The 144,179-nt window shown below is 38.8% G+C and overlaps 2 protein-coding genes across 18 annotated transcripts; one reads left to right on the forward strand and one right to left on the reverse strand.

Annotated features, from left to right (window-relative positions):
- Positions 1-6,509: 6,509 nt before the first annotated feature.
- LOC141919600 (T-cell activation Rho GTPase-activating protein-like) lies at positions 6,510-24,075 on the reverse strand. Of its 2 annotated transcripts, XM_074815470.1 has the most exons (16): positions 23,931-24,075; positions 13,574-23,836; positions 13,334-13,483; positions 12,969-13,133; positions 12,752-12,793; positions 12,350-12,434; positions 12,198-12,251; positions 12,002-12,068; positions 11,558-11,730; positions 11,169-11,330; positions 10,885-10,994; positions 10,300-10,495; positions 9,971-10,096; positions 9,634-9,689; positions 9,413-9,547; positions 6,510-8,562 (listed from the first exon to the last, which is right to left on the reverse strand). In XM_074815470.1, exons 2-15 carry the CDS (start codon positions 13,603-13,605, stop codon positions 9,427-9,429), a joined length of 1,539 nt encoding a protein of 512 aa, XP_074671571.1. In that variant the 5' UTR covers positions 13,606-23,836; positions 23,931-24,075; the 3' UTR covers positions 6,510-8,562; positions 9,413-9,426. The 2 variants fall into 2 exon arrangements, 1 of the variants encoding a protein (XP_074671571.1); XR_012622028.1 differs by lacking the exon at positions 6,510-8,562 and having other exon boundaries at positions 9,483-9,547; positions 9,634-10,096.
- Positions 24,076-24,320: 245 nt separating this feature from the next.
- RBM26 (RNA binding motif protein 26) lies at positions 24,321-98,428 on the forward strand. Of its 16 annotated transcripts, none has more exons than XR_012622020.1 (28): positions 24,321-24,652; positions 37,405-37,523; positions 38,078-38,214; positions 39,097-39,185; positions 39,783-40,021; positions 41,830-42,090; positions 44,662-44,901; positions 46,352-46,519; positions 46,882-47,022; positions 48,039-48,150; positions 48,956-49,115; positions 50,520-50,684; positions 54,180-54,311; positions 55,280-55,351; positions 58,474-58,602; positions 60,838-60,912; positions 61,560-61,730; positions 67,999-68,103; positions 70,602-70,811; positions 73,935-74,021; positions 77,653-77,766; positions 82,120-82,337; positions 84,780-86,409; positions 86,526-86,584; positions 90,343-91,166; positions 91,280-91,500; positions 92,938-93,035; positions 93,533-98,428. XR_012622020.1 is itself a non-coding variant. In XM_074815464.1 (22 exons), exons 1-22 carry the CDS (start codon positions 24,582-24,584, stop codon positions 82,207-82,209), a joined length of 3,087 nt encoding a protein of 1,028 aa, XP_074671565.1. In that variant the 5' UTR covers positions 24,321-24,581; the 3' UTR covers positions 82,210-82,945. The 16 variants fall into 16 exon arrangements, 6 of the variants coding, with proteins under 6 accessions (XP_074671565.1, XP_074671567.1, XP_074671566.1 ...); XR_012622022.1 differs by having other exon boundaries at positions 91,087-91,166; XR_012622023.1 differs by having other exon boundaries at positions 84,780-84,872; positions 86,338-86,409; positions 90,343-91,500.
- The last annotated feature ends 45,751 nt before the right edge of the window (positions 98,429-144,179 follow it).

The following is a 144,179-nucleotide window of genomic DNA, read 5'->3' on the forward strand; positions in this document are numbered from 1 at the left end:
TTCAGTTAGCTTTATAACTTTTGCCAAAGAAAAATTAGATTATCTCTTCCAAAGTTATTTTGTGCCCTTAGTTAAGACTGCCCACTGACTCCAAATACAACCTGACTTTAACGGGGCCATACATGAACTAATTTAACCCACTTAAATCTGGCTGTGCTTCAAAGCCAGCTGGTGTTTTCCTTTCATGGCTTAGCTGAGAACTCCTCAGTGAAGCCAGGTCTTCCTCTTGCTCCCTCATAATCTGACATGACATCTATCCACGGGCTTTCCGCACCCTCCACCCTCTTTGAATAAATAGTGAGGAGCACTGTTTTTTAAACAAATGAGATTATAATAAAAGTTAGGAGTCAAATTCTGGAGCTGAAAGAGCTCCCTTTCTGTGTCTTGTGTCTATGCTTTCATGGCAAATAAATTTAAAGGACTTATTTCTGTAGAAGTCTTGCTGTAACCTGTGACTGTAAACTGCATTATTATCAGTATTTTTATCCATACCATTATCCTCATCAATTTTTTTAAAACTTCCAGTATTATTTTTATGTATGAGTTTTGCCCAAATTCTCTGAATATCAAACTAATTCTATCCATTTTCTGATTACAGATAAATATGGAAACATAAAAAGGGTTATAGCAAGCAAATAAATTGTTCTTTATAAAGTGTTCTCATGTCTCTAACTCCATGACCTTAATTATAAATTGTCACCAGTTATTTTGAATGAGTTTTTGGGAGCCTCACCTGAGTTATAAATGTGCCTGGTTTTGAGAAAATGCTACAATCAGAAAATGCTAAGCAATCACCCTCTGAAAATCTGCCCCTTTTCAGGTATCTCAGACAGAAAATTGAAATTTAGATACATGAAACCGTAGGCTGGTATTTTAAAATATAAGAGAAGTATAAAAGAAATCCTGTTCCTGTTGAAATTCTTCCTAAAATCGATTAACTTCTTTAGGGATAGTATTTTACAGGTTCGTAATGTAATAGCTGTTCAACAAACAAGAAACTTTGTTGTTGCTGGTTTTTTAAACAAGACATAATATTAAGGATTTTAACTAGCAGAGAAATTACCCTTGAACACTTCCTATGCATCCTACTTCCTCCATTCAAAGCTCTGTCCTTTGGTTTGTTTACATCTTCTTCATTAAACTAATCCGCATGTATCTTAGTATATTTATGTGAAACATCATTCCCTCATGGATACCCTTTGCTGATGACAGTAATTTCTATTTTTAGTTGAACAACATATGTGCTGAGCACTGGTGCAAGTGTTTAGTTTCAGATTTGTAACACACTCAAGGTTTCTTGAGTGAACAGCTTTATGGACATATTACTGTGGGTGATAATGAAGATGTCAAATACTTGTGTACAAATTGTGTTTATTCTTACAAGATTTATATATCTAAAATTCTGCCAGCTTCACTCCTCAGAGTGTGCATAGGTTATTTTTTAGTTAATCCCCCCAGCAAATATATGCCTATATTAAAGAAATAAGCAAATACCAAGATCCAGTTCGTTTTGCAAGACCTGGCAGAGATTTCATTTCATTGCTGGCTATCCATTACCATGCCCAAAACATTACTATAAATGCTTATCTAGAGTAGAAAAATCTCTGTCAGTGGAACTGTCTTTCATGAGTATTTTGGGTGAGCCCTCTAGTGGGAGAAGTGGAGAGTTTTTGGAAGAGGGTTTTTTCTGTCTCACAACATGACTGAAATACACGACGGGCTTACACTGCAATATGGGGAGAGGAAAGAAAAAAAGGGCATTTTACTAGAGTAATCACAAGGTAGATGCAAAAAAATCATTGCAATCAGGCCACGTCACAGTGCTTTATGGAACTGTGTAAAATGTGACTGTCATCTTCTGTGTATCTTCATTCCTCTTTTTCTAGAGGAAAAAAAAAATAGGTTTCTTACATTAGATGTGCTGCATCTTTTATATTTTCTAGCAAAATCCTGCACATCTTTGCATAAACAGTAGGTAGAAAATCCTTGTATAGCTACTGATTCTTCTAGGAAGTAATCTGAGATTAGCCTCTGAGAAAGTTCTGTGTTGTTGCTGTATCAGCATTTAACATGAGCCTTACTAAAATTCAGAAGAACTATGTCCACCACCTTCCCTTCATCCACTGTGACATCCATTCTGATAAGGTTCACAGTCCTCAGTGGCTGCAGAACAAAATGTAAACATACTCCATCAAAGGTGTTAAAAATGGGAAACCTTCCTTTACCTCATATTACTCTACCAGCCATTCACTACAACCCTTTGAGCCCTGCCCTTCAGCCACTTCTTCATCCCTCAGCACACCACGTACCAGCTCATCTCATAGCTGGACAACTTATACAGAAGGTTGCTGTGAGGGACAGTATCAAAATCCTTACTAAAATCCAGAACAACCACATCTCCTGCCTTGCCTTCACCCACTAGGCAGGTGGAAGGGTATTGTAGGAGGATATCAAATTAGTCGAACAGGACTTGCCCTTTGTGAACCCGTGCTGACTGTGCTTGATGATTGCATTATTCTTTAAAGGCCCATCAGCAGCACCCAGTACAATCTTCTCCATAATTTTTCCAGGAACTGAGGTTAGACTAACAGCTCTGTACCTCCCCAGGTCTTCCCTCACACCCTTCTTGTAGACTGGAATAACACTGGCCAGCTTCCAGTCAGCACAGAACTCCCCACACTCCCAAGACCTTTGGTAGATGATCGAGAGAGGTCCTACCATAATATCCGCTACCTCCATCCACACTCTGGGGTGAATCCCATCAGGCCCCATGGACTTGGGCACATTCATCTGATACAGCTGGGCCCTTACAATTTCAGTGTCCACCAATGGAAAGTCACTGTTTCCACACTGGTGCTCCTCTGACTCGGGGGACCGGGCAGCCTGTCTGTCAGTATTACTAAAGATTGAGGCAAAAAAAGCAGTGAATGCTTCTGCTTTTATTTCATTGCTGTTGTGGTCTGAACTCAGACGGTAGCCAATTGCCATGTTGCCAGTTGTTTACTTCTCATCCCCCACCTCCCTGGTGAAATAGGGGAGGGACAAAAGAAGAAATTTGTAGGTTGAATAAAAAAAAAATTTACTAATAGTAACAAAATCAACAGTAATGATAGTAAGTCCAAAATGGGTAAAATGCAGCAGTGGCTTACCGAGCGCAGCGAGAGGTACTCAGCCCACCCCCCCACAGCAGTGATCTGACCACACCAGAACATCCTGCCATGCCGACCTGGAAATCAAAAACGACCCGCGAGAGAGAGCATGCATCCACCTATATACTGAGCATGACGTCACATGATATGGAATATTCCAATGATAGATCCGGACCCTGCCCTCTAGCTGTGCTCCCTCTCAGCCCAAGGAAAGTTAACTCTATCCTGGCCAAAACAAGGACAATTGTTATTAGTCAGATGATCATCTTCAACAAGTATCAGTCCAATGTTTTCTTTAGACCTCCTTTTGCTATTAACATACTTTAGAAAAACTCTTGTTATCTAACACAACACTGGCCAGCTGCAACTTTAATTGAGATTTGGTCTTTCATGTCTTCTACTTGCATACACGAACCACAGCTCTGTGATCTTTCGGCAAAGTCTGACCTCGCTTCTAGAGATTGTACAACATCTTTTTCCTCTTAAGCTCCTCTTAAGCTCCTGTTCAGCCAAGCTGGTCTTCTGCCCTGCTTGCTTGACTTCAGACACAATGGGGTTACCTGCTCTTGTGCTTCTGAAAGGTGGTTCTTAAAAACTGACCAGCACTCGTGGACTCCTAAGCACTCAAAAGCAGAGTCCCAGGGTACTCTGCTAGGTAGCTCCCTGAATAGCTTAAATTTTGCTCTCCTGAAGTCCAGGGTAGCAACCCTGCTGCCCTATTTTCTCATTACACTGAAAGTTTTAAACTCAACCGTTTTATAATCTCTGTGGTCAAGACAGCCACCTACCAGCACAACCCCTACAAGTCCTTCTCTGTTGGCAAACAGCAAGTCTAAGGAGGGCTTCTTCCTTTGTTATGACATCTACTTGTGACAAGAAGTTATCTCCTACAAAGAATTTCCAAGGCCAACTCGTCACAGCAATATGATGTCTGGGAAGTTGAAATCTCCCATAAGGACAAGGAAGATACTGAAAAATTTCAAGTTAGAATTCCAGAACTTTGGAAAGGTACATACTCAACTTTCCTGTTCTTCTATAATTTTGTTACCATTGATCCTGCTTTTGGGCACTATTGATTTGCCTAAAATGGGCACCTAATGCCATCTGAGAACCCTTAGGTATATAAGATGTTCACACAGGGCTCACAGGTATGAGAGAATACTTAGAGGAGTCTCATATCTTTCTGACCAGCAACTAGAAGTCCAGAAGATTATCACCTAGTGCATAAACCTACTCTAGATATCTCTGCTCAGGCAGCTGACCCCTTCTTCCATAACTTATATCTTATTTCAGATGTAAGTTTCTTAGAGGTTTTGGCTAGTTCTTTCAGCTTTTACCACTAGTCAACACAGTGTGAAAGCCTGAGCTAAGGGGTACAGTTGCACGGCTTCCTGGTCAGATCAAGCCTGCTTTTGTCCGTAGGAGTTTGAAAAATCTCTAAGGCAAGACAATGTCTTTCTGTAGAACACCCTGAAGCCTGTTATTGCCGTCAGAGCAAACATCTCTAGCACAATGGTGGGAGATGAGACTTCAGATTTGGTGTTTGACTGAAAGATACAATCAACATGATTTGGAGTGTGAATACAAACTGCAAGATAAATTTGGAGCAGCAGCAGCTGACATTGCAGGGAAAAGGTTCTCCCTGTGATGCAACATATGCTGATACCATAAGGAAATAAATCTTATCTTGTTACAAAAGAAAAAGAAATGCACTCCAAATAAACCCTATACAAGTCTGGGAGACGCACTCTTGTAATCAATGGGATCTTGCTTTGGCTCTCAAGCTCTTAAGGCTCTCAAGGGCAGGATATCCTTCATCACATGCAACAGAGGAAAAAATACTGAGGAAAAGACAAATGTAAGTGAAAGTTGATTGCCTCTTTCACTAAACACTTAGGGACTTTACATATTCCTTACGTATTTTCTTTCAATAACCATTGGATAAAACAGAGGAAAACTGCAGGTAGAAGAAACCTGGCGTTCCTTATAGAGCTACACGACTTGTCTTTCCCCTCTTTCCCTTCCTTCTTCTGTCTTCTTCCCCCTTTAAGTCAGCTAGCTATCAGGTTTCTGCAAAAATTTGTTAACAATCTATGAGTATGTTTATGACTGCTGTATATCACACTGAACCCAGCGTTAGTGTGTGTCGACATAATCTTTGATTTGTCTGTTCTATCTAGTTCCTTAAGCGAAGTGGTGAGGAGCACAAAATCTTGAACAGATCTTGTGGTGGGTTGACCTTAGCTGGCTCAGACACCCACACACTGCCCTCTCACTCACCCTCCTCAACAGGACAAGAGGGAGAAAATAAGATGAAAAAGATTTAGGGTTGAGATAAAGCCAGGGAGATCACTTACTCATTACTGTTAGGGATAAACTAAGCTTGACTTGGGGAGAGCAGTGACGAGTGGCATTCCTCAGGGGTCGCTGTTGGGAACAGTGATGTTGAACATCATTGTTGGTGACATGGACAGAGGGATTGAGTGCATCCTCAGCACGTCTGCTGATGACACCAAGCTGCGTGAGAATGTGATGACATGCTGGAGGGAAGGGATGTGCCATCCAAAGGGACCTGGACAGGCTGGAGAGGTGGGCCTGTGCAAACCTCATGAAGCTCAGCAAGGCCAAGTGCAAGGTCCTGCACATGGGTCGGGGCAATTCCATGCACAAATGCAGGCTGGGCAATGAGTAGATTGAGAGCAGCCCTGCGGAGAAGGACTTGGGGGTATTGGCGGATGGAAAACTGACTGTGAGTCAGCCATGTGTGTCCCCAGCCCATCAAGCCAGCTGTATTCTGGGCTGCACCAAGAGAAGTGTGGCCAGCAGGTCGAGGGAGGCGATTCTCTCCCTCTACTCCACTCTCGTGAGATGCCACCTGGAGTACTGTGTCCAGCTCTGGGGCCCATCAGTCAATGCTTTGTGTGCCCAGCAGCTGCTGGGCATGAAGCGTTGGGATATGGCCAGGCAAAGAAGACAAGGTGGAGTGTGACAGCTCCCCTGGGTTGCAAAGGCCTTGTTACAGTGTGTTCGCCACACATGGGGGGCATCACCTACAGCTTATTTTCCAGTCCTGTACAGGACAATTTTTTTAAGTTGTTGAGATCCCCAAAACTTAAAATTTAATTACTTACCTATTGCTACCTATAATCAGTACATTTCTGCTTGGATTGCTAATTTCAGACTAGTGGGTTATGATCCCAATTCCCATCAGGGAGGGAAGGGAAGGGAAGGGGAGGGAAGGGGGAAGGGGGAAGGGGGAAGGGGAGGGGAGGGGAGGGGAGGGGACTCATCTAGATACTGAGACTGACACCGAGACTGCCATATACATTTGACACTTTACTTCTGCAAAGAAACAGTAAGACATTTTAGAAAGAAGGACATATGAAGAAATGTTAAGGGCTGCAGACAGTCCGTACAATGTATTCCAGCAAAGGCAATGGCAATAGGCCCATGTCGGTTGTTCAGTCCGATTACAAACAAATCACTCTGTCAGTACTCAGATTTGAGGCAGCTTTGTTTGCAGACGGCTGGGATGCCTGCAATCATCTCCAAACGGCATTTAAATAATTATTTAAATATAAATATAATTTATATTATATTAATATTAATATAATTTATATTATTTAAATATAAACATAACTATTTATTAAGTGCTTTGGTTGCGCTATGCCTTGGGACATCCATGCTACGGAAAAGCGAATGGGGCACGACGTTCTATTGCAATGTGTTAGCAGAGGCTCTGAGTCTGTATCAAGCACCAGCAAACAGACAGCTGCGTGTACAATAGCACCGTCGACTCCGCTTGGTAACTGCGGACCAAACGCTGATCGGCAGTTCTCAGTTAGCCACAGAGGCAGGCAAATGGACGGCAGGGAAATGGTAAGAAAGACCACACTAAGGTCTCGACAGCTGACGTTTCTCCCTTTTGAGTACCTAGGGATTTTTCTTTTCCCAAAAATGATGTAGGGATTTTCTTTCTAAATCCCCTCGGTTTTGCCATAGTGCAGAGCTCCGAGCAGTTAGGACTTGAATTCCTTAGGGCCACAATTGCTGCGGGTAACAAGCGAGGGTTTGGCGGTGAAGAGAAGATGGCATTGCCTCTGGACCACTTCAGACGCCAGCCGGGAGAGTTGCACCTGAATTTGCGTGCTCTGCTGACCCCTGCACAATCATTGCTAGACCTGCAGAGCAGCCGTGCCATTTCTTGCCCCTGTTGTGGCTGGCACTTGTGTTTTCCCTTCTGAAAGGCGCTCGACGCCGTTAGACATCGTAGAGGGCTGAAGTGTCAAAACAGTAGAGGCTGTTTAAGTACTTGGAGCTTTGGGAAAAGCTGGTTTCAAAACTCCAGTTCTGACGGACAGACGGACGGAAAGGGGTGTGTTTGCCTCAGTCCAGAGAGAGCGGATCTGCAGGAGCAGGTGCAAGAAAGGGATGTTTTCTGTAGCTGATCTGAGTTCTCAAGCTCTTGGAAACTGCCAGCTAGTCATGTTTGAGCCGGAAGGATAAGAAAGGACATTCTGCTGTGTGCTGCATACAAGTACTTGCACCGACCAAAGAGCTGCAGCGGGTGCTCCCTGCTTGGACTCAGCAAGTTGGTTCGGCATCTGTCTGCCAAGAATGGGCAGCTGTAAATAAAAACACGCTGGAGTAATTCCATGCTCCTGTCTGCTGCCCGTCTGCATGTTCTTTTAGAAATTATTTTCTCTTTCCTTCCTGACCTTCACAGGTTTATGAGGTATGCAGCTGCATGCCAATGGCAGGCCAATACTTTTCTAGAGTTTAGTTGCATTTTTTAAAGGTGCAGTGCTTCGCTCCTGTACACATAGAGCAGTGCAGCTCTGCTGGCACGACCCACCTTCTTGACACACACTCACAAATGTCACAAGGAAGTTGTGTGACAAGCTACCATTCTTCATCTGCATTCACCAGTGTCTTTGTGTCATCTCCTCTAATCCGTGGACTCTGACAACATCCATGTTGGTTCAGCATCTCTCTGCCGAGAGTGAGCAGTTGTAAGTAAAACCTGGAGGGTTTTCTAGTGTGGAGCAGCCTGGCCAGCACGTCCCTCCTGTCCCTCCCAGACGACATGCACTGCCACGTGTAAGATGCTCCCCGTAATCTGAAGTTCCCATGCCAGCTCCCCTCCTGGGGAGATGTGCCGGCTGGTGGGCACTGGCTGACGGAGCTGGGCAGTGAGCCAGCAAGGCCTCCTGCGAGGGCTGGGATGGCTCTGAGGGCGGTGCGGGGCCGCTGCGGCTCAGCGGTGCGCGACTGCAATCTGCTGGCCAGCGCAGAAGGGCACGGCGCCTCTCTCCTCGCCTCCGCCGAGGTGGTGCTGGGGCTGCGTCGTGTCCCTGGAAGCCCAGGCATCAGAGCTCGTTGGGGAACCCAAGCAGCAAAAATAGATGGTCCCCTACAAGGGCAGAGTCAGAAAGCGCTGGTGAAACCATGAGGGCAGGAACAGGCGTGACTTTGTTGCCCGTGTTTTGGGGAGTCCAATGAAAAAGGGGTCGTTCCTGGCACCGGAGAGAGAACCCTTACTGGCAGCGACTCCGGTGTTGCTTTGGCCCCTTCTCAACACCTGCGATGCCCTCAGGGCACGGCAGGTTGACAGAGATGTGCAGTGCCCCCTTGCCAGGCAGTAGGGCTCGGCAGGGAGCCCCCGGGGAGCTGGGATGGGGTCCTTTCCAAAACCCGAGCAGCAGCAGCAGCAGCAGCAGCCCTCACTGTCCCACACTAAAATGGCAGGTTGGCAGGCAAACCATGCTCTTTTTTGATTTTTTTAAGGTTTGGGTTCTTTTTTTCTTCCCCCAGTTTCCTCAGGTGAAACGTGAGTTTTTCAGCAGTGCCAATATCTCAGTGTCTACAGCTCTTTGGAACAACTCCTTACTGCGTCTTTGGGATTCAGGCAGCACCAGTGTGCTAGGATTGCCAGCTGGCATGAACAGAAAAGAGAGACTTTGCCTCTTTCTGTAGGTAGCGGGTCAAAGAGCTCAAAATGGTGAGTCTTGTGACCTTGCCGAGGTGTCTGCTCAGCCTTGCACGAACAAGCTTCAGCAAGTGCAAAAGGAGCACTGCCAACATACGCTGGAGCGGTATGTTTCTCCAGACCTACACGTTCTCCCAAGGGCAGGTGCGTGCTTCCTGTCTGGGGCCATCTCTGTGCACCTCGGAAAGACCTCCTATACTCAGAGCAGTGTTCAGTGCCTTTGGAAGATGGACAAGAGGGTCTGCTACACACCTGGGCTTCTCATTCATCTTACCTGCTCAGATTCCCTCAGTTGCCCATCCCTGAGAGCTCTGGCTCCAGCTTCCTCCTCTTCCTGCCTGGCTGCCCATCGCTCCCCTCTTCAGAGCTCGCTCTTCTCTTTCTGCTCTCTTGTGAAGAGCCTGGCAACCTTTCCATGCAATAGTATGGTTAGACAGGTAAAGCCATGATAAACATGAAACAATTCTGCTCTTCACCAAAGCTAGCTCATGTTACCTCCTCTCCCCAGACGAGCTCTTGAGGTGTTGGTTTTCTGGGGCAACAGGAGGCACCTGCAATGGAAAGGTGGAAGGTCACAGGTGGCAAGGACCTACCTGCCCAGTTGCTACCTCAGCTCCGAAAGGCAGATCCCTCGGATGGGTTTGCACAGCCCAGCTGAGCCAGTTCTGGCGGCATCACCGCCAAAGTGCAAGGGCCAACCTGCCTCAGCCTTACTCTGCGCTCTTGCAGAGCTGCAGGTTGGTGGATGATCTTGCTTGTCCCCGCGGCGGCAGCACTCCCCCTTCTGAGGGGGGAGGCTTTGGTCGTCACGCTGTTTGTGGCCCTGACATACCTCTGCTGCTGCTGCTGCCAGCCCCGGTGCCAGCGGTGACTCATCCGATGTGCCGGCAAGCCCAGCCACCTCCTCCCCAAAGAGTTCCTCGTGGTGTTCAATGAGGAACTCCACCAGCTGCGTCACCTGCACACAGCAAACCATTGGTTTCCACCTAGGTGCGACAGCCTTTCCCACTGCTGAGCCTGGCTTCTGCGCAGCTGTGGGGCTGCTCTTGCCGGCAGCTCCCCCACAAGCGTTTGCTGAAGAGAAGAGGCAGCCAGGTACCTCTGAACAGCAAAGCTGGGGCGGGCCCAGAGGGCTGTAGCCGGCTGGTGAACAGAGCGTACCTTCCCCGTGGCCTGCACCAGGACGTCCAGGGGAAGGGTGTCCTCCTCAGCTGGGCTCAGGAGGTTTGGCCCCACGCAGATAGCCAGGTTGCCGGCAGTCATCCTGCTGGTGGCCGCGCTGCTGCTGATGTTTTGCAGCAGGGCCAGCAACTGTCTGAGCAGGACCAGGTTGGCCTTGGGCAACTTGCTGGCCACCCTGAGGGAACAGGACCACAACGTTAATACCGTAAGTGTTGTCAGCACAGGCCTCCCGGGCTGATCTCCCCCAAGCTCGCCGGAGGGAAGGCTCCCTGGCCACGCCTGCTCTCCAGCAGAGGGACTGCCTTTGCTGAGAGACGGCCGCCTCCCTCCTCCCTGCCTCCCCTTCTAGCAAGAGTCCCTTCGTGGAGCAACCCGCAATGCCTGCGGGCAGCGCTCCAAGGAGAGACGTGCTCTGCTGTGCCACTTGCCCCCAAAACCCGACCCCACAACAGCAAGAGGCGGCTGGCAGAAAAAATGGGCGTTTCCAAGGAGGCCATCACTCTGCAGACAAGTGCCGGCCTCTGCCAGTCCCCGCGGAGCAGGCAGGCTGCTCGCCACACTTACTCTTTCAGTCCTGCCAGCTTCTCCTGCCTGCTGGTCTTCTGCAGGGCACTCATCCACTCCTCGTAGAGATGTGCCTCAAGGAGCTTGGAGGGGATCTTGCGGAGGAAGTCCTGCAATGCCAAGGGATGCGGGTGAGGACTTGACCACCACCGCCAGGAGCACAGGCAGCATCCCTGGCGCTCTGGCTGACGAGCAGGCAGCCGCGTTTTGGCTCCTGCTCTCGCAGGTGCCCACCAGCACCGATGGAGCTGGGAGCTGCCGGGCTCCAGATCAGCAGGGTTCACCTTCAAGATGACAGCCAGCACGCGCGCAGGCTGGCTTTCGAGGTGGACCTCCGCTCCACTGTCGAGGGCCTCGTGGAGCTCCCGCAAGGCGTGCTCGCTGGCTGCCAGCCGGAAGATCCCCTCCGTGGATGGCCCGTGCTGGTGCAGGAGAGCCAGCAGGTCCTGTGGGGCACAGAGGAGGAGAGTTGCTTGGCTGGAGAGAGGCCCTGGGGCAGGTGAACCTTCCTCAGGGCCAGGAGCGAGTCTGGATGATGGAGCGGTGGCTGGAGGTTGGGGACGTGGGGAGGAGCCAGCTTTGTCCCAGAGTCCCAGCCGGGGTCCCTCTGCTTGGGACGCCGCCTCTCCAGAGGAGCCAGCGGGGTGGGAATGCCCTGGCCAGGCTCGCTTACCTGGATGGGCCGGGGCAGCGTGCCGTCCTGGCTGCAGAGAGCTGCCAGGGGCCGGCCAAAGAGAGCCCCGCTGCCGGCAGAGCCCGACGGCCTGGGCGCGCCTGCAGCGGCCGAGGTCCCTCGCCATGCGAAGGGCCAGGGCAGCCCCCTCCTCCTGCCGCGGGTCCCACCTGCTGTCAAGGGAAAGAGAGCAAAAAGCGCTGCATGAGAGCCACCGGGCGAGTGCTCCCGGACCCTCTCAGCGCTGTCCCCCCACCGCCGAGCGCAAGGGAGAGGCATCGTTTGGGAACAAGGGGTCCTGGGGGCTCAGCTATCTCCTGCATGGAGCGATGGGGATGGAGGTGCCCTGAGGGGAGGGCAGCAGCCCCACTGCAACATGCACGAGTGCCCGCCTGCCAGAGGAGGAGAGAAAGGCTGTCCTGCCCTCCTCTTCTCCAAACTCACCAGCCGAGGGGCCGTGTCCACCTTTCCCGCCAGCAGGGACGGGTGGTGGCCGCTGCTCTGCACCCGCCTGCAAGAAAGGCACCGTGCTCACCGAGCAGCCTCGCATCAGCAAGGGCCCCCGGTGAGCTGCAGCGGCCCCTGGCCATGTGTGAGAGAGAGGTGGGATGGCCAACATTGACCCCTGAACGATCCTGACCTTTGCCTGGCCCTCGACCAGCCTCTCCAGGCTGCTGGCGTGTAGTGTCGTCACCTGGGCAAGGGGAAGAGAGCAGAAGGTGAGAAGGGATGCACCCGATGCTGGGCTGGAGCAGCATCTGGGGGCAGAGCACAGACAGGAGGGACACTCACTGCCTTGTGGCGGCAGAGCTCCTTCATCAGGGCCTTGATGGAGGGCAGCTGGGTGACCCGGGCTCCCTCCACTCCTTCTGGTGGCCTGTGTATGGGCAAGGGGCAGAGAAAGAGCTGTGTGAGACCCAGGCTGCCTTTTCCCTCTCCTGCCAGCCCAGGGAGCACTTCTGAGCTGCCTCGAAGCAGCCGGGTACCACCTGGCAGTGGAGTGCAGAGCAGTGACAGCCCCAGGTGGGGCTGGGGCTGGGCAGGTGTTGGCTGGACAGAGCCAGGCAAAGCAGCTCTGCCAGCTCTGCCTGCTCAAGAGCTGCCTGCAGCCGTGGGGGCACCTCTCCCCAGCCTGGAGCATCCCCCGTGAGGTGAGCACGGGCCTCCCAGGCTGAACCGCCAGGCCGGGCTTACCCTTGGAGTGCGCTGACCCAGAGCTCCTTCTCCGCCCGGGAGCTGCAGAAAGAGAGGAGAAGCAGCCTGAGTGCCCGCTGCTCCCCAGCCTGCGGGCAGAGGCGGGCGCCGGCACAGCCCTGCCCCGTGGGGACGGCCACAGAGGCAGGACGAAGCCCCGTGGGGCAGGACAGAGGCGCTGCCCAGTCCCGCTGTGGCATGTGGCACTGAGACTCACTGGAAGGTCAGGACGCACGAGCCGCAGGGCCAGACGAGGACAAGGGAGTTGGTGGTCTTGTCCTCCTCCTCCTCGGGGCCATCACCGGCCGCCCCTATCCTGCCGCTCAGCACCTGCAGCTGGCCCAGGGCCAGGCAGAGCTGAGGGCGTGGGGCGCTGCCACGTCTGCAGAGAGGAGTGGCAGGGAGTGACCTGAAGCTGGCTGAGCCCAGTGGCTCCCCTCTACTGCCCACCTGCCACAGGCACGGCCATGGGTGCCTCCAGCACCAGGGTGCCGGGGGCCTGGGGCTGCTGCTTGGGTGCCCCTGCCCTGGTGCCAGGGCCGGGGCTTGGGAGAAAAGGCAGTGGGGCTCTGCGAGTCTTACCTGGACTTGGCGATGACCAGGGTGTCCCTGGAGAGGAGGAGGTCCCTCTTCCTCGTCTCGCGGCCCTGGGTCACCCTCACACGCTGACGGAGCAGCGGCTCGGGTGACCCCGGGACAGGCCTGCAGTGCTGCTCGGGGTCAGGGTCGACCCTGCAGAGCAGACAGCGTCGGGCATGAGCAAGGCGGCTGCTGCGGGGCCCGGCTGTGCCGGCGTGTCCCCGAGCCGCAGGGGGAGCTCACCTGGAGCCACGGCAGCAGTTCACCTGGCCCATCCCGTCGAGGACACGAGAGGCCTCGCTCTGCACACTCTGGGGCTCAGGGCCGTGCTCCGACGGCCCGAGAGAGGCTTCCGCGGGGGTCCTGATGCTCTGCAGGTGCTGCTGGGCGAGACCCCACTACGACTGCGCTGGCACAGCACCGTCCCTGCAGGCACTGGGGGCCGTAGCCAGGGCAGCGCCGGGTCAACACAGAGGGACATTGTGACCTCAACGGTCGTGCTGGGGGTGCTGGGGGGGGCGGGGCACTGAGGGGCTCTCCCCAGGGTGCCCAAGTCTCTCTCATCCCGGGGAGGCCAGGCCTGGGCGCAGCACTGCAGGCATGGTCTCACCAGCGCTGAGCAGAGGGGAAGGGAGCAAACACATGCTTTATCTTGTCATTTGCCACAGGCATTCAGCACGGGTTTCTGGGCACCATTTCACCTGGCTTTTTCAGGTTTTTCAGGTCCCTTGGCATGGACGGTGCTTCAGAGCAAAGCGTCAGCACTTGATGCTGCAAGAGTGAGGCTATAGAGACCAATGAGTTCGCCCCTCAGCCTTCTTTTCTCCAAACTAGTCAAACTCAGACTCCTTAGCTGCTCCTCACAAGGCATGCCTTCCAGTCCCTTCACCGGCTTTCATGCCCTCTTCTGGACACATTTAAGCACCTCAACATCCTTTTTAAATTGTGGGGCCCAGAGCTGCACACAGAACTCAAGATGAGGCTGCACCAACACTGAATACAGCGGGGTAATCACCTCTTTTAACTGGCTGGTTATGCTGTGTTTGATGCACTTCAGGACGTTGTTTTCCCTCTTGGCTGCCAGGGCACGCTGTTGACTCATATTGAGCCTGCTGTCGACCAGCACCCCCAGATCCCTTTCTGCAGGGCTGCTCTCCAGTCACATCTACCCCAGTTTATACTTATGTCCAGCATTACTCCATCCCAGGTGCAGAATTCGGCATTTGTTCTTCTTAAATTTCATCCCACTGATGATTGCCAAATGCTCCAATCTATCTAGATTCTCTGAAAGGCTTCTTGTTCCTTGAAAGTCAACAGCACCTCCCAGTTTAGTATCACCAGTAAATTTACTAGGGATGCTTTCAACTCCTGCATCCAAACCATTAATAAAAATATTAAACATAACTGGCCCTAGAATTGAGCCCTGAGGAACACTGCTGGTGAGTGGCTGCCAGCTAGATACAGTCCCATTCACTACAGCCCTTTATATGTAAGAAGCTGAACTGTTAGTCATGGCCACCACTATGAGACTCTGTGCTGCCCGGAGCTGGGCCACTGACAATCTATAGGGAAACATGACCTGTGGAATAGGATCTGTTACTCTACAGGTAACCACAGACTGCTGGAGTTGATGTCCTTAGTCTATGCCATTGGCTGATGCTGTACAAAGAGGGAAGAGCCAAGGCTTGGTCTGTTGCAAACCACTGTGCTTCTGGGATGTTGTCTTTGATGACAGTGACTTCTGTGCTGACTGCCAGCATATGCACTGCCATGTTCTGTTACATTTTGAGTTTGATATGGTTTGTGGCTTTCTCTCTGGTATGTTTTCTCTCCAGTGACAAATTACAGGAGAATTACTTCCTAGGAGCTCAGCAGAGTATCCAATACCTCTCAAATGGGGATTGCTACTGGTGGGGGTCTTCTACCGAAGAACTGTATTGTGAGCACAGGAGTCTCAAAATGCCCACTTCTGCCCACAAGAAAACCCTCCATCTTACAGAGATTTAATAAGTTATTCTTCATCTACATAGTAGCAAACACAAACTTTGGTTACAAAGCATACCTTCACTCTTACAATTCTTACTAGGCATTTACAATTCCTTTCTCCTACTGTGGGGTTCTATGTGCTTTGCTTCTGTTTAGTTTTCTTCCTTTTTTTTTTTTTTTTTTTCCTGTTTCTTCTTTTTTGGTAGTTGTTTAATTGTAAAATTTGGGAATTTCCAACCAAATTCAACCACTATGGCAGTAGGGCTATCCTAGGGATGAATACGCCAAATTTAAAGACTCCTGTAGGCTGCAGTTCCATTGGCTGCACCAGAACTATGCTAAGGTATAAACTTGTGGATTTGTGAACATGGGCATCCTGCAGTGTCAGCGCAGGAATATATGCTCAAAATGTAATACATTCAGTAGCATATCCAGAATACAGTATAAGTAATATCCTCCCTATCTTATTTTGATGCCAAGCAAAATAATTCTATTTGTGGAGTTTTCCTGAGTTAATGCCTTTGGGACCTGAAGTTCAAACCTAGTCAATAGGATCTATAAGATTAATTTCATATACAAATAAACATTATCAATAATCTGACCACCCACAAGCAGTTCTGCAAAGAACATACTTCAGGAAGAGATTTGAAGGAAGACATATGATATTACTCAAAAGACAGACGTTGGCATGAAAGAAAATAAGAAAAAAAGCTAGTTCCATTTAAATCTATCACAAAAGCTCCTTACACTTCTGTGAGGTCAAAACTTGCTGTTTAAGCTTCCATTCATTTACTGAGGCTGTAATTTATCTCTCAGGGAGTAGCAAAAGAACCAAAGCTTGAAGAGTAAATGCAGTATTTAACTATGCTTATCCAAGAGGACAAGACCAAGACCATCATGGCACACACTCCTTGCACATGTCCACTTTTGGAAAAATCAATCCATAGATATCTTGGGTCCTGCTCTCACAAATCCCACACAGAAGCCAGTTTAGGCAAAACCAAAGGCATGAGTGAGTCTTTCTTCAGTACCACAAAGCCATTACACAGATTATACACTTTAATTTTATTCCAGGAGTTCTTAAAAAAGATTCATACAAGTCCTGCTACAGGAAAGCAATGCGACTCTCCTATATCAACAGATTAAGTAGTAGAAATTATTATCAGTAGAAAGTGCGACAAGGCACTTCTGTTGACTTTCTCTAGAAAGTCAGGAAAATCTAAGTGGAATGAGCAATTGTAACAGCTGAGAAATACAAGAAATTATGTCAGAGGTGAGATATAAGAAGTTCTAACAATTACTATTAAAAAGTTGGGAGAGAATTTATGTATCCTTTGTGTCCTTAAAATAATGTTTTTAATACAAATACATCTGTAAACTACTGAGTAGATATATGATCTGAAGTTAGAATACAAATATGCTTAAAGACACTTTCTAATATTAGACTGAAGTGAATCAAGCTTTACTACTCTATTTGGATTATGATAAGCTTCACCCTCCTCAGTAGCTGCAGAATAAAATGTAAAAATTCTCTGTAAAAGGTGTTAAATATGTTAAAATACTATACGACACATTCACAAAGTTATGAACAGATTTTTTGCTTGAGAAGAATTGATGAAAATATCCATTCTTAATTTTCTCTTAATTAAATCTTATTCAAAAAATCTTAAAAAAAAAAAAAGAAGCAAAGAAGTATTCTACAAGACTTTCTCTAAAAATAGATTTAGTGATTTTCCTTAGTGAAATAATCAAAGTTGTCTCTACAGGATTACCAAGAAGAAACAATGTCTGTGCTCCCTCTTCTGGCTTTGCAGCGGCATTGACCTAAGCAAATCCTAACCTTGCTGACATTAGGGCTGAGGCCTGTGCACGACAGAAAGAACAAAAAAAGTAAAGCACTGTACTGTTTCAGCTTCCTTAAAGAGAAAAATTAAAAATTGTTTCAAATGGAAATTAAAATGGTTAAAAAATTATTCTCTTTCAAAACTTCCTGAAAGTTTTTTCCAAGATCTGACAGTTGAAAAATATAAAAATGCCTTGCACAATGGACGACAGCGCTTCTCCAGTATTTGTAATACTGCAGTAATTTTTAATAATCCAATCAGTTATAAAAATCCTGATCTGTGCGGTGGTCAACCTGAAAACTTTAAAATAATAGTTTATCTAATTAACTATTCACAAAGAAGATTTAAATAACCTTTTTAATGCTAAAATTAGATCCTTTTTAACTGTCTAATTGTGAAGCAAATAACTCCCCCCAAAAAAACAGTAACAGAAATAAAAAATAGATAGCCTCATCCTCTCAGGAGCAATTTATTTGTGTATTTCTGTAGGAAGAACTCATACAACCAAGACTTCCCAGCTTCACCATATGTGATTCTGTATACAGTAGTCTATTGTGAAGAAGGATAGTGTAAACAGTACAGCTTTCACGTCAAATATGAGAGAAGGTATCCTTTAAAATTCTTTGACAGTGTTTCTAATATATTCAACATGGAGCTCTTACATCTCTAGTATGAAGCCATCTTTAACGACGGCTGGCGTTCAGTTTTAACTGAAAAGGCTATTTATTTATAATTAAAACTAAACTAGTAGTTTCAAGATAAATGGATAAAGTACATTCTGTCACTTGTGATTATTCTTTTCATTTATTACACGTTTGATTACGATCTTAGCTGAACCATCTCAGAGGCAAAGGAGGTTCATACTGTGGCTCAGGAATGTTTTACGTCCAGCGTGGTCTACCCTGCACAAACGCTGGCTCAGAAAAAGAATTTTTCTCTACGCTTGTTCAATTTAACAGGAAGGTGGGCTGGGCATGAGGGGCAGCACGAAGGGCAAAATCAAGATCCTGCTTGCATCCTCCTATGGTTTCTGTATGACTAACATCTGAAATGGAAAGGGTACAGCGTCTTCTATTTCTGCATAGGATTTGCATAGCAAAATACATGATACAGTGCCAATTCAGCCACTCCAGGAGTCAACAGTCCATGTGCTATACAATGTGGCCCAAAACTGTAGGCTTATGGCCAAAAACGGGGCAGAGCATTAGCTGCTCTGTAAGACGCACAGTAGACAGGAGCATGGAAATAACATTTGGGATGCACCTACTTAATTACTAGGAAGTCAGCCTCTCTTCCCTAGAAGTAAATCCCTCACACAAATCATGTGCTTCATGGTACAAAAGATGAGACTGCAGCACCACCATCAGTATCACAGCTGCCTCCAGCCTGGCCCAGGATCATGGAGCCACCGTGTTCCTGCAAGGCACTGGGGCCTTGTGGCCGTCTCCGCCACAGCAGTTTGCCTGAGGGAATTGGGGAATGTGGGCAGCCGCTTACTCCACGTGCAGGCACAAATCCAGGTGTGGCTCTGCCCTGTAATCGTTTGCTCACACAGACCGGAATGCCACAGTTGGTACTTGCTGACTGCACTAATAAGATTTCTGGAAGATGAAGCTCTGCTGATTGGTGTCATAGGGGCAGAATTAGGAGCTACGTCTTTCCTTTCCTGCTCCACCGCATTTTGGGAAGAAGAGGAGGTATTAATTACACCCTGGGCCCTTTCCCAGTCATCCTTCCCACAGGCACAAGCAGGGGCCCAGCTTAATTTTGCTGCCATTGGCAAAGTGGAGCAATCCTGTCCCTGCGTTAGTACAAGCTAATGAGCAAGTACACAAGTTGTCCCTGCGTTAGTACGAGCTAATGAGGTTCCACAACATGAGCGTCTTGTATTACAAAACTGACCCATCTTATTTTTTAAAACACAAGACCATCTAGAGATACACAATATAGACTTAGCATAATGTGACTTCAGAAGTGTGATGTATCTTGTTAAATATCCACTACTGGTAATGTCTCTATTTAAACAATAATAAAAACCATAGAGTCTGTATATTTGACTTTTGACTAACAACTGGTTCTGACCTTGGCTTTCAAGAAAACCTGTTAAACAACTGTTATGTCAGTTCAAAAATGCAATGCTCAATTCTGTGACTTGCAATCTCAGGCTAAATGATACATGCACCAGCTATAAATACTTCAAACGCCTGTGGCTTTGGGACACTGTCAAAAGCCTTTCATAGAACTATGGGATGGTTGAGGTTGGAAGGGACCTGTGGAGGTCATCTGGTCAAGCAGGGCCATGTAGAGCCCTTTTCTCCAGCTGTATCACCTATCTTCTTCCAGCAGCAACAGAAAGCAGGAGAGATACACAATCCCACAGCTTAAGGTCTGTTGCATAGAAAGACCATGGTCACGGAAAGTCTTCTAGTGTCCACAGCATATTTCATGATTAAATTTTTGTGGTTTCAAGATTAGAGGCAGACATTCAGATCTTAAAGACCATCTGCTCTAAGAGCTTTTACAGGCCCCAGTTTTTAAGTAGCGATGGCTCAGTTTGATTCAATTCACTATGCGGGAATTAACAGTAAAAAAGCAAAGACCTAAACATTCATATAAACATTGATCTTTTTGAGGCACAGTCAAGTAAGAGCAATATGAAGCTGACCTGTTGCTCTGTTGAAGCACTTATAGGTGTATTGACAGGGAAAGGCAGAAGTGCCTCAGCTTTCAGATGCTCGGGAATTGATAGACATTTGCTATTTGTGAAGAAGAGAAGGGGAAGTCTGAAGACTGGATCCGTTCTGTGACATTGTCATCAAAACTCATACTGATGACTCCTGAGATGAAACTCACTATAGAGTAGACAAGAAGTATCAGGAGGAATATCATTTGACCCTTCTACACAGAGCAAAGGCAATATATCTACATATGTACAGATGTACATCTATACATATCTAAACAGCAACTAACAGCAAAACCCAGAACTCAGTGAAAGCAGAAACTAAAAATCTGAACAACATACAAAAATGTTTTTGTTCCATCAAGCCATCCTGATGCCATCCAGTTTCATCCGCTCTGCTGTTTTATCCCATGCGTTGATGCTAGGGGCCATGGTATGCTGCAAGGACGTGGAATCCTTGATCTACATCCACTCAGGTACATCTGAGTCCTGTAATGCTTAAATACTTTTGCTGGGAGACACTAAGGGCCCCAAGTCTGGAACTGGTGGATTACATCCGCTACACAAAACCAGAATCACATTTAACATTAGTAGAAAACGTACAATGGGAGACGAATGTTTAAATCCAATTGCAAATGCAATTGTGCTTTCCTAAACAAAAAGATGAAGCATTAGAAGGATAGATTGAAGAATTTCATAATGCCATAGACCAGTCTGGCAGCTTCAAAAAGATTAAACACACTTAAAACAAAAACAAAAACCAAAAAACAAACACAAACGAATAAAAAAGAAGAATAATTAACCTTTTTTCTGTATGACATAAACGCTGACTGATGAAGGTAGGATAGGTTCGGCAAAAAGATGGATGTACCCAAAAGTTTTTCTCTTCTACAACTACTTTTTGTATTAAAAAATTAAAAAATTAAAGGGACAAATCTGAGTTAAAAAGAGATCTATGGACATTTAAGAAAATATCAGCTTTCAATGAAAAATCTTTAAATTGCAAGTTTACACATTGATAAAGATTGTTTATGAGCACAAGTCCAATGGCTGTGAAGAGGAATCAGTGGGAATAAAATCTCAGAAATCTCAAGAAGGATTCATATCTCTGTCTTGGCTGGCAACATTCAGCTCTCACGTAAGTAGGTGAAACAATAAAAATGTGAATAAATACAACCCATTATTTTTAAACGTCAAAGATCACTAAATTGAGTTAGATAAGACTACGGCAAACTAAGCACACACCAAACCTATGAACTTTGGGAGTTATACATGAAAACATCTATCCTACTCTGAAGAACTTAACAAAGATTTTATAGGAATCTGTAATTCTGATGCATGAATAAATAAAGGAATTAGAGTTGTATTACCTTATTAATATAACAATTTATATTTTAAGATTATTGATGTTAAAATGCACTTTTTATATTAATCCACATAAAATATATGTCTGTTTTTGTATTTTTGAGATTTCTGTTATTTAGATCCTATTAAATATTTGGTATCCATAGACCATATACATGATACAGAACATGATTTAGCAACAGGAGCTGATTATTTAAATGAAGGTGTTAAACTGTTGAAACCTAGGAGAACATGTTCAATTCTTCTTTAGCCGCTCTCCAAGCTTTTCAGAGATTCATTTTTTTCCTTGCTATTTTCTTTGGGGTTTTAATTGTACAGGTAGGGATGAAATTTAGGGTATGTTTTTTTTTCCCTTGGACAGTTCGTGAATTTTAGATTGAAAAGCTACAAGAGAAATAGAAACTTATTTCTTTCATGGAAAAATGACATTGTAGAAGTTAATAATTACTTTGACCCTTTGCACAGATTCTCTATTATGTTGCATTAAATGAAACATGATCTTCAGGGGTTTTTTCAGTTTAAGTACAGATTTCACATTTGACTAAAGTTTAAGTAAAGGCTATTGCTTATTTTATGTTTTTTAAATCGAACCTAAATAGGAACAACCTTATGTATAGAAGCCACTGGTTTCCTCAGATCTAATAAATAGTTTTACTTTGTACTCCTCTAATTCCTGCTGTGAAACGAAATGAAAATTGCCTTAAAGATGCCACGGAACATTGCGGTCACTTCTGAAGACATGGGGTCTAAATCTTTATAAGGCCTTGAATTTCAAGTCTGCAAACCCTAGAACTGGCAATGTCAGCAGCTTGTATGTATGTATGTATGTATGTATGTATCTATCTATCTATCTATCTATCATCTATCTATTTAAGTTACCCTGAATATTGCCACAGAACTGTTGTAACAGCATAATTCTATCAACACAGTAATGTTCAAAAATTACCACATGCAGACAAGTCTTATCCAACGCATAAAATGTATTTATGAAATCCTTTTGCTGATCACAAATTTCATTTACTTAGAGCACTCTGCTTCTGAATGGCTGGAAAGCAGTTTTGAAAATGGAATGTCAAACACAGAGAAGTTGCTACCGTGGTTATATCCATACATTTTATGTGGGGAAGCCTTAGAGGCTGTGTTTTCTCGGTGGCCGTTGTATATTCAAGGATCAAAGGTAGTTACAAAGATGAAAGTGCAGTGGGCTGACACAGTGCTTGCCTGAATTACTTCCACTAGACACTGGCTTTTGCAAAGGATTTAGGGCCAGATCCAAAACCAAATTTAGATTCTTATCACAATGCTGAATTTCTGTGTGCCATTCCCTTCAAAGACCCATCAGAATCCCAAGCTTAGTGACCCTTTTTACATGTTCAGGGGGAGTTAACTTACAAGTTGGTGACTGTGAGCCAAGGACTTTTTAGGTGTCTACAGAATAGTCTCCAGAGAATTTCAGGCTCTGGGGCTCTGGTGATTTTCTGTCTACTGAGTGGATGCGCTGTTCACTCTCCAGTATGCAAGGAAACCGAAGTATATCTTGTAATTGGGAAGTCCTTACTGAAGTAAGTACCTACTAAGCTGGCAGTTTATGTGGTTGGCTTGCTGCACTTTCCAGTTTCCAACAAAATTTCAAGGATGATAATAAAGCCTCAAATAACCGAGGCATCCTTAGCGTCCTCCAGTTCTTATTTAGGTGTCTCAGATACTGGATTTCTTGGCAGTCTCTCTGCTGAGGTCGTGTTTCTCAGTGGCATGCAAAATTGTAAATAAGGGTCATAATCGCCAATAACCCTTGCTCTGTTACAGATATAGCAAAGTAAAGTTGAGCGTTTCCAAACAGAAGTACCAGCGGTCCGTGGTGGGTTCCCAAGGGCAGGATGAAGCGGGAGACAGACCTTGAAGGAGTTCCCATGCCAGGGGAACATGCAGGCATCCTATCTTATATCTGAACAGGTCTTCTTGCCTTCGTCCCTGCTCTCTAGGGCTCCCTCTGCTGTTATCCCAACTCTGTGTTACAAGGGTAGGACTTCAGGATGCTCATAAATTGACAGGTCAGCCGAGATCATGATTGCTGTCTAATCTCAGTCAATTACCTGAAGTTCCTCTGTATCTGAGAAAACCAGGCAGGCAGCTTGAGAGTCATCCACTCTGCCCCAAGAAAGAGCAGTTTCCTTGAAATACTTGCCTTTGTTCATCAACCGTGCAAAACGCCTCACTCAGGAGCTCAGGTGAGATGCCCATCTTCGGAAGCCCAAACTGACTGAGGTACATTCACCATGGACATTTTCTTTCAGCGCTCGGTTAACCCAGGGTACCGGTGAAAGCAGTGGCATATGTTAACTTTTCGTGGGAAGGCCCTACACTGGTGGGCACTGGTTTTTGGGGGACCAGTCCATGCACTCCCAGCACCGTTGCCTCTGGCGGTGACCGAGCAGCTGGGTGGGCTCAGCTCCTCCATCAGGTCCCCCCTGCGGGGCCTGAACTGGCCAGGGAACCCCCACGTGCAGGTCGGTGTCGATGCCCACTGGCCCACAGCACTGCCCCATCTCACCCCACGTCGGGCTGACGGCAGGAAGACGTGGGACTTTGCTGCCAACTCTCATGTTTTCAGAGAATTTTTTTTACTCCGACCTTTCTAAAAAAAAAAAAAAAAGTGTTTATTTTTTCTGTCAGCTGCAAACGTTTATAGGAGTTAATGCCACGGGAGAGGGAGTACTCGTTGTACCTTTCTGCGTCTCCAGGGCTCACTTCCTTAGCAAAGCACTCTCCCCACTACCCGGGAGACCACTCTCTCCTCACGGGAGGGCGACAACCGGCCGCTCTCACCCGCGCCGAGCCGCCTCGGCCCGGCCCGGCCCGGCCCGGCCCGGCCTGGCTCCGCCTCCCGGCAGCCCCTGCGCGCCGCCTCTCCTCGCGAGACTCCTTATTCTCGCGACGTCGGGGCGCCGCCATCTTACCTGCTCGCTCGCTCGCTCCGTCTGGCTCTGCGGCTAAGGGGAGAGGGGGGGGCGGTGCATTTCGGAGCCGCGTTGGGGGCCCGTCGCTCGTTGGGCCCGTCGGCCGCGCTGCCCTCCGCTCGCCGCTGAGGCGGGGGAGGGGGGGGAACTGCGGAGCGGCCGGACCGCGCTCCCCGGCCAAGGACCAGCGAGAGCGGGGCCCGTAGGGAGCAGCCGCTGCTCGGCTGGTTCCGCCCCCTTCGTGGCGCTGGGCCTCCGGCCCCTGCCAGGCGGCCTCTGCCGAACCGGGAGGCGGCCGCGGCCTCGGCGGGAGGGAGTAGGCGCGGCGGGAGCCGGGGTCCCGGCCGGCGGGGCGGCGCGGACCCCGCCGCCGTTGTTGCTGCTGCTGCCGGGGAGGCGGGGGGACCGGGCCGCTCTGGATGGTGGTTAAAATGATCATAGAAAACTTCGAGGCGCTGAAATCCTGGCTCAGCAAAACCTTGGAGCCCATGTGAGTAGCCGCGACCCTTCCTCTCTTTCCCGGCCCCTCCAAAATAAACCTTTCCTTGGAAAAGACGGGGATCCTCGGGGGCGGGAAACGCTGTGCCGGAGGGGCCCGCGAGGGCGTCCCGGGAGATGCCCTCCCAGCGCCCTTCTCCCCTGGCCGCCTTCTGTGGGGGTACGTCGTTCCCCCGCTCTCCCGGCGCCGTCCTCGGCTGGGAGGTAGGACCGTCTTTCTCCGGAGGATGCAGTTTTCCCCCCCTAGCGACCGCCTTCGTCTTTCCCTTTGTAGCCCACGGTGAGCGGGAGATAATGTGTGTGCGTGTGCAGCTCGCTGTTCCCTGCTCTCAGCCCCCGTAGAGGCCAGGTTAATAACCATGGCTAGCCGCCCTGCCCAGTGACCTTCTCTGAGAGAGCTCAGGAGCCGTTGGGACGTCTTCCAGCATCCTGGGATCTTCCCAGTAGCATTTTCCATAGACTCGTCGCCCGTCGTTCTCAGTTTTGAATATTTGATGCTCTCTTGTTTACCTGCCCCGAATATAAATTGCATCAGTAGAGCATTTGGGAGTAGGAGCCCCAGAGAGTAATTTGCCTATTTGTGAATACCTGCTTGGCTTCTAAGCATAACATTCATGTGAGTAATTTGGGCTCTTCTGCAAGTAGCCCATGTTTTCCTTCTCTGAATGACATTTTAGTGGAACTGAGACGTGAACTTGGTTTTAAAAGTTTTGACTTCTGGAAGTATGGTGTCTATAGATGTTTTAGATCAAAGCATGCACATGTCATTCTGAAACACCATTTTAACATGTCTGAACTAAATTGCTGGAGCTTGATTGGAGTCAATAGAACTAGCACTTATAAATTCTGGTGTTAACTTTTCTTCTGAAATGTTTGGACATGGTTGGTTTTACTTTGATGCTATTAAATGGGGAAAAAAATTAAGTTTGCTTTATGGCTTCCATAGCCATTAGCTAAGTATATGTATGAAGATGTATACTTGTATGGCTTATGCTGAAATAACTTGAGAAAGTTACAAGATGCTGGGAGGTATGTAGGAGAGATTCACTTGTGTTTTGGGGGGGTGGGTGTGGTCTTTTTTATCATAGGACCTAATCCAAACCACACTGAAATAGTTGAGTCTTGAACTTAATTTCAGTGGACTTTGAATTAGGCCTGCAGCAAATTACGCCAAGTGTGTTTATATAAAAGGTTTGATCCTTAAGACCATGATAGGATTTTTTTTCTTATTTGCAAAAATCCATCTTCTTATAAAGGTGTAGTTTTGGGAAGGTGAATTAATATTCCTCTTGGGTCAGTGTAAGGTAATAGTAGAATAATAGAGCACACTGACAAGGTAATATTAGAGTAACAGAGCACACTGTGTTCTGTGGTAATAGATGCAGCTAATCCTCTGGTGCAGAATGCTCCCTGTTAGTCTTTGGCTACTTTCTTGCATGAATATACTGTTAATGACAATCAACAGTTTTACATCAGTATTTAGTGTGCTGGTCAAGAGGCTTGGAACAGACAATATTTAGCTTTGGAAAATCTCATTTCCAAAATACATGTTGGTAATTTGAAATGATAAATCATACACACCCCTCAATTGGTCAGTAGCTGGAGATTGGTATGTTAGCTTCAAACAGTTTACAAGGAGCATTTTTAAATTATGTGAAATCTGAAACTGTTTGTGATGTTTACAGGAGGGCTTCAGCTGACTTCAAAATCCCTTTATTGAGTAAATACATTAGGTTCTTTGGATTTTGCAGATTTGTATCCAAAATTAATTTCTACGGTTTTTCTGCTCTGAGTATTGCGCATCAGGAGCTTAAGTTTAATTTTCACCAGTGAATAATAAAAGTTTCCTATTCACAAGATAACAAATACCGAAAGTTTGCCAGATACTGTTTAGCTAGAGGTCAGTATGGTTCCTCAGTCTTTCCACTCAAGCTCTGTTCATTAGTGATGTGTAGTAGTAACTTTTTATTCTGGTAACAAACTCAGGTTGTTCCATGTTTCTCTACTTGTTTGAACATTGAACTGATACCTACTAGTGATAGTCAACAGTTAAAGGATGAAGTTGGGATTTTCAGCTTTTGGAATCCGTGTAATTTTCTGCTTTTTAGCACTAAAAGGACCAACTTGTTTCTTTTAGGTTAAATGTGGTGTGTGAGCCATTCAAATGTGGTTCTCATGCTGGAAGACTATGTCATTGGGTAGGGAATTGCTGACCTGGAGGATGTTCAGTTCTCTGAATTTTTAGCTATGGGAGGAAACAAGCCTGTAGGGACTGTAAAATTCAACTGTCATTCAGTTTTGTGCAGTTTTGTCCTATGTTACTGCATTATTCCAATAAATGTTGAAATTGGCGGAAAAATATTGTAATTTCCTAGCAGTCAAATACTCTTGGAGCTGCTTCTGATCTCAGCTATCTGAAATGTGTGCCTACAGCCATAGCTTCTGGCTGTATGAAAATCTCAGTGTGCAGTTACTTCTAAAGAAGTTACTTCTAAAGAAGTAACTGCTGTTGGTGCAGTACTAGAACAATGAGGCTCTAAGCGCTGGTAGTCTGGAGACCATAGACTGAGAATAATTTTTGACTTGGCACATTTTTTTGTTTTATTAAAAGGAAAAGATAACTGTTTTTATCTTGTGGCTCTTTCAGAAACCTTTAGCTGTGAGATAGGCAGCTGAACTTCCTAATAAGACTAAGGAAGACACTACTCCATTAGATCGTTATGGAGGTGTTGTCTCAGTAGTTTTAAGGGGAGAAGTGCATTTAAGAAAATAAATAAATTTTATACACGTGTATATAGGTCTGTCTTTATGTGCTAGTTATCTAGAGCTGAGTAGTTAAAACATGCTTTATTTTCCAAGTTGCCCATTTACAGGTAGCTAACAATTTTTAATCAGGGTGTATAGCTTGTTCCAAAAGCTGTAACACATGTACTTCTGAAATACAATGTTTCAGAGCTAGAAGATAGCAATATCCATAAAGATTGTTTAATTTTATCATTAAGTCTTATCTTTACCATTCTTGCTAGTGCTTTAAAATAGTTTAACTTTTTAGTGTAATGAAACAAGTGTGTTACATAATTGTATGGACTGCACATCATTTGACTTGGATTGCTTTCCACATGGTGCCTCTGGGAAACACTGTTTGTAGACAGCAGTGTTTGGAGGAGAGAGGTGATGGAGAATTTTAAGTTTTGGAATTTTTTTGTTTGTTTCTGGTGTGGTGTTGTGGTTTTTTGTTTGTTTCAGACTGCTGTAATGCCTTTGACAAAGTCTTGGTGATCCTCCACACACACACTCCTTGTCTGAGTTTGGTCTTGTTGCAGTGAGGTGGAAACTGCAAAAGCTACCATGCTGGAGCACTTACACAGTCCAGCTCTGCTTGAGGGGTCGTAGATCTCTAGCAATTTTCTACAGTTTTCCAAAGGCAGGCTGCTTTGTGGTTTTGGAAATAAATCTTTGAGCAGCTCAGTTTGGTGGATTGAGAATTACTAAATATGCACACAGAACTGTTACAGCGATGTGAATGTAGTACCAGTGTAAACAAAGTGGTGAGAGTAATTTTTTGTGCTGTGGCTGCTCTCTATTTCACTAGAACTATCTTGTATGTTCAACTCCAGTCAGTTCTCTAAAGGCGGCATTTGTCAACAGTCTTCCTCATTGCTTGCAGACAGCAGTATGCTTAGTTTCTAGTGTTACACACTTTTTCTTGTCCATGGCATGGCTCCTGTAAAGTATCTGAAAATAATGTTAAACTTGGAATATAATCGCATGTCTGTCACTTTCAATTTCTGTACTAACAAGGTCCTCACTGAGCCATATCTGTTGTGATGGTTTTCTTTTCTGCAAGTCCATTCTGGATCCTGTATAAACTGTGTATACAATCCTTGCTGGAATATCAGGATCTGGCTTGTCAAAGTTCCAAGTAGAGATGTCCTTTTCATTTTTTTTCTGGAATTTGTTTGAATCTCTACCTGTGAAAAAATTAGCTCTTTCGTACTAATGCTGCACTCACCATTTTGACTTGTAAGACACTGTAATGTTCTCCCCCTTGCCCTAATTCTTTACAGTGGAAAATTTTCTTATTTTTTAATTACTTTGTGTAAAATAAATTTAATTAAAATCTTCTGGCCCACTGAATTTTACTTGCAAGTTGATTAAGGCTCCCATATCTAATTTTTTCCACTTTGCTGTTTCTACATTTTTATGAAAGTTTGTTCATGTACTAAATCAGACTTGCAAGGAAGATGAAAAAATTGCTAAAACAATGTTTATGCAGTGTTTAGGCATACCTCATTAAAATGGAAAGGTTTTTTGCGTTGGTTGATTCTGTAAGTGACCATGGTGTTGTAACTACTTATGTCAGAGGGAATAAAATCCAAATTGTTTAAATAATAATTTGAGTATATTTATCATTGGAATATTTTATGGCAAACAGCATGCTCTGGTGTTCAGTTATGCCTTCACGCTTCTGTTTTTATTTGCCATACTTTTCAACCTTTGTTAAATCCCACCATATTTTCTGGCTGTTTGGATCTTTGCTTAATTGTTAATAGGTTACTGGTTAGTTATCTTCACCAGTTACCTGAAAAAGGTAGTGAATAAAAAAGGTTTGACAGTGGTGTAAGGAATATGCTAATAAGCCAAGATACTGAAAGAATAGAAATAAGGTAAAATGAAAAACTGGCATTCCTTTCCACATACATGTGACACACGATCCTCCCAATAATGCTTGCTCATTGGCCCACCAGAAGGTTTCACTCTTGTTTTCCATGAAACTTCCTAAGAAGTTCAAAAGCAATAGATGTTTCTCTTCATTTCACTTACTCTGTTAACACTGTGCATTAAGCTATTTATAACTATGTTAAATAAAGCACAAATGCATGTCATTGGTATGTTACTCTTCTGTTAGGAAACTTGATTGTTCACCTGACTCATGGAGAGCTGCTGTGTTTGAGAAATCGAGGTTCCTAACTTAGAGTGCTGATACTGCTAAGCTTCCGTGTAAAAATATTGTGATAGAATTAAAATATTGATATAAAAGGTATAGCTGAAAGCAGAAAATAGAGAAAATTACTGCTGTTACAGGAAACATTTCTTGTTGTTACACCGAACGTCAGGAGTGAAATGGAACCCCTTGGCTGCATGGCAAGTCATAGCGACACTGTGATGATTTTTGCTTTCTGCATTGAATGTGTGTTGGACAACCAGCAAGCTGACAGCTGTTCTGCCTCATGAGAGCTGTCTGGAATCTAGAGGTGGCATTTTAAGGTGCTGGTTACTGGTTGCAGCTGTATGAACATGTCATATCTGGGTATCATGATAATTTAGAACTATTGTAATGACATCTGTAACTTACATAACAGCACTGGAGGCTGTTGCATTCCTCAATATCTTTCTGTTACTTTAAGTACGGTTAAAGAGTTAGTGAAAGTGAGCATTGTAAGAGTGGTCTTTCTCATCTACAGTAGTGTCTCAATATAAAAGTTGGATATTGCTGAATGAGCCTGTCATTCATTTTACTAATTGAACACTGTAGCTTTTTATAGATTTTTTTTTTTTTTTTTAGTAGCAATGCAACAGAAGGGTACAACTGCCTAAATTAGACTAGCTGCTCTGCCCAATATGCAACGTATGTTTTTCTGCACCCACTCAGTCCTGCAAATAAGATGCATGTCTCTCAGCCTTCAAACATAGCCATGCCCACCTTGGTTGATGTCAAGAACTGAGCAGTATTCTAGAGAAGTATAAATGTTAATCAACAAAACTAGACTGAAATTTAGGTTGTAAATTCTCAGGATCAGAGTACGACAAATAGCATGTGCCTACATGTTATTTCCTCTACAGAAAGACCATTCACTGCCTGGAGGCCTTCAGACATGCTTTTGCGGTTACAGTGTATTGTGCTAATTTAAACTTGTCAAGGAACTCGTTTCACGACTTGCAGCACCTTTTTGGTCTGTACGTTAATTTTAAAAAAGGAAGAAAAAAAATCCCTCATGTAGTTTCTTTTATCATCTTGAAAAGTCGTGCGTGTGTGTGCACTAGCTGTGTCCAAAATGAAGTCTAGATTGAGGGTCTTGGCATTAACTTCAGATAAAGGCAATTAAATATAACTGCAATTATCAAGTATTGTTGCATTACAAGGAAACTTTATGGAAGTTTCTTTTCTTTCCTTGCTCCTCTCCCTCACCCAAGCATACTTTTTCTCAGAAGTGAATAACCCTGTTTATTTTGTGAAAACTGTCAGATTACAATTTGACAGCTTCAGCATGAGGATTTTTTCTGTTTTTTTCTTTTTAATTCCTCCCCCCCCATGGTAAAAAGGTTATGTACCCTATGTACCCTGTAGTTAAACACTACTTATGTATATCTCCCTTTGGGAATTTGAATACATTTTCCGAACACTGTCACCAGAGGGTAGGCTTTGGAATACTAGATTTTTTTTTTTTCATAGAAAAGGCACGTAGAAAAGTGTGAATGAAGCTTATATTGCCAAAAAACTTTAAAAAATCAAATTCATTTTCCATGTAATGGTTGAATTGTTGTCAAATAACCGTAAAATTTAAGCAGCAGTTTTTTTTCGTTATGCCGGTGAAATTTTTAGCAAAAAGAGGATTATCCGCTGATTAAACTGATTTCTGTAGTGTTTACTACAGCACCATAGTACCAGGTTTGCACCAAATACTGTAGATACTGCTTTAAAAAAAAAGACCAGAAATAGTTACTCTTTTAGGGCTCCAGTTCAAAGTGGCTACCTTGCTTATTAAGAACTGACTTCAGTGGTGAATTGCAGCGTGAAGAACTTCATAGCACTGGAGGTGCGGGTTTTTCTGAAAGGAAAATATCTGGGTTTAGGTATTTCAAAACTTTCTTCAAGCTAATTAGTTAATACTTTAAAGGGCTTCAGCTTCGTATATATGTAGGAAGCCTAGAATATGTATCTTTACTCATTCTGTGTTTTGCTGGAAGATGTTATTCAAGGAAGTCAGACTGGAGTAGGATAGGCAATGTTAACAAGCTATTTAAATACGTGAATTTTTCAGGTCTACTATCAACTTCTTGAGTCTGCTTGCCATTTTTTAATTCCTTGCGTTTCTTCTTCCTCTTTAAGACGTCATGAGGTGGTTGGTTGGTTGGTTTTTTTGTTTTTTGTTTTTTTGCTGTTGGTGTGAGTATTGGAACAGGAGTCCTGGTGGCCTTGTGTTCGATATTTGCTTGGTGGAGAGTTCCCAGCCCTGCTGGGGAGACACGCCCAAAGTTCTCAGCTGATAATGGAATATTTAGTCCAACAGACTTTCAGATCTGCCTTCCCTTTTTATACCTTTTACATTAAAAATAAATAAACCAGCATGTTTTGCCTTTCATTTGAATATGTATTTTTGTATTGATGCTTAAACACATTCTTCGGTATTAACCTGGCAAAATATGTCCTCGGCATACTGTATTCAAAGTTTGTGGTTATTCTCTCTTAAGGCTTGAGAGCTATTTACTATATGCCTCTATTCAATATCTTTTAAAATGGTGGTTCTGCAGTATTTATGTACAACGGTATTTTAGTTACAGCTATTTTGGCAAAGTCCTTCTAAGAAGTCAGTATAAGCTCTGTTGTTAAGGGATTTTATATGTACAGCAACAGCAGTAACATTTCTTTGCAAACAACTTTAATATGTATTCAGCATCCACTGCATTTGCAAGTTAACGCTGATGCCTGTAATTGCATGGTGATTGTAAAAGTCAAAGTGAGTTCTCAGAACATATTTAGTATTTTATATTTCAACATATGTAAATCTGAGGATTGGAAACAGATTGAGCAGTGTTTAATGAATTGCAAAGTATTAAAAAAGACTACACAGAAGTGAGTCCTCTTCAGCCAAATTACTTTCCCCTTCTCAAACATTCATTAGTTTTAAAAACATATATATATATATATCTAAGGCTTAAATTTACTCCAACAGCCTCAGCTTTTCTCTTCTGCTTTATTTTATTTGAAATGATGATTTCAAATAATGACTGCAAAACCAGACGAAATCAGAAATAAATTATTTTGAACTTTTATGTGAGGTTTGTTGCAGTTGTGAACGCTTGTTCCTACAGTTGAACAAAATATTTGATTAGGTGTTTCTTTGCTTTTAGAAGCTTTTCTCTGGTGGTTAGCAGTTGGAGATATCCAGATCATTCTCTGAAGAACATGTAGAGCTCTAGCAAGAGAATTCTTCCATCTGTGCCTGTATATTAAATACTGTTTATTAAAGCAAGATTGCAAGAGCAGTCTCCCTTGTTTAATATAGAGCAGTAGACACTGCATGTTCTCTGACTGATAGAGTACAGACTGCAAAAAAGCGTTACTAGAAGTAAAAACATTTAGCATTACTAGTTAGGATCCTATATTCAGAAAGTGGGTGTCAGAAAACATGCTGTGGTGTTTAATTGTAGCAGGCACTGGGATGTACTTGCTGCAGTGGAAATGAGTTCAGATTATTTGTGGGTTTTGTTTGTTTAAGACAACATGGAGCAGAAAACAGAATAAATCTATGTGATTACTGATGTTTATTACTACTTACAGAACATGCTTATAAAAAGTTGAGGGGATGTAGATATGGGATTCAAAGTTGAGAAATGTTGTTTTACATGTTTCAGTGCATGTGAATATTTTTCTAGTAGCCAAACTTTAGCATAAGAATGAAGTTATGTCAACTTCTGTCACATTTCTAACGCGCAGATTCCATTTATGCTCAGGTCTGTGATGTACCACGCTATATTCAAATTAAGCCATGGATTCAAACTCTATCTAACAATTGAAAAAGTGTATCATTCAGTGAACACAGGAATCGAAATACCAAGTTATTTTTAATTCTGGATGCAACTTAGACTATTTGAAACGTGTAGGTGGTATTCTGATTTTTCCCATTTTTCTGAATTGTCAGTTAAAGACCTTTCTCTGTCCTTAACTGCACATAATCTTGTAATCTGAAAGAATATAGCATGATATATATGTATGATAAGTCCTTGTGCTACACAGTATATTTTGCTGCCATCAGTATGGGTTCCTTTCCTGTTTTCTTTAAAGTGACATCACTTAATAAAACAATATCGACTATAAGAGCATAAAATACAAGACAGGTTTAGAAAAGCTGATAAAGCTAGCTCAAAACAGGTGAAAAATCCATGTATGCACAACAAAGATACATTAAGCATATTGCATATTATACAAAGGCTGCTATTCTGTAAGAAAATACTGTCAGACTAGAGAACATAAGAACTTGTTTATCAGAAAATGTCAAGGTCCCTGTAATCCAAACCAGCAGATTTTGACCAAACCAAAGGGTGGAGAATTTATGCACAACATTTCAGAATTCAGTTTGAATGGAAAAGTAGGAAGGAATTGCTTTTAAAAAAGCAGCTCTCCCTCAAACAAAGCAATTGATTATAATATCCAGAACTCTAATAGCTATAAAGAACAGAAAATTTCAGGCAGACCTCCTGTATTCACAGTTCTGTAAAGTTTAATTTCTCTTCCACCACTTCAGGTTGCTAGCAATTAAATTTTAGCATCATCTTAAAAAAATGGCATTTTGTAAGAGTCTGAAAAGCTGTAAAAGATCAGATATAACCTTGTTAAATTTATTTTAAATACTAGCTACAGTAATAAGCATGGTCTTCACAATCGTGTGAAGAAAACAGTTCGTGGGTTTTTTTTCAAGCTTTGAACAATAGATATAGAAGAGGAGACTTCTAGTTCAAGTCAGTACATAATAAAGGAAATCAGTCTTTGGCTGTGTAAAGATCATTCACAGTGTAATTTTAAAAAGTGAAAAGAAATAACATAAAATCATACTGTCAATTTATAAAAACATTTTCTCCATCTTGCGCTACCACAAGATGCATTGTATTCAGTATTGCTTAATTGACATCAATTTGAAGTAACTCATCTATTAGTATTTTTGAAAAAAACAGTATTTGTTGAATTGCCAAACTAAATACAGAGATTTAACTTGAAAGCATGTAAGTTCTTCCTGTTTTCTATACTTACATATTGAATAATAATAATAGAGTTCAGTACAGTTGTTTTGCATTGTTCATATGTGGTTGTATCACATACAGAGTGATAAATGCTAAGACAATGCCACAGGAGAAAGTGATTCTGTGTTTTGGAAATTAAAAGTACATTTACGTACATTTTTATTGAGGACATTTTCTTGAGAGTATCTTGGAGTTGGGTGGATATATTCAAACTCTGAGGTCACTCTGGGGGTGGACAATATTGCTAAGATTTAAAAAAAAATCATCATGGTGGGAAGGGGTGAAAGCACTGGTTGGTTATTTTTAAACAGTTTTTGTTTGGGGTTTTGTTTAGGGTTTTTTGTTGTTTGTTTGGGGTTTTTTTTGTTACACCTTTTGAAGTCTAGGTGGCTTCCCAAATAAGATTTTCCATTTCCTGCCCTACTCATGAGAGAGGAATTACTTTAAACTGAACATGAGGTTCTTGTATAGTCACTACTGTAGGAGCTGGAGAATTAAAGTATATTGCAGTAGCTAACGGAAGTGGGTTTTTACCTTCTAGACTGACACTTGCTTTTTTCTTTTCTTTTTTTTCCCTACTAAATTTTGAGTGCATGTGTCATCATTTAAATCAATTGTAGCAGATTTTGAACACTGACAGCTGACTGTTCATATTATTAGATGAGAACCGAATTTGTGGAAATGGAAATAAAAAAATTCAGCTGGTAATGCTTTATCTAATTTTCATGGCGAATAGAAAGGAGAAGAAAAGAATTGAGGATTATCATGTGAAAATTATCCTCTCCCCCCAAAATTGTTTCCCTGTTATGACTATAGGTAGATAATATGAAAATAGCACACTAATTTTCCGAGGCATGATTCAGCTTGAAACTGGGAGAGGACTGAAAAGTCTCCTGTAGTGACACTGAAGTTGCATTAAAGAACAGTAAAAAACCCAAATTTTGCAAATTCAAGCATTGAGAAGTTATGAAATGCTGGCCTTAGGGCCTCATTGCAGCCTGTGAGGAGCACTTTGTTCAGCATCGGGCTTTCAGATAATCTGCTTGGATGATGTGCTCAGGTGGCTAGCAGCGTAAAAGAGACCGTGCAGTCCTTCTGTTCTCACTGTAGGGGGTTATGTGCCTGCCTCCAAGATGACTGGGTGCTTGGACAGCATTTTATTCTGATAAAGAATTGTTAAATTTGAACTGGGACAAAGCAGATGTGATAGTTGAAGAAAAACATTTCTGAAGAATTTTCAGTTGGTGTGCAGTCTGTTTTTCAATTAACATTAAGCATTTTGTTGGTTTAGTGTGTGCAGGTTCTTCTGGAATGTTGACCGATTGTGAATTCCCATCTCCTGTCTTTAATGTAGACAAATAGAGAATACTGTGGTATGTCCCTTAGCAGCTTAAGTTGCCTTTTATTTACAGCATGAAATTCTGCTATTGCCTGTTTTCTGCAGGATGCTGTATTATGTTTGAAGCTCTGACCTTTAACTTCAGAGCACTCTGTGCTGGGCCCAGGCTATCCAGAAGTTCTCCTGAGGATGGATGCCAACAGATCTGCTTCCTTTGCTTGGTGGATATGTTTGCATGGAGGACAGTGCTGTGCAGGAAATAGTTTCTTTGGGGAGAGGAGTTAGGTAGCATGATGTGGTGATGGATTTGGTTTCTTCTGCCCAGTGTCTAAAATATATGTCATTTAAATGATCAAGATTCAGATTTATGATTAAGCTTCAGCATTGAAATTTCGTTTGTTTTAATGTGGAAGAGATTGGGAACTGCTGTTTTATTCCTTCATTGTGACTAGTGGACTTCTATGCCAGAATAGTATTTGTGTGATATTCAGTGCAACTCCCTGACCACAGTTTAATTTTACGTATTTCTCAGTTAGTTTTGTCAGACAGAATGTACAATTAGGATGCATTAGTGCAATTTTTTTCCTCTTCTTGTAGTTCTTTAAAACATAAGTATTAACTTTGATCACAACACAAGCAGGCTAGCAGTCTGTATCACATGACCCATGTGCATGTGTTAAATCCTGCCTGGTTTTGTGGGATCTGAGGTCTTCCTTTGGTTGATGCTAAATAATGGGATTAAATCATTTAAGAAAATGCTGCCTGATAAACCAGTGTCTCACCATTTCATTACTTGCTGTCTTTGAGTTATGAAGTGTGAAATGGTTTTCTGCAGTATTCTCACTTGCTTTGGCAGGTTTTACTCTATAACACCACTACAGAGTTCATTGTAGATTACTGCTTGTGAAACATTATAATAAAATTCTATCAGTTATATTAAATAATGTTCTCCTTAATGTGGTTATACAACTTACTCAGAAGTTCTAAGTTCTTTGATGTGCACGAGACCATCAACTTCTACACTGAAGTGCTCCATACTTAATTTTTGATTGAATTTAGATGTCTAGAATAGATAATGATGCCCTAAATTTCCCTTCATTGTCGGTGTACCTCTTATGGAGATTTCAATGATAATATTATATGGACACTTTTTTCTTAGGCTTTTGAAATTAAGATTTTTTCAGTTAATCTGCTTTTTATGGTGTTCATATGTAGGTAGTAATAGGATTCTTTTAAAATACATTTAAGAGAAAGTCTCTTCAAGTCTGAGGTTTTTTATAGCATAGATCACTTCTGTTGCATCACTGTATTCATTTGTAATTAAGTAGACTGAGTCTTCCCTGTTAATTGCTTCTATTTTTTTTTTTTAATTAATCTATTTGCAGATGTGATGCAGATCCATCTGCCCTAGCTAAATATGTTCTGGCTTTGGTAAAGAAGGATAAAAGTGAAAAGGAACTGAAGGCGTTGTGTGTTGATCAGCTGGATGTATTTCTTCAGAAAGGTATGGTCTTTTTCATAACAGTTAAGCTTGAGTGAAGAGTTTGTCTTGTTTAATTCATTCAATCAATCTTTTACGATAGAGTTGTGCATATATCTCTTCATTAGCTTTGTTACTTTGAAGTATGTAACTCAGTTTTCATGAAGTAATTTGTTTTAAAAAACAGGTGTGTAGCACAATATGCACATATTAGGTGTATGTTTTATGTCTATTGGTATACTTGGAAGAAAGTTACGAATGTTAAGAGTTATTGCCAGAATTAGAAGTATTTGAGCTCTGTGTATATTCCAGAAATATTCTTCCAGATGTTTTATTAAGAGGCATTAAATAATTCAAGGATTAAAAAGCTTTGTGAAACATTGTAATTACTTCCATGTTTCTTGACCCGTAAATGCCCTTTTAAATATAAAATAGCAGCAGAGTATTAAAAAAAAAAAATTCTTCATTGTTTTAACTTTTTGGTGAATGCTGACTTTTTTTTTTAAATATATTCGTATTTAAAGCAAATGTTAACTGAAGACTTGAATAATGGATATTTGTACATCCTTTACTTTTAGAAACTCAGATATTTGTGGAAAAACTGTTTGATGCTGTGAATACAAAAAGCTATCTACCTCCACCGGAGCAGCCATCGTCAGGAAGCCTGAAAGTAGAATTTTTTCAGCACCAAGAAAAAGAGACAAAAAAAGAAGAGGTAGGCATTGATTTTATTTTAAATGTGTGTGTTTTTCCTCATTCCTGTGGTTTGCTTATGGGGTTCAACTTCGTCATGTTTATTTGTTTATTAATAATAGTCCCAGAAGTTACACTACAGCATTAAAATGTGTCAGATGATTTGTGCTTGGTTTGTTGAGTACTGCTGCACAATTTTTCTAAACATAAGTGGGTGCTTCAAAGGTAAACCAAAGTGGTTCTGACTAGGCAAATGTAAATAAAGTTACTGAGTAGTGTAAGAGTTGCAGTACAACCTACATTAGTTCTTTGCTCAGGATTGCTGTTGTAGTTATGCTGCCCTTTAATTCAGCATAAATCCAGGCTGCCATTCCAAATGGCAGTCCTTATTCCTCCAGCTGCTTGATCCAAATAACATCTTATTCTGCACAAGTATTTATGTTGTTCTTTGAGCCAGAAGACTAGGTTTGTCCTTTTCAAGAGCAGCCTAGGTTTGGTTGCATGAGAGTGTTTAACTGCGATCTGAACCAGCTAACCTGCTGATGAAGAGAAGACCTTACTGTGTCAATCATTGAATATTCATGTCTTCTCAGATCTGTCACTGCACCTTCATATGGGTTTTTGTCCACCTGTAACAAAGACAGATGTATGTTCAGCGCAGCACATGAAGGATTGCTTATTCTGCTTTGTTTTCTCCCAGCCTGTGCTTTGAATATTCCTAGAAATAGAAGTCTAATATGTTAGGAAGATTCTCTAATTGCATTAGATGCAAGAATGTTGTTTCAGTTCAGTGGTACTGCTGGATTTGCTCAACATTTTGAGTTTTTTGGTTTTATTTGATTGTGCAGAAGTCTCCATTATAGCGTACTCATGTTTTAATCTAACGTATGTATTTTAAATTCAGATAGTTAAAGAGGAAGAGAGAGAGAAAAAGTTTTCTAGAAGATTAAATCACAGTCCTCCTCAGTCAAGTTCTCGCTACAGAGATACCAGGTAGTAAATTTTGCTTAACTTACTGTATTATATCAGGAGTCGGATGGATTTGGATTTTTATGGTGTTACTAAATTAAATATTGTCTTTCTGTATGGTCACCTAATAAGCCTGAAAATAAAGCTTTTATTACTTTTATGCAATTGCTTTTATGTAATTAAATGGTGAGTATATAGGTGACAGTTGTGCACAACTATCACATTTGAGTTTTATGATTCATTTTTACGTTAGATTTGTGGTTTATATTCCAACACTTACTCTGCTCAGTATTGAGGTTCAATTGTGATAATTAATTTAGAAGCCTTCCCTTCAGTAACTGCTACCTTTTTGCCATTTCCAACTTGGGGAAGGTGCAGTATTGGGCAGAAACATAAACAGAAATTTTACATACATTTTAAAATATTGCAGATGATAAAAGTAAAATGCATAAACCAAATAAAAGAATTTTAAGTCTTTTGAGAAGACAGGAAGGCCTGTAGTTAGATTTCATTTGTAGTTTTCTCTAGTTTTCCGTTGCCATTTCTTGAGGTTTTTAATGGTAAAGATTTTAAATTATGGCTTATAATTCTTGTCATTAACTTACAAAATTGCATGTTTAGAAGCCGTGATGAAAGGAAAAAAGATGAACGTTCTCGGAAGAGAGATTATGACCGAAATCCTCCCAGAAGAGATTCTTACAGGGATCGATATAACAGAAGAAGAGGGAGGAGTCGGAGCTACAGCAGGAGTCGAAGTAGAAGTTGGAGCAAAGAGAGATTGCGGGACCGGGATCGAGACCGGAGCAGAAGCCGGAGCAGAACACGCAGCAGAGGTACCAACAGTTGGTCTCTAAAATACGGTGAATGTTGCCTACAAAATTTAGACACTAAACTTAAACACTGTGTTCAAGATGTACCAAAATTTCCTCTATTCTTGCTTTTTGTTCAAATTTAGCTTGGTTTTCTGTGGAATAAGGCTTATGTGATTATGTTTTCAGTGCTTGTTTTTCCCTCTTTCCTTCCATTATTCTTTAATATCTTTGACTGTGTTGGCCACTGCTAGGCAATGTTGTAAGAGAGGCAGAAAAATCTGAGTTAATTGCATTTCATAAAGTTCCAGGAAGCTCAGAATCTGGTTTGGGAAGATAGAGAAATTAAAACCCATCTACTGGAGGTAGAACTGGCAGAAATTACCTGTTTGGTAGCAAATGACTTGTCAAGCAGAACAGTACAGCTCTGTTCTTTTTGTCTTGTCCCTTCCTTGGTGTCATAGGGAGGGGCTGAAATTATTAAAGTAAATATGTACATTTGCACACATATCTGTAGGACTTAAGAATTTAGCACAGTAGTTTTTTGAATTGAACTCCTTTAAAAACGAAGCTGTTTATTCAGCCGAAAAGATTGCTTTTTCCCCCAATAGTTGTTAATGTTAAATTGGAAAAAAGCATTGGGAGTCATTTTATATCTTTATTCTGTTTCAGACAATGTAGAGGTAAAAATAGTCTGGTTTAAGTCTCCTGTATATTATTTTTCTTTTTGTAGAATGGGCCTTGGTAACTCAGCTTTAAAAGTAGAAATGCAGTGTTCCTGAAAATACATGAGCACATATTTTCCAAACAATTTATGAATGAGCAAGTTAAATATCATGCAGCAGTTTAACTGAAAGATTAAATGATTATTTTAAATAAACTGCAATGGTAATATCTTATAGACAATACCTCATAGTGAAAGCTTTTAGTTTCTTTTTCTAAGCACATTAAGAAGCCTGTTCTACTCACACTTACCTGCCATCTTTAAGACATTTTTATTAATGTTCTTTTAATGTGGGACTATTTGAGTCTACCAGCTTACCTCATGACAGAACTCTTCTGTCTTAATCTGGATACTTAGTGTTTATTTGCTGGTAATATTAGAAAATTAAAAGAATAGTTTGTATGTATTCAGAATAAAAGGTCATGTTACTGCTGTATCTGTCCAGGAGTGTTCCACACCTGTCAAGCACTGTTATTCACTCATGACAGAGCTTTCTTTGCCTGTGATAAATGTATGCATTTGAATGCAGATAAAGTGAGTATCAACAACATAAAGATGCAACAATAACAGTGTCTTGAAACATTAAAGATGTGTGACTTCTATAGTGTTTTCGAGGGGTGGTTACCTTTTTCTTGCCCACTGCTTCCCTTTATTCAGAATAACTTTCCACCTGAAGTTCTTAAAAATGTATGCATCACTACAGAACATGTACTCTGCTTGAAGTTAAATAGGGTTTCTGCTTTACTGTGGGTATAGCTGTTATTAAAATACGCCAGTGGCTGACTGTGTGCTTTTAAGATTGTTATTCTTCCGATTAAACCTTTGGAATGTAGAATCATGGAGTAGTTGAGGTTGAAAGAGACCTCTGAAGGTCTTGTAGTCCAACACCCCTTCTCAAAGCAGATAAACTGAAACAGGTTGCTCAGGACCCCATCTAGTTGAGTTACAAATTGTAACTCCAAGGGTGGAATCTCTGCAGGCACTCTGGGCAACCTTTAGAACATTTCAATTATCGTTTTTATATTTTGAGATGAATTGATGCGGACTGAAGATACTTACACAGGTTAGTGGCTGCTTCTGGTGAAAATGTGCAGAAGGAACCATCCAAGAGAACTTTTTTTTTCTTTTTTTACAGAAAGGGATTTGGGAAAGCCAAAATATGATATGGATAGAACAGATCCATTAGAGAACAATTATACTCCAGTTTCTTCTGTGACAAATATTTCATCCGGCCACTACCCTGTCCCTACACTGAGCAGCACTATTACTGTTATTGCTCCTGCTCATCATGGAAATAACACTACTGAAAGCTGGTCGGAGTTCCATGAAGAGCAGCTGGACCACAACTCCTATGGAAGACCTCCACTGCCAAAAAAACGCTGTAGAGATTATGATGGTAAGTCTGTATTTTTTTAATTGCTTCCTGCAGCTATTATTGGCCCCTTTCTGAGAAGATTGAGGTAATTTTCCTTTCTTTTCTTAATCTTCTCTAATACTGTGTTTTTTCTATTGCACAATTCTTGAATGCAAATTTTATCCCACTTTTTGTTAACTTAGTTTTTAGATAGCTTTATTAGTGTTTGTATAGTTTTTTAGTTACTAGAATTATTTTATATAGATGAAAAATGGTATATTTATATAAAAAAGTTATTAAAAAATCCACTTTTACACTGGTTTTGTGTCTTATGTTACGTCCAAGCCAAATACTGTATTTGACAGTTTTGACTATGATTAGCACCTTACTGGCCTCATCACTTTTTATTTCATCCTGTCTAAGAGACAATTTTAAACTAGAAAGGTCTAGAGCTGCAACTTCCCAGGCTCATGTTAACCCATTTTTCCATATAGGAGTTTCTTAAAATTGGGTGGGTTTTTGTGCTTATCTGTGTCTTCAGCTATCATTTTGCACGTCTTGTGCCAAAATCCACACAGGAGGCTGCTGTAGTTGGCAGTATCTTAGCTAAATTCAGCCAACCTGTTAGGTCAGAAGAGTTTAAATTTCCCCAAAAAGTTTATTCTGAGGGGGTTTTTTGTAGTATACGACAATGACGAGTTTAAGATCTAGGCCAGTTTACATTCAGAACTCTGATTTAGAATACAATTTTTTTTAAATAAAGAAAATAGGAGTCTGAGCTCTCAGGTGTTGGCAGAGTTGCACTTGTGAAGGTGACCTTTGCCAGTATATATCCCAGCAATACTGTGGAGCAAGTAGAACTGTGAAAGTGTAGTTTTGTTTTGAAGTTTTCTTCTAATGTAAGCTGAGCTGCAGACTGTTATGTCATGGTCTCCCAGCTCTACAGGTTTTTTAGAAAGGAACAAAATGTGCAGGCTAGTATACTTTCAAAATAACAACTCCAGGCATGGCACTGGGACTTTGTACATTTAATAAGTCTGTCTTCTATAGCAGCTTATTATTTCCAGTTTCTGAGTATGAAGCAAATGGTAATGTTTAGAAAACTGTGGTATAGTTATCCTCAAATTTTTACTGGGTTTTTTCCTACATTTTTGACTGTTACTAAAATCTCTCAGTAGATGTGTCTTCCATTTGCTTTTCTCATGACTGTTTGTATCTTCTAAATTTATTAGCTCATCTCTCTTCAGGGGCTAGCTGGTTCCAACATAATGCTCTTCCTGTGGGCACTTTCACATTTCCTACTTGACCATATGCTGAACTTACATTTTTCATTAACATTTCAGTTTATACGTTCTGTAATGCTTCTTGAAGATGAGGTAATAACAGCCTGCTTTTCAGGATCACGTTTTGAGGAAGTGGATGCTCAGCTTTCTTCCTGTTTTACTGGAAGATGTTTTGAACATTTTTCCCATACTGCATTGAGTAGTTGGACTGGGTTTTTTTGTGGGGGCTGTTGCTAAACAGATAGTCATAGAATCATAGAATGGTTTGGGTTGGAAGGGACCTTTAAAGATCATCTAGTTCCAACTCCCCTGCAATGAACAGGGACATCTTCAACTAGATCAGGTTGCTCAGAGCCCCATCCAGCCTGGCCTTGAACACTTACTTCCAGGGAGGGAGCATCTACCATCTCTCTGGGCAACCTGTTCAGTGCTTCACCACCTGCATCATAAAAAATTTCTTCCTTATATATAGTCTGAATCTACCCTCCTTAAGTTTAAAACCATTACCCCATGTCCTGTAACAACAGGCCCTGCTAAAAAGTCTGTCCCCATCTTTCTTATAAGCCCCCTTTAAGTACTGAAAGGCAGCAATAAGGTCTCCCCAGAGCCTTCTCTTCTCCAGACTGAAGAACCTCAACTCCCTCAGCCTTTCTTCTTAGGAGAGGTGTTCCATCTCTCTGATCGTGTTTGTGTCCCTCCTCTGGACCTGCTCCAATGTTGTACTTGCATGTAAAAGAAGAGAAGTGAATGTATATCCACTTTTATTTATATGTGTGTATTTCATATTTATGTATGCATGTATATATACACATGTACAATACATATATATGTAAATAACAAATTTTTTTTCCTCTTACATAATTGCATTAAACAATGGCAAAATATTCAAATTCTTCCTGAAATAATTGAAAAAGAGAAAAAAGACTGAGTTTTTTTCATGTTAGAATTTTATAATATTCTAACTTTTAATAGGGGTTTCTCAATCCCAGTATCTGGACTTTATACTTAGAAACACTGTGTTTTTGTTAATATGATGAGATCTAGATTTTGGTCTTCGCTTTCACAGTTTGTTAAAATTTAGTGCAGAATTAATTCTTCAAGAAAAATCTAATTCCTCTATTTATTCTGCTACAATGTTGCTGCAATATTCCTGTGTGCTGACTGTTAAAATTAAATGGTCAATTTTATTTTCTAATATAAACTTCTGCTGGTATGTGAAGCTCTTAATTTGCTAATTGCTGCATTACACATAGTATGTCTCATATCTACTCTGAATCAAACAACCGCTGTTGAATACTAACAACAATTATTTTTGGTTTTGATGTTTCAGAAAAGGGTTTCTGTATGAGAGGAGACATGTGCCCTTTTGATCATGGAAGTGATCCAGTAGTGGTGGAAGATGTGAATCTTCCTGGCATTCTGCCTTTTCCAGCACAACCCCCTGTTGTCGAAGGACCACCTCCTCCTGGACTTCCTCCCCCTCCACCAATTCTGAGTCCTCCTCCTGTTAACCTTAGACCTCCAGTACCACCACCAGGCCCCTTACCACCTAGCCTTCCACCTGTAACAGGTAATGAAAAAAGATTAAACCTCATTTTTAGTAGAAAAGTCTGGATGTTGCTTGGGTTGTATGCAGTGCAAAAAGCTGTTTTGAGAATGCCAGCTGTATTGTAGAAAGTTGTATTATACTCTACTATGGCATAGCTTACCCCAAAATGACTGTTACGGTAATTGTTGCAAAGTTGATTGTTCTAAAATTTGCATGTTGAATGTGAGTCTTGAATATGGAATAATATTTTAATTGTGTTCACGCAAAAGCATGGCATGGCAAAACTCAGTTCCTTGAGTTTTGTAGGAGAAGCTTTCTGAAACTGACTACTGTTAGAGAAGAAGGAAAAATCCTGGAAACAACAGATAGTTGGGATTTCAGTTGTAATAATAAAGTTAAAGAGAATTCATGACCACATCAAATTTATACCTGAAAATGTCATTTGCAGTGAATTTTTAAACTAAAGTTGTAAAGTAGCTAAGAAAAATTCTCCACCTTGTTTATTCTTTCATTGGGAAGTATTTTGGCTCAAGCACTACAAATTACATAAAGACTTGTGTACCTGGCTCTCATTTATAAAACAGTAGTTTAGTATTCAGTTCCCTTGTGTGGTTTAAAAACTGTTATGTTAATTTTATGTGATTATTCCTTTCTTTTTTTATTAACTTAGATATCCCATTTTGTAAAATTATTCAAGAATAATTGATATTTGTTATTGCTTGGAAGTTTCTTAAACTGTTTCCATTTCCAGTTGATGGTATATTTAAGTAAGATCTGAATGTATTTATTTCGCTTTGTATAGAGAGTAACTATATTGCTGGGGTGATCAGTTATGCCTCACTTGCTATTTCCTGATCTGTATGGAAAGTCCAAACATGTGACTTTATATCTTTTCCCAAAACACGGTTTTGCCAATGATTAAATTGAAGGTAAGGCTTGACTGCTCGGCTTTGAAAGTGTCACGTTACCTGTTGTAAAAAAAGACCGACCAACCAACCAACCAGAAAGACTCTCCATTTTGAGAAGGATCCCTTTGACTTTTCACCGGAGCTGTAGGTTTTTCCTTGGGCGTTTGAAAGAACAATTTCAGTCAAATTAGTTATTGTCATCATAGAATATTTTTGTTATACTCTAATAAGAAATAGAATTTGTTTCTTTGAGGGAGTTTTACAGAGCTTTAAAGATCTTCTGTTGGTGAAGATAAATACTGGGTTAGCAATTAAATTTTGCTTATAGAAAGAAGATGTCTGGAGAAATGTTAAACTCTTCAAATCTTAGTTCTGAGTCCTTTGCTAGTGGGTACAGTTTCATATGATTGAATGGTACAACATCATGTCTGTATACATGCCTTCTCAGCCCCTTTTTTTTAAGTAGGCTTAAAAACGTTTCAGATCAATTTCCTTATGAGTTGGGTGTAATGTAAGTCTAGTGGGTAATAAATTAATGCAGTGTTTTCCTTTGTTTTTGACAGGACCACCCCCTCCACTTCCCCCACTGCAGCCTGCTGGCATGGATGCCCCCCCAAACTCAGCAACTAGCTCAGTTCCTACCGTTGTTACAACGGGTATTCATCACCAGCCGCCTCCTGCTCCACCCTCTCTTTTTACAGCAGGTGTAGTACTGAGGCTTTGCCCACAAGGTTTGCTAAATAGAATAACATTGATTCATATTATACTGTACTTTTTAGATAATATTTAGATATTATCATTTCATAGTTTGGGAGAATAAGTTTGTATCATTTAGACTGTGACAGTAATTTAACACTTTTTTCTTAACTTAGTTCAGGATGGAATAAAATTTGCATGTAGAGTGTGAATCTTGATTATGGAATATTATTTTCATTGTGTTTAAGCAGAAAACTTGGCATGGCAGTTTTTTAGGATAGTTGTTACACAACTTTACCATTGTAACTGTATATTGTAATTAAATGAAATATTATATTTGAAACCTTAGGGGTTTTAACTGCAATTTATTTTAATTAGACAATTTCTTTGTTACCAGAAACGTATGACACAGATGGCTATAATCCAGAAGCTCCAAGTATAACAAATACTTCAAGACCTATGTATAGACATAGAGTACATGCCCAAAGACCAAATTTGATAGGACTCACATCAGGTGATATGGATCTACCACCCAGAGGTATGCTCTTAAATCTATACTTACCTAGTCTAGCTTGTTTTCTTACATTAATGCAGATACAGGCAGTTTTCAGTAAATGTAATACTGGAAAACATTGCCTTTTTAAAATCTTCTGGAATTAAGAGAAGTTTAATTGAATAGGAAATTATGCTCATAGTTGGTTTGTCTGTGCATTTTATAGATGAAATGAAATCTCTTGCTAGAGTATTGCACAGTGTACACTTGGCTGTAATAACTGTTCACTTTGTATATCTTTTATACAGAAAATGTTAATGTTTCTGTAACAGAATTTTAGGATGATGCTGCGGAGAGGAGAGAGTCATTTTTATCTGGTAGCAGACAGTTATGCATGAGTAATCTTAACCTCATAGTTCCCATGGCCCTGAGAAGAAGCAGCGGCCCACAAAATGAGAACAGAAGAGGGATAAAACCATTTTTTTAAATCTGGTTTTGTTTACATCTGTATGTAATTGTATTTAATATTATTATGTCTCTGTTGGTATATTTTCAGTGAGGAGTCCCCCAGTATGATTCTTGTTCTTCAGCAAGAGCCAGTCCTCTTCCCACCCCATCCCTAAATCTTGCTTCTAGGTGTCAGTGCTCTGGAGTACTGTACATCTCCTATCATGAGCATTTTTGTGTGTGCCATCTAATAGTAGAATGGAGGTGTTAGTAGAAATGGTGTGAGCCTCAGAGTATTGTATGGAACATTGTGAATCAGTGAGTGCAGTCATCTTGAGGCAGATGCTTTCTGCCACACCTCTTTTGTTTTCCTTATGTGTGATGTTACTATGACAAAATGACTATTAGCTATTTTGATCTGTCACTGCATCTGTTGATAGTTAAGAAGAATAGTGTGTGACCAAGATTTGATTCAGTTTGAACAAGGATCATACTAATTTCAAAATAAACAATTGCACTTTTCAATGCAAATTCAGTGTGAGCAGAATACCTTTTTACGATCAAATATACAGAAAATACAAGCAATATTGTAAAATCTTTTCATCTGTTTACAGAAAAACCTCCTAATAAAAGTAGTATGAGAATAGTGGTAGATGCTGAATCCAGGAAAAGAACAATTGGTGCAGGGGATGGTGGAGTTCCTACAAAGAAGACTTGGTTTGACAAGTGAGTGATCATTAACACAAGGTTGACTTAATAGTTGGAATTCCATGGAGCTCTTTTCTGTAATCTGAAACATACTATAAATCTACATAAATTGTAAGCAAGCTGATCTGTGAATAAGCTGACTGTACTAAAATAAATCACACTATAGAGTAATCTGTATTTGACTGTCTTCTCTCAAAGGCAGTGTAGAGATAGCTGAAGTTACTTTGGATGATACCAAGATCTACTCCCTGAAAGCTGGAATGATCTAAGAAACAAGAGAAGCTGCAGTGTAATGGTTGTTAGAGATGACTGAATTTAGTTTTGAAACATGAATTTTATTATTGCTATTTTGGTTTGAGTTGCCAGGTATGTTACTGACAGAAAATATAGGGTGAAGTCCTTAGTGTCCAGATACACCTGGGGTGACAAAAGGTTGGATTTTAAGAGATTACTGGGACTGTGGAGAGCCTTGAAGTAGTTGTTATTTGAAACATTAGTGTGGAGAGTCTGTGTAATAGCTGAGAAATAGTTTTTGGAGAGAAGCAGTGTGGAAGACAGGGTTTACTGACACAAACAAGTTACTGTGAATTATCTTGCAGATTTATGCACCGGGATATGCTGAGGTTATCGGTGGGGAAAACTGCAGGTGTATGGACCTGTGTGCTGTACTATTCCACACTTTATAAAATTGTATTCTCTTTTAAGTCTGAAGATCTTTTCCCCTGTGTCTCATACACACATGCTCCTACGTAAGCATATACGATTTAACATTGTGTTTGGTAGCTTGCTATGGATTTCTGGCTTGATTTTTCATTTGTTGCAGGCAAAATTTTAACAGAACAAATAGTCCAGGTTTCCAGAAGAAGGTGCAGTTTGGAAATGAAAATACAAAACTTGAATTGAGAAAAGTTCCCCCAGAACTTAACAATATCAGCAAACTTAATGAGCACTTCAGTAAGTTTGGAAACTTAGTCAACTTGCAGGTAAGAGTCAAGAAAGAGAAGGCAGTATGCTTTGAGTTAATGATAGAGGTATTGCTAAAAGGAGAATGCTGTTGTTTTTTAAGTGGTTCCCTGAAACTGTCCTCATTACTTTCTTAACTTGTTTCTTAAACACGATCTCTTTGTTTTTAATGAAATAGTCATTGAAGAAACAGAAATGAAATGTTCTAGTCATCGTAGATTTTGAACAAATGTTTTCCTCACAGATAAGACTTTTAAGATACATTGTTTATAACACTGAAAATTGATCGGAAGTGTCTTTCTTCACCCCTTTTCTGAAGTTTGGATCTGATACCATAAACCCTCTATTTTTTGAGATAAATTGTGAATACAGAACACCTGTATTTCTCATCCAGAAAGCAGTCCCTGTGACATGATTGCTTTCTAGCACCATAATAGTGGTGGCTTCTCCCTTGTAATTACTCCTTGGTGTATCTGAATGACCCACGTTTATAAACAGAAATAAGCAAACAAAGATAAAAAGAGGTGCAAAGAACTAGGGCCTAACTTAGGTTGAATGTTACATATTGCAGGCTGCATGGGTAATGTCAGTATTTCATATCCAGTTTCTAAGCTACTCAGTCTGATCTTTCATCATGCTTCATTATCAAAAAGTTTCAGAGGCTAGCTTGTGTTTTTACATATGCTTTCTTGTTTGCACTGAGAGGCTGAATGAAGAGGTGTAATAGAATATTTTTGTGCATACTGACAGAGTACAGAATAAGCCTCCTGTGCCTGTCTGAACACTGAGGGAATTAAATCTCTCTTAATTGCTCTTAGGCATTTCTTAAGCCTTTCCATAGCTTACCTAAGAATGTGGGTGTATTAGCAGGCAGTATGATTTAGTAAGGCAGGTAAAATTTTATGTGGATGTGTATAGAGAGACAGACAGATACCAAGATAGATATTGCAAGCTATGCTCTTCCAAAAGGTATAATTCTGTCCTTTGAATGTGTCTAAAATGTTAATGTTCAAAGGAGGAAAACCAAAATTAGTTTTGTTGTCTATCTCTGGTACTAGATAGGACATTTATTAACTGACCCCTGTATTTTTTGTAGCAGTTTTCTTCGGTGATGATTCCTCCTGTCTTTCAAGCAACTACTCATATTTGCAATTAGAAATACCGTTTGATTGTTTAGGTATTTTACTTCTGTTTGCTTCAGGGTTTTTCAACTGTTCTTGAAGTTTATTAGCTTAATCTCAAGGTTGCTCCTTGACACTAAGCTTTTGAGACGGAATCATGAATGGGAAGTATTTATCTAATGACCTATATTAGGTTTAAATTGTAAGCTTCTGATGAGCCTTGAAACTAGTGATCTTATGATAATCAAGACACAAATAAAAAACCTACAATGCAATAAGTTTTTATTCTGTTTTAAATCTTAGGTTGCATATCAAGGTGATCCAGAAGGTGCCCTTATTCAGTTTGCCACACACGAGGAAGCAAAGAAAGCTATATCAAGTACAGAAGCAGTATTAAATAATCGTTTTATTAAAGTTTATTGGCATCGAGAGGGCAGTGCACCACAAATCCAAACTACCACACAGAAGGTACAGGATCTAAGTCTATTCTGTCTAGAAAGTTATATAAAATATAAGCTTTAAAACATTTTAAAAAAACGTTTATACAAAGTAAACTAAGTACTTCTGAAATAATGAATACTTCATGTAATTTTTTTCCGAAAGTTACTCTTTAATTGTAGATTCTTTGACTTCAGATACAAGATTCAGGAGTTGATTAGCAAGATAAGATGAAGGTATTTAAAGAAGGCCCTTCTGTGACTTAGAGATTTCCACTCTGTTGTCATCTCATGTGAAGCAAGATTTGATGCTACTGTCTGCTGAATAACATCCATTTTGCTTTAACTAGTATAGACTTTTTTTTTTTCTTCTGGTGAGCATAGGAAAGACAGCAAAGTTATATTGCTTTTTTTGGAAGATAATTTCCATTTTCTTTCAAAAGGTGCTGTTTTTTCCAGTGGTTTTCCTTTTTCCTTTCCTGTTGGGCATGCATACTGCTACAGAAAGTAGCAGTAGGATTTGTTTTACACAAAGGTACCTGTAGGTATATACAGATACACACAAATATATACGTAGGGAGAGGGGACATGCAAACAGCAGTGTAAGAGGACAGCTGCATTAGAGAGACTGATTTTGTGGGAATGGATCAGGGACATTTTACAGTTTTAGTTGGAGAGGGAGGTGCTGGTCTCCCTGGAATCCAGTGACAGGATGTGTGGGAATGGCGTAAGGGGAGGTTTAAACTTGATATCAGGAAGCATTTCTTTAGAGACAGGGTGGTCAGACACTGGAACAGGCTTTCTAGAGAGGTTGCCAATGCCCCAGGCCTGTCAGTGTTTAAGGAGACATTTGGATAATACCCTTAGTAATGTGCTTTAACTTCTGGTTAGCCCTAAAGTGATCAGGCAGTTGCACTTAGATGATCATCGTAGATCCCTTCCAACTGAACTATTTCATTCTACATTTTTGGATTGAATTGCACAGTGGAGCCCCTATTGGTAGTTGTCTTGTGCATAGTAGCATTGTCAGCTTTTTAAGAATATGAAACAGCAGTCACTGTTGCAGAGCTGAGATTTGTAACCTGTGGTAAACCAAATCAGATTTGTTAGCAGGCATAGTGGTTCCACTCAGACGTAAGAGGAAGCTTGGATTCTCCCAGGCTGTGTAGGTTATTGGATAGAGAGTCAGGTCAGTTAGGTGCCAGTGTAGCAAGACTTTCTTAAATACATGTGTATCCTGCTTTATTGGATTTGCTGTTAGCACGGAATAACACATTCTATGGTTAGAAAATATGAGGCAGGATCTGTAGAAGAAACATTCACTTATTTATATACACTGATATAATGTACAAATGAGTTGTTAGAGGATTCTTAAGTTTTGAATTCCTTCTTTCTCTGGATGGTGTATGTTGTCGTTCAGAGTCAATGACCCAGTTTTCCATAGCAATCCTGCTGTAGGTCATTTTAACAGTTTCCTTTCTCTCCTTTTGTAACAGATGCCCTGCTTTTTAGCTACAAAAATGCAGTTTTAATGACACCTAGCTCACTGTCTTCCCAGTTATCATCATTTAGATTTGAGTTTGGAATCAAATTTATAAATATTCTTCATGCTTGATTTGAACCACTGCTACTCAAAATGGTATTTACTTTTTAAGCTTGATTTACATCTCCACCAGGAGAGGGCAGTGGAGTATGTCCTTTGCATTCATACAAACATTACCTCTTTTGAGAAGGATAGTTTGAATAGTTATTGCCATCAGCTTATTTGCTGATTATGCTATCCAGCTTGGAATATTAACTCTGTATTTCCAAAGAAGTATTTGATCTGTATATTTGTTATTTTGCAAAACATCAATTTTAAATAGCCTTACAGTTTTTAGTGATGTTACTAGCTTCCTAGCACACCACCTTTGGCAAGTTAACCTTGATGGTTTGAGAATGAATTCCCCTTGGTACCAGGTGATATTATTAAGGGTTCCCACTTCACAAAGAACAGCCTTTCACCACATGTCAGGAGACTACAATTTGAAGTCTGTTATGGGTGATAGAGGGTGCACAGTGACAAGAAAAATTTAAACAGGAAATTAAAATTTTAAGTGCAATGTTTTTACCTTCTACCCCAAAATATAACAATTACCAAATTGTTGAGTCAATAAACAGGTATTTTTAGTTCATAAGCCTTTCAGGAGCCATGAATATTTACTTCCCTTTTCACTGAAATTAATATTTGGTATCATATCTACAAACAGTATGGAAACTCTTTTCTTATAGTACTTCACATACTCTAAGTACTTGAATTTTTGTCAAGATTTCTGGTGTATTAATTAATTTCACCTGTATTTATAATGGTTTCTGGCCAGATTTTTTCTGTCAGGCACTAAAGACAGGCTTTTGAATTTTTTTCAATGTAAAATCAGTTGGCTTTTAAGTTGTCCCTTCAGTAGTCCTCTACAATTTCTTGAGCATTGCTGTTTCCTCAGCAGGATTACTTTGGAAAATTCTCACTGTGGAAATTCTGAAAGGAATGGAACTTCATAAAGTTGGCATGAGTCAATTGTAATAAATCATCAAATAAAAGACTTCTGCTAGGAAGCAGAAATCATGTGCTCTCCACATCTCTGGTAGATAAAACAAGAAGTACTGGGCTTAAAAGGCAGCATAGGAGATTTAGGTTAGATATTAAAAAACATTTTCTAATGCTAAAGGATACTGAAACATTTCTGCCTAGAGAAGTGATAAGACGTCTTTCACTGAAAATCTGCAAGAACTATATAGATAGATACTGTCAGTAATGGCTTGGGTATAGCTGACTTTGCCCTGAAGTGGAGGAATGGATTAGGTGACCTCTTGAGGGTCATAAATATGACAGGAAGCTTGCTTGGAAGCATATTTTTTTGGTCTTAAGTGTTTAATGTTTTTGTCAAAGAAAATAAGGCAAGGTGTTAGCTGTCAGGGCATATCCATGGTAGGTTTAAAGATTAGCTGCTCTGTTTTCTCTTTCCTCAGCCCCATGACTGCATGTCTCTATATCCTTCTTTCTTTCTGTATTTTGTCCAAGTTAAACAAATAGCAGATGAAAAGTGACATACCACTATAAAAAGTGAGAGTCCTTGTGATAGAAGTTTGTATTCTGCCTTTTCATAACTAAATGGTTGATGATGAAAGAATTGTGAAAGGAATGAGAAGACTGCGTATTACTTTTTATTCAGTTCTGACAGGTGAAAATTAAGGTAGTCTTAAGTAGACATGATTAATAGAAATAGACCAGAGTTGTTTGATCACTTCTGTGAGCTGCAAGTGCAAAGTAGAGGTTAGTGCTGTATGCACTATACAAATAGTGTTTATAACATCCTAAATCTCATGAAGTGTTTATTTTTTGCCAAGAGGTGAAAAAACTGGATAATAGAAGTATAAATCTAAATGCTATTGCAGCAGTTTCATTGTGCATTTATTGAACTACATATGTAGCAGCCTTTTGTTATTAATATTATGATGTGTTTTTTTGGGGGGTGGGGTGGTGTTACAGGTAATACAACCCTTAGTTCAGCAACCTAGTTTACCAGTAGTGAAACAGTCGGTCAAGGAGCGATTAGGTCCGGTACCTGCAAGTAATATCGAACCTGCAGAAGCACAGAGTGCCAATACAGAAGTCACTCAGGTATGTATGATAGTCAAAAAATCAGTTGCATGTTTTTCTTTCTGTAATAGGTTCCATAGGGTATGAATGTATCCATTAGTTACTCATATAGTACAAGTACACATTTACTACTTATAAGTGCACCTAATTTGACGGTTTTCCTCAGTGCTATGATACTTGGCTTTCTTACCCAAGCATGGTACTTAATTTTTAGTATCGTAGCTTTTTACTTAGTTTAAAAAAAAAAAGCACTCTGAAAATATTTCAGTAATGTTATGTTAAATTGCAATTTTATGATTTCAAAATAAAGTTGGTTTCTATCCAAAGAACTAAAAGCTATCCTTTTTTTAATATTGCATCTGTTAAACAGCTAAAATGATCTAAAAGTGTTTTCAGTATTTGTACATCACCCTTAATACAAGGCAGAATGTAACTACAGTACCAGTATGAATAATGACGGAATCTGGCATGTTACTCCCATTAGAAATAGCCTTTAAATTTTTATTACGTTAGAAGTATTTCATTATTAACATTGTGCCATTACTTCAGTTTTACTTCTGAAAAGGAAGACCACCACACTTCAGAAAACATTTGTAGTTTAAATTCAATCAACTTTCTTGAACTGATGCCTGTGAATAGCAGATTATAAAACACAAAAACTGGAGTGTATTTAAAAGGACCTCTGCCAGCTGGCATGTCATGGACTTCTTGCAAAAAATACGTAGTATAATTTTGAATTCCAAATTTGGCTTTATCGTTGTCTTATCCAGTCTACTTATAGATGTATATTAACTGTATAATCAAATATCTAAATTCCATTTTATCAGCTGCTTTAATATTATTTTTCTTGTATTGTTGCTCAAAAGTATATGGTTTCATTAGTTAAATATATTTTTTCTAAATTCCTAACATTTGGAATTACACAGGAAACAGTAAAATATTCATAAAGTAAAGTATATTTGAACTATAATTTTGTTTTGTTTTCTTAGAATGTGACTAAATTATCTGTGAAGGATAGACTGGGTTTTGTGTCAAAGCCAGTTACTCCAACAACTGAAAAGGTAAGAGAATGTCTCTCATTCTCTTCCTCTTACATTTAACTTCAGTGGAACTAATTTTATTATAAAACCCCTTGTGTCAATGTTAAGTTTCTTTTATAACTATGAATCAAGGTATTTGCTAAAGTTTAGTTTTATAAAGTACAATATGTCAGAACTTGGCTTAGCAGATGGCTAAATGATTATATGAAGAATAAAACATGCTAGGACAGAAGATGCTGTTCTGTGGCTTTTGTTTTAATATAGTAGGATCTATGTTTATTCAGTCATGAAAATACCTAGTTACATTCCAGGATCCTGAGTTGTTAGAAGAATACAGAAATAAATAAATACATTTTGACACTACGTATGAATCTGTAGAAAGCCTTTCTATAAAAACGTGTTTGGGCTTTTCTGTCCTTTAAAAGGTGATGCTATAAACATTTACCTTCTTATTTGGTCTTAAAATTTTCAGTAATTGTGAAAAGATAAGTGGAAATTAATCAGTATAGAAAACACAAAGAGGTAGAGTGGGAAAGGTGTATCTGAATTGTGGTTATGAGTTATGTATTTTGCCCAGTGGTTGCAATTTTCAGATCACAGAGTTGTGTTTACTTTAGTAGTAAAGTTTGAGATGCATGTTTCCAGGTCTGTTTAGCCCCTTAGCGGACAAGCTTCCCTAGTGTTTATAACATTCATTTGAGAAGGCTTTTGGTAGAAAGACAGTAAGCTTTCCCCAGTAACAAGATTCCTCTGCCTAGGTATATATCTTTTCTATTGGAAATTGGCTTGACCTGAAATGAATGAAGCATCCACTGCATTTCCCCCCCCACCCCCTTATGGTATGGCAGTTAACGCATTTAGTGGAATCTAAGTCAAATTTACTCCAAAAACACTATGCTGTGCTTAGCATACAAAGCTAACAATACTTAGTGTTGAGTTGTAATTGTAGAGGATGTGTCTTTGACTCATTTCAAGCTGAGCAGTTCACCTAAATGCACTGATTCTGGCTTCTGGCTTACGTTTGGTTGTTGGGTTTGATTAGTTGCATTCTTGTTGTCCTAATTAGTTACAGATAAATATCTTACTGTGTATTCATGAACTACATTTTATATATATACTATATACTTACTTTAGAAATAGGAAGTGTGCTTCAGTTTAAGTGGAAATACTTTTTTTTTCTCATTCTGTAAGAGCTGAGTTATTCTGAAACACTTGTCTACAAAAAGTAAAGTCATGCTAAAATGGTTTTCCACTGTGTTGTCTTATAGTACAGACTCATTTTGATTAACTACTGGGCTGTTCAGTGGGCTGGTCGTGAAGCAGCAGATTCCTTTGGCTTTTTTGGTAGGGTTCTGAAACTTGATTTGACCTGTTTTTACATACTACCTTTACAAGGAAATACCTTGCTTAGTTTGCAGTGATAACACTCTATAACCTTTAGAAATTAAATGATTGACAGCTGTCAAAAACCACAGATGTCATGTCCTAGATGTTTTTTTGCTTCTGACTGAGTGCAGGGTATGACAAGAACTTTCCAGTAAGAAAGTAGGTAGCTATGTTTCCCAAAGAGCTGAAGGAAAAGGAGATGGATCAGTCATCGTGAGGCCTTTTGAGATTTGTATAGGGACTTGCAAATTTATGAACCCGTCAAGAGATTGACACTATTCCTTCTCTTGAATAGTAGTAAGAGATTTAGAAGACATTAATGTGTTGCTTCTTGCTCTTCTGTATTAGATGATGCAGGTACATCTCCTGTGGCATCTCTCCTTATATTAAAAGAGATGAGGAAGCATGGTTCACTCTGCCATGAAGACAGTTGAGGGCAAAAGGAGTGTGTCAATATTTTTGTCTTGGTCCTCTGTCTGTGATGTAGCCTATCCTAAAGCTACTTTGTAATAGGAACTATATGATCAGGATATGCATACATTAATGTGCTTTAAGTTTAAAAAAAAATCCTTTATCTCCTTTTTAATGGCCTGCTTAGAGCATTTTATATCACCTTTTATAATAGCCCATAACATGCTTTGATTATTCCTTCCTTCCCGCCCCCCCCCCTTCTCTGCACTACCTACTCTGGAAAATACTGTGAGAAGAAATTGTATAAATAGCACAACAAAGTGAAAAGCTTTTATATGAAGCATTTCTGTTGTAAATTCTTCTGATCTCGATCTTTTCTGTCTTTCTAATGTTTCTTGGCCGTCTCTTTTTTTTTTTTTCCTTCTGTTGATGGGCATTGTGTCTATTTTATGGAGTGCATGGTAACCAACAGACTGCATGCATCTTTTAATTTTCTACATATATATAAAGTATTTTTAAACTCCTGGAAATTATATCAATTGCATAATTGCTGTGATTTGCTAACAAGGCAGGCAAAATCATGGCTATGTTATCTCTAGCACTTAGCCATGGAGTTTTTAATACTAACATGGCCAAAATGTCCTCTAACATGATAAAAAATCAGAATAGTCCAAATCTTCAGGTATTTTGGAGATGTACATAGTATACTTTAGAGAGTTTGTAAAGCAGACAACTGTGTTCTTAAGTCATGGAGAAATTTCATACCTCATTACAAATGTAGGAAAGAGAACAGAGAGACATAGGAGTCTCTTCCTTTGCTGTATGATGTTGAAGACTTCCCTGTACTTAAGTTACTTCTTGCTGATTGTGCAAGCTCAACTTTCCACAAACTACGTATCAAAAGTACCTACTTTGGACCTTAGTCCAAATGGAATTTTTGCTTGGAAAATTCATGCAGCCATGAAAAATTGTATTTTAAACTTAAAAAAAAAAAACAACAAAAACTTCAGTTATTCTTGGGAAAACCTCATTCTTCTATTTCCTTAATTATGCTCAAATACATAAAAATTTATATATTTGAAACTTGGAAGTACATATGAAATCTCAATGGAAAGGATTTATAATCTGATGTTTATAATTTTTACATATCTGATGTGGTGCTGCCTCTTTAAAAATTGTTCAGCTTTAGCAACTCCAAATATAATTGTTACACCAAATTTTTATATTCCATATCATCAAAACAGACAAAAGAAAAGACGCTTATATATTTTTTTAAGCACTCACGGGGTTTTTTTTTAAAAAATTGAAATTCACTGGCAAAAGAATAAAATGATTTCCTCCTATAGGTTTTATCCACTTCTACTGGCTTGACAAAAACTGTGTACAACCCTGCTGCTTTGAAGGCAGCACAGAAATCTTTGCCTGTTGTTTCCACTTCCGTGCTAGACTCTAATGAAGCACAGAAGAAAAAACAGGTAAATTAAACATGCTTATTTGTAAAATGGACCTAGATTGGGAACTTGTGACCACTAGAGATAGTGCACTATGTATATTCATCTCAAGAGCATAGATGAAACTAGTTATAAGATTAAATTCACTATAATGGTTTCTTTTCAAAGGACAAGAGAATTCAGCATTGTTTTGTTAATTTTTTCAGTGTATGTTCAGGTAGTGTAAGCAGATTTTAAACTCTCTAGAAGTTCAAAATGTGAAACACTTTTCCTGGAGGCAGAATCTCCATGTTGAGGCATGAATTGTCTATTGTGAGTGAGAAGGGAGTATAGTATAGCCACTGTTCTTCTCTCTTAAGCCTTCCTGGAGCTGGCTTGTATTACCATCAAATTGGGCTATATTCTCAGTGTATTTTGTACTTGTGACCAGAATTGTTTCATTACTTGAGAGAATTGAGAACTGTGTGACTCCGCATTTTATTGTTTCCAAACAATAGTTCTCCTGCATCCATTTTTGGTTTTTGCATACTATTAGGTTTTCACTTTTTTTTTTTGTTAGAGAGGAAATGCAACAAAAATGCATTTGGCCGTGAATAGGTGACTCAGTGTAGCTTGCTTAGAATTTTCAAAAGAGCTCAGTAAAGCTCCTTTTATTCTTTATCATTTATTCTTTTTCTTATTTTTATTATAATTTAGAAAAACTAAATACAAGGACAGTGTTTATCTTACTGGTTTCAAACCTCAAATTAAGAGTTCAATTCTAAGTTAGATTCAAACATAAGTGTTGAAAGCCGTACAACTGTTAAACAAAGATTTTTAGCTTATTTTGATAATCTTCTGTAACTATTGTCTAATATAATTTGAAATAGCAGTTTGTAGCTGCATGTCAGTTGTGGCATTGGTCCAGACTTTAAAGAAATCACTTCTAATTTTGGGATTTCATTTCATATTTGTCCCCTAAAACATGTTTTTCTGAATCAGAGCATTTACCTTTCAAGTTAAGATGCTAAGTGCCTGTGAAATGGCAAAAAGCTTGTAATAAAATTACTGACTCAGCATAACAGCTGTAGGGTTTTTTTGAGAGAAGACACTGAAGATGTGCTAAGTGATTGGCTCCTTTTTCATGTGCTCCTTCTTCTCTTCAGAGATTTCTATTACAATGTACTAGTACTTGTGGAAAAACATGATTTTGTGGGACTCACTCCCTTCTTTCTTCCTGTCTCCCTAGTTTTTCTAAGCATTCATCCCCTTGTCTTATCTTCCTTTTCCCTTCAAAAAAATGATTGCATACTGTATTGCAAAACTAACATTTCATGCAGCAGAATTTGTCAGTATTTGGGAAGACATACAGAAACCTTATTACTATTCTTTTTTTATGGCTGTTGTGCATTTACGCTCTTTGTATACGATAATTCACTTGCAGTCTGATCCCAGTTGATGGGTAGTCTAGAACTGAAAAATCATGGTCTGCCTCTCCTCTTTTATCCCATTAAATATGTTGATGTCAAAGCTCTTAATTGTTTTCCACAAGTATCCTGCTGTCTAAGACTTCTACATTCTGTATCTGAGAACAAGAAGCAATTGCTTTCTCTCAAGCAGCACTAGTAGAAGTTGAGCACAGCAGCTGTGGCATCTCCTCCTGCTTCTCCTTCTGACTGCTCTATGTCACAAATTTATCAGTTTCAGCTCATTTTGATTTGCCCATTGCAGTGTCAACATTCTGTTTTTAGGAGATTGAGTTGTAGTACTTGACACTTCCAAGTTACAGCAGTAGGATGCAAAAGAGATGGTTTTCTTTGGGTAGCACTTTAATTTTAGGAAACAGAATGTATTTTCTTTCTGCTTGTAACTATACGGGAGAATGTGTTTTAATTGATGGACTTGATTTACAGTTTCTTTCAAGATACTGTCCTTGCATATTTAAGCTCTTGTATGTTATACCTCTTGCGGTAGTGTATTATATTGCCTTTCAGCTTTCAGTGGAATTGTGTAAGGGGCTACTTTGTACGTAAGTAATAATAAAGTGTTCTTAACACAGATCTAACTAGGAAAGATCATTAGATCCTCCACTAATTTGATGATGCATTGTTTTCCAAAGCATAATTTGAAACATTGTCCATTAGTACCTTGAGTTTCTGTTACTAATTTTTTCCCTGTTATTGTAAGTCACTATTGTATAGTTGTCAGGCATAGTATATTATTCTTCTGGCATTATTTTTCAAAATCTAGAAACTTTCTGTAATTTTTTTATGCTTCTAGGAAGCATTACGACTTCAACAAGATGTGAGAAAAAAGAAGCAAGAAATCTTAGAGAAGCACATCGAAACACAAAAGGTAAATGTTAGCATTAAAGAAAGTCAGCAATTCAGTTGTAAAGTCTCAGTTCACTGTAAAATATTTCAGAATTTGTAAGCACGGGCTACAAAACTGGCCTATGAAATAAGCATTCTCTTAGAATGGTATTATCACATTATTTTAAGTTTAGAGTTTTAATCTAACTTGTCTTGTTAGTTTACTTAAACTACAAGCTTATGCAATTTAGGTGCAATTTTCATTGAAATTGCACCCAAATGGGTGCCACATGCATATTTTTTGGGAGAAGTGAAATCCTGAGAGTTCTACTTGACAAGACCAGGAGGATTGATGTAGAAAAGTATGCATGGCTACACTTAGGCTTAGGAGCAGAGAAAGGCCAAAATATCGTTTAAGTTGAATAAAAATTTTGAATAACTTAAGTGCGTTGAGCAAATCTGTCCAAATGAAATGGAGATATCATATGTTTGTTAGCAAATTAATCAGAGATTCAAACAAAGAATTTAGTTTAATATAAGCTGTTAAAAGCCTTATATGCTGAGTTTGAATATCAAAGCAAAATAAATGCAATATTCTGTTTTTCCATTAGTTGTAATGCGTACTGGAAGACAGACCTGTAATAGTAGTTGCTAAGTAAAAGATTTTATTCTTTTTTTTAAATTGGGCAGATGCTGATTTCAAAGCTGGAGAAGAATAAAGCCATGAAGTCAGAAGACAAAGCAGAAATCATGAAAACACTGGAAATTTTGACTAATAGCATTACCAAGTTAAAGGATGAATTAAAAGGTGTATCACCAGGAGGAGGGACTCCTTTAAAAAGCATGAAAACTAAGACTCAGGTACTCAAGTTTTGGTCAGCTTTTTAATAAGAAGAATTCACATGCTTATGTGAGCAGAATAAAAATGTGCAGCCACATCAGCAGTGTTTAGAGCCATACTAGTTTAATTTTGAAGTCATCTTTGAAGTGAGATTGCTTTTGCCTTCTTTTTAAAGGAACATAGTTAATTTTAAAACCATGCTGTTGTCTGAAAGGTTTCCCCACTGTTACATGTCTGGAAAATCAAAAACACAAACCAAAAATCATATGATTATTTGTTTTTCCTTATCTGATCTTCTGGTAGTCTATAGCTTTCTTAAATTTTGAGTAGCAATCATGAAAATATGGTTTCTTACGCAAAAGCATTACCGTTATGCAACACAGACAACTTCTGGTCAGGTTTGATACACAAAACAAAGTGTTTCGCCTAACTAGTTGACTGTTGTACATAATTTTCTGGGGCTGTTTATGTCACTGAAATTTTTCAGTATGCTAAGCTTCTTAGATTGAAGATCATACTGGTCAGTTTTCCTTTGACCTAGCTACCTGGGTTTGGCTTGTACCTGTGAGGAATTTCTCTCCTCTGCTATAATTATTGTTATTACATGGTTACAAGCAGTTTCCCAACTGCTTAAAGATCTAATTAAATTACCTTTTGAAATGCAATATTTTGCTTTTTCTAAGTATATGTTCTTAAACAGATCACAAGGTGATTAAGTGAGAATTTGAGAAATAACATTTTAAGAAATCAGTAAGTGTTCTTTTAAATATATTACAAGCTTTTCTTGCTTTATCAAGTGAGGAATTGCACACTGATAAAAGAGCAGATTTTTGTACAGTGTATTTTCTAGTAAAGACAAAAAGCCTTGATCTTTTATTGCTGTTTTCATTCAGTTCTTAAATCTTCAGAATTCTTAGTCTTCTGTTCTAATGTTTGGGATTCTGTTTTAAAAAGCTGGTGTAACATTACAACCCAGATTTAATTTAAATGGATCATTAGTTTTCAGTTTGAAGCAGCATTTCTACTGCTTTATTTTGCATAGAAATATAGGCATTAAAAGTAACTGCGGTGTAAATTACAGTGATGTACAGTTTTGAAAAGAAATAATCAAAAAGAAATACTGAAATGACTTGTATGTACTGACTGTAGTTTCTTACATCATTTGTCAGTCAGGAAGAAGTTGAAGCAGCTTATTTTTATCCTGAAAATGGGTATATGTTATAATTCCTGCAACTTGGTTTATACCTCATAAAACAACTTCAGTTGCAGTGGAATGTTTTACTGTGTTTTAGAGGGGGAACTAAGTATAATAATCCCAGAATTCAGGCACTGCTATAATAAGATTAAACTCTCCTTTTTTTGGAGATGAGAGAAGATAATTTTTTTGACATTTTTATGTTTTTGAGAGAGTGTGGACGTTTTCCGGTGAGAAAATGTTTCTGAGAAGTCTGAAGGAAGTTACCTGCCTGTAGAGTGAATTTGAACTATAAAAGTCCTAGAAATTGGCAATATTTTTAAAGCTGCATTTGATTCTTAAAGCCTCATGGTTTTGAGAAATACTCTTCTGCTGGTGTGGTATAGAGTGCTTCCTAAATTTGGACAGGAAAAAGTAGTTTATATCAGTTTTGATCCAAGAATACCAGTTGGTTGTGGATTTTGTCACATGCAAGGAAATGAATCCAGACCCATGGAAATGAGGAAGCAAGTTGCATCATGAAAACTTGCTAAATTCTTGACTAGAAAACTTAAATGCAGCATTTTAACCCATGACAGTTATTTTACCCTGAGAGTGGTCCAGTAAATTCTTGGAGTGGACAAGAAAATTAGCCTGGTAACACAAAATTGCTCAAAATCGTTGAGATTGGAAGGGATCTCTGGGGTTTGTCTTGTTCCATCACCAGGTGCCACTAAGAGGAGTCTGGATGTCTTCTTTACTCATCCATGCTGTGTATTTATACACATGAATTAGATCCACCCCACCTGCCGCCACCTCTTCCTGAAGTTAAATAATCCCAGCTCTGTCAGCCTCTGCTTATGTAGTAGATGCTCCAGTCCCTTAATCATCTTTGTGGCCTTTTGCCTTTCTCTTCAGTATGTCCCTCTTGTACTGGGGAGCCTGGAACTCAACACAGCACTCCATATGCGGCCTCACCACTGCAGAGTAGAGGAGAAGGATCACCTCCCTTGACCTGATGGTGGTGCTCTTCCTAATGCAGCCCAGGAGGCTGTCGGCCTTCTTTGCCACAAGGACACATTGCTGTCTCATGTTCAGCTTCTCTTCTGCTACCAGGACCCCTCAGGTCCTCTTCATCTGGGCAGCCCTCAACCTGTACTGGTGGCTGGGGTTATTCCTCCCCAGTTGCACAACTTGGCATTTTCCTTTGTTGAAATTAAGGAGGTTCCCCCTGCCCTATATCTCCAACATGTCAAGATCCTTCTGAACAGAAACACAACCAGCTGGTGTACCAACCACTCCTCCAGGTTTTGTATGGTCCACAAACTTGCTGAGGGAACACTCTGTCTTACCATCCAGGTCACTAATGAAGGTGTTAAACAGTGACTACTGGGGTACACCACCAGTGGCTGGTCTTCAGCTGGACTTTCTGGCACTGATCAGAACCCTCTGAACCCAACAGTTCAGCCAGTTTTCAGTTCATCTCACTGTCTACCTATCTAGTCAGCACTTCATCCTTTTGGCTGTGAGGATGTTGTGGGCAACAGTACTGAAAGCTGTACTGAAGTCAAGATAAACAACTTCCACTATGCTCATGTCCACCAAGCCAGTCATCTCGTTATAGACAGCTGTTAAGGTCAAGCATGTTTTGTCCTTGTTTTTGCCCAATCACCTTCTTGTTCTTAATATGCTTGGAAATGGTTTGCGGGATGTTTTGGTTCTTCATCCTCCCAGGGATTGTGGTGAGGCTGACCAGCATGTAGTTACCCAGATCTCCTTGCCCTTCTTGAAGATTGGAGTGATATTTGCATTTTCTCAGTCCCAAGGAACCTCCCCCAGATGTCATGACCTTTCAGAGGTAATTGAGATTGGCTTTGCAATGACATCAGCGAGCTCCTTCAGTACATAGTGGTTGCATCCTGTGGGGTCCCAGGTTTTTGTGTCTGTCCAGTTTGTTTAAATGTTTCTGAACTTGATCCTCTTCCAACAAAGATAAGTCTTGCCCCGGGTTATTGCACTAGTCTCAGCATCTGGGATTGCTGAAGGCAAGTCTTTCCAGTAAAGACTGACTAGTAGGAGGTATTGAGTACCTCGACTGTTCCGTGTCCTTTGTTGCCAGGTCCTCTTTCAACGTTCAGCAGTCATCCCACATTTTTCACAGCATAGTGTTCCTCTTGCTGCTGGATGGATATGCAGAAGCCTTTCTTCTTGTTTCTCACCCCCCTTACCAGATTTAATTCTAGGTGGGTGGGCTTTGACTTTCCAAACCAGTGCCTGCATGTTCAGACAGTTCTCTATATTCCTTCTGTGATCTGATCCTGCTTCCACCTGTTGTACACCTTGTTTTTGGATTTAAGTTTTGTTAGGATCTCCTTGTTCATCCAGGCAGGCATCCTGTCACATTTGCTTTATTTCCCGCACACTCTGGAACTTGGAGAATGTGATTCTTGAAAATCATCCTGCCTATCCAGCAGATACCCAGGCCCAGGGTCTTTGAACAGGAGGCTTCTTTCAGTTGTCTGAGGAAGACCTCATCTACATGATCAGGCAGTGTGTAGTACACACTGACAGTAACATCACCTGCATGGGTCTGCTGCCATCCTAATCCTGACTCACAAGCTTTTGACTGACTCTCTGTGCGTTTATACTGTGCTCTCATATAAAGGGCAAGTGCTGCTCCTCGCTGTCCTGGCTTGTCCTTCCTTAAGAGACTGTATCCATACACTGTACCACTCCAGTCCTGTGAGTTTTACTATGATGTTTCTGTAGACCTGGTGACACTGCAGCCCTGTAGCTGCACACGTAGACATCTAATACCTGCTCTTTGTGTCATGTGTGTGTATTAGTATACAGGCTCTTCAGAGAGCACTGATTTCCCAGAAAAGTAATGAGATCTTCCCCCCTTGATGCTGTTCTGTAGGCTGTCCTTCATTTATATGGATTGGTATGTGTATGTTTGAGGTTGTCCCCCGTCAACCTGATTTTGTTCATCTTGAGATCTCTTCTGCCCACATCACCCTTTGCTTGGCAACCTGGTCCACTACTTTTTTGTGTGATTGTTGTTTTTACTAGTAAAGTGAGGTTATATGCTAATTTGAATTCCAGTTTTAATGAAGTTCTTGAGCTGGTTTTCCATTTCCTTTGTAATATGGAAGGTGAAGAGACATTTTAAGCAAACCCATTTCATAATGGACAAAATACCGAACCTGCAGAAAAATGGATTTTATTGATAGCTTTCCTCTCAGGGAGATTGTGCATTATCTGTGAGCATTGTTTTGTTAACATTTGAAAGAGAGAAAACAGTCAGTCCCATATGACTTTTTTGTGGAAGTGAGGAATTAACAGAGCCTTCAGTTAAAATTTACAACTTTGACAATTTTCTGAGAGACTTTACTCAAGGTTCTGTTGCATTTTGTTAGCGTTTAAAACCTGGACAGCTCAGAAGACCCTGCAAACTTGAAGATGAGGCCCGTGTGACTGTGCCATTATCTTTACCTATTTTTGTCTTGTTCTAGTTCACGCAGATTACAAAATGCTCTCCCCCCCCAAGTGTAGAAACCTTTGCTGCCTCTCGGTGTGTCTTCAAGGAGGTATTTTCTTCTTGAGACCTGGCACAGCTCTATAAAAGACAAGTCTTCATTAAGAGCACTAGAAATAAACCTCAAAAGTCTTTGACCCCAGTGTCACTGGCTGCTTTGTGAGTTCTAACTGCTGGTCATTATTAAACTCCAGAAATGGTTGTTTTGCCATGTCATTGATGTGTTGCAACACAGTGGGATTTGAGAGAAACACTGTTTCCAGTTTTGTAAACTTTGAGAACCGTTGTACAGGAGATAATAGATTTTTCCTGTGGTTGCTGTAGATAATCAGAAAATGGGGCTGAAAGGGGTTCAGGTTGAAGTTGCCAGTTGAATAATCCAGCTTTTTTTCTTTTAAAGCTTCCAGGAAAAAACAAAGAAACAAAAAACTCCCTTCTTTAACATTCAGTGGTGATACTTGGTTTCCAGCTGTCACAACTGAGAAACCTTCATCTCTTGACAACCAGCCTTTGAATATGTTACATGCTGTGGTTTTGAATCAACGGGTGTAAATGTAAAACTTTCACAATCATCTATAATTTTATCCTTCATTTGTGATGTCACTGGAACATTTGGCTGCTGCTTTTTCCATTTAAAAAAAAAAAAAAAAGCTAGCTTTTCATTTGGAACAGAACTTCAAATAAAATTTTAACGGTTGTATAAAGCCCTTTTCTGCACCTGTACCAGCACCTGCACCTCAGTGGTTGCAATGAACATGTCTAAATTTGGGTTCAGAGACACCTTTCAGTTTCATATATATTTTTTAACTTTCTAATAATTTTATTAAGGTATTGTGTGCTGGAAGACAACTCTGGGTGCATCAGAGACCAACATTTTGTTAAGCAGAGATCTTGTTTTTTCTACTGTGGTCTGCCCAGAACTACCACTTGGGCTTTCTGCATTATGAAATTGGGATAAATTTAAGATGCTTTTTCTCAATGCTGATTATAGGTTTCGTATTCATTCATAATTGTACTGCATTTTTTTGTAGAATCCCTCTTTATCTCATCATCACTACTGTATAATTTTTCATTTTCTATTTTGTGTATCTCTAGTTTAGAAAAAATTCCATTTGCTTTGGCTTTGTATGGTAGTCTTAAAGGTATGCATCACCAAGCTCAGAAACATACTACTACACATTGAAGTTTTATCTTGCCAAGAAGACTCCTAAGCTTGTGCTTGATTTGTTTTTGAAGGTAGAAACCTAGTGGAGTAAGCAGTATACCTCCAAAGTTACAGATGTGATCTGAATTAATAAGCCACAACTTGGTTAAGTTTAAAATTCCACTACAGCTTTTAGTTTTCAAATTCCCTTTCCTTAGAGTTTCTAGGAATCTGTTTTCCAGATAGAGATACTGTGGCAGACTTCTACCTTACCTGGAGGCTAGTGATGACCAATCTTTAAATCGCTGTTTATTTCTGAAATACTTTGCTGATAGCAGTGCAGCAATAGATCCTTGGGTTTTATCACAAAATTGTTTCCTTGGTAGAGAATGTGAACTGTGGAACTAATAATTTACCATAACAATTTCTTAGATGCAGAAAGAGTTACTAGATACTGAACTGGATTTATACAAGAAGATGCAAGCTGGGGAGGAAGTTACTGAATTAAGACGAAAATATACAGAGCTACAGCTGGAAGTATGTTTGTCTCTTCTTTCGTAGCAACTAACTTCTAATCAAATATTTTCATAAATTTAGCTTGTGTATTGTATCATAAACTATTTTTTTTCTAGCGGGCAATATTAAGTTGTATGTAGATTGAGGCATTTAGCAATAATAATATTTTTAAAAATCACTTTCTGAATTCCACTGAGGTAGAGAAATAGTTTGTCTTTAATTTTGATTGCTCATCTATTTAAATACTCTGTTTAGAAGACATATTTTATAGATTTGTGGTAGTAATACTTTCTTGAGAACATGATGTGTTTTTATATTGTTGCCTTTTATATTGTTTTATAGTGTTGTGTTTGATACAGAAGAGTTAAAAAACAGTGCTTGGCCTTTTATTCTCAAGTGTTAGCATCCTCTTAATGAGATAAACCAAAAAGGCTGAAGTGCAAGAAGTGGTATAACTACAGCATTGATTTGGAGAGGAGGACTTAGCAAAAGCAAATACAATGTTTCAGGAAGTGTTCAATGTATAGAAACACACTTTTTCTTAAAGTACTTGCTTATAAAAATTTCAGAAGGCTGTGCAAGATTCTTCATATCTGTATCTTCATATCTTATTTTGAGAAATTTTGAATGCTCTGGGTGTTATTCTGTGTTATATTGCACTGTCTTGCCTATATGATTGTGTAATATCTACTTAATTGCATGATAATCTTACCTCTTTTTACTGTTAAGCAGGCTGCTGTGTCACTTAAATCCCTCTTAATGAAGTTTGGTCATGTCTTAAGTATAACTGCATATGAACACAATGCACATACGTATGGCTAAATTGCATTAAAATCTTACTTTAAAACTAAGTTGTTATGCGGCTTTGGTAAATTGTGAAAATAGGTTTGTTAATAAGCCAAGCCAGTTGAATAGACATGACATAAAAGCTGATGTTAACAATGTATATTCTGATGGTGAATAATATTTCGTACTGAAAGCTTATTGCACATTTTAAAAAATGTGAATTGAATGATATGTAAAATAGCAGTAGAGAAGTAGGTGCTTGTTCGAGATAAAGTTACATTGTAGTTGAGCGTGCTAAACCTACTCCATCTCTCATGGAGTTTGTATTTTGAGTTGGAAAAAAATTGTAGCTCTTTCAGGAAAATGAGTTTTGCTAGTAAAATTAATATTCTGAAGCCTTTAGCAAGTACTGATCAAAGTAGATCGAGAAAACCAGGATTATTATTAAAACACGAGTATGTTTCAAGGAACACCATGAAATGTATCCCTTGTATAATTTACAAGAGGTTTTTTCACCTTGATGTTGGTTTGATTCTTCAGTGTTCTTACAGATTATTCAGAAAACCTTTTATTCACACATTGTCTTTGTGAGTTGAACTCCTACATTCATGTGTTTCTTCTGTGGCTCATAAGCTGCTGTTCTGTTCCAGGTGGCCCCAATTTTACTTTGAGAAAACCCAAACAGTGTACAACTTGATTGTTGAGTCAGCATAATCTTTTAATTTTCTGGATTATTCATTTAACCATTTAAAAATGTTTAAAAATAAAAACCACCAAAAACCCCAAAATCCACAGGACTGTCTTTACAAAAAAGTAAACTATATACCACTGTAAAATTATCTGAATAATTTCATGAATAAAGCCGTAACAGATTGGTCCTGTCATGGGTGATATCGCTTGCTGTGCATTAAAATAGTGCCTATCAGTGCTTGAGTTGTAAATACTGTAGGATATGTTAAAAACATTGTTATGGTGATTTCATTTAACATTTAATTCTCACATCAAATCTGTTTGGGTTTTAATTTTTTTTTTCTTGTTACAAACATTGGAATTATATCCTTGAAAGTGCTATTTTGAAACTTATGATAACTTTTGCAGATTATTTTTTAAATGCCTATCAGAGATGCTGTCATTGGCCTTTTGACTTTTCTTGGAGAGTGCATGCCAGTTCTTTAGAAGGCATATGCAGGTATTGTGGGAATGGAAATTAGTGAGCACGTAGAGGCAGATTTTTAGCAAACACTTTGTTCTTGGAGGTGCTTGTTAGAGCCTCTGTTCATACCTCACAGTTCTGTGGCCAAAAGCTATTATGCTGCATTAATTCTGGTCAGAATAGAAGCCCTGGCTGGACTTTCAGAGACAAATTGAGACAAAGAGAAAGAGACAAATTAAGTAGTTGCAACATCAAGAAAATTTATTAATGAAATTTCAAACATAGGAGGAAGGAACTTCAGTACTATGAGGAGTTATCCTCACAGATAAGGGCTCTTTTGATATCTGTTTTTAATACCTGGTTCTCTTTTCCTATTTCCATCCTATTTTTGATCTGTTAGTAATTAACAGTATTAGCTTTTTAATGTTATTAACATGTTCACCTTTTGTTATTCTGAGACTTGTAAGCTGCTCTCTCTGAGGCTTGTTTGGGGATGTGTTTTTAGGAAACGTGTTAATTTTGTCTAAATATTTAGATTATGAATTTTAATACATCAATATGTTATGTATAAACATCTTAGGCTGCCAAACGAGGGATTCTTTCTTCAGTTCGTGGTAGAGGGGTTCATGCAAGAGGTCGGGGTGCATCACGTAGCAGAGGTAGAGGAATACGAGGCCGGGGTAGAGGCAGAGGAGTTCCTGTGCATGCAGTTGTGGATCATCGACCTAGGGCATTAGAAATCTCTGCATTTACAGAAAGCGATAGAGAAGATCTTCTTCCTCATTTTGCGGTATGTGGCAATTTTACTTTTTCTGTTCTTTGAATGACATTCTTGCCTTGTTTTCTCTTGATTCAATTAATCTGGAAATATTACTTAGGAATGAATCTTTAACATGATACACATGTTCATAGAAAAAGAGGATGCATCAGGAAAAGGTGAAACAAAGAAATTACACCACCGGTTCAACTAGTTATAACTGTAACCACATAACATTTGCAAGGCTTGGTTTTATTTTCTTAAAAAGGAAGGAACTTGGGAATATAAAATAATGAATTATAATATTTATTTGTTCAGGTTATATATTGAATTGTTACAGATTTTTAGATATAGAAAGATAAAATAACTAAGGGGATGGTGAGAACAAAGACTGATTCTGTGCCAAACTTTCAATACCTGAAGTCTGTTTATAGTTATTGAAATATCTTAACAAGTGCTTAAGGAAAATTTTCACTGAAAACTTTAAGAGTTTTTGCCTAACTTTCTAAATTTAAGAATCAAGATGAGAGTTGTGCAATTATGTGCATATCTTGGCAGGGCAGCCAAAGGTTTCTGTCTGTTCATATCTATAAACTTAAGAAGTCAGAGCTTTTTCTACATTTTTTTTTTTCTGTTTTTAGTCTAAAAAAATTATAAACTGACATAATTTTTAGCAAATTTTTATTTGCAAATATAATACAGTGAGAAATCAACATTAAAAAGGTTATAATAAAAGGAAAATTGTTTATTCTGTGGAATAAATGCCAAGAATATCTAGTGGCATAAATTGTGAGAATCTTTGCGTGTATGTGTGTGGCCCTTTGGTTTGTGGTTTTGTTTGTTTCTGGTTTTTTTTTCAATATTTAATTGCAGTAGTCCTCTCTGAAGAAGTCTTCAGAGCCAGTAAGTCCAGTAAATTCTACTCCAGTCAGTGTACTTAATATTTCCTGTCTGGTGTCCATGCAAGCAGCTTTTCAAAAGAATGAGCCAAGGACCTGTCTCTCCTTTTTAAAATTTAAAAAAAAACCTAGACAAACAAAACCAAACCAAAAAACCCCCTCCAAAACCCCAAACAACAACAAAAAGAAAGCAAATACACAAAAAGCCACAACAAAAAAAATCTGCCACTTATTATATTGGGTTTTTTAAAGTGTGTTTTCAGGAGCACTATATATCACAGAATCACAGAACCGTCCAGGTTGGAAAAGACCTTGAAGATCATCCAGTCCAACCATTAACTTAACACTGACAGTTCCCAACTACACCATATCCCTCAGCGCTATGTCGACCTGACTCTTAAACACCTCCAGGGATGGGGACTCCACCACCTCCCTGGGCAGCCCATTCCAAGGCCTGATAACCCGTTCTGTAAAGAAATGCTTCCTAATGTCCAGTCTAAACCTTCCCTGGCGCAACTTGAGGTCATTACCTCTTGTTCTATCGCTTGTTACTTGGTTAAAGAGACTCATCCCCAGGTCTCTGCAACCTCCTTTCAGGTAGTTGTAGAGGGCGATGAGGTCTCCCCTCAGCCTCCTCTTCTCCAGACTAAACAACCCCAGTTCTCTCAGCCACTCCTCGTACGACATGTGCTCCAGACCCTTCACCAGCTTCGTTGCCCTTCTCTGGACATGCTCGAGTAATTCAATGTCCTTTTTGTAGTGAGGGGCCCAAAACTGAACACGGTAATTGAGGTGCGGCCTCACCAGTTCCGAGTACAGGGGCAAGATCACTTCCCTGTCCCTGCGGGCCACGCTATTTCTGATACAAGCCAGGATACCATTGGCCTTCTTGGCCACCTGGGCACACAATATATATTATAATACATAAATGTGTATACATATTTTGTTCCCCTTAAATATGCCACATCATACCTCTGTAGGGGAACAGAAAAGGAACTATCATACCCATAAGAGGGACAATGTTACTTTCTATTGATATGAATGAGAGACCAAACATTTATACATATCCATATATATGTGTGTCTATTTAAGGAGAGCAGAAGTACTTTCTGTAGAGATGTATGATGGACTGAACATTTGAGCAATGACTTTACAAATTTTTGGTGTAAAAGTAAGAACATGTAACTTTAAGATGAAACGATGCAATCCACTTCATCAACCATAGGACATTTCTGAGTACAGTTTCAATGATGACTATAAGAAAAAACTTACTTTTACTCCGCAGCATTATATTGTGATTTAGTCTGCCTTATGAATACTGCTAAAGTAAATTTTGCTGGTCACCTTTCGTATTTTTCATTTCATTATGTACTTCTATTACTGCAAAGAATATAAAAATGAAGACAATCTGCCACTGTTAAAGCGTTGCTGTGTGGTGTCAGTTTATGTCATAAATTTGCTCAGGACTTAGCATTTTCTTATACTCTGGTTTTATTGCTGGGAATATTAAACTTACGATCTTTAACAAACAAAAATATTAACCAAAAAAACCTCGATAACATCAAGAAATACAACTTTATTCACAGTATTAGCAGTATAACACTTAAGAAAAATGTTAATTATTTCGTTTTGCATATTTCATTAAAACAGTATTTGCTGTTTTAAACTTGCTCCAAATTCCATGGAAATGCACTGAGCTGTATTTCTGTTTCTGTCATGTGATATCACAACTCTGCACATCAGCAGTGCACTCCACCTGTACAGATATGTTGGGCATTGCAGCTTACAGTGATGACAGCATTAAAGGTAGCAATACCATAGAGACCATTACAGGAATAGATGGGTCAGGTTCGTAAACTGCTGAAATCAAGTTAAGTTTTGAAACTTTTTCTACAGTCCCTGCATCTAATAAATCTTTTTGTGGAAGAGTTTTGTAATAGATTAATGGAATCATCTCAAGACCACTCTTTCTGATCAAGAGAAGTATTGAAGCAGAATAACCTCTTTTTCTGACATAATTTTACTTCATACCTGTATGTTTACAATAAGGAAATCCAGACACTACAGCACTTTTGTGTTTTAGAAATGAAAGTAAAAGTAACTGTATTCCTTGCAAAGACAAGTACTCTGGTTGGCATTAAGGCTGTGAAAGGTACACTATTCTAATTTTAAATTATTTTTGAGGGCGTTTGATTTAGGAGAACATTTTTAGAGGTGGAGAACTATTTCACTAAACTTTTTTTTTATTTATTAAAAGCAATATGGTGAAATTGAAGATTGCCAAATAGATGACTCTTCTCTCCATGCGGTGATTACCTTTAAAACAAGAGCAGAAGCTGAAGCTGTGAGTATAATCTTTGTTGAAAATACTCTGCAACATTCATCTTCTTTCTAGCTACCTTATACTTCTATATTTTTTAAAATGTAATACTGCCGATTTTTAAAAAACCTTTTAAAAGAAGTCTGACACCAAAATTTAATTCTAGATTAAACAAATCTGTCAGAACAGCATATTGCTGAAATACTTGGGAAATGGGGATATTTATAGCAAACTCAAGTACAGGATATAAGAGAAAAATTAAGAGAAGCACTTGGGAACTGATAGCTGGGTGTCTTTGGTTATCTTTATTTAATTGCCAGGTTTTTTCACCTGAAGACTTGGTACCTTCACTGTCTTCGTGAAATCTCACTGACATCCTGAAGAGTGAGCCTCTATGTTTTGTTTGTGATCAGTTGGATTTACCTTTGTCTGAAAACCTATGTGTCCTGGTTTAGCCAGGATAGGGTTAAGTTTCCCCAGCAGTGGGGGGGAGCTCTAGCCGGGTTATTCATATATCATGCTGAGGTCACATCCTGGCGCGAGCAGGAAGAATCGGTGATCGCGTGGGTTGGCGCAGCCGGTTCTCTCACTGCTGTATCGGTATATACTTTGCTCTGTTCATTGTTATCACTGTTATTGTTACTGTTTGTTGTGTTGCTGTTGCTCTGTTCTATTAAACCTCTCCTTATCTCAGCCCCGGGGCTTTGTATTTCACTCCCTTTGTGGGTGAGGGGCAGCGGCCGCATGGTCTCAGACCCCGGCAGGGATTAAACCACCACACTATGATAGTGTCAATGTGATTTGATGTGATGGGATTTTCCTTTTTTTTTTCTTTTTTGGCATATTTTTTTAGAAATTTAGAAAATTACAGTAGTATAGAATTATAGAAGTAACTTTTAGAGTCTAAAATCCAGAGTTGATGTATGTTGATTTAGCATCCTTACACATGGATCATTAGGACTTCATACACCTGGCTCAGTGGGACTCCTGCCTTAGTCCATGGTGTAGGCAGTATGTGAACCTGTGCAAAATAACAAACATAGTTGTTCTGCAAATGATGATGTTTTCTTTAAAATCCTTGCATCACTGTTGAGGAGGAGTATCCTGAAAACAATAGGGATTCCAGAAGGAATGAATTCATGTTTACAGTATGGTTGTATGGAAAGATTTCATTTTATGTTTATATTTTGCGCAAAGTTTCTATTTTTGCACAGAGTTCATCTTGTGGAGTTTACTTGAACCTTTTCATACCTGATCAGACTCTTCTCTTCTTGTATACTTTGAGCCACCAGTGACCTGACTGACAGAAATACTGATATTTACAATGCAGATTAAGCCAATGGGGACAATAGTTTTGAACACTAACAGTATCATTATGATTACATATTTTGAGAAACTATTTGATGCATGTGCCAGAAATGGCATGGAAGTTTTTATGAAAGTAGAGGTATTCTTTGTGAAACTCTTAGATACAGCAATGATGAGCCCTAACAGTATGGAGATTGTAATTACTCTGTAAAAAAGGAAGTGTAGTTAATGACTGATGGGGGAAAAAAGTACCAGACAACTGTATTGACGGAACACAGTTCAAGAGTGAACAAAAGTTCTGTGGAGAATAAGAAATACCTACTTGCAAATAAAAGCTGTCATCATTAGTATGCTCACAGGTGGACTGAATTAAGGTTGGCATTTTAGTTTTGGTGCTTCCTGACATGGGTCCTTTGCTTTGCAACTTCATATTCTTTGACATTGGTGTTGAGAGGAACTTTGCTTCCCTGAAAAGAAAAATAGGTCCCCTAGAACAACAATCGGACTGATCAAATAAAGTCTTTACTTCTCCCAGGTGGAGTATGATTCACAACAAGGATCTTAACAGTGTCTTACTACAGACACTTGTTCATCAGCAAAATACAGGTTTTACTGTTATAACTTGTTTTGCATAAAAATTGGCATGGAAAATCATTTCAGGCTTAGCTAAATTTCTGTATCATAAAGCAGGGAATGGTAGTATTTTGTAAAGAAATATAGAAGTGTAGAGATAGGAAGCATCTGAAAAAGAAGGTAGTGGAGAGAACGAAGAATGATGTGGGCAGGAGGAGAAGGGAAATATGTTTGGTGGAAAGGTTGAAGTCAACATTATATATTGTTTGGTGTTTTTTTATGATGCATTTCACTGCATTTAAAAAGCAGTGTGTTTATCCTCAATCACTCTCAAATAGAATAGGTGGAGTTTTCAAGCTGTGTTCAAGGTGAAGTTCAGAATATGCTCCGGAAAGTGGGGTTATTTTATCTGGGTCAGAATTCATGATCAATGTTTGAGACATCCACATTCTAGTTAGAATTAAAGCTTTTAATTGTCAAATGACTTTGTGTCTAATTGCAACCTCATTTTTAAATTAAAATTTGATGAAAACTGTGTTTGATCAAATACGGTAAAATCTGTATTTTCCTTAAGATATTCTTATATATTAAATATATTTCCACTGGAATTTCTGTTTACTACTAAAGCAGACTTTAAGACTGGCAATTGGCAAAGTTGCAGAAGGTAATCATTAAAAATCTCTGTCGAGGCCAATTGTGAACTAAATGCAGCTAATATTTTACCTTCTTAAATGAAAATAGGCCTGGGCTTTATGACCGTGTATGTTCTAGCCTGGAAGGAAGGGGAGGATTCCCTATTGTAAAATGTTGCATTTTTATGTAGTAGTAATTTCTTCCAAAGATTACAAGTTGTTTCTGGACCTAAATGTCACGTATGAGTACTTTTAAAAATTCTAGGTGTGTGACATTGTGATGAGACCATGGACAAAAAGCTCCTGAGCTGCATTTTAATAAGCATAGAATCTTTTAAATTTATCATAAATTTATATGTACAGATTTAAAATTTATACCTGGGGACTTTAATATCACACAATTCATGTTCAGATGTCATTGAACATGTAATTGTTTCTACATTTCACATTATGCTGTGCTTTCAGATTGTACTATAAATCTTTTGTGACCATGACGGTTATTTCGGAATGTTGCTAACGCTGATTTATGCTCATTCATGTTACTTTAATTTGAACATACTATTTCCAAAGCAGCCACTTAATGCAGCTGGTACTTAGAAAGGCATGAATATCCCATAAGTTAAAAATTTTTACATTTCAATTACAAGGGCTTTACAGGAAGTGGAACATTTTCCAGTAGATTAAGTTGTAATCACAAAGGGGCTTTTTTTAGTTGTTTGGGGTTTTTATTTTAAATATTAAATCATTTTTATTTCTTGGATGTCTTCCTTCTTCCAGTAAGCTATACTTTTAACAGTTTTGTGTCCGTCTTTGAAAGGTGAAGAACCCATCAAGATAATATTAAAAACCAGGAAGGTGTTGGTTCAATATATTATCCACATCACCAAATGATTTATGGTTTTCCAAGCTTATTTTCTTCTGAATATATTTTGATCATTTTCCTGAAAGGATATGTGAAATCCATGTGCAATGCATGAAGTTTCTTTGTTTTAGCCTGTTAACATTAATTCAGTACGTATTGCAACTTGGATTTTCTTTTGAAAAAACAGACTCTTGGTTTATTTCTGGCATTTAAGTATTACTGAAGTTAATTTTTCCCCTGACAAAGACATATATAACTAAAATGTTTAAACTTGTTTTAGGCTGCAATTCATGGATCTCGTTTTAAAGGACAAGAGTTGAAGTTGGCATGGAACAAGCCTGTTGCTAGTATGTCAGCTGTTGAAACAGAAGAAGCTGAACCTGATGAAGAAGAAGTAAGCTTGCTTTTTTTTAATTTTTCTTTTAGATGAAATAATGTAGATTTTTCAAAAGAAAATGTTGATTCACACTTTTATTTTTTAACTTAACTCATGTTTTGGTATCAGAAAGTGGATTTATCTATATATACATTTCTTGTTCTCTAAGCTGTTGAAAGGCCAGATACTTTACTTTTTCTTGCAGACATGTTTCATTTCTTATACAGCAAAAAAATCTCGAGGATATATCTACAAAATGCAAGGAGTAGGTTTGAACTTGTGTGAGAGAGATTGAGGATTTTGTCTGAAACATGGTTTTGTACCATCTACTTTAGGCACTAATTTCTTAGAGAATAAAATTGCAGAATCTAATTTTCCTTTATATAGAGATTTGGCTTGGAGGTTACAGGTGAAGGAATAATTTAGAGCATTTACTAACTTCATTCAGACATCTGAAGTACTACTGAGTGTTAGTCTTCATCATGGTATGTGAAAGATACTAAAGCCTTGTCCAGATAACCTGAATTGGTTAATGTAGGAATAGTGGCGCAGCATTTCTTGATGCATTTAATTCATTACACTCAAAATACAGATGTTTGAAAATTCTGAAAAAATAAATGCCACTTGGGGAAGAAGTCAGGCAATCTTTTTTTCTAATTAATTTACTGCCGGTTAACATAATTGTTAATTATACATAATTGCTGTAGAATAGCTGAAGTAGAAGTACACCTTGACTTACTCGGTGATAGTATCTTGTCTGTATCTTTTTGCTATGATATTTTGGCAGACCTACCATAGAAGCAGGTTCACAAGATTGTTTTGGTCTAACCAAATTCAGTTAGGTCTTTTACATTTTGTAGTATTCACTTCATGTTTTTTCCTGAAGAAAGCCAGTTTGTCTGTTTGCTTTCTGTGTCCAAAAATGCTAATTCCTTTTTAGCACGTCAGCTGAAGACAGGTAAAGTAGACTACTTCCACTAATGTGTATTCATATTAGGCATTTGTGCATTCTGACTTAATAAATATTACTTTCCTTGTAGATGCAAACCTCAGACGCAAACTGTCTGCATTCTGAGATAGTAATGAGCTGTGAGTGAATGAGAGGCTACATTGGGGAATCTTCAGAGCATCTTAGATATTTTGTCACTTCTTCAGGGATGTATTGTCTGTGAAAATCAACAGCAGTGTTTTTGCTGCAAGGAGCCTACCTTATTGAGAGTTCTCACTGAGTAGCTACTTCACTGAGAGGTCTCCATTTGGCATAATGAAGGAAGGGCATGCAGGGATATGCAAACGCTTCAGCAGTGTAAAGGAAGGAAAGTACAGATTCGCTGGTAGGTGAACTACAGAGAAATTAATTTTTAACCCCACCTGAAGACACTGAGTGTAGGAGGGAACCTCTGGAATAGAGGTAGTGGGGTAAAGGGAATGGATATAGTAACAAATGAGAAGCGCTGGCTGCCCTGGCAAAGGGAAAGGACAGAAGGGAAAGACCTCAGGCCTGTATGCATGACGACAACTCATCAGCTGAGAAATATTTGTGGTAGTGGGATGCATCTGTTTTAGGTGATGGTTGTTCTTAACAGGAGTCATCAGGTATGGAAAGAAAACTTAGCTAATTATTCTTGTGGAAAATGTATAGGAGTTGATCTTGGATCAAAACCCTTAATGTTCATTGCTTTTGTATGCTTGCTGACATCTTTGCAATAGAAAATGTGAAATAAAAAAATATTAGTTTACCTGTATTTTTGTTAGTAGTGTTGCTGGATTCTTACCTGGCCCAGTATTTACAGGTTTTTTTTAAACATGATTGATGTACTTAGTTCTGACCCTTTCCATTTTCAGAACAAGACAAATATATGTAACTCTCCTGTCTTCTTTCTGTAATAAGATTGGATTTTATTTGAATTTTCTACAACTGAATTAGTCGTCCTAACCTTCACCAAATTTCTTTACACAAGGAATTTCTGTTCAATAATCCTTGGGAAATTTTGCATTTAAGTGGCATTCTTTCTGTGAGCTTTGTATTGCTCCTAGCATTTGGTTAAGTTAGTATGTGAAGTATAATGTTATGATCCCCAGGTCCTGGATGGATGAGTTCAAGAACTTCTTGTTCATGTACTGAAGTTCAACCAATTGTATAAAAGAAATTTTACATCGTTTTATTGTTTAAAGTTTGGTCCTTATGCAGGACTAGATTGGGGATGGGATGGGTTCTTATAGTCAGTATAGACAGAATTTCAGTCATACATTCTTTATACATGTAAAATGTCTTGAGTTCTGTATGCCTGCAATTCATCATGCTACTTATTTAACTTCATTTTATAGTAGCTGTTGTAAACACATGAAAAAGATTTCCTTTATTTTTCCATGTCTAAACTACCATTTTAGTTCAGCTAAGGTATACTATGCTAAAAAGGCATAGCAGGCTTAAAACTTGAGTGAAACTAAATACCCTGATTGAGGAAAAAAGAAGAAAGGAAAAGGGGAGCTAGATCATTCAGCAGAGTGGCATTCTTAATAATGAAACCGGGCTCCTAGTCCATTTATGAAAATATGAGGTAGGTCTTTTGGACTTGGATGCTTTAGAAAATCCCTGGTGAGTAGCCACTTAATTATGAAAGCACCTAATCTTCTTAGATGCCTTATGTACTACACCTGGATGCCTAACAAAAGAGTTGACTCTGAGTCAACAACAGATGCCTAGGAAGAGTATAAAATGTGTAAGTGGAGATACGTTTTTAATCATCAGTGGTTTGCAGTTCAGGGACCTGTTGAGTCAGAGATGTGGTGTCTTTGTAGTTGAAAGCCCTTGATAGGTGTTTATGTTATGAATTTGTCTGGTTTCTTTGGAATCTGAATAGCACCTATAATGTCCTGCAACAGGGAATGCTACTGTTCAACTGCATCTACCAGAATAAGTATCATTGTATTGGACCTGCCACCTGTACGTTTAATATGTTTTTCTGCTCTTGGATCAAAAAGACAACCACTTTCTCTGAGACACTTAAGATATATGGACTCCTGTCATACTCCCCCTCAGTTTCTTTCTCCCCAAACCAGAGAATCCAAGTCCCTATAGTTGTTCCTGATACGGAAATTGTTCCAGGCTTTTCGATCATCCCTACTGCCACTCAGCCTTGCACACCTTAGAGTTCTGTGTTGTGTGCTGCCCAGGACTACTCCTTTTTGCCAGCACTGTTGTATTTTAGCCTACTGGACATCTAGACACCAGGGGAAGAGGCGAAGTCTTTGGGAAGCTTCAGTGTTTTAGTCTGGCTTAGAGTACCCAGGCATAACGTTGACAGGTCAGGTGTTGACAGAGCTGCTTTTTAAAATGCACTTTCTGTAGGCAAAAGTAATGAAGATAGTAGTTTCTGCCTCTTGTAAAAGAGCCTGCTGGAAAGAGAGAAGGCTTAGCTCTAGGCTTTCTTCAGCCTAGAGCCTCACGCCTCTCCAGAGACTTCACAAATCAACCTTCACACCTCCTGAATTTGGAAATTCTGTAACAAAAAACTACAGTTACTGGGAGAAGAAAAACAAGAAGGACCATAACTGTTACTTAGTAGCTGGGAGATTTTGCTGGGGAAAGACATCCTTGTGTTTCAGTCCTTTCTTTAGCTAGCACAGAAATTGCTGTGATAGGTGCAATCATCAAAAAATTCTGAGACAGCATAGTTTATATCTACATCCCTGTGTCTACATGTAGGTAATAATTAACTCACTGTTTATCTTTCTTTTTTTTAACTTTGCCTCTCTGAAGCTGTCTGTAACAGTCAACCTGAAATGTTCAGGATTTTGCAAAATCTCACCAAGTTACGATGTTGTTACTGAAAGGAAAATACATTAATATAATTTGTTTAAATTTCTGTAAATACCTGTCTCCCTGCCCCAGTCTTTTAAATCTTTATATTGGTTTTAAGCTTGTTTAAGCTGTCAAAATCAAAATGTCTCAGATTCAACCTTTTTGATGGTCTGACACAGGTGCATTAAGCTCTTGGATGAAATCAGGCGTAGTTACTGTGAATGTGCAAAAACTAACATTAGTTTTCAGAATAGCGTCTTAAGTTCCATGGGAACATTGCAGCTTGGGCATGAATGATATGCTAAAGAATCAGAAGACCTATTTAAGTATGAGGTGTATATGTCCTGGTCATTTTGAAGTCCATTGAAAAGAAAAATGTGTCATTTGCCATTTATTAATATATGTATATAATACATATACATACAGTATACTTTTTTGAAAGCATTAATGTTTACCTACAAAAATAAATTTGTTTTTTATTAAATTGCTAGTATCAGAGATTTGTATTTTGCCTTTTGATCTTTTAACATTTTCTGACATAAGAGTATCACGTTTTTCTCTTGAAGTTTCAGGAAGAATCTTTGGTGGATGACTCACTGCTTCAAGATGATGATGAAGAGGAGGAGGATAATGAATCTCGTTCATGGAGAAGATGATTCAGCTGATCAATGACAATGCTAGAACTGCACCTGTGTTGCATTAGTATTACCTAATGTGCTTCATCTTTGTATTAAAAGGGGTTTTGTGATGAAGTTGGATTCGGATATAGACTAAAAAGCAGCTGGTCAGTTATACGTTTTGAGAGATTGATGTTTGAGTTACATTTCAGTAAATGATTGCTAAAGACATCATACTAGGAACATATGCAATGTTTTTATTACATAGTTCTACAGAAAGTTACAGAATTCTTTGGGTTCTTTGTAATTTACCGAATTGGTCAAACACAAATGACCAAAAGTTGTTATAACATAGATAATTTTTGTTCTATTCCAGATACGGAATGAAAATTTGCATTTAAAATCTTTGTGAATGTTTTCAGAAATGAATAGATAACAGTACTAAACCGAAGTCTCTAAAGTTATGTATTCATAATATTGCATAGTAGTATGCTTAGGCTTTACTATGTACTAGCCTTTTGTTGGATTTGTGTACGTATTTTACCTATGGGTTTTAATGATAAAGTGTATGACTGCTTTGCATATAAGTCCTTATGACTTTAAGATGTTAAAAAATAAAGAAATGGAATGGTCTTAAAAAAAAAAACAAAACAAAAAAGAAAAAAAAAGCAATAACCAAAAAAGCTAAGGCAATGGTCCTTCATAATGAAAAAAAAAAAAGAAAGAAAAAAAAAAGAAAAGGAAAAAGACCATTCCAAATGGCAACCCCCACCCCCATATTCACAAAAGGAGCTCTAATCACTATCACTTATACTAAAATACTATCGAATATATAAAAAACTCAACATAATGATGATTTGTTTACATTAACACACAAGTGTACTCTGTTGCATAAAAGCTTTTGGGTGTCTTCTGAATTTTATACTGATTTAAGTCAAACAGTAAATAGATTAATATTCCAACAATAAGGAATTTATTCTGTATCCCTGCACTGTGGAACTGTAGAAGAAAATTTGTTCCCACAAAAATACATGCAGTACTGAAATGTATTTTAGAAAAATAGATTAGGAGATGTGGAATATTTGGTAGGTATTGTTCTAAAAAATTTTAGTGCGCACACTAATGCATCTTTTTTATTCCTGTGTTTCTGTGATTACATTTTTCCAGTTCACACTGTAGTGTATATTCATAATTTAAAAATGTACAGACATGAAATGTTAGTATACTCCACAGAAATACTTCATTGGCTCTAACGAGGCATTCTGTTATGTGAGGTCTGAAGTTTTCCCCCTTCTTAGGAAGGGGAACTGCCTAGTCCTTTGCAGTAAAGGACCTCTATCACCAGAAATACTTGTTTTTATTTCCATTTAGTGGCATTCTTCTGGTCTGTTTTCAAAAGAAAATCCATTTATTAAGTATTAGAGTTGTGAAGGGTTTTTTGGTTTGTTTTTTTTTTTTCCCCATCAACTCATTAATGGGTGCAGCACTATCATTTATCAAATACATGCAGGGGATAGTACTCTCAAGTACTTCAGTCTGTGTTTTTGTCTTTTCGGGGGGAAGGCTGGGGAGAACGGCTATAAATCATGTCTCTGCCTTCTTTTTTAATTCCAGAATAGGAATGGAGGAAAGTAGAAGTAATAGTAGCCCAGAGAGAAGAGCTCTGGCTGTAGAATTTTTGTTCTGTGCTTTACAGCTATTTGAGGGTTTTTGAGACCCGGATCCTGCTTTTGGGGTTTTTGTTGGGTTTTTTTCATATGTCCCTCTGTGTATGCATATCTTGTTGCAAAAATAAGCACTTAAAATTTTTGTAGATTCTTAGTTTCACATTGAAATTTCACAATTGACTGCCATGCTTGTTACAGTAGGTTCTAAATCTTGCCATAAGGAATTGTATTTGGGAAATTGATTTCCTTTTACACTGAATTTCAGGCAAAATAAAATATTTTAAGAACCTTTATATCCAGTGCTCTGAATGAGCTGTTCTAAATTACTGAATTAAATACAAGCTTTTTTAGTTTTCTGTTTTAATAATTTAGTACATCTGAAAGGTGCCAGACTCACAGTCCGGCAGGTAGAAGTTTTTTATATGTTGTCGTACAGAACAGGTATAGGAAGGGGCTGTGCATGCTGCCTTAAGGTGGTTGTGTGGCATGCTTTGTCTGGTGCTCAAACCTGCCTTTTCACTGCAGTCAATCAACACAAGCTAATGACAACTAATCTGTGATTCTGTGCCATTCAGTGTAAGAGAACGGTGGCCTGGTTGCAGTCTAAATGGATTCTGTACGTAATTGTGTCATTATCAAATGACTCTTGATTTGATTTCTTTCTGGCTTGCTCTGTCCTTGTATTCCTTGTCTAGCTATGCTCTCCCCTCCTTCTTTTGCTACTACCTTAGCCAACTCTTGTCATTTCAGTTCAGTCAGATCCTTATTAGCATAGCCTTCAGTGAAATCTGTTGTCACCTAGAGCAGCATCCTTCCTTGTTTGAATCAACAAACCAAGCATCCTGCTGACTTTCATTCCCTTCTTCACTTAGTTTATCCTTCTGAATGCATTCCAATGTATGTCTCCAGTGTGATTAGCTAAATCATTGTTTCTTTTAACAGTTCTGCAAATCGATTTTCCTAGTCTGAAACACCTAGAGTGGGGTTACCTCAGTTTTCCCTAGACAGCTTTTCAAAATTTCTGTGGAAATGAAGGTAAACATTTAAGAAGGTATTTTCTTTTCCAGCTAGACGCTAAAGGGCTTGAATAAGATGTGATCAGGCGTGTAGTTCAGTTGACAATATTGTAGTAAACCACATTTGGTTGAACTAGAAAAACTTTTAAGAAATGGGAGTAATTCAGGCTATATTACAGTTTGTCTACAAGTAAAGTAACAAGAATACCTCTTTGAAATGTTACTTACGGACAGTGCTATTTGTATTTTTTCTTCTCTTAAAACTCACTTATTTCAAATCAGAAAACCTATAGAAGAAATACAAGTTATTTGTTAGTGAATCGCAAAGGTACAGGACTTACTTAAAGGGAAAAAAAACCCATTGAAAAGTATTTGTACAGCTTCAGGTACTTAAAATAGGTTTCTGTTCTAAACCACAGTCTGAAAACAGTTACTATTCCTTAACTAGAAAAGCAGTCAAAAATTTCTATCCAGGTAACTTGGGTATCTGAGAACAGCATAGCATGACTGTACCTAATTTAAGACATCTGCTCTTGTTGTTGACCATCTACTCTGAAGAGGTCCCGAAACTGACTAAGCTTATTCTTGTCAGCCCTTGGATAACTTTTAATAACTGTACATTTGTTAGAGGGTGTTCTAGATGGAATGGACACTTTGTAATTGTCGGTTGTCTTGTGAACATAAAAGAGCACAAAAAGAGGCACAAGAATTTAGTTTTGACTCAATGAAGTGATTTTGGATGTTCCCCGTATTTTTTTAATTAATCTCTGAACTAGTAGGTCTCACCAAAAATAGATGGAGAATGGCAGGGGATTTTTTGTTTTTCTTCCACCAGTCATACACTACTGTTGTACCAATATACAAAATAACATAAGGGGGCATAGACCTTTAATGAAGCACCTCATTTCCTGTAATTCAGCATTGTTTTAATACTGCAACTAAAGAAGATATAGATTTAATCTTCTATTGCTTACCTTTTATTAGCAAATTAAGTTACAGTTAACAAATTAAGATTAGAACAACTGGAACAAATAGCAGAAATTTGAAGAGGTTGTGGAAAAAAAAAAAGTGTGAAAATCTGAACAATTTAGATTGTTCTTCATCCTATTCTGAGTGGAGCTGTTTCTTATTGTATTGATGTTATAGCACTTCATTACTTTCAACTGAACCTGTTAAGTCAGACAAAGTAGAAGTTCCTGAGAAGATTTAAAATATCTTTTTCAGTTGAGCCAATATAGCTGTAAACTGATCCTTGGTGAAAATGAACTCTTGGTTTTTGTGGACTCATGTTTATAAACACGTTAAGTGTGCTTGTCACACAGTTGCTGAAGTACTGTAGTTTTATGAAATAATTTTCACTTTTTTAGTTTAATATGTCTTTGTGTGTTTTATTCTGAACCATGTTTTAAATCCGTAGACATCAAAAATACTTGCAACAATAACAGACTTCTGTGATTTCGGTCTTTTATTTGATTTCTCTTTAGATCTAATTGGAACGCTAATGGGAGGGATTTCAAGAACATAACTGCACAAGAAACTTCTCTTTTTTTTTCCTAGTGGGTAATTATTTGTAAAACCCTTCTATATGTTTTAATGCTAAAGCTTATCTGAATGTTGGTACTTTGTTCTTTGTCCATGTGAGTGAAGATTAATTTTTTTTTTCTTCTTACAGTAAGATTGTAATCCTGAGACCAGTTGATGTCTTTGAAAATCACCTCATCTGACCCTCTGGTATTTTATAATAATTTTCATGTTACAGTTTGAATTCTTGAAGTCCGAGATCCTTCCTGCTTTGTTAGTACGACAGACTAATTCAGTTTCTCACCTTTCTCTGGCAAAGACCGGAATACCACATTCAGCAAATCTGTCTGTGCTAGTTGATGACCTGTATTGTAGTATTTCCCTGTCAGCAAATGGGAGAAGAAAATCTTGAGACATGTACTCTTAAAAATTCATTTTTGTGAGAAACATCTGCAGTAGACTTTTTTTTTTGACCTTTTGGATGCAGAGAGGGTGAAATTGTCTTTTTACTCTCTTAAACTATTTTACTCTTCAGTGTTGCAGTTTCACATAAGAATTTTGGATAGTAATTTGATGGGTAAATATTTTCTTTAAAAAGTCAGATCTTTTTATAACATCTAGCATACACTTTTCTTTAAAAAGGATGGAAAATAAAAAAAGCAAACTGGTACTTACAGTTCATCCTAACAAGCTATGGAGATTATTTGAAATAAGAAATGTTATTTACAGGCCTCAAAACTCAAACAGTACAGCTGACCAGATGCTGAAGAATGTCTTACACTTCTTAGGCTTAGTGTTCTTTTAAATGCAAAGGGAAAAAGAAACACCTAACTTCTCCAAAATGTTTCCCTAATGATCTGCAGCTAGACAGAAAATTTCTCAGCTCGCAGGCACACTAACTCTTCTCTCTATACAATAATATGATCTCCAGGGAAATGAGAAAAGTTTCTTAGGTTTTAAAGGTCATAATTTGTTCTTCATCTTGCACCAAATTTTGTGCAATAAAGATGTTTGAGCCAAAATGTTTCCTCCTTGAGAGAAAACAAAGACTTCACAAAAGTGTATGTTTATCTATGCATGTAAAAGTCTATATCCTTTTGCCAAAATCGTGTGCATGTTGCTAATGCATATACGGTGTAGGTGAGATCTACAGAAGCACAGAAATGCCTTTAAGGTACAAGAACTTTTGTTTTATAGCGCTTCCCAGCTGTGCAGGATTCTGCTGCATAAAAGCCGAGAGAAGTGCCCTTTCCATTAAAGTACCTTGTTTTTAACATGAAGACATGTTCTTCCTCCCATTTGCAAACTGTTCTTTCTCTGCTTAGAAAAGGCAGTTCTGGTTTTGTGGAATGTTTTTTTTTTTCCTTGAGATAAAACCCTGTATTTTCTCTTTCGACTGCTAGAGGGCACTATGACTACACAAGTGAAACACAATAACTGAAAGTGATTTGCTCTCATTTCAACACTTAGGTGATATTTTTCCTGTTTCAGTTCTCATACTAATATTTGCATTTCTTGCGGAAACCTGTATACATCCCTACCATGTCAGCAGAAATTCTGTTTGTGTGAACTGAAACAAAGTATCCCTCTTTGGATTTAGGTACCAATGATAAAACATGACTCAAGGTGTTTAAATCTGAATAAAGCAGAAGAACATTTCTGAGTTGCAACAGGCATATATCCATCTCCTTTTCTGCTCTGGGAGTTGACTTAGTTTTTGATAGATTACAGTTGAAGTTACAGAAAACTTTGGGTAGCTACATCCTGTTTATCAAAGCTTTTCATAAAAATCTTTTTTTATGTGTTTATGCTCTAGAATAGGGGATATGCAGTGAATGGAAAGCTAAAACTTACTGCTGGACAGTGGTGAGGGCAGAAATGGCAGACAATACTACATTTTTATATTGACTACAAAAGAAATTGCCAGCCTGACATGGCATGAAGAAATATCACCACTGTAGCCAGTTACCTGTGCTTTATGGTAGACTCATGTTAAATACATCAAAGAATTACTACTGTAGCTCCACCAACTAGTGCAGTGTAACTACATGAAACAATTTTTCAGCTGCAATATGGAATACTTGTTCATCCGGGTACTTCCGATACACTGTTAACTGTCTTGCCCAAGTGCATCGGGAAGCTACTGGTAGCCCATGCGTCTCTACACTTGGAACTCGGAACGTGCAAAGTCCATGCACATGAATCCCTTTTAGGCCAACAACGTGCAGAATGCACGTGACTCATTCTGTGGTGTTTTCCCTTTCATTAGCGTGATATAAGAAACTCCTGAGGTGCACAAATTTTGTTACGCTCCTCCTAACTCACAAATTCAGCTATGTAGAGATTATTATATGCTATCTTTTTTCTTGCAAGATGGCAGCTGTATTGCTGTCGCTTGTGGATAGACATCATAAAATCCTAGAAAACTTCCAAGAAGTTAGTATCTTTGAGTTCACTTGAAGATGGAAACCTTGCTTACCAAAAGTGATTGTGTGAAGAGAAGTTCTTGTTGAAAAAATTTGTTGGTTTTATGTATCACAATTGTCTGTTTGCATTCAGATCTGATAAATGATTAACATTTACCCACTGCTGCTCTCAGAGAGGTGTTGGATAATGTTTAAAATTATATATTCCCCATGTGCTATTTCTACCAGTTTGGTAGCAAATAGAAGAGACATACTATGTTCATATGTATTTTGTTACAATTTTTAATTATGTTTTTCCATCTGCGTTCTCCATGGCAATATTTTACCTTAGAAAACAGAGTGGTAGGATACTGCTTATTTATTTGCGAAGTTCTACAATCTTAACCTTTTTCATTGCTGGTGTTTTCAAAAGCCCCCCATAGACTGTACCATCCTGCATGTATAAGACAAAAAAAGTTGTGTAAAATTGCAAGTTTTATTAAAAACAAAACAAAACAGAAATATCCACTAAGCATTAAGAGAGCAGGTTTAGAAAACCTTGCTGCAGTATAGAATTGTGCAGTACACATGTTCACAAGGGTGGACTTTCTGAGTAATTGAAACCTTGACCATCTTTCAAACAAATTCTTACAGTGAAAGGAAATGTTATCTGCTCATACCTGAAAACTTTGCTTCCATGCATTATTTCAGGGATTGAATGGGCCTGGTTGTGGAACCATAACTGCTTATCTTCTGGAACCACCTTTTAAACAGGTCTTTCTACGGAGAGAATAGAAAACTTCTTTTGCTGCTCTATCCAGGAGCACTTATTCAGTATCTTTCATGGGAAAAAAATAATGTCTACTTTTAAAATACGAAGTCAATAATTGGTGAATATTTGTTTCCAGTATTCAGGGATCTGAACACTGGAGGTCTTACAAGCTACTTCTGTTGGGGGTTTTTTTGCTGTAGTAAAATTTCATCAGCTGTTTTGCAAAACTACCTTTTGGATTCTGAAAAAGGCGTTTTCTGATTTTAGAGTTTGGAATTCTTTGTTCCAATAAGCAACATCCTGTACATAGTGTATTTAGATGGGAGTATTCTGTTACTGGAAAATGTAAAATTAAAGAACAAAGAGCAATAGCAGTAGCCTTTATGGTGGAAGAAGCTGAGAGATGGTTAATGCGCAAAGTGCTGGTCGGCAGACTTACTGCCTGACCTGAATTACAAAATAATTCTTCAATTAGAAATTATGTAAGGATATTGGCAGTATAGCAGAATGGAAGTGAGCACTTTTTTCTGTTGATATATAGTGAAAAATTAAGGAGCATAAGTCACCATTAGAACTTCTTGACTTCTAACAGGTTAATGCTGTCTGTATTTGCAATTTTGTATTGGTGAACTTCCCACAATATTATTTGTATGTCTTCACTAAATTTATGTTTTGATAATTTTAATATTAAAATAATTTAAAATATTAGTTGTTTCTGTGTTGAACTATCTCTAAACATCCTTTCAAGTGAATTTAAAGTGCTATTTCTTTTCCATCCTCATTTACTGTAGTGCTTCCTGTACTGAAAATACTGATATGTTTGCTCTTGTGCTGGCCTTTCTCTTCAAATTTACTGTATATTGAATTTTTTGAAGACAGCTTGCCAGGAAAACACTGAAGAAACAGCTTTGTATTAGGGGAGTAAGTTATATAAACCAGAACCTGAAGTAATAAATAGATTAACCAGTAACATTCACTACACTGCAGTTTTTAAATGGCAGTGTATTGTGCTACGATACTATCTGTAGATAAGCTTTTGTTAAACTTTTGAAGTAATTTGAGTAGGTAATTACTAGGGTTAGTAGTCTAAGGCAGGACTGATGGCAGCTTGATTGGCTGTAGCAGTTACTAAAGTTCACATTTTATGACCTCCTTAAAAATACTAATTTAGAAGCTTATGAATTACTCTCTGGAGTCACCCTGAATTAACAAATACTGAGCTATCTTTTAGCTTTTGAATCTTTTTGTGAAATAATTTCTGTGCACTACTGAACTTCATAGTGTTTTGCAAGAACTTATTTTCTAGATAAAGCAGTAGTAACTCTTTGATGGCCAGGACTAAGTTGTGCAAAATGTTCTCGTAAATAGTCTTGTTCCATGCCAGCATTAAAGATGACCCTGGCTGGTCACTCCTGCCTATCCTTTGTGCTTGACACAGCAGGTATTTGTGTGATAATGTAGTAATCGAGGAGGTCAGCTATGCTTTTAAAAATGGGGTAATCCAATTGGTTTACCTTCCTAATCTACTTCACCAGGTGGCTGAAAAGATGTTAGTGGTGGGGGATGCTGGAGCAAGAGTGAGGAGCTGGGATCAGTAGAGCTCTTCATCCCACAGGTCTGGTTCAGCCTGAGCTGCTTCCATTGGAAACACCGGCACCAGTGTGCCATTCTCAATTATGTGTGTTTGGCTTCAACTTGGGTTTTCTCTTCTCTTCCTCTGATTTACAGGAGCCAGGACAAAACATTTAACAAAGCATTTAGTGAGCAGAATGTGGAAGCTGAAGCGCTTCCACAGAAGATCAGAAGAGCGATTGAGAACAGGAACTTTGCACTTACACAGGCTCCTCAGAAACACAAGGTTGTGATTCAACAGTGACCTGCTAAATTGAAAGCTGAATGGCCCTGCATTTGAGCTGACCCTCTGTACCCATTTGGAAGTCAGTAAAAAGGTAGTCTTAATAGCCTTATAAACAGGGACTTTGCTGTGGGAGCTCTGGCTCCCTTTGGCGTATCCCTCAGTGGTTCTGATGGAGGTGGGGGGGCAGGAAAGGCAATTTTGGATAGGTCAAGGATCATCCCCAAAGGAGGTGTGAGAAGCCTTGGAAGAATTTTGTCAGATCTTTTGCATCTTTGTTTAGCTTATTGTGAGTGTAGTAGTTTTCTGTCAAAGGCTGTGTGACTGTCAGGGCAGTGCTAATGCAGTAGCAGCAAGCTACTTAGGAGAGGCTTCCTCCTCCACTGTGCAGCAGGGCCACAGTGTCTGCACTTTCCATTGGTAGGAGAACTCAGATTTCCAGCTGGGTAAAACAGCCCTGGGGCTAGGCTGCATCAGGAAGAGATCATTGCCTCTAATGGATCTGTGCAGACAAGCTAAACCACTGGAAGGGAACATAGACAATTCTGATGGCGTTTAGGGACCTTAACCAGTCAGGGAACCAAGCAAATAGGAAGAAAGCAGAGTAAGTATAGGGATATGCCATGCACTATAGGATTTGTGATTAGGTTAGACAGCATCAAGGCTGGTTTTGTTGAAGTTTGTTGGGTGTTGGTGAAATAAACTACCAATACTAAATTGCTAGAAGGTGATGCTGAGGCAGATAGAAGCTGAGGTTTCAAGTTCTTGGCCAAACAGTTGGTTACGTGCATGTTTCCTTTTCTGCAATCCACCCACTGTCTGCCACATCTGTGGGTAGTGTAATTTGTTGCAGAAGAGAAAAGACTTGCTATAAAAGATTTGGGAAATACTGCTAAACCCACAGGAGAGGGTAAGGAAATACTGGTTCTCTGCCTTGTGCTTTCACAGAGGCTTCCACCTGGAACTTTAAAGTAGCATCTAAAATGCCTAATAGTTTAGAAAAACCTCACTTTAGTGATTCTTTCTGGGTGGCTTAGGGATCGCAGAATTCAGTGTTCCCTATTATGAATCCCTATGAAATATGTTGTGTCATCAGTCAGTTGCTGTTTTGAAAGACTACTTTTCCACTCAGTGTTCAAACCTGTTTGTCCAAGTTAGGTAGATGAGCTTAAACAAGTAATAGATCTTTCCTGTTATTTAAATTGTTTAACCCTGTTGTCTGAGTGAACAAGTTAGAAAGCAGTTACATGAGCAACTTAATGGGCATATCATAATTTCACATGGGAATGATGATGAGTTATTGTTCTGATATAGGAGTGGGGGATCCTCTTTGGTCATCATGGCTGTAGGATAAGCTGGAAGGTATGGGTCTAAACTCTTATGATTGCATTAATAAAAGCTTGTGTCAATTGAACCTTTAGAAGTAGACACTTTTGCAATGCAAAATGTTTCCATACCTAACTCCTTTTAGATACTTCTCCAGTTGTCCAAAGAATTAATGGTCCTGTCTTGCCCTTCTTTCTCTGAACAGATTGGGAACTGATCTGAACATTTGAAGTGTTAGGAGCTGTACCAAGTTGTTCTGTGAGAGAGGTTGTGTATGCTTTGATAACTGCTTTCTAAAATCAGGTAATCAAAAACATTCAAAATGAGAATATTAATATGAAAGGAAAGGTAGACTGTAATCTTACATCTTTGTTGGAGTCCAAAAATCACAACGAAAAGTAATTTTCTACTTTTATCTCCATGGATCCACTGGACAGTTTAAAGAGTTCTCAAAGCTGTCAGTAGCACATAAGCAAATCTCTAAAATATACCCAAACACCATATATACTGTTACTTGCAAAAATACACATTGCCTTTTGAAGAACTCCACAGTTTGTTTCCTTCCAAATGTCCAAGCAAAAAATGAGTAGTCTTCTCTAGCCACTCTGGTTAGTATTGTTCAGTGGTTATGGCAATAATGTGTTTGGAACCTTCAGCATGAATTCTTTTATATTGTTTACAAAGATGCTGAATGAAATTTTAAATGATGTGGGTATCTCAGGCCCTTCTGAATTTTATGGGAAATGTTTATGGGACAAAGGACAAATGATTTCTTACAACTTGCACTTCTACCCCAACAGACAAATGAATAGTGAGAAGAGCCCATTGATGTTCTTGCACACCAACTGCTCCTCCCTGTACCACCTTGCCTGAAGATTTTGCAAGTTGGTAGACTGTGGTGACTTCTGAATGCCTTGATGTCATACAGTCATGCTGTGGTTTAGTCTGCTGCCTATCCGGCACTATCACATTTCAGCGTGTCTTTGTAGCTTTTGCTTTTAGCAGAACTCACTGGAGACAGGTTATTTCAGTGTCTTGTTCCCGTGTCTGAATGCTGGTACTCAGACTCAGCCTACATCAATACTAGTAAATTAAACATGGCTGGGACTGTTCTCTGATGCTAAGGCCAACTGACATGGAACAACTCTCATGCACACTATTAGGCTTCAAAACAGGACAACCACATCCACATTCTCTTCTGGGAATGGTCTCTGTCTTGGGATAGGTGATCCAAGTCTCTGCAGCGCTTAAGACCGAACAATTTAATAGTACTGACAGTAAAGTTGCAGTGCCTATGATACATACTGGACCTGTTTGTTTTACTAATTCAGATGTTGTCTGGGTTGTGCAGCATTTTTAAATGCCAAGCTTTGTCCAACAGACGCAGGTAATGGGATCTAGTTCCACAGGTAGACAGAGGGGCCTTGAGGAAGATCTGTTCTTTGAAAAAATCAGTGACAATTGAGAACACTGTTCTGCAAGGAATCCGTCCTCTCTAGTGACAAATGTCACTAGGTAAAAGAGAGAAAGGGTACTTTAAAAAAAAATCCTAGTACATTTGCTAACATACAAATAAACGGCAATTAGCAATCAAGAATGTATAGACCATAGTAACTGTTGGATTTAATGAGAAGTGTAAAATACATGATGGTTCTTGTGAGATACGAGTTAGAAGAAACCTTATTGAAGAAAATGAATAAAAATCTTATAGGCCATTATTTTCAAACTTCCCTATCATCAGTAAGGTTTGGAGATCTCTTGAACTATCCACTAAATATTATCAGCTGTGCTAAAAATTAATCTAGCAAAAATGCAGTGGGGTAATCAAAGGGGTAAGCTATGATGCTTTTCTGGCAAGCCTACCTATTGAATTGCAGTTTCCTATAAACTGGTGAAGGGGGAGCTATACACAGATAGTTCGTCCTTTAGCCCTTCGTGTGCAAGTATGCTTTCTAGCACAATACATCACCTTAATTATTATACCTTCTCCAGCAGGATAGAATTCTCTGAACAGATAATTTTTGTTGCCAAATTACTTGCACATACATTGTGAAAAAATTTTCTGTGTCTGTACATGTATTTTGCCAGCCATGCTCCCATCTGTCAAAGTAGAGTGAATGCTTTAATTGCCTAATGAGCTTTCAAGGTCTCCCATACAGGTACAAAAACACCACAGTGAGTTGTATAGTTACATGGAGGTGCATTAAGTGATTATTAGAGGTAGTTTTCCCAACTTTTGTATTCTAGTAGGCAACAAGCATGGTGAATTTAGTGAGATTATAAGCATGGTTATTTACTAGCAGAAGCTGATGTTTTTCTCCCCTCTATTTTTACATTTGAGGATAAAGTACAATTTATGTTCTGGGCATCATCTTGTGGAAGTTCTAAATCACTTCATGAGGCTTTCAGCCTGGCTTATGTCATTTATCCATCAGCACTCAGTCCATTTAATCCAGGCCTCTCAGCTGTACAGACCTAGCTCCTGTTGTGAGTGATCGGCCTGCTTGAGTGCTCCCAGCTTCTCCTGTCACATCACATTTGCATAAAAGAGGACGGATAACCAAATTTGAGCACACAAATGAAAATGCTAAGCGCTGAACCTGTCACAGTTGTTGTTCAACTAATTGTGAAAAATTTGATTTGCTGGCTTTTCACTGTTTATCATGTGGACCCCCTTCTCAAATTTGCCTTGGCTTCTGCTTCTGTACATGTAGCTTTTAAACTCTCTACACAAGCAGCCCACCCTGGGGATTACTTACCTCTCCTACCAGCTTTTAATGTTGGCTCATCTACTTGACTAAATTAGGCCACCATGGCAAACAAACACATAATTAAAAACCTGGGAAAGACAACTGCAGTTGCACTTCTTAAATTGATTTTGCAGTCTATTACTAGTATATGCCTTTGCATTTTGCCATTTTATCTTGTCCTCCTGTAAACCCTGAAAATGTCTTTGCTTTTGATTATATATAGGAGGAACATATATTATTTCAAAATGAAGACTAAGATTTTCTTCTCAAAAGGGAATAATAAATAAAAACACATTCTTATTTCTGGGTACTTTGTGGCAGCCTATTACAGAGGTGCTGTATTCATTTGAAATTATGATCCATTTTTGAACTGGCATTGAAAGCTCATGGATGAAGTATTGTTCAAATTATTGTGATTTTTCAAAATTCTGGGGTTTGACTTAGCTTTCCAAATATACTTACAACTGTTGTCATGCTTCTATTTCAGATCACCTTCTCTTATCTGTATAATTTACACATCACTTCTTATAACGTATACCAAAAGGTCACCAATTAAAACAGTTGAATGTCATGCTGCATTTTTTGTGCGGGTAGAGGAGGTTCAGCCAAACTATTATCTATACAAAAATGCAAAAAAAATCATCTACATATCCAAGTCATCCATTCCTTTGGTATCAGTATTGTTATATTCTGAATGTCCATAACTATCATCATTTAAGAAGGTGGGTGATAACATGGACTTAGTGGATATAAATCTATAAAGACTGTTGGAAGCTTCTAAAAACAACCTGATAAGAAAAACTGGTATTTAGATGTATATACAAACAACTGATATTTTTCTAGCAGTTCTAAAATGTCAAAATCATTGTTTTCAAATGACAAAAATAATTTATCATCAGATATGACTGAAATATTGTTTAAAAATAAAATTGAAAACATTTTGCTTAAAATTCTTTTAAATTTCATTCTGTTGGAGAAGGGGGAAAGTCCCTGAAATGACCTTCATGTCAAGTGGAGTTCACTGACAGCAGTGGTAGTAATATGGTGTAATCCCTTTCATAAACTGATCAAGATGTATCTTAAAACTGTAGGATATTTTCATCCATTTCTCTGATAAGGTTGTACCAAAAAAAGTAATTTTTTTTTTTTTCTGATTATTAAGAACGATGTAATTTGTAGCCTAAACTGACTTGTATCCAGGTTTAACTATGGTTAGCTGTCCTTTGTTTTAAATAGCTTTTCTCCCTTCTGATGTTTACTTCCTTGATACATTCATGAACAGCTGTCATGTCGTCACAGCTTTCATTTTACTAGGCTAAATGGGCTGAACTGTTAAAGGGCTTTGACAAAGTCTGATGTATTTAACTGCAGCTATTTAAGATATTAACATTCACAGCTCTGCATTGGAGATCACTGTCCTTTACTTCTCCATTAAATTTTGCTCTTTTCCTCATTTTTATGACTGAATTCTACTGTCATTAAAAATGCAGCTGGAGAAATAATTCGTGCTGTACTCTATGCTCATTACATTTTACTTGTTTGTGATCGCTTGAATACTATCAGTTTCCTTTTTCACATCCTTCTTTCACATCATACTACTTTATCTTCTTCCTCATTAACAGCTCTCCAAAGTTGGCCTCATTTCGTGTCCTCTTTCTCAAGTTTGCCAATGAATTACTCTAAACGCACAAATCATCTTTGCAAAAGAAAGTATTTGGAAAGGAGGGATACAGACATGTTTGGAAGAGACTATTCATTAGCATGTCAGGCCCACAGCATCAAACTGAGGAGCAACAGAAATTCAAGAAATGAGTTAGCTAACAAAAAACTTAATTCTGTACTGACAAGTTGCAACTACAGTGCCAACAGGTTTGATTCTGAAAATCAATGAAGTAGCTGCTCTTGGTCCAGACCAAAAAAGATGTCTTGTGGATTTCCAGAATGTTGTTACATCTCTTAGGTTACTCTGAGTAACCTTCAACAAGATGTTCCATAGTGAATCTAATATTTCCTCCCAGCTTCTCCCACTTGCAAAATACATCCCAATAGCTGAAATGTCCTGAGATATCTTTGTGATCAAAGAGGCAGAAGAAGATTTAGCTACTAAAGAAAACTGGTACCATTTTCAAAACCAATTTTCTTCCTATAGAGAGAACAATAAAAATTCCTTAGTTACCCTGTTCTTCAACATCAGGGTTAATACCTATTGACAAACTGTTACTTTTTCTTACCATGCAATGATTTCATCTGGAAATCTCATAGATATGTTAAAGCTGGTAGAACTGAATTAAATATTTAGGCTCATGTGTCATATTGGTCATGGGAAGAACTATGCTTACAGATACAATTCCTGCTTTGTTTCTAACTTAACTTTATTGAACATGTAAAATTTATTGTTAAATCCTGGGATTTTTTCATTTGTTAAAAATACTATCCTCATCCCTTGTTGTACCTCCTTTACCTCTCTCTGAACTGAGTTATAGGTATTGTTAGATTTATTCTGAAGTAGTGCAAGAAGAGAACAACCACAACAGCCACAAAACCAAATATCATCTCTCAGGTTAAGTTTTGCAGTCAAAATACCTGACAGTAGGATTTAAAGGCAGTTTTTGAAAAGGGAAATTAGATTCTAAAATGTCTTCATTAAGTTTATCTGTGTCCTAAGTAAATATGAACATGCAGTTTTCCAAACTGGGTTCCTGAAGTAAATGCCTGATTTATAATTTCAGAAACTACTCTGCAAAATTTCTTCAGGTTCTATATCCTTATCCATAAAATGTTTTGTGAAAAACAACAGAGTCAGGGCAAGGAATGTGTTTAAAATTTTGAACAAGTACTAATGGAAAATGTTTTGCCATATTCCCTCAGCTCTAATAAAATGTACACTTTCCATTTATCCTTCAACCTAGATATCTATTGATGTTTGATTAAAAACAATCTCCTCTGCTTCTGTAAGTACCTTTGTGTAATTCATGGGGATTTTCTCATTTTCCCAGGTCTGCTTGGGTAAATAAAGGTTTCTCCTCAGCTCAGTCTCTTAGGTTGGGTGTTAGAATAAACAAACTTCCAATAACTTGCTTTTTATTTTGCTTTAGATTGCTGACTTCATCAGCATGTAAGAGAGACAACTGCTTCATCTCTCCCTATATTTTATGATACAAAGCTGACCCCCTTCCCATGAGTTTAGCTCTTGACTATAGCTAAATGCAAAAGAATAAGCACACACAGAAAGGATTAGCAGGTTGCACATACACATCTCCATGTTCTGTGGGTATATACAAAGAAAGACATATATTAAATTGCCTATTCTTCTTATATAAAAAAGAAAACTTATTTACCCTGTGGGTAAAATGTGTGTTGACCTACTGCATTACAGTATAAGCATGAACAAGGTTACTTTTTCCCCCTTTCTGCTAAATAATAAGGCAACTCATGCTGAGGGTGCACTTAAACTATACCTATAACTCTTGGAAATTCATAGATCGTAAGGCCAAATGGGACCATTATGATCATCTTGCCTGACCTCCTCTATAGCACAAGCCATAGGGTTTCGACAACATAACAGTATTTGTAATTTCATATGCGTTAGAATGCTATTTATAGGATATGTATTGTATTGAAATGGCAAAATATTCATTGCTGTGAAATTCTGCTAGATAATTTTACTACTGTAGTGGCATCTATAGGATTCTCAGTTGGTACTTATTAATAATAAAAAAATTCAAACAATTTCAAGTAATTTGCTAAAATTGTGACTATATCTAATAAGCAGATTGCTTTGGACAACAGCTACACAACCATATATTTAATGTAAAAATACAACAGATACAAAATAATCCAATTTATTTATTAATTACCAAAGACTGTAGAATCTGAAGTCTAATTAAGAAAAGAAAAATGATGACTAACTGATGCACTAACTGAAGTATTTTAGCAAGAATAGAGGAAACTTAAACAAAATTGGTGCACCTTGCACAAGGCTTACTCTTGTCCTGTGTTAAAGCTCTTTTTCCTTTGGGCTAATATCAAGAACTATGGTGCTTGATTTTCATGGAACTACTTCTATAAATGACTGCTACAAATGGAAACCGATTTTAAATGGTGACTAGGGCAGAAGTAGACTTCTGCACTGTTACACAAGTAAAGCAAACTAAACTTTCTCCCCTGTCTTGCATTGCAAAACTATCACCCTTCCTTTATATGAGCAAGTATATGTAAAATTAATATTTCCCCTTTTTTCATAAATAAAATCATTAGTCCTCAAGTTTCATTTTCTACCTATCTGAAAACCAGAAAATGTTCTCTGCCTATTCTATAGGAGTCACTAGTGCAATGTACTACATTGAAAAGTCTTAAAGGTCCCAATCAAACCAAATCAGCTTCACTACTCAAATCTTGGAAAAAGATATTATGCCTGATTTTTAAAGATAAGAATCCAGATATCTCCCATGTTTGTATTTGCTGCTGGGAAGGGAGCAATAAAAGGGCAATTAGCATTTCTACTGATCATTGGTTAAAATGATTTAACCCACCTTTTAGCAAAGTAATAAAGATCCTTGAAGTAATTACATCATTTTGTTAAATGCTAAGAATGATGAGATAAAACAGCATGGATATCATTGGTCAAAGATGTTTATCTGTGCATATTAAAAGCTTTTAAACATGTTCTTGTAGAAAGTCTATGTCATTCAGATTAAACCCTCTTCTCACAGTTTTCTCTAAAATTATACAAATTTAAAGTCATATATGAACAACACTGCCTTAAAAAAAGCAGATAGAAAACCAAATATATCACTTAACAGAAACTTTCAGCAATTAGTTATTAGTAAAATAACCTGATTTTGTAAAATCTGAAATGCTTTGTTCAGAGAGTCTCCCTGTTATGCAGAAGCTTTGACAAACTTGTGACAAGTGCAGGAGGAGGACTGTGTCTCAAGGTTTGCATTTTGATCCACTTTGAGTAAATTCTCCAAGAGCATAGATAGTTACAACATTTAGCTAAAAAAGGTTTGTTTAAAAACAATTTTTAAAGATATTTCAATGGAGGGAAAGAGAGCAGGGATGAAGAGACCAATTAACCAATTTTTCTTGGCCTTTCTCTCATGCACAGACACATTCTGTACAAACCCCTGTTTTGATGTATTATTTTAATTAATCCCAGTCTTTTGATTTCTGCAAAAAGAAGGTTAGCAAATGTAACAATGCTCGAGAGTTTCTTTATCGTAAAAGACACATAATTTCAAGCATTTAATAAGGTAGATTTATTCTGGGTAGTTTAGTTTGCACATTCACTCAAACAGCCCTCCCCAAAGACAACATTAAAAATGTGATTAGTTAGCTGCCATCAATAACACAAAATAGGAAAACACTCTCTGAAGGGACAGCTTTGTGGAGGGCACTGCACAGTGTGTAGTAAAAATATATGGCCTAATAAGTTTACATTTGCAGGCTCATTTGTTAAAACTCTTGAATTTCTAATTTGTGTCGGAAAGATAAATGGATGGGGCCTCAGTAAAGTGTGAGATTAATACTGATGGATGGGGATTCAGATTTTTGCTAGCCTCTTACTTCTGTACAACCCAGTAGGCAGTTTATGGGGAAAACCAAATGTAAATAAAAAAGAGGACATTATTTACCTTGGTCAAGGCCAATTACCAGTTATATTGTTCTTTTCAACTTTATTGTTTGAATGTAAATTATCCTTATCTAATTATTGTTTAATGCATTTTGGTAATCAAGCCCTTACAAAGTGTAATTAGATGCTAAAAAGGACAGGCACCCGATGGTTACTTTGAAACACTGCAAATAGTCAAATGGTAGAAATGGAGGCCGCTGGGACCTTTAGGGGTGTAAGGTGGAAGAATAATAATAAAACATATTATATAATAAAAACTGCCTTATACCTGAATCAAAATACTCACATAAAATGAAAATGAGCTGAGGTTAATAAGAATAATAAAATAAGTGGGATCTGCATATGCTGTACACAGTTGATTTCAACAGCTTTCCTTCCACATGCAGTGCCAGGGCAATGCTACGACAGTGCTGTAGAGACAGACAGTAGAGGTGGCAGTGGTATTTCTTACCTGTCTGGCAGAAGGTACCTCTGAACTTGGATGAACTTTACCAACATAGAGAAAGAAGTTCTTAAGTTCTAATAAAGTAAGTTGCCAGATATCTTTTCAAACTAAAATACAAACATAAACATGGCAGAAAGGCAGGCATTAGTAAAGGAATAAAAAAAGGGACACTTCAACATGAATGAACAAAACAGATGTCACTGCTATTACACTTCTGTATGTATAATACCTTTAGATCAAAGTTAATCCATAAATCTTCAATATTTGTAAAACAACGTGTATTGAAATGTCAGTACAGGTTTGTAGGGGTTGCCAAATCTGGCAGCCCCATAGAGATGAGGCTGCCACAGCTTCAGGCACCCAGCTCCGACCAGTGACGAGACTGGGGATGTACTCTCTGTAGGCACACGCACGAATGCATGTGTACAGTACATATGTATAAATAAACACACCTGGCCGGCCACGCAAATCAACATGGACAGACAGATGTGAACACAAACAGCACTCATGGCTTCATCTTGTTCTCTCTGATTGGGATGAAGGCCTGTTTGTGGGAAAAAAATATATATTCAATATGGATCTCTTCAGTAGCTGGGTTCAGACACACAGCCTGTCCAGTAAATTAGATCCTCTTGTGGAGACCCACACATGGGTCTCTCAGCCAACCCAAGCCCCAGGATCTCTCCAGCAGTCAGTCAGGACTCTCCTGGTGCTTCCAGTAGCCAGCTCTTCCCATGGCCTTACCCTGAGACACCCCCTGGCTCCTGGGCCACTTTGCCTCCTCACCAGCTAGTTCCTCCCTGGCACATCCTACAATAAGTCCTGTGCAATCCCAAAAGACTTTTCCCTTGCATCCCATAAGATGCCTCATGCCCCTAGGCAGTGACCGCCCTCAGTCCAAAGGGTGCTCTGGAGAGCTGCTTCCTTTGACTTGTGGTGATGGGTTTCACCCCAGGGACTCACATTTCTCCTATGACAGGCCTGAAAGTCGCTAGGCAGGATTTTAGTTGGGTTACCCCACTTACCATTGCTCATCTGTGCACCTGTGTGTCTGCGGAGATGAGATTTTTATCACCTAATCTAGCACAGACTAGTACCTTGATGAGCTATATACTTACTGAATTTGAACAGCCATCTTTAAAGAAGAAGGCAGAGATAGAGCTGGGATTTGTAGGGAAAACTGGTGTCCTGAAAAAAAGGACAGTATCAAAATTGTCTGTTTAAGCACCTGCAACTTACAATGTGGTTGCAGTCAGAAAAGTGACTTACATCTGTTTTTTCCTTTATGGAATGGATGTTTTCTTGAATTCATATACTTCCTCTGACACTAGTGGCATTTCATTATTTTTTAATCTGTGTTGCAAAATACATATAATTATAAAACTTGAAGGCAGGTGCTTCTTCAGTTTCAGCATCATCAATTGCAATTTAAATTGAGTTATTACTGTAGGTACTTCAACCTGTAGCCTTACTCCACAGCTACAAGTTTCAGGGTATCAGTGCTCTGTGAACCATAAGAATGAAGTCCGAGGTCTAGCTTGCTTGCTTTCATTAAGAAAGGGAGTTCATTTTCTTCATAGCAGCCCATATGGTGCTGTGTTTTAGATCTGTGACCAAAACAGTGTTGATAACTCACCAGTGTTTTAGCACTGAACAGTGCCTGAACAGCTTCAAGGCTTTCTCTGTTTCTCACTGTCCCCCCTCCACAGCCACACCAGTGAGTAGGCTGGGGGTGGGCAAGAGGTTGGGAGGGGACACAGCCAGAAGGGCTGACCCCAACTGACCAAAGGGGTATTTAATATACTATATGATGTTGTGCTCAGCAATAAATCTGGGGGAGTAGTCTTTCCACGGTTGCTCAGAGACTGACCAGGCATCAGTCTGCTGATGTAAGGTAATGAATGAATGATTGCCTTTGTGTCACTTGTTTTTGGGTTTTTTCCTTCGTTTATTAAACTGTCTTTATCTCGACCCATGGGTTTTCTCTAGTTTCTATTCTCCCAATTCTCTCCCCTACCCCACTGCAGGGTGAGTGAGCAGCTGGTGGATGCTTAGTTGCACCATAATAGGTGTGACAATATCTTGCCAAAATAAAAATAAAACTGAAAAATATGTCCTATACAGACAGATGTAAGCAGTTCTTAGTCTAGTAAAAAACCAAAAGAACGTGGAGTAGTGATCTGACACAGTCTACATAAAGAAAACACTATTCAAACCCTGTGGGTAAATTTTAACAAGGGTAATTTAGACGATTCACTGTTATGTGACATTCTTAAATTAAGATTTGATGTCTTCTTAAAAACAATGCTCATCCAATTCTCTGTTGAGAGAACATCCATACCCATGCTCCACTATTGCACACAAGCATTTTCAGCTCATGAGCCTGGAGTTTTGGAATAACATGCCTCTCTGCCTGTTTTGCACTCAGGACATAAAAGGGCAGGAAGCATCTTCTTCCTGCAACTCTTTTCTATCTAAATGCTGTGCTGTAAATCAACCATAAATTACTGTACATGATGTAGAAACTACTGACTGAAGTTCTATTGCTGGTATTAATATACAGGTCAGAATAGATGTGTTTATGCCCCTTCATACTACTTTTGCAAACTCTAAATCTGAAAATGGATAGTAATGTCTTATAGACTCAGATTATAACTGCAGAAAACTGACAGCTGTTATTATACAAGTTTAGCTCTAGTTTCTGTACGACTCATACATTGGCATGAGTGCATGTTTAAATGCATGTTTATTTGAAAAGGTCACAGAATAATCATGATGCTAATGTCATAACAGCCTTTTTGTTGTGAATAAAGCTATTACTTTAACTGACTGCAGCTCTACGTTGTGGCTAGATAAAGGATCCATTTGTATTACAGAAGCTCACGGCTTGAAATTTGAATTTCATCACTGGAAGCAATTACAGTATCAGTGCAGTCTCTGCACGTAATCCCTCATTTAGTAATTTAATTAAAAACAAGTAGTACCATGAGCACCAGAACTAATAAAGCTTAGTTTCCAATAGAACTGTGTCACAGGGTTGATTGACTTTAAACTGAGCTACGAGGAAACTTCACTGTGAGTCCCTCCTCTGTTTCTATTATTCCAGAAAATATCTAACTTCTAGTTCAAAAACATTAAACATTTTGTATCTTCACTGTTCCTGACATGGTACAGAGTTGCAAGAAGGAAGTAAGTTTGGTTGGGGCAGTCGTGGCAAGAAAAGGCTTGTCAGAAAGAACTGGGCACCCAAAAATCCGACAACCACTGCTTCAGCACAACTGCTTGCTTATGATGGAGAAACAATGTATTTGTGGGCTAAGTGTGCTAAATCTGGGGCATGACTGACAAAGAATAATGGAACAGTAGCAGGGAAGTTCACAGACCAAAACATTCTATTATACTTAAGTTTCCATAAAGGCAAATGACAAATCTAGTGTCTTTCTTCCTTCTTCTCCCCCTATAAAGTTTTGAGTTATCATTCTTCCTGTATTGGAAAGAACAGGTATGAGAGGAAAGAGTTCAACAGGCTGAAAACAAGGGAAATTTAAGAAGTGTTCAAACAGGCTTATTGCAAGTCTGAGTCAGCAAACCTTCAACATCGACTATGCCTGATTTCTAAATTCTCAAGGTGAAAACAATGCACCCAGTAGCATATTCTCTTTTGAACAAAGTTAAATGCCTTCATTTCCTCTGTTGAGCAGCCAATATCTGTAATCTATCAGAGTTTGGGGGATTTATCAAAAATAACTATATTCCTGCACACTGGAAAACTGACTCTTTTTTTAAAAAGTGTTTAGATGCACAGCAGCCTGATTCTTTTGAAATTAATCCCTGCTTAACTTGAGAGAAGTGAAAGCAAAAATAATCTGTGTATGTACACGTGAGCAGACTGTTTTTGTCACATACTTAGCTAAGAAATTTATTTAAACTAATAGCTAATACCATCTCCTGCATGGTAATGGATTTAATGGATTCAATTCAACAGTGTTGAATTGTCTCAACACTTAGAACAGGAAGAGTATTAGTTTATTTATTTACAGTTATTTTATTTACGAAGAGAAAATATATACAAAAATGTTGTCAGAAGCCTGGCTACTTAGTTATAACTGACTTGGTTATTTTTAAAACATTCATTCATGGCCTTTTTTAAAAATGATTAATGCTTGGTGCTTTGCTTTGGCATGAAAGATTCTATATAAGAACAAGTGCAGGAAAAATTGTGACAATAACCAAACAGGTTGAGCTTGGATCACTGTAGGCTGTGCAGCTTGAGGTTTCTCCTGCAAAATGGCTGAGGTAGAACACAAGTAATAAAGACTGGAGGTGTAATAGCAAAGTTAATTTCAGATGCTCTTGTGATTTCATAGAAAATAAATTTATTGTATAATGATTGTGTTGCCCTTCTGACAGAGCAGAAGTTCAGCAAAGGTTGTTCTGAACTGTGGTGACAGTTGGGTTTCTGCGTGGCACTCAGGTGTACACCACATAACATTGTGGTGAAAAAGTCTGCACTGTGCAGGATCAATACAGAGCCAGCGGTGAATGGACTGGAAACTGGACAGTTACTCTTAATAAAAATTGTCAAAATTGAGGGTATAACAAGTAAGACAAAAGAGACATAGACTTGGCCTCCATTAAATACAAGAAAAGGGGAAGGTTTTGAGAGTTAAGATATATAATGTAGTGAATGCAAGTTTTCAGTGCAGTTTTTCAGCCACATTGAAACACATGTGTCACGTACACATTGGACATGTATTCAAACCAGAGACACCATACCATAGCTTATAGGAAGTGATGTGACAGCTGGTACATTGTGTTTGGCTCTGTTGTCTCCATCACTAAAGGATGTTAGAAGAAAAGAGGTAGCTCAACATGTGTCTGCCTGTTTATATACCAGATCTTACTGAAAAGCCAGAAGACAGAGGCTGGGAGAACGACCACCCCACAATCCAGGAGGAGACAGTCAGTGACCTACTGCATCACATAGACACACACAAGTCTATGGGACCAGATGGAATACACCCAAGGGTGCTGAAGGAGCTGGTTGGGGTGCTCACCAAGCCGCTTTCCATCATTTACCAACTGTCCTGGCTGACCGGGGAGGTCCCGACAGATTGGAAACTGGCCAATGTGACGCCCATCTATAAGAAGGGTCAGAAGGATGATCCGGGAAATTACAAGCCTGTCAGCTTGATTTCGGTGCCCGGGAAGCTGATGGAGCAGCTCATTCAGAGTACCATCATACAACACATGCGGGACAACCAGATGATCAGGCCCAGTCAGCATGGGTTTATGAAAGGCAGGTCCTGCTTGGCAAACCTGATCTCCTTCTACGACAGGGCGACCTGCTTATTGGATGAGGGAAAGGCTGTGGATGTTGTCTACCTTGACTTCAGTAAGGCCTTTGACACCCTTTCCCACAGCATTCTCCTGGCAAAACTGGCTGCTCGAGGCTTGGATGGGCACACGCTTTGCTGGGTAAAAAACTGTCTGCATGGCCAGGCCCAAAGAGTGGTGGTGAACGGAGTTGGTGGCCAGTCATGAGTGGTGTCCCCCAGGGCTCGGTTTTGGGGCCACTCCTGTTTAACATCTTTATTGATGATCTAGATGAGGGGATTGAGTGCACCCTCAGTAAGTTTGCAGATGACACCAAGTTGGGTGGGAGTGTTGATCTGCTCGAGGGTAGGGAGGCTCTGCAGAGAGACCTGGACAGGCTGGAGTGATGGGCTCAGGCCAGCTGTAGGAGTTTCAATAAGGTCAAATGCCGGGTGCTGCACTTCAGCCACAACAACCCCCAGCAGCGCTACAGGCTTGGGGAGGAGTGGCTGGAGAGCTGCCAGTCAGAGAGGGACCTGAGGGTGTTGATTGACAGCCGGCTGAACAGGAGCCAGCAGTGTGCCCAGGTGGCCAAGAAGGCCAATGGTATCCTGGCTTACATCAAAAATAACGTGGGCAGCAGGGACAGGGAAGTGATCTTACCCCTGTACTCGGCACTGGTGAGGCCGCACCTCGATTCCTGTGTTCAGTTTTGGGCCCCTCACTACAAAAAGGACATTGAATTACTCGAGCGTGTCCAGAGAAGGGCAACGAAGCTGGTGAAGGGTCTGGAGCACATGTCGTACGAGGAGCGGCTGAGGGAACTGGGGTTGTTTAGTCTGGAGAAGAGGAGGCTGAGGGGAGACCTCATCGCCCTCCACAACTACCTGAAAGGAGGTTGCAGAGACCTGGGGATGAGTCTCTTTAACCAAGTAACAAGCGATAGGACAAGAGGTAATGGCCTCAAGTTGCACCAGGGAAGGTTTAGACTGGATATTAGGAAGCATTTCTTTACAGAACAGGTTGTTAGGCGTTGGAATGGGCTGCCCAGGGAGGTGGTGGAGTCCCCATCCCTGGAGGAGTTTAAAGAGTCAGGTCGACATAGCGCTGAGGGATATGGTGTAGTTGGGAACTGTCAGTGTTAAGTTAATGGTTGGACTGGATGATCTTCAAGGTCTTTTCCAACCAATACCAAGAAATTGTTGGTATCAAGGCTTGCCAGAACAAAACAGTGTGAATATTTACTAGTGGGAAAAAGTACAAACACTCTAGAAACACAAGAAATGACAACAGTTCAAAGTTAAGTGTAAAATAGTCATTAATTTAAACTTTAAATTTAGAGAGAAAACTGTTCAGCATGCTTTTTTGTTTGATTTAAATCTAGTGCTAATGAATCTTTTATTCTAGACACTTGAGATAACGGTTACTAATTACAGAGTTTTATTTGGAGATGCCTCCAAAAATGTTTCATTTCTTAGTCTCTTGAGACAATTGCTTCTGGTAAACTTTTATTGATGATAGCACATTGGGACCAAAACTACACATCCACTAAGTCTGTTATTTTGTAATATAATTACAACTCTTGAAAAAATAATTGAAATGATGTTCATATTGATATTCATGTTCCGAAAGGCATATATTCAAGTCCATATATATTCAACAAAGGATGCAGGCACATCTTTACCATTATACATGAATTTTAACCAGTATTGATTTGTCCAAGATTTAAACAGATTCTTGAGTGCTTTGCTGGTAAAAGCCTTAACAGAAGCTTTCTTTCTAGCACTAACAATATCACAAATGTTGCATTTTCAATCTATTAACCACAATTAATAACAAGTTTTAGTGATGGTGAATGCATGTTTTCAGACCTGACAAGGCAGAATTGTGTATCATTCTGTATACGTAATTCTAGTCTTGCTTGCATGGTTTTTAGAAATTGTTTATTAAAATCAATCTCTACCTGTTCACTGCGTGACTGATCAAATATGTAGTTCTTCAGATTAGTTTGAAAGAAACAAATTGTATTTTGTATTACATCATTTTAAAATTCCCTAAACCATCTATAAGAGCAAGCCATTTAAATGGGATACCACAGATACAGAAAATCTGGTTTTCCATTAAATAAAGTAGTTCACATTTTTATGAATTATTTCTACACTACTTTATTCAATGAAACCACAGTACACCAAGACATTCAACTGCAGAAAAAAATTTCCACCCTATCCTTACAATTTAGATGAAGTCATGTATCTAAAACTCATCAGACACCAGGCTATGTCAAGTGTGAGTTTATAATTAATTGGTTTTGCCTAATTCAACAGTATTTTTAAAATCAAATTATTCAGAAATAAAACCACCCTTTTCCTTGTTTTCTTCTTTTGTTGGCACCCACTGTTTGCAGTGATGGAGTGAAACATTTTCACAATATTCTCCAGATGTCATCCATACTGAGAGTTTCAGCTCTGGTAGGACTTTTAAGTACACCACTCTTCCACTCCAGTAAAATTTTAGTTCTGTTTTCTCCCATGCACTGTTCAGCAATCACTTGGGGTCAAGGAGCTCAGCTGTTTAGTACTGTACATCACAAGCCTCTGCAATAAAACCAGTAACAACCAAGGCCTTTCAAGAAATTCCTTTCCAGAAATTGCAGTCAGTGGAAACTCCCGTTGCAAATAATGCCATTGCAATTCACAAGAAGTAACGGTTTCTACAGAGCCCACAAGCTGACCGCATATTCCTGAAATTCATTAGTTTCCTAGCTACCTCTGTACACAGAATTGGCGAGTATGTATGTCCTATTTATAAAGGCCTCTCGCTGCAGAAGCTCAGCTCTTTTGTGTAGCCTGAATATGGCTTGAGGAGACTTGCTTTAGGCTCTTGCCTTAAAAGTGTATCACCATACAGAGCTTCAGAGTTGCATCAGAAATGTGTGATGAGGGTCTGTATGTTTATGAGTTTCAGCAACAGAAGAGGCAGGAGTAGGCAGGTACAATGATCCCGGCTTTCCTGGATGCCTGAATGGCATGTTAGCTGAAAGCTGGGTATCCTTCTCAAAAGTTAAACTGATTAAGTAGCAGAACTGAAGCTGGCTGGTTACATTGTTCTTCATGAATTTTATGCAGAACAGGTGTAAGTTCTGTAATAAATCCATGTGCAATTGCTTTCAACTCTTCTCCAAGCGGATGACATTCCTGTGTATGTTCATCCACACTTGCAGCTCAGATGGATCACGGCGTTTGACATTTCAAAGACTAAAAATGATCTAAAAAATAAACACACTGCAATAATTTTGAAGGCTGATCAGCCTTTTAATGTGGTGTCAGTTGACTGTTATTTTGTAAATTAGGCAGCGATTTGATTCTTTATCAATTTTTAGTGGTGTTTAACATCACCTAACTCATGAAGAAGTCAGCATCGGTAGCCTGAAATGTAATGAAGCTTTTATCTACTTGAGAAACAATGACAAGTCTTTTAAAAAATTTGGGATGACTTAAATACTCATGAAAGAGATGCTGATGGCATTAGCTAACACAAATACTATGCCAGCGTGCCTTGTGAGATTCCAGGCATGGCTCTGACAAGTCCCCTCCATCTCCCAGCAGCAGTTTCAGTAAGGGGCATCTGCTCAAGCTGTGAGTTTTGTGAAAAAGGGGAAATTCAGACCAAAAAGTTGATACTGATGCAGAGTTCCCCTGGATTTGGGACTCATTTCCTTCAGGTCTCCAGTAATGGACAAGTGCAATCCCAACACACTAAGCAGGTAACTATTTCTGGTGTTTTCAGTAGAGGGGAACTCCTTAAGTCCCAGTTTCAAGGACTAAGTGTGACTCAGCCATTGTAGTAAAATTGCTGTAAATCCGTTTTCATTTCCAGTCTTGCTTTCTTGGAGGTAAAGAGTGTGTTTTGGATTAATTTAATTTACCATTAAATTTATCCTTGAAATTACTTGACTATAGGAGAACTGTTTTGCGGGAGGCAACTGGTTCTGTGGTAATGTGGAAGAAATCTGGGTTGTCTGAATTGATTGTAACTTAAAACAAAAAAGGTGAGTTTGAGGTCTGGAATGGACAAGCGAATAGAATATGGATTTGATTAGAAATATAATGCACAGTCTATTCTGCATGTAAGTTATAGGTGATGATATGGTTGATTATTCTGCAATAAAATGGTTAATGCCAGCCATCACCAAGCAAGTTAGCTTTTCTAAAAGAAAGTTGATAATCCTCCTTATTTTTAAAGTAATATCCCAGAAATGGGAAGCTTAAGCCCTTTGTGTTTGTGATGTCAAAATGGTTTCATGGTCTCTCTTTCAGCCTTTAAGTTCTACTTTAAGGCAGAAAAGTCGTCTTACCATACTGAATAGGAGTCATCTGAACAAGACAACTGAACCAAAACAGGTTTTCTGAACCAAAAATTTCCCATGTATTTGATGGAGACATATAGGTGCATTTAGGACATGATACAAAAAAGGAAGGCTCTGGCCTCTCTTACACCTGTGTGAACCTGGAGCAATTCTGCTGAGATCCATCAGGGAGGAGGAGGCAACTCCATACAGTTCAGCAGCTACAGGACTCTTGGTCTGGATTGACAGTGGCATATCTGATTCTAGTCCAGCATGTGTAATGAGATGGCTACTTTGAGTATGCAATGCTGGGGCAATGGTTTCCTCATTGTGTGTACAATTCTTAAAAGCACCAGCAAATTGTCTCAAATGTACTTTCTCTTTAAAATGGTGGAATAATTACCTGCAAGTAGTGAATATTAGGAAGTATATGAGCAGCAAATAATTTACTACTGGCATTATCTAATAATTATCTCTAGATGAAATTGCAAGACTGCAGTGTTTTTAGAGCCCATTTGTGACCCATAAAATATGGGTTTAAACCTCACATTCCACGACTTGCTTTTGCAATTATTACTGCAAATGGTGGGAAAGTACAAAGCAATCACCACGAGAAGAGATCTTTTAACTACTATAATTTCTAGAACTAATCAAAGAGGTAGAAGATCTTGCCCCAAAAATTGATAGCTATCTCATTTTATTCACCAATGAGACAACATAAATGCAAGTTGTAGTAGTAGCAATCTCTCTCTCCAAATGTATCTTCTTCTGTCTAAATTATAAGGAAAAGATCCTTCATCTTTACTTTTCTATCATAATGTAAGAGACAAAAAGACAGCATCTAAGCTCACATTTAGAATGGAAAGACCAAAGCAAAGACCAAAACAGGATAAGACTGCCTTCTACAAGTGTATCAAAGTAACTTCTGGAAGAGGACAAAAGAGAACTAAGCATCAGCTTTGTCATAAAATGAATTCAGCTCATAATGAATGTACGCAAGAGACTACAATAGTTTCTTCTATTGATTACAGGAGCAAAAAGAAAGATTTCCCACATGAAAAATGAGGCAAGCTCCCCAAAAGGAACATTTTTAATGTGGAGCTTGTCAAATTCATGAAAGAGACAGTATGGGCTACCCAGTCACCCTTGGTAATATGGAATGGGATTGAAAAATCCCTATCAGTCCTTCATTTTTCTATAATAATAATATATAATAAATAAATCCTGCAGTCAGGGACTAATTTTTTTTTTTTTTCATGACTAAACTGAGATGAGTCATTTTATCCCATTCTCAGTACAATAACAACAAACAATAATGACAAACATCAGTAGCAGTCCCTCCTACAAGGGATTTTTATGCTCTTGGAAAACTCACACAGGGCAAAATCCAGAGAATGTGGATTTCTGAGGCTAATTTTAACTGGATTCAGTGAAATTCAGGCAACATGTCTCTCTCTACATGTCAGGTCCCAAATCAACTTAGAATACAAGGTGTCTCACAGGCAAAACATGAGAGACATGTCTGAAACAATGAAGACAATGTGTAAATATACAAGTAAAAGACTTGAATCTAAGAGGCCCATTGACTTCAGCTAGTAATAGCCTCATAACCTTTGATGACTGCAAACAAAAATTATTGCCAAATTATTTGTGTAAAAGCCAAACCAAACCCCGGTGAAACCAAACCAAACTCCCTCCCTGCATCCCAGCACACTTCACAGAGTGAAAATAAAAGAGCTGGTTTATGGCAGATGTCTACTCCTTCAAGGAAGCAAAGCGCAGCTTCTCTTGCCGTACTGCATTCCTATCACTAAGTGGCAGTGTGTTAAAGTATATATACAGACACCACCACTAGTAAGAGCTTGCAAAGCTCATTCATTTTTCCCATTACCTAAAATGGCTGCATGCCAACATCATGTCTTTCATCAACTCCACAGAAAACTACTGAGCTATTGATTTAAGAAAAACTTTTCCACATCTCCACCTTCTGAGATCAAAAGTAGTTAGAAGAAACTGGCTGTGTATCATAGAAACTTTGCAAATGGATTCATGCTCCTTTCTTTTCCCTCTAAGACCTTCCATTTAAGTCAGTATAAGTTGGAATGCAAAGACCTGTATTTTGGGTTAGTATCCAGATCAACCTATTGTTTTTAATGTTCCTGTGGCAGCTTGATCTCTCACAGGAATTTCTGGAAGAGGAGTTAACAGAAAGCACCAAAACAGCAGAAGTGTTGAAATTACTTATTGGAAGTAACTATGCCATGTATTGACCTTAGTGGGAGTGTATTTCATGACAGAATCCCAAGTTACTTATGAGGATGAGCCAGGTAGACTCACTGGGGACCTGTTTAATTTCTGTAGCAGTTGATTCTGCAGAATATTCTTGGGCTAAGCTGCATGAAAAATCATCCCCTCTAGATTTTCATGAAAACATACGCCTTCAGCACACAACCACCATTTTGATGATAAAGTATATAGGGATAGGTACAAGCAGACTGGCATATTATGATTTTTTATTTTTTCAGAAATGCATTTGATCAAATCACCTAATGAAGGCACCCAATTGTCCCTGAACTATACTTGAGTTCTTCACAGTTTCTCATTTGATCCTATTTCTTTTCTTAAAACCTCTTTAGTTTGAGACATAACTCAAAGGAAGAAAGCACTTTTGTTATTTTGTTACTGGCAGAGTAACAGTTGTCTGCAGCACTAGATAACAGAAACAGTGGATACAGTGTCTTTAGTGAGGAATTTTGCCAGGCAATGAGGAAGAGAGAAGCAGAAAATGCCACAGCTGTGTTTGAGCCATTGAAGAAGCATGAGCAGGCATCTCCGGCATGTCACCTGCGGCATCACGCATGCTTTACAAAGACCTGTATTGGGGTAGACCTGCCCAAAACACTCACATTACAATATACACTATCTCTAGTGTCATTAATTACTCCATTACTCTTCAAAATGTAAAAGGCGTGATACCACCTGATTAACTAGAAATAAATTAAAAAAAAAAAAAAAAAAAGGGGAGATGAGATCAGGGATCCTTTGTCTCTGACACTGTTATGATACAAAGGCACTGAAAACATGACTTCACTGTCCATACACCATAGTCTTTGACTGCTGGTCCTCTAAAGAGAATTTGTGCAGCCTCATGCTTTAAAAATTACTTGCCAGTGGTAATTTGCTAGCATTTTTAAACTTTTCCTATCCATAGCTTCAGCGGGATAGGAAAAACTCCCAATTAAGCTTTCTGAATAAAATATAAACATTTAAAAGCAACTCTACTCAAGCACTGCTGAAACCTAAAACAGTACACACAAGAGAAAACTGCTGCTCTCTGTTTGCAAGCTAAAGTGCCAGTTGGCTGAACATGTTTTGCACTGAGGAGAGAGGGAGGGAGGGAGTCAGCCTCCCATGGATAACAGGGGCATAACAGTCACCTTCTTCCACCCTCATCTCCTACAATGCCTTTTCATCTTTCCCTGTCCAGTCCAGCTCTCACGGGAAGAATAATTTTTAGGATCTCTCTGACAGTTTCAACAAGCCCCACAGCTATCGGCCACAAATTCCCACAGATGTTATGTTTTTCTCCACACTCACCTGGGGAAAGGGAAGGAAGGGAAATGGAGAAGATCCTTTTTCCAGAAATGATGCTGTCTTGTCCATCGGTGTAAGAGGACACAGGGACCCTGCAGCATGCCCTTGGATGAAATCACCATGGCAGGAAGGCATCCTGATCCCCCAGAGACTCTAATTGTTCCGACATAATCAGCCTGAAATGCTACAATTCATCTGGTTTCCCAAGGATATGAAGTTCACATAATAGTGCTCTGTGTTGTCACACTTGTATGCGTAAGTATCTGTCATTCTCACCATAATAATTTCAAATATGTTGTCCAATTTTAACTCCATTTGATAAGGTGCTACATTTTTACAAGTTTTGTAGAAGTAAGTGTTATAGAAATAGATAGGATTCCTATTCCTGCCCCAGAGGAAAGAAAGGGGGAGATGCAAGCACTGATGCTACAAACAATTTACATGGGAGTTCAGCCTAAAGACATAAATTCATGACAAATGAGGTATCATCTATTATGCTGATGGAAAAACCTACCTGGTTTTGGAACTGTCAGAAACCCAAAACGTTAGTTCTTTGAGAAACCAATCTTGGCTATAAATGTATCCTGAGATCTTTTCGTCTTTCCTGGACATGACTCTTTCCGAATGTTACTTGTGTTTGGCATCCTTTTTGGACCAGTAAGGTGTCCTTTAACACAGAAAAAAAATTGCACTAGCCATGTTGAAGGGCTCACTTCTTCCATATTCCTCTAAGACCCTATTTTTTATTCCAGTTCAACTCCCAGATGAACTTCTCCCTCAACAGGCTTACTGATCTGCCAAGTGGTAGCATCAAAGAGTAACAGCTCCTTCCAGAGGACTTCCAGTTTGGAGCTCTGTCTCCCACATTAATTTTCCCTTTATCTGTAGCATTGGTTTAAACATGCTTCCTATATATAAATGTTTCCATGCTCTGTGTCTGCATGAACACCACAATTAAAATGTTGACTGTATTTCCCCATGGCCACACCTCAGCAGACAGCAGCTGATGCTTCACACCAGGGCATTCTTGAATGCAGAAAGAAGCCTCATGGTACTAAAATAAATAGTTTATTTGGGGGATGAAGGACAGTCTCTGACCAGAGACCTCTGCTTAAAAGGTTTCAGTATACTGTCTTGAGAGAGAAATTGACTTCCCTTGTATTTCTGACATCTCTTCTAGTTCCTTTGCTTCCCATGCTGTTCTTTCCTTCTAACAGTCGACCTTTTCTCTTCCCATTCACCTTTCTACTTAACAAGTCTCTCTCCCTCCCTCTCACCACCAAAGGATGTGCTGCCACTTGGTGAACCACTCACCATCAAAGCTGTGCTTGTGATTTAGGGAGGTCTAATTTTCAGCTCCATGAGGTCAGCACAGACTCATTCAATATTCTTCAGATACCAAGCTGGCTCACTCTTCTGCATGGTGCTGGCAGAGAGATGTTCCCTCCCTCTCCTCTTCATTTTATGTGAACATTAAAAGTATCCATGACCAAATCAAAAATTGTGCAGCTGTTTCAATAGCTGCAAAACTGCTTAGAACGAGGAGCCCGGAGTATAGAGAAAGAGACCTTTGTGAATTGAACACTCTCTGAACTAACTTGTTTGTGAAAACCCATGTATAATTAAAGCCTCTCCTGTTAGTGAATGGAGCCATATTTAAATACACACAATGTATATCTTTATTTCCAGCTCAAATCTTTTTCGGGACGTTTTCCAGCAATGTGTATTATGAGGTTTCAGCAACTGCAGTGTATCATCATCATCATTCAAACAGTGGAGCTCCCTGCTACATTATGAGCATCTTTCCCCTAAAATACTTTTTGATGGACTACAGTATAGCCAGTCTAGACCTGAACTGCATAATAAATGGATGCTATGATTCCTCTAATGGCAAGGTCCTTTCCCCCACTGCAAACGGAGATGTAATTCAGATGCACACTATCTCACCCTTTGCATGCTGAGAGACAAAATAAACAGTAACATTCATTTGTCTTTTTCCATTTCCCTTACCAAAAAGTCAACTTCCAAAGAAAATGTTTACCAAAACATTTCCCTGAACAATCTGAATAATATTTTAATGGACCACTTACTTAGTTAGTATCTAATTAAATTTTGCATCATGAAGAGCATATTCAAATCACTGTGGTATTGTGAATAAGGATTCAATAAAAAATACAGGATAAAAGAAATCTGCAAAATAACCATCATTAAACTAATGAGTAAAAATTCAGCAGCTATAATAAAATCCACCAGAGAACAAATAAACTGCAAACAACCATATTACCAAACAATATTAGTCAGGTTTCATCTTGTTCCCTCATGCATCCCTTCACAGAACAGGAAAAAAAGAAATACTCAGAGGAGAACATTTTGACGGAAGTAAGGGCCAAGCATACATACACAGAGAGATGCAGTAAACACTAGCAGCTGCATGGCTTAAGGTACCAAATAGTATGAAATCTCTTAATTAAAAAATGAATTAATTGTTGTGAGTATATTTCTCTTGACAGAGCACATTTACGCTTCTGCAGAATGCAATTCTTAACACATTTTAAAAATAAGCTCTCTGACAGCTATACCTGTAATATAAGGGCATAATATTAAGAACAAGGAAGCAAGCAATCAGTCTTCCTCTTTCACTTGAACTTGGGCTTATCGCACCCCACCTGGATCCTATAAATATTTTCCTAAAGATTGCTTGGTTTCTGCACAGCTCCACAACCCAGTTCAGCAATGTACATCCATAATACTAAGCTTGAGCTGCTCCACTGAAATCAATACGCATGTGCCTAAGTGCTTCACTATAAAAGAGACTGGATGGCTATAAGGCTGTTGCCCTGTCACTCCACGTAGAGTGATTTCCCTGCTGTGCAGTATAACTCTGCAAATGTAATCTGTTCAGTATACCAAATAAATATCTCTATTGGAACATTCACCTAGGGCTTATTTGTGACATGTGTGAATGTTATTTATTAGAAAATTTAAACATTATTGCAGCCAATTAGAAAAGCACTTTTTATTACTTGCAGCCTTTGCTGCTACCAGTGCCCCATGTCCTCCCCCTTGACATCACCGTTATATACTGGCTCACTTAAAACATGCAGTGAACAAGTGTGCCCAGCTCTGCAAAGATGTTCTGTAATCTGAACTCCAGGTGTGTTGGTAGTCTGATTTCAGCTGTGTTGCTTGTGCTTAAAATCAAGTAGGCATGAACACAAGTAGTTGCAGAATCCAGATTTCTACAGATTAGTAAATTAGGAGTTTAACCAGCATGAGAGCTTTTTTTTTTTTTCCCCTGAGCTTTTGTTTCAACCAAAGGACATATTTCTGGAAGAGTAACCGCCCTGTTCTCCATATTCCCAGTTTTTGGGATGCTTTCCAGTCCAATTCCTCTTGGCCTGTGTTTGGGCAAAATGCAGAATACAGATAACAGAAACTTCTCCAAGAATACAGATAACAGAAACTTCTCCATGTACATTGGTTTGCTGCAGATAAAGCAGTACTCCATGAAGAATTTCACTTATGTTGCTGTTTCTCTGAGATTCTTTAAATGTCTGCTCCTTGAAGAGATAGGGGAGACAGCCAATTTGTGAATACCTTGTTGTAAAGTCCCATAAAGAACTGCAGATCAAACCTACAATTTAAATACACAGAACATATACTTTGTTTTGCATATCTAACTTTTAACCTTAGACATATACATAAAAAGAGAATTTGCATGGTGCTTTTCTTAGAAAACTCTTCAAAATCAAGTAATTTGGATGAACACTTGACGTAAGGAGGATTATTTTCATACCATCTTCACATATATTTATAGTCTCCTCTGAAAGGATTATTTTGATAGCAAAATGTAGACTGCTTTGACTCCAGCTATCAGCCCACGAAATCAAAAGAAATTATGGGGTGAACTTGTACATGTTTGAATCCCAGACTCTACCTGCAGAACTTTTAGAAACAGAGTATTGAAAACAGTCTGCTTACACAGACACTTAACTTTGCCTGAAACCTCAGTATGAATGACTTATCCCTACAGCCGTAGACACTTAATTTCCCAGTAAAGTCAATGGAAGGGTGGAGATGATTTCAAAGGTTCCCAAAGGAAAGAACCTTAAATTTATCTAAATTTGAATGTAATCTCCTGCTTTTTGAGACCTTGAAAGACATCCACTGCTTTCCACTGAGGAAATAGTAGACCTAACTGTTCCGGTGTCCTGGGAACATCTACCTAACTTGAAAGGACTGCTTTGCTCTACACCTTACCATTAAGTCAAGTCTAGGTTAATCCTGCCTCAGGATCAGAGTTAGGTGCTGAGCAGTTTGCTTCTGCTCATTGTTGAAGCCTCTGTCTTCTGTGCCTGATGCTGACCAAGGGGTCAAATTTAGTCTGGGGAGGTAGAAAGTGGGAAAAGTATTACTATGGATACACCCAGACTGACTGATCACATCTGCTTGTTTACACGAGTAAATATATACGTTAATTTGTTCAGTAACAATTCTGCTTGATAATATAGAACAGGATATACTACATATAAGAAACATTCTAACTAAAAGTGCTTTCTACTGGTGACAAACTTAACAGGAAAAGGAAAATAAATATAGCTGAAAACATATAAATATATGCCATAAAATACATATCAATAAACATATATACATATACCTATATGTACAGATATTTATATAAGAGAAAAGAATGAAGAATGAATGCTCATCATTCCCAAATTCTGAATTCATACTACCTTTAATTGTTTTGCATGTGTTTTCTTTAGTTGTTTTTTTTCTTTAAAAAGAAGAGTTATTTAAATTAAATTTAGTTCAGAGTTTTTCAATTTAATTTCCTGATTTCATTTTCTGTGAAACATATTATACTAATTTGTGTTATTTTTGTCATAATATGTCCACATACCTTTGAAGCCACTCCCCACAAATGCTGAGCAAGGGCAGAGGCAATGTTATAAAACTTTGTATATTATTTTTCATTAATTATTTTTCAGATATATAGGTCTCATTCTTCAAGTATCAGTTCAAGTAACTGACTTGTTACCTTGCAGTAAATAAGGGTGAAGAAAGAGAGAAGAGCTGGTGAACTTTGGCAGGATATATTGGCAGAAAAGATGTTCCTCCTTTACTTAGTAACCTGACATTTAGGACATGACACAATATAGGAGCCCTAGGTTCAACTCACTCTTCTGTGTGACTATTTGACTATCAGTCCCCATTGCCCTGGGGACTGGCTTGACAGCGCAATGGTACCAGATTCTTAGTTTCTCTTAAGATGCTGTTTCCTTTTGTATAACTATTAAATATTAATGTGAGAAGGGGCTGGTGTCCAGATCTCTCACAATTTGGATGTATGCCCTAATCAATAGGTTACGATAAAAAAGGACAAAGACTCTTTCTCTGCATATCTACCTTTTCATGTCCTTGTTTTTCTCCTAAGCTCCTAAAATCAAGGTATTTTATTGTATTCAGCAAAAAATTGAGTTCTTACACTTTTCTTTAATGGAAACTTAAATTAAACTTCAAACTTAGTTTATCTAAATTTTTATCCCTGTCACCACAAAGAACCTCTCCTCCCCCCCATACCTCAAATCAGGGCCAACTCAAGACTAGAGAGTAGATGCAAACAGAATGGGAAATGAGGGGCAGCAGCATAAACGAAGCAGCTGTGAACAGAGCTCCTGCCCAGACTTATGTCTGCATGTATGATATTTCCTAATTAAAAACTACGGTTTCTATCAACTGTGCCACTCATAGTAAGGGAAAGGTTACACTGCCATTGACTTAATGGGAACTGACACAAGAAGGGATTGCTGTCGCCGTCACAAGAGCAAGGCATCCTTTGATGAGCTCTACAAACAACCTCAGCTGAATATTCTTCTCAGGTAAACTCCGTTCCCAGGTGAAGCAGGCTGGAATATATCCCTGTGTCAACATGGCCCTTCCACTTTTGCTCTAACTTTCAAAAAAGCCTTTTACTCTTTAGGCCAAAATCAAGCACAAATAGTATCTGCCAAAAATCAAACTGATGGAAAGAGTTCTGGACAACAATAAAAGAAAGTGCCAGAACTGCCACCATGTTTTTTAACCAATGTTGTAATAAACACTTTCTATTTCTACAGTAAAACACTAGGAGATTACTATGTTTAAAAAGTATGTGTATATGATATTTTCATGTGAAAACAACTTAAAAATTCAGGACCTTGGATCCTCCCTCTCTTAAGAACCTTGTCTCTGTTAGGCCTTATGGTATGCTAGTATGAGATGACATTCATGACTGTGACAAAGAGTGGCAGTTATTTAGAAATAAATAAGTAAATAAGTGCCCTTAAACACTTTTGCAGTGCATGCATTTGCTACCTTTGCCATAACCATGTTAGATTTTGTATATGCATGTATAGAACAAGAACAAAACTTATGTTAGTAATCTTCTGGTTCATTTCTTTAATTATTTTCTGCTTCACCCCTCTTATGTTTTACACATTCAGCAGGAGGAATTTTCCACAAGGTATGCCCTTGGGCATATCACCCATCTTCAATGTATATTAATCTCTGAAAATTCCTCCTCCCCCAAAAAAAACTTAAAACAAACACCAAAAAAACCCAAAAACCTTTGCAGAGACTGCAAAGACATAGTGATAAGTGCAATATTGACTACGGAACTCTAGTCTCATATGAAATCTGAAATTGTCCAAAGCAGGTGAAGGGCAACAAGATTTCTTTAATTGAAATATTCTTACTCTACAGCCGCCATTAAAGTAGAGACATTGAATTATATCTAATTAACTGAGATGAAAGCTGTTGAGAGAGGGATGTCAGGTATTCCAATACGGTTTCAAAGTTCTTATTATAAGCTCACAAACCCACAAAGAGTATATATCACTTTGTGGGCTACCTGAGTGGACACGTTTTGTACACGAACAGCAGTCAAACTGAAAAGTCAAAATCATTTTTGCTCAATACAATTTTTAGGTCACATATGTGGACTGCTTGCTCAGAGAGGTGTTTCACCAGGAGGACAGAAAATGTGGTGGGTGTGTATGAGATCTTATGGATTCTCTCATGCCAGGAAAGAGGAAGAAATTCAGTTTTAATGTGCACAAACACAAAAATGTGCTTTTTCCTTCCATTTGGCAAAATTATTATAATTACTATGATGCAAAATCCTAGTGAAGACAAGAGAGAAGCTTGCCATTTTCACAGACTAGCAGATAAATTTTTTTGGGAATATGGCTGGTTTATCTCAATCTTCTAGAAGACCAGAGAAACTAAGAACTTATCCCAAACTAGTAATATTTTATGTAACACAAAATGAAAAAAAATATTTTCTTAGATTTGAAATGAATTTAACTTGTAATAATCCATTATGGGTTTGCACAGCTTCACACAGAAGAACTCTAATAATTTGTTTCCCCACTTGGAACATTTTCTGTCCTAGTCACAGAAGAGAACTAGTACCACTTAGTAAGCAAATTTGTATTAAGAGCAATTGCTGGGAATGCTTACCCTGTATTTTTGAAAACATACTGATTTTCACTCACAATAAACCCCATTTTATGCTATATATACCCACCAGATGTATTTTTGTAGCCCAGATGATACGTACATGCTTTGCAGTATTTAACTTAAAACATTCTCGCTCTAATAGTGAGAAGACCTTAATTATAGAAGGACCTGCTTCAGTGCTAGAGTTCAGGTGGTGCTTCATTGTTCATTTAAAGAAGAGATTCAACTGCTGACTGCTATAGAAGGAACACCAAAATACTGGGCTGTTTAGAAAAATTTAAATCACCTACAAAGTGGTATTTACCTGTGTGAAAAAAATTTCTAGTAATTTACAGTGAAACATATTGATGAGTCAGAACAAAGTTTTATTTTAAAATAGCTCTCTCAAAGATTTAACACTCTGAACCAGAATATTTTTTCTCTAAAATTGTTTTAACATGAAATATCTCTATCACACACAGAAAAAATCAGCCATCACACTAAATCACTGAATTATTGCCTACTGGGTAAGACCTAATACCTGTACCTTCCCAGCCACTTCAGTAGTTAAAGATAAGTTTTCCACTATTCTTTATAAGTGATGGCAGTATTGGAAAGTTATTTTCCAATGGAGCATTTTCAAGAATAACCACCATAACTGCCTGACTTCAGAGCTAACCTCACCCTTTTATGTCATTTTATAACAAGACAACTTGCACAGAGCCTTGTTTCCTGGAGTACTGTGTTCAGCTCTGGGGCCCCCAGCATAAGAAGGACAGAGATTTGCTCAAGCAGGCAGAGGAGGCCATGAAGATGGTCAGGGGGCTGGAGCACCTCCCCTATGAGGACAGGCTGAGAGAGTTGGGGTTGTTCAGCCTGGAGAAGAGAAGGGTCTAGGGAGACCTTATAGAGGCCTTCCAGTACTTAAAGGGGGACTATAGGAAAGATGTGGAGGGACTCTTTATCAGGGAGTGTAGGGATAGGACAAGGGGTAATAGTTTTAAACCGACAGAGGGTAGATTTATATTAGATATAAGGAAGAAATTCTTTCCTGTGAGGATGGTGAGGCACTGGAACAGGTTGCCCAGAGAGGCTGTGGGTGTCCCCTCCCTGGAAGTGTTCAAGGCCAGGTTGGATGGGGCTTTGGGCAACCTGATCTAGTGGAAGGTGTCTGTGCCCATGGCAGGGGGCATGGAACTAGATGATCTTTAAGGTCTTTTCCAACCCAACCCATTTTATGATTCCTCTTTTTAATATGTGCACACAGAAAAGAGGTTTAGTAAGTCTAAGTTATCATTGGTTTCATTAGCATTCAGTGGTGTTATAGTGCTCTACTACTGTCTTTAAGAATGATAACAACATGGTGATATCAGAGACCTCAGTGCAGAAGGAGAAACCCAGAGTCTCAAGTGTGCTTGTACAGGTCATGTTATGTGGAGTCAGTCACGGCTTCTCTACTCCTGCTACTCCTGCTGACAAGATTAAAGCTAGCATAAATAGCTACTGCTTATTCATGCTGCAATTACACCTTCATTTACTGTACAAGGAGAGACCTAAAGGCTCTAGCTTAAAAAATAATTACTTTTGCAATTCATAGTAACAAAAGTGATTAGCTCAAGTGTCAAAGTGAATTATCTGCCAAGCAAAAAAAAAAAGCCAACATCATATAATTAGTAATAATAGTATGAAATTAGGAAATAATAATGTGAAGGACATTTAAAACAAGGCTAGAACAGGCAGTGAAAATTGCTTAAACAAACTACCACCATCTGTTCTACTTCATGAATTGGCTAGGTTGGGACCCACTGTATCTATTACAAACCTAAAACTTATAAAGTAATACTAATATACTTCAAATCAAATTAATATTTATAAAAACTGAAGGGTGACAAAGCTATTGGGACACAAATAACTGCTTAGAAGCTGACAATATGTAATTTTGCACAGAAATAGATCCCTTTTAGAACAGGTGAGAAGCTTATAGGCAAGATTATCTTTGCAACACTTATAGTGTGCATACTTTAAGAAAGATTTTTAAAGAATTCTAATGATTTATTAGTTACTCTGCAAACACTGTAATGAAAATGTATCTAATGGGATATTTTGTGAGTTTTATCAATCTGTTACAAATGATTAGATTTTTTAGAATAACATACATGCCTCATATTCTATAATTAAATGAATTCCATTAGTTAAATGAAATTTTGTACATAAATTGATTTTTGAAAAATTATGAGTCATTGTAATGAAACAGTTATTAATAAGCACTGTATTAAGTGGTTACAATCACCAGCTTCAGGTAACTCAAAAGTGAATCTTTTGAGACATTAGCAGTAACTCAATATTGTCTCCTCTTGTAACTAACCTGGATAGAAGTGAGTCGGCAGTATAAGACAGACTCAACATGTTTGCCCAGCGGTTTCATTTGCCCACCTGGCTCTGCTCTTTAAATGATTTGCTTACAGGGCTGTTGGCACGTTAGACTCCCATGTGGGGTCTCAGGTTGTTCTTTCCCAGAAAGCAGCGCAGCTGTAGAGAGAGCCAAAAGTGGTCAGTGTGAAAAATAGAGGTTTTTCAGCCTAGCCCTTTCTAACAGTATTAGTTTTGCAACATTGTCTCCCATAACAAATAATATAGTGAAAAATAAAGCCTAGGGGTAGCCTTACACTTTGGCTGATTTGCACTGATGCACTGTCACATCTACTTTTTAACTGTCCAATATATTCCAGATGCTCTCTTTTGATGATATTTGGAGATCCAAAATTATCCTTTAAGGCACTGTTTGTTTTGAAGACCACTGGATTCCAAGAAGTATAATTTTTGTTGTGATCTCAGAGAACAGTTCAATTCCAAAAGATGAACTTGCAGCCAGAAATGAGAAGATGCAGCTGAACACGCAAGAAGAATTGAAACCACAAGGCAATGATTTCAGAAACTGCTTCTTTACACCACAGGGCATCCCTCACTTGCACTGTCACTATCACTATCTCCCTGTGCTCCTTGGGTGTTCATTGCCATTGAAACTCTTTAACTGTATACTCGTTCTCTGTATTTGGGAAAATTACTCCAGAAGTTTTCCTCCCATGTATTTTTGACTGCCTTTCCCACAGTTCCCATGGCCTTACATTCACCTATATAACTATAATCCACTTTATTAAGATTAAAAATGGTCTGTAGAGGGCTATCTGGTGGACGGTTGGCATCTTCCCCACTTCCTTGCATCCCCAAATTCAAAGATACCAATGTAGTGAAAGAAAGGTGCCTCCCTACAGTCAAAATCCCACACAGACCTTCAGCAGAGGCCCGAGGTCTAAAGCATCAATAGTGTGTTCAGATGGGAAAGGAGGAACTTATTTAGCATTTTGTTCACTAATCTTGATCAAGTCACTAACAATTTTGTCTTCCCTCAGAAATGGAGTGACTTTGGGGCTCCCCTGAAGAGCCTTTGATTTTTGTAACAACTCCCAGAGCAACTTTCAAAACCTGGTTGTAATCTGCTACTGGTGGGTATGTTCGCAAGGAAATGGAAACTCACTTATTCATTTCCAAACTTAAAGAGGAGTTTTTCTTTTACATTTTACTTTCTGGAAGGAGAGGCTCCCTTGTTGGAGCTTTGCAGGCTCGCAAAACCCATGTGTGTGTTGAAAGCCCTTGCAGGGATGGCAGTGGCACCCAAGCAGAGGGAACCTGCACATCTTTCTCTCCCTTCTGCTGCTATTGCAGCCAGGCATGCACTGATTTATTCAAATTACAGCAGACTATCAGCAGTAAGCCACTAATGGGATAATTTATGTCTCCCTTCATTCACCTGATGTTTGTAGCAGGAGCAAGCAATGAGACAATGCAGTGAAAATGAAAAGAAAAAAAGAAAAGCAAAGCAGAGGAGAAGCAGGAAAGCAAATCAAAAGTGAAATCATGACTGAGAAACAGACTGACTCCTCTAGTACGTGTACCAAAACTTCTGATATACTTGCTGGGCTTCTGAGAGTAACAGAATGGTATGTTGTTCCTAATGCAAACATCGTTCCGAGGCTGTTCGTTTTCATATTTAGTCATATCACAGCAAAGCTAAGGGAATGTCAATCACACTCGGTACTTCTGACTGGGAGAGCACTCCCTTCACAGCTGCATCTGGCAGAATACACTCCTTATTTATTATATTTTTAGTAAGGCATGCTATCTTGTTCATATGTGAGAAACTGTAATGCATCTTTCACATTTAAAGTGCCCTCTGAAGCTTTCTGCCTCCCAACCTCCTGCCTACTTTCACTGTTACCACTAAATTTTTTATATTGTCTTGAGCATCTCTGAAAGAATTGCAAATTCCAGATAGAACATGATTAATTTAGCACTGTCGTCTCCTACAATATAGTGTACAGTCGTCCATCCTTCTTCAGCGTGGCTTCGTCTTATCTCGGCTCTTAGTGAAAAACTAAATTAAGGCAAAGGCTGAAGTCACTCATGTGTGCTACTTTTAAAATTAATTTTTGCTGACAGCACCAGAGTCTAAAGCATGTAGTTGCTTTATGAAAGCCAGAACAGAGATTAAAATATATGTGTATTTTTGTTATTCCAGGAGAGAGAGTCTTTTGCTACTTCTACATTAGTCATTTTTCCCAAAGGACTCTACATTCTTCCTTATTTGGGGAATAAAAGTCAAAACATCAGTCTCCTTTCCATTTGCTAAAGATTTTTACTTCTTATTGTGTTTAACTCCTTATACTCACTATCTTCTTTATAAGATGTGAGTGAAGTTTTATGATGGGCAATTTGGATGAGGGAGATGAAGGAATATTTGGAGACACTAACATTTTTGTGTCTCATTTTCAGGAAATTATTTAATTTAAGAGGAATCCTCCTTGGTTGCTAAAAGCTTAAAATGGTTCAGTTCCATGCACTTGAAACAATTCTTCCCCCTCAAATTTACTTTTATTTTAACTTTAAAACCTGTAAAATATTCAGAATTGAAACTTTTTTTTTTTTAACAGAACTTTACATTTTATTCAACTTTTTGACTACCTGGGAATACAATACTTCTCTCCTAGCTTGACCTGTAGCAAGTTTTTTGCTGTAGTTTTTAAAACTAAAGGAAACCCCAAATCTGTATCTGTCCAGGTTTATTTTCTTTTTCTCTCCCTGGTATTATCAGGAGCCAGTTTTCACCTGTGTGATGCAGAGGTGAAACTGAAGGAAGAACAGTGGGGAAATTAATATGTTTTCTATGCCGGAGCTGCTTCCCCAAACCTACATATCACTGTTCAAGCTGGCATGAAGTGCAGCGGAGGTAGGCTCTGCCATTCCTTGTTTACTGCTCTCTGAAGCAGAGTGAACTATGTTCACTATTTTCCAGATTACCAGCGAGGTTTAGTTGATGCTTCTGAATCAGATCAAAGACGAAGAGAACCGGGACAAGCTCAGCAGCAGCCTTGCTCATCCAGCATTCCCTTTTAACGTAACTAATGTTAGGCAATAGTCTGACTTTTTTCACAGTGACCATACTTACAACAAGCCTTTGCAACAGCTCTGAAGTGTGTCTCTTCCAGGATGCTACAGCAAAAACAGGCCCTTTGAAAACATGTTTGAAAGCAGAGAGTGATGTGCCATCAAGCTGAGCTCCTCACAATACGTGTATCAAAGGGAGCAGTTAGAATAGCGAGAAGACAGCGTTGTGATGGCTTAACATGGCCGCATGGACTCCCCATGCTGCAATTGCACTTGTCAAGGGACTTTAAAAATTGTATACAAAGGTAGCCAGGTATATGAGACTCTATGTATGACTGTATTGCAGAAAAGGACTTTTAGGTAAAAATAAGTCAGAATGATTTTTGATTAATAAGAATAACATTCTATATAAGATCTAGAAAACTAGTTATAAACTAGGATTTATAACAGATCACAAACTAAACATGATGAAAGTATCACACTTTTAGAAAGGTAAATTTGACAATGTGATAAAGCAATAGGATCATAACTTTCAAAACACATGAATATGTCCTTCTGGTCTTGACAGCCTTGACAAGGTCTCCACTGTAAACTTTGTCCTGTTCTGCATACTGTATTTCAAGGCAGATGTGGGCTAAAGGAAGAAGTTCAGTGAGTTACAAGAATGATGAGAGATTTAGAAACCTTTTTGACTTTTATAATTGGGATTGTTTAGTCTAAAGAGCAGTAGTTCAAGTGGGAATATGGTACAAATTTCCAAGCACATAAATTTTATTCTCGTAAATTTATTTTCAGAAAGGAAAAAAAACCCAACTTTGTTCACATTCCTGTGATCAGGAAAAGAAGAATGCACTGAAATCAGGAAAAATAGATTCATGTTGGATAACAGAAGAAAATTTTAATAGTAAGGGATTTTGAAGCACTGGGATAGTCTGTGTGCATCAATTAAGGATTATTTCTCATTACAGAGCATGTTAGAGAAAAAGCGATCAGGAGTGACATGAACAGAGCTGATCCTGTACTGCAACATTACAATGGACAAGATAAACTCTCTAGGACCTTTTCCTATCTACCTTTTATTATCTTAACACCAGTCCATGAGACAGACTGTGAAAATTAGATGTTAGGGTTTAGTATTACTTTGTCCCTCTTCCAATAGGTGCACGAGCAGGTCAAAGGTGACTGGAAAAAGTCTACTTACAGAAAGCTTGTAATGGAATTTTGGATTAGATTCTTTTGCACTTTGTTCCTAAATGCACATCATATTTTGTCCCTGCCTCTAATGGACAAAAAAAAGAAAGGAAGTTGCTGTGTATTCAAACCATAAGACATTAGGTAGCACATGCAGAGGAGAACAGATCAGTAACAAAGGCCTCCATTTTTTTAGGAAGTTTTGAACAAAGAATGCAGGTATCTTGAAGCAACCAAAAGACTAAAAGCCCTCTTCCGGTGAATTGCTCTTCGGGTAGGTGTCCATCCTTGCACAGCTGCTTGGCTTCTGCTGAAGTCCATGCATGGATATCTTCCAGACCTAGACATAAAGAAACAACCTGAGCCAGAATTGCTTGGCATAAAACTTTACATCATGTGGGTATGGGGCAAGAGGTGCACAATTCACATGTTGATCTCTGTGACAACCGCAGTATATCCGGAATACACAGAAATCAAAACATAAGACAGAAGAACAATTTGAAAGAACCCTGAAATTTTTCCTAATAAACCCTTGGAAATTCACTGAAGGATAGTTCCTTTCTGACAGCTAAGATCTCAGTGAAAGACTGAAAACACTGATTGTAAAGAAAGCTCACCAGAATAAACAAAACATCAGAGCTCTCACTGAAGTAATTCCATTAAACGTATGATTGGAAAATGTAGCTCTTTCTTGTGGATTTTTCTCTTCTATTAACAATTCTTCACAAAAATATATTGGATTGTTTTATAATAATTTTCCCATTTTGACAAGATACCAACATGATTTGGGAGCCTAACTCTCATCTTTAAATGCAGTGAAGCAAAAACTTAAAAAAATAGTCTCAGCTTCTTATTAGCTCATCAGGCCATACTTTATATCTACTTGATTAAGACTCAGAGGGGTGATCAAGTGATTTGCCTGTGGAAAAAAAAATGGTATTGTAGTTAGGATTTAGGAGATCAGTTCTTATTTATACCTCCAAATTAACAGTAAGACTTTAAGAAGTACGTAACGAAACTTAAGGGCCTACACTTAACTTTCACATGCCTGAGGGTTGATTTTTTGCGAGGAAACAGACATGTATAATTACTTGGAATAACTCTGTTGCTGCAGTGATTATAGTTTTCATGTAGGATGTGTAACTATTGGGAAAAAGAGAAGGGATTAAAAAAAATTAAATCATAGCAAAATTAATGGGATGTGGGAATGACAGATTTTTTCAGTCTGACAAATAAGTGGGAAAATAAGAGATTCAAGGAAACTAAAAATCTTTTCTTTTTCTTCAAGATAAAAACCAAAACCAAGATATTTCCTTTCAGGTAGACATGAAAAGAGTTTTGACTGAAAAGATACAAATTAAGAAACCAAAATATTTCATCCTTAAATCACTGAAACAAAACTTCTTACTCGATAATTTATTTACTGACTGACTCATTTTTCTATTTATTTGCATCACAGCTATTTGTCAAATTCACAAGGAGCTATGCTGTATATTGAACTACATTTTTTGCTGGTGTTTTGCAAAGCCACAAATTAAGGTAACTTATTCCTAAATTTCTGGCCATATATTTGTTAGCACTAATGTGCACAGTTTTCATTACACACAAAAAAGCTTTGTCCATCAATTTTCTTGTAAAGACTCGCTTTAAATATAGCTCCCCTGAAAGTCAGTAAGACCTAAAGAGTCTATTTCACTTCATCATTTTAGTAAATTGCCCTCCAACATCCTGCTCCTACATAAACATGTGTGTACAGATTTCTCTATACTGCATGTATTATAAATAAATTAATATTAAAGCAACATTATGAAAAAACAAAAATAAAAGGAAATTCTGAGATTTAACTATCATATATTTGAGACTTAAAAGGAATGAAATACACAAATAAGAGGAAACTCCTACCACAAGCACCTTGCTGTTAACTTCGAGGGTGCCAGATCATTTTTAAATAGCTCTCTACAACCCCTTGCCCATGTTCCCATTCTCTCCCCAGGTAAACAGCTACACAAGAGAAATAACAGCAGTTTATCCACCGAGTCTGTGGTTTCACAAACTCTAAAGAAAATATTATAAATGACAAATTGTCTAGAGTGAATTAAGTGTAGTATTTGCACATTTTTCTGCTTGGCTGAGCTCACATTGTTTCTTTGGGAATAAGCTATCAGTTTTTAACATTTTCTTTGCCTTATTCCCTTAGCACAGCATCACTCATCTTTTACATTTTCTGCTGGTTTATCTCTGTCAGAAAGAGGTGTAAGTTAATTTTTCTCTTGGGATAGAGATGTGTAAAAAGAAACATTTCCAAACTTCCAATTAATGGCTGGAGGCAACCAAAGGATCCTCTTTGTCCCAAGATTAAAGGACTGTTGCATGCTGAGAGATGCTTTCAGGCTCTTGGAGTTTGCACCTGAAGCCTATCATTTAAAATATTGGCACCTATTAGGTTGGTTGAAAGAACAAGGCCTGCACCACTTCTCCACCCTTCACTTGAATCCATGGAGAAATTCCTCAGTGTCTGCAGAAAAGCAGGGTGCTGTTTCCTTCACAATGCTTGTCTTCTCCTTCACAGTGCTGTTACCACATACTGTCCTGTAGCTCAGAGAGAACTGCTTGGTACCTCCTAAGTTTCCAGAATCTTTTTTTCTTAAGGCTTCCTTTCAACTAATAATGTCTTTTTGGATGACACAGACACAGAGGAAGAGGTGGCACAAACACACAGTTTGGAGGATGGGGTATCTCACTACTGGAGGTTGCAGGGGTGGATTATTCTTGCTTGAGTGTAATATTCTGTAAGGAGCAGGGGATCATGCCACTTAGGAAGGCTGCAATGCCTTTTTGCTCTTCTGCTTATCCCCTCATATACTTTCCTAAGGTTTTTCTGTTGTGGCTGATTCACATGACTAGTGCAGCGAGGTGTGAGTTATTTACCAAGTTGCTTCTCTCCGTACATATACCTTTTGTTTGCAGTAAGGGATGCAAGGGTCCACAGTCTTTTGGCCTCTTCCCTCTTTCAGCGAGTCTGTTCACACATCAGCAAAAGTACAGAGCATTTTCAGACCTGGGGTAGACAGCAGAGATATTAAGGCAGAACCACATCAGATCTCAACACATTTCTAGCACAGCAAAATGTCAGAGGAGGGCTTTGGTTGAATTTCAATCACAGAGACTGTGGCTCTCACACAAGGCACCATCCCTCAGTCTGGGCAACTGGAAAATACTACACGGAGATGATTTTGCTCAGCTCATATTTTAAAAATGAGCCTGTATGTAATAGCTTTCAACTTGCTGTTGGAGGAAATGCAGGGGCCCTGAGTGGATAGAAAGGAGAAAATAAAACCACAGACTGTAGGCACTGTGCCAGGAGAGGGTGCCCTTTCTCAGCATGGCTCCTTCATCACTGCAGGGCTCCAAAAGCCCTTATTTCACTCTAAGAAGCAGAACGTCAAATATGGGTTGGCTTTGAGGACTTGTTCACTTTGTCCTGTGCTGCAGTAGTCTGTGCCTTTTCACCATCTAGCAGAGGCTGTGGCTGAGAGTATCAGGATTTCGGCTGACAGTCCTTGTGAGAAGCATGTGCTAGAATAGCAACCACCTCATTCCCAGCTGATGTCCCCTTGTAAGTCACAAGCTACTCCACATTTTTATGGCTCAGAAGTCTTCAACTCTGTAACAGGACCTGTTGTGATGACAATATCTAACACATCCTCTGCAAAATCTAATGAAACTCAATTTGTGCTCTAAAAAGTGTACCTTTCAGCCTAATGACAATGCAACAGATGTGTGAGACAGAAAGTTACGCATAAGAATGGTGACAGAATGGTGCTTGCCACATACCCACTGCAACAAACAGGCATTTCTCTGCAGGTAACCCAGAAAGAAACCCCAGAAGCTTGAGGTGGTGTAACTGAAGTGCTGATGGAATTTTTTCCATGCCTTTCAGTGGCATATGCAAGAAATGTAGGGAAATGAATATGTGATATTTACATTGCTGAGGAGTATAGGATGGGCATTCAGTGGTGCTTCCCTGTGAAGTTGTGGTCATGGCCAATAAAACCACACTGTATTAAAACTGACAATTTTTATATGAGCATTTTGTGAAAAACTTTTAAGAAATAAATCAAGAGAAAAGTAAGTATATCCCTATCACTTAAAACTGACACTACAAGGTACTTTCTGTAAGAATGAATGTTTGCACAACATTTAATTTTGCATAGTTATGTGTCTTTTTAAGAGCAAAAGAGACCTGTCTCTCTCTGATGAGCAGAGAAAGCCATTTCTGTAACTGCAGACATGGAATGGTACTTTCATGGAATGGTGTAGATGCTACCAGATGTAAAACTGCTTGTCACGTACAGTGGGGGGGTTACTGCAGTTAGAGTTAATATGTAGTGTTTAATTTGTTTAATAAAAAGTTTGTGCAACTGGAAGTTCTCTATAGTGACTGATGTGATAATATAAAGGAATTTTTTTATTTGTTTAAAATGGTCTGTGACAAGATGATTGATTTATGCAGAGAAAAGGGTAGAGGTGTCTGTGAGCAGCCCGTTTTGCACAGTTGTTCTGCTCTGAAAAGGTCTGGCAACCCAAATTCTTCTTTGTATCATTTCTTAATGGCTTACACCACTATCTAATCCCACCTTGATAATGGGTTCAATACATTAAATGCTACTGATTTTGTTAAAACTGAAACTGCATCCCCAAAATAAGTTTGACCTCTTTGATCTGAACGGATTGTTCAGAAATATGTTTCTCCCCCGAACTTTGAAGAGAATGAAAACATGATAACATTTTTGTATTAAAAATGTAATCACGAAAGGGAATAATTTATGAAATGTTATACAGTAGACACTTTCTTTCAGCCTGAGAAGTTCAAGTCATCTTGTTTCAGCTGGTTGTAGGTTCTCAGAAGGGACAAGTTTAGAGGTTTAACCATACAGGGATTTTCTACATTTGATAAGATTGTTTAAAGTCAGTGTCTCCACAGGAAGAACTAGAGAGTGCTGCTTGTTAGGCTGAGGGGACTGCTACTACATGTAGAAAGATTTTCCTCATTACTTCAGGAAAGTCATTGCCAGCAATTTGGCTCCCTAAACTGCATCTGTACATTAGGTACACAGTGTTGCTGTCCTCCAAAAGAGAGTACCTAAAGTCTGATACAGTCTGTAGAGAATAGCAGGTGATTTGGGGCCTTCTAGATAAATACACATTTAACTTGGGCACCGAAGGTAAGTTCTCCTTGTAGAGCTTTCGCCTGCATTTTCACTCAGACTAGATAGGGAACTTCTGCACTTCTGAAGTCCTGCTTCCATGAGCATGGACAATTGAGATGCAAATCAGGCATCCCAGTTCAGCCAGAGAGACCAGGTCCCATGTTTTACCTCCTGCAGCAGGCATGCAATGGTTCTGGAGCTGTCACTGCCTGGTGCAGTAAAAAGCAGGGGACCTTAACATCTACTTACTGACTGTCCCACCTCAGTCAACCCAAATGTCACCTGTGTTGGCAACCCGCTCATTCGAGGACAGTCTTCCAAGATCTATTTCTACAATTAAGCAGAAATCCCAGTCTATCCTTCTAGCTAAATTAAATTTCTTTCTGTTTCTTGCCTTTACAAGCCAATTAAACCACTACTCAAACACCACTTAAGCATTGTGTTATACTTTTGAGGCAGTTAATCATAATAGCTTGTGCCAGGTGATTCATGAAAGAACAGATGGATCAGTTGTCTAACATGTCTCACTGAGACAGTGACATAACCTTGATTAGACCCAACAGCTTCCAACCTCACTGCTGTCAATATTTGGCATCTTCATTCCCAATCTCCTAACACTTGTACTATTTAGCTGTATCATGTGCATTGAGTAACTATTGGCTTTATAGTCTTACTCTGCAAGGACAAACACAGTTTTTCTTTGTGCGCAGCAAAAGTTTCCCAAACCAAAGTAGCCCTGAGAGAGAGAGAGTCAAGCTTGACTGAGCTTTACTGAACACCCATGAACCCTTACACAGAAGAGATGTCCTGGACACCCAACAGTGAGAAAACTTTTGAATGGGGTTACACTTAACAAAACACCTGAATTCAAACATGCTGTCCGATTTGATAGTAAACCTGGCTATTTCTACTTAAGAAGTCCTAATAGGTCAGATCATTAATTTTTCTTAAAAATAAATTTAAAAATTAATTGTATGATTATGTTTGGAAAGAAGAGCTTAAAGAACTAAGGCTGAAGGCTAAAAAGCCATGGAAGAAACAAAAAGCACCTTTTTTAATTTTTTTGTAAGAAAACCCCTCATGATCTGTATGCCTGTGTAACAGCTTTATTTGCTTGCTTGAAATACTCACACTGCCAGCACAATTTCATTGATCATTTCTCATGCTACTTCTTAATTAGGTTAAATGGAGGACACAGTAGTTTGCTTTGTTGCCGTTGCAGTACTGGAGAGGACTTCGGTGTGACAGAAGAGGTACTGATCATCCTCAATTCCTTTCCTGAGAGCTATTCAAACTCTTGCTAGCACATTTCTAGACCAGGTCCTAATTTCTGGGGAAATTTGAAAAACTCTGGATGTGACAGGAAATCTCTTGAAATTTTTTGTGCATTTTCATGTGTAGAAGTCAATTGATTTCAGGTAGCACATGTGTGAGTAAGATTAAGGTATGGCCTTCTGTATATGGCAATAATTTTAGAGTGGTCAAACTCTCCCCCTGCCCTCAATTTACAATACTCAGGGATGGAAACAAAAGAGATTTAAGCAAATTATTATTTTAAAAGTAAAAGGCTGCCAAGCTACTTCATAACAATATTAAATAATATCAGACATAGCAGCTTAGCAAACAGAATGAGTCCACTGTGATTTTTACTTCAGAGTGATCCCCCACAGACTTTTTGCCTATTTATCTCTAAGTTCTTAAAGAGATTCTTCACGGAGTTTTATGTCCTTACCCCCCATTTGCTATCTGTGAAGTGTGCCACCAGTGGTCATAATTTTACCCTAGCATACTAGGTCCCACTGCAACAACCAAGACAGAATTATTTCAGAACATGTTATTATTATATCCTAGAAATATTTTGATGATTAAGCATCTTTCAGAACGCTGTTTTGCAGGGGAAGAGAATCACAACACCTTAGACTGTTTTTGGAGAGAAAATACCAGCAGTGGCCCGGTGGCTTTAGAAGATAATCTTCGGAGAGTCCTCCCAGAATTTAATGATTCAGGTCAGAAATCAAATCAACAAATAAAATATACGTGAGTCTTAAAACTCATTGTTCTAGGGAATCTTAGCATTGCAGCTGTTGTTAGTTCTGGCTCAGCAGAATTGATTTCAAACTAAATGTTTAGTTTGCTTTTATCGGTATTGCTCTTGCACTGACAACAGCTATTTGATTTTAGTTGTCTTTTCCCTTGTTTTGGTTCATGAATACCTGTCACAAGTAACTCCCCAGGTCCTTTGTTTATCTGTCTTCTCCTGATTAAATGTAACATTACTGTAGATTTTAGAAGATCACTTTCTAAGCAGAGGTCAGCAGGAAAATAGAGAATTTTCTTCTAACATATTTCTCCCCCTTTTAAAAATCAGAACTGGATGTCTTCATAACGGATATGCTATCCCCCACCCCCTCCCCCAGAGTCATGGACTCTACATGGAATTTAATGAGTAAAACACTTAATCCTGTATCATCCTGGAGATCACATTACATGATTATAGTAGTCTTTTTCAGTTTGAAAAGCGTGCAGTTTTATTTTCTGTGACAAAGAAAGGTTTTTCAGTCTTCACTCTCAAGCTGGTTTTGCCCGTTTCACCAAAACAACTCTAGCAGTGCTCTCTGCATCAGCAGGTGGGTCCAGTTTGCTACCAAACTGACCATTTTAAATCAAGACCACATCTTTTTCTCTGTAGCCATCTGTTCATCACTCAACTAGAAATGAAAGTGACCACAGAAAGGTATTGCCAAACATTTAACATATTTCCTCTAAATAATGCAAAATCACAAGACAACTGTTCTTTAAAATCTGAATTTCTACATCTGGTTTGAGTCTCAATAGACAGCGATGAAGAGTTCAGCAGATAAAAGAGCATTTACCTGGGTGGTTATTTAACTTTGCAAGCTCATTAATCAAGTAGGACAAACCTCATTCAACAAACAGGTGTTTAATTGAATAGGTTTTTTCATCCATCCAATTTACGTTAAAATACCCTGTGCTAATTAGTTCACATTACTCCCAAGTTGATTTACAATCAATTCATGTTCTTCACAAACATTGTTGATGTTTTTAGGTTAGAATCACACAACAAATAAAGAAACTGTAGTATTCTGAACTGATCTAAGTTATTGTCAGGGTGCTGTAAGTGTTGCAGCAAAATATTAATGACATGATGACCAAAAAGAGCAAGAAAAAGTGGAACAAAAAACACTGCTTCATCTGCAGAGGGGGAATGTCCTGCTACATTGATCCCTCTCTGATACCATGCAGAGTTTGTAGCAGGGGGCAAGGAAATGAGTTTGAACGGTCCATGAGAAGAAAGGGAACCAAAAGGGGTTTTGAGATCAAGGATGAACACTATCATAGTCTTCAGTACATAAGTCTTGAATCAGCTTTGAAAGGACAGGCAGCATTGTGGAAGACCCTGGAAAGACTGAACCTTAACAATCAGAGGACAAGCAAAAAAAGCTTGGCATGTATATGGACATATAAAGTGACTAGCTTGTAGGCATTTACATTGGAGGTGAAAGTCCTCACATGCAGATTTCCTGGCACCTACTCCAAACCCCCATCTTGCAAACTCCACTCTTTCTTTTTGTTTCTGGAAAGGTTGCTAGGTGCTCCAGTGTGAAAATATTCTCCATGATGGGATATCTTTAATATCTCAAATATTTTAGAGGAAAACCAGTCAGCTACAGAGAGAAAGGCCAGCTGCCACTCTGTTCTGGTTTTGAGAACTGCATGGACGGGGTTTATTAGCTCACTGAAAATTATTTCCTGCTGAACACTCAATGAAACTCCCAATAGTTTATTTTGAATTGGTTCTGAGCACAAGCATGTGGGAAACAACTATTAAGTTACATGGTGATAACCTGATTGTAGATTTCTTACCAATACTATATTTTTGGACCTTGATTCCTTTCGGTTTTTAAGATGTCAGCCTGTGATTTAAGTATGGTAGAAAAGTCTATAGGTGGAGAATTAATCAATTTCTTAATTGTGGCAATTGCACCAGAATCCCAGATACATAGCTACTACCTTTAGAGGTGAATTAGTATAATAACTACCTACTGAAGAGCAAGGTGTAAAAATTAGGGATTTGAAAGCTGTGTGTGGTGGGTGGGGAGGATTTAGAACAGCAGAATGAGTAGTTTCTTAGCTTGATTTTAATTCAATAACTATGTTTCAAATGTAGCACAAGCAATCACTTTGAGATGTCAGCTGCCTTAGATGGTATGTTAGGTGAGCAGAGAAGGAAAAACAGGAGGGCACATTTTCAATGTCAGCTTCACCTTAAGCTGTTGGGACGCTGATATTCAAGAATGAACATACATGATGAGGACTTCTGAACTGTAAAATGGAATATAAATCTGAGAGACACTGTTTTATGATACCAAAGTCCTCAGTTTAACACAGGCTTTTGGAGCTGCTTTTTCAGCTCTGTAGATAAGAAATTATCTATACCGAGAGACAAGGAGATGAGTCTTCTTTTCAAAGGAGCAGATGGCAGAAGCATCGGAGGCATCCTACTTCTTCCTTCTTCTGTGGAAATAAATATATTTTAAAATGCTGAACCTGATATGAAGTTTATTTCAATAATTCATGTAAGTAGTATGCACTTGGAGTCTAGGAATTCCCATCACTTCTGGTCAGTGTCCACAGAGAGATCTTGGAACTGAAGAATCCTGTGCCCTTCAAACTGTCACAGATTTTTTTCGTACAGAGTGCACTCATTTGTTCTATCAGCATGTTTGTGGAGATGCTAGAAAAATGTATAATATAAAAACAACAAAAAAAAAATAATAGCAACCTTTCCCAGTTTGAAACCTAAGAATCCCCTCAAGTCTTGGCTGTTGCTTTTTCTCCCCTCGAACCCAGCTGCTCTTTGATCTGTCTCTTCCTAAGTGGATAAATATATTTTAAATTATTGCTAGCCCCAGGGGAACCAAACTGGTGTTAGCTAGCAAGGAGATGCTTTTAGGAAATGTCACTAATGTAGGTGGCAAAAATGGCAGGAAACCATTGAGGACTGCAACAACTCAGCTAGAACTGGGCCAAACTTAGGGCTGAAACAAATGAGTGCCACATGTCTTCTTTGGGATACTCAGCCAATGAAGCTCTCTGAAATTTCCTGACTGTGCTTTCTTCTCATTAGGAATCAAAGAACAGGAACTTCCAGGGAGCGGTTTACTCTCATATGCAACTTTTGGTTTAAAATACATAGGCTTACCAAAGTTAATGTCTATAGAAATGTACAGATTTGGAGCTGTGCTCTCTACTGCCTTTTCATATCAGTACAATAGCAACGAACCATAATAATTCTAATTTGTTGACTAGTTAAGTCAATTGGACTAGTTATGCCTAATTAGTGCCAAAGTTTGAGTATAAAAGAAGTCAAACAAGTCCTTGGATTGGAGGCAGAGGGACAGCTTCAGTGGCCTATGTAAGGACCTATCCACCATATTACAAACAATAAGAGTGGATTCCTGGTCTCTGTAGAGTGATTAAGACCTCCAGAATTGAAAGCCTAGGTAGCTTACATGGTTAAAAGAGGGAGCTAATGTTTCTGAAAACCAGTTAAGGGATTGCAAGTCAGGAGCCTACTCCTCTGCATTGACCACAGAGGGATCTAAAGAATCTCTGTAGAGGAACTCAGTGAATCAGGAGACTATCTGGAGCCTGGAGGTAACTTTCAGGCATGGACAGATTCAAGGATGGTCTGAACGCATCTCATAAAGTCACGTTCACCTGCAGGGATGCAGAAAGCTGAGGGCAAATGCCTCTCAGGATGGAGAGAGGAGGTTCCTTCTTTAAAATTACTTCCCAGAAAATAGCCTTGTGTCTCCTGCTTCAGCTGTTGATTATAGAATAAGTGACCAACTCGGTCTTCCTTGGAGAAGTCCCTTGCTTATCAAGCTGTAGTCTTCCTGTTTCTGGTCTCCTCATCTACCTTTGTAAATCCGATACACCTTTCTACACACCAGTCAGAATCAGGAGGAACAATAAAGACACATCCATATAGGGTGACATCCTTCTTGTCCTACAGTCATACGTGACCTCATGAGTGAGGTATATTCCTGGTATGCAGAAACAAGGTTTAAAAATCAATTAATCTGAGAAAATCCCCTAGATAGGAATAAGAAGTGGACACTAACATTGATTATTCTTTCTGAGATCAACACAGTGCTATTTCAGTAATTTAGACAGAATCCGATCAACCAAATCCTTTAAGGTGAAGTTCATCTGTCTCCAACTGCAGGCATTATGAAGCATGCATAATAAACTTTGATGAGGTGCCTAGGAAATATCATGGCCCATGACATGAGCTCTGACTGATTTTCAGATGTGTTTAGAGGGCTGGATGTGTGTGGGACAAGCCAGTCAACTCTTTTCTGAGACTCGCAGGACATGATTCATCTAACCTAATTTTAGATATCTAAAATGCAGCTGATGGCATCTGAGTCAGACACTGTAGTCTCCCTTTATAGATAATGGAAAGAGAAATAGGCATTTATAGAGTTCAGTTATTCTGGTGTAGTTCAGATATTCACCCTATGATAAGTTGACTCACATAGTCACACAGGCTGCAGCTCTCCACCAGGGAGACTGACCTGACTCAGATCTCTGCACTGAACAGTTCAAGGCACTTTGAATTTTCTTTCATGCAATGTAACTGACACAATCGAGAAAAAGCTCAGGCTGAGTTTAGACTTGCTTGTGCCTCCCACTGTCCTGAAGTTTGTTATGCTTTTTAAAGTAGCAGTCAAGGCAACTGCAAGGTAGGGAGTAAGCCAAGACTGCAGTTGGCCTTGCTCTACCATTAGCAGGACAGGACCATGTTCTAATCTCCTGTAGATGTCCATATTTTAGCAAGTTTTCCCAAATGTCTTCCACTGGTATCTGCTTATTTCTAACTTGTCCATATGCCAAAACACGCAGCTCTCTTCTCCTGGTTATGTTGAATGGTTATGCTAAATATGCATTACATTTATGTGTTTTTTACGGAAAAAGTTTGATTAAATAAAAGAAAGGTTTGAGTTTAGAAACAAGATGGCTTGAATTACTTATTGAGCTTAGGTGTCTAACAAAGTTAAATCATCTCTTTCTATAACCAAAACTAACCAGTGACTAACATATCCAGCCAGCCGGAAGCCACCTGAAACAGGCATCCATCTATGGATCAGTTAGGCACGGCTGTCGGCTTAAGTGTGAATCAAGCTTAAACCCTTTGGATCAGTTGCAAATTGACTTACAGATGCTATCCCTGTGCCTCAGAAATACAACTGAATTTCTGAAAGGAATGCAAAACTCCTTTACTTTAAGGTCGTTGCTTCCCATAAGCTCTCTGGGAAGACAAATCATGACCTCTCTTCCTTTGTGGTATGCCCCATACACTTATGGCAATCTTTACAATCAAAAAATAATACAAGGGAGAGAAAATGGAGTTTATGGGGTGATTTTTTTTACTTTCTTCACAAAATTTCAGATAAGCTCATTGGATCTTAGCATAAAGAAAGAAGAAAATAGGTGCTAGACTTTGAATCCATCAAAGCTGAAAGTGGGTTTTTACATTGAATTCGATGGATGTATTTGGTCACTCACAAATTACATCTGCTGTCCCAAAGGTCTGTCTCATAGCAGTTTGCAGTGTAGCTTCCTCTCTTTGATTCTTTCTAACATTTCTAATAAACTAACACCTTTAATTTTTCATGGGAAACAAAAGCCTCTGATTAAAGCCCCTGATGATTCCTGTAAATTCATACAAAACCAGGCATTGATTATAAATTACAACATTTACTCCACTCTGCAAATTGATACTATCTTGGAAACGTGGTTTTGATCAAATCAACTCCATTTGCTGAACAATGCTGCCTGTTCAGAAAAAAAAAAGTGATATTTTTTAGAAAAATTAATTGAGTGATTAGGTCATAATCTCTTCTTACTTTTTGTTGTTTGGATTTGTCTGACAGGTTTAACAATCTTTTCCAATACACTTTCCAAAAACTACATTTGTGATAATACCAATTTGTTTTGTAGGTATTTATTTACTCAGTGAGTAAATAAATACATATTGTAAATTAAACATTTAAGCTTCACTGCATAGAAGTGGCTTTTACTTACGATATATGTTTGTAATATGAATTACAGCAGTTATCTAACAAGATTTATTAGAAGTTTGAAGTTGAAAGAGGAAATTGTCATATTGCAGTATTATCAGAAATGTATCTGCACAGGGTTAAAAAATAAAAATTGAAGTTCTCAAAGTTCTGACACAGTTAACAATATTTTTAAAGATACAATCCAAAAATGTACTTTTTATAGTTAATAAAATATAACAGTCCCTTGATATGTAGGATTTATTATAGACAATCACGTGGGGTTTTTTTTCTCACAAGAATCGAGACACTAAGCTTTTATTTCCTTGTTTCTTTAATAACACTTTGCAATTCTTTCAACAATATGTAAAAAGTCTTAAAAGTATCTTAAATATCAGGTGAAAAACAATGTTCATTTTTCATTCATTTCTATCATCAGTACAAAAGTGGCAACAATTTTAAACCCCTCTAGTTTCCCTGTAGGTAGAGATCACTAGATCAAAGCTTGCAGTGTGCAGGACTGTTCATTTGATATATAAATTATTTTATGATATAGGCAGCTGTGCTACCATTCTTGAGAACTGCTATATCTTTTTGTAGATATCTTGTTCATACAAAAAAATGAATGATTTTTCTCTCCTGTAAAGTTTATTTTGGCTATCTGATGGGCTTTCTAATGCTCCATCAAGTACTTTACCAGTTTTTTCGAAAATGGATGTGGCTGATGGTGATTCATCTTGCACAGAATAATTAATTGGCATTTTCAAGTGATGATCAATCTAGAATTATGTGATTGGGATTATTTGCTTAAAACAGTATTTCATTTATTGGCAGTGTGTGGTTTTTGTCATTATTTTGATGTGCAGTGGCAGAATGCTCCAAATAAAGATAGCTGGAGATGCCTGTTACAGAAAACAGGGAAAAGAACTATATTTTGTTTGAAACCATGGGATGGTTTTCACTGAGTTCATGCAATGGACTCCTGGACATAATTAAACAGCATGTGGAATTCATAAGCCCACAAAACTCCCTTCACAAAGCCATTGCCCTAAAATACGTAGTCTTAAATATCTTTAATGAAATCCTCAGAGCAACAAGTAACTCCCACACCCTACAAGTGGATTATTACAGTCTTCACAGCTTTGTGGAAGTTTTAATTGAAGGGCACTACTTAAAGGGATCGTGTGGGATGACTCTAAGGTAAGATTGATCAGTACAGGCAGAATTTTATTACAAGTGTCAATTAGATTGAAAAGTGTTATAAAAAAGATCATTTGCATAGCTTTAGGGGACAAGGAGACACATTATTCTGAAATCTCCTTTGCTGATTGTTTAGTGATTCTCTAAGGGTAACAGGGAGGAAATATTCCCTCCTGCAAGAAGAGACAGTAGCCACTTTCTGACTGGCTTTGATTTAAAGCTCGTTAATGAGATATGTGCAGCTAATTAAGAGCAGGGAGAATTTCACTATATACCACAGTGGAGAACAGCATTTATCAGAGAGGATTGGACTATTGCCCTATGGAAGTTCAATGTTGTGCTACCAGGAACGATTCAGTTCCAATGATGTAGAAAAGGGCAATATAGCAAATAGCTAAAGCTGGTTGAAGATACGTTTCTCCCCCTAGAAAAATAAGGTTGTGCTGACAAGGCACTCTTTTAATGAAAAACCTCATTTTTGTTAATTCAACACTGTAAGAACAAGCTCTTCCTTTTCATTTTTACCCTTTATTCCTCTGGAGGGAAGGGACGAATTAGCAGACAGAAAGCCTTTGGCTATTGCAACTACATCTTTTTTGGTACTTGAGCTAGATCATAGGATGTCTACAAAAACATTTTAGTTGAGAGCAGAAGTATCCTTCCAAAACAAATCTTTCTGCAGTACCCCACTTCCCATACTTTTGTTTCCATCACAGAAATGGAAATGTGACCACTGAAACAAGGGTG

The sequence above is a fragment of the Strix aluco genome, chromosome 2, assembly GCF_031877795.1.
Source record: "Strix aluco isolate bStrAlu1 chromosome 2, bStrAlu1.hap1, whole genome shotgun sequence".
Lineage (NCBI taxonomy): Eukaryota > Metazoa > Chordata > Aves > Strigiformes > Strigidae > Strix > Strix aluco.

Coding starts and splice junctions, on each gene's coding strand:
- RBM26 (XM_074815464.1), top strand. CDS start 24,582: ATGGTGGTTAAAATGATCATAGAAAACTTCGAGGCGCTGAAATCCTGG. Junction 50,685..54,179: donor TCCAAACTACCACACAGAAG/GTACAGGATCTA, acceptor GTGGTGTTACAG/GTAATACAACCCTTAGTTCA. Junction 58,603..60,837: donor AAGCACAGAAGAAAAAACAG/GTAAATTAAACA, acceptor TTATGCTTCTAG/GAAGCATTACGACTTCAACA.
- LOC141919600 (XM_074815470.1), bottom strand. CDS start 13,605: ATGGGCCAGGTGAACTGCTGCCGTGGCTCCAG. Junction 12,252..12,349: donor AGCTCTGCCGCCACAAGGCA/GTGAGTGTCCCT, acceptor CCCCTTGCCCAG/GTGACGACACTACACGCCAG. Junction 10,097..10,299: donor TGGTGCAGGCCACGGGGAAG/GTACGCTCTGTT, acceptor TGCTGTGTGCAG/GTGACGCAGCTGGTGGAGTT.